General features: G+C 53.4%; 2 protein-coding genes across 11 annotated transcripts; one reads left to right on the top strand and one right to left on the bottom strand.

Moving 5' to 3' along the window:
• Positions 1–65,369: 65,369 nt before the first annotated feature.
• LOC100081088 (scaffold attachment factor B2) lies at positions 65,370–116,489 on the bottom strand. Of its 9 annotated transcripts, none has more exons than XM_029049940.2 (21): positions 116,037–116,319; positions 114,549–114,636; positions 108,536–108,600; positions 108,240–108,446; positions 107,343–107,405; positions 106,392–106,419; positions 104,951–105,464; positions 104,484–104,533; positions 103,587–103,687; positions 102,540–102,689; positions 97,958–98,070; positions 92,095–92,228; positions 89,034–89,125; positions 85,428–85,564; positions 84,003–84,296; positions 82,349–82,486; positions 80,881–80,923; positions 79,982–80,100; positions 76,524–76,636; positions 76,081–76,147; positions 65,370–66,349 (listed from the first exon to the last, which is right to left on the bottom strand). In XM_029049940.2, exons 1-21 carry the CDS (start codon positions 116,223–116,225, stop codon positions 66,292–66,294), a joined length of 2,763 nt encoding a protein of 920 aa, XP_028905773.1. In that variant the 5' UTR covers positions 116,226–116,319; the 3' UTR covers positions 65,370–66,291. The 9 variants fall into 9 exon arrangements, 8 of the variants coding, with proteins under 8 accessions (XP_028905773.1, XP_028905775.1, XP_028905768.1 ...); XM_029049942.2 differs by lacking the exons at positions 65,370–66,349; positions 116,037–116,319 and adding exons at positions 67,670–67,850; positions 116,395–116,489; XM_029049935.2 differs by lacking the exon at positions 65,370–66,349 and adding an exon at positions 67,670–67,850 and having other exon boundaries at positions 116,037–116,321.
• Positions 116,490–116,704: 215 nt separating this feature from the next.
• On the top strand, positions 116,705–136,473 carry LOC100084783 (scaffold attachment factor B1-like). Of its 2 annotated transcripts, none has more exons than XM_029050424.2 (21): positions 116,705–116,973; positions 117,688–117,775; positions 119,637–119,701; positions 119,789–119,995; positions 120,920–120,982; positions 122,170–122,197; positions 123,094–123,607; positions 124,034–124,083; positions 124,719–124,819; positions 128,200–128,349; positions 128,737–128,819; positions 129,689–129,828; positions 130,040–130,128; positions 130,623–130,729; positions 131,249–131,539; positions 133,024–133,161; positions 134,151–134,193; positions 134,540–134,658; positions 134,827–134,939; positions 135,664–135,730; positions 136,104–136,473. In XM_029050424.2, exons 1-21 carry the CDS (start codon positions 116,785–116,787, stop codon positions 136,243–136,245), a joined length of 2,787 nt encoding a protein of 928 aa, XP_028906257.1. In that variant the 5' UTR covers positions 116,705–116,784; the 3' UTR covers positions 136,246–136,473. The 2 variants fall into 2 exon arrangements, with proteins under 2 accessions (XP_028906257.1, XP_028906258.1); XM_029050425.2 differs by having other exon boundaries at positions 135,839–136,336.
• Positions 136,474–141,471: the final 4,998 nt, after the last annotated feature.

Raw genomic sequence — 141,471 nt, 5'->3', positions numbered from 1 at the left:
TCATTTCTGCTATCTCATTTTATCCTCGCAACATCAAGTGAAGGATTAGGCAGGCTCATTCATTCGGTCAATGTTATTTATTGAGCGCCTGGCTTTGCCATTCACCGCGGGCTGCGCCCCTGCCCACCTAACTCACCAGTTACACTCCAGGCCCCAGTGGGAACACGACAGCTGGGAGGAATGAAAAAGCACGGGTGACTAGCCTCAGTCTTACCATCAATTTCTTCAGGCAGATTCTCCGTCCTGAGGTCTCAGGTCCGAGGCTCATCCACCGTTCATCGTTCCCGCCGGGAGCCTCCGGCGGCGGCACTGTACTGGACACCTACTGGCTCCAAAGCACTGTACTAAAGGCCCGAAAGAGAACAGTCAAAAGTCAAAGCCGTGGGTCCCGCCCTTGAGCAGCTTACCATTTAGAGGGGAGACAAACAGACCCAAACTGTATCTGTAGAACGGCAACGGGAGTGGGTAATAATCACTTCGATTTCATTGGTGAGGAAACTGAGCCACAGAGAGGTTAATCAATCAATGGACTTGATTGAGCGCCTACTGTGTGCAGAGCACTGTACTAAGCACTTGGAAGAGTACAACACAGCAGAGTCGGTAGGCACGTTCCCTGCCCACGAGGAGTTTGCGGTCCAGCAACTTGGCCAGAGTAACAGAGCAGCTCCGTGGCAGAGCTGAAACTCCAACCAAGTCTCTCGACTCTGAGGCCCGGGGACTTTTCACTAGTCGAATCCGCTTCCACCGGGTCAACAATCCCCCTCTGAAAGCCACAGCTGGGCTAGGGTGCCCTCAAAATACCCTCCCCCGGGAAAATGACAGGCCAGGATTAGAAGCCAGGCCACCTGACCTTCAGGCCCGTGCTTTTTCCACCAGGCTGTGCTGCCTCTGTACTGAAGTCACAGTACGAGGCCCTTGCTAGCGCCTGCCATTTTGTGTCAGAAATAACGTTTCCCCACCGGGAGCAGACCTACGGGCTCACGGTTCCCGCTCATAAACTTCCCAACTCAGGCAGAAGCCTTGGATTCCACATTTATTAGGTTTTCGCTATTGTCGTCGTCGTAGTTGTTAATAGTATTTGGCAAGTACTTACTATGTATCAAGTCCTGTTCTAAGCTCCAGGGTAGGTACAAGTTAATCAGGTCAGGCACGGTCCCTGTCCCACATGGGGCTCACGGCCCAAGTAGGAGGGAGAGCAGGTATTCAATCTTCAGATGAGGAAACTAAGGCATCGAGAAGTTGAGTGACTTGCCCAAAGTCACGCAGCAGGCAATGGGCAGATCCGGGATTAGAACCCGGGTCCTAGGGCTCCCAGGCCCGGGCTCTTTACACTAGGCCATGCTGCTTCTACTCTGCGCTTAGTCCGTGCACTTCCCGACCCTTCCTCCCACCCTGCCTTGGGGGGGGGGGGGAACAAAAGGACCCTCATGCCCCATTCCACCCCTCTTCTCCCCAGGGCCCAGCACCTCTTCCCCAATCCCTGGTCCCTACCCAAAGGCTGGCTTCAGTCCAAGACCATCATGGTCAACCCCACTGTCCACCCAGCTCAGGATTCTGTTTCCAACGGCGGCACCGGGACACCGGGAGCACCTGCCGGACCCCCCCCCCCCCCCCGTCCTAGGGCTTAGATTGGACCATCTAACACCCCTGACTTACTCCTCTGCAGTCCTCCGACTCTTCCTCTAGTGAGCCAGTATGGACCGCTCGTCCACAGATCTACCCGAACCCTCTTTGAACTGGAAGGAGCCAGGGATTCTTTGCTCAGAGATGGGAAAGAAAGAGATGGGACAGGAAGAAATTCAGATTCTCCTGTCCCCAGGCTGGGTCTGCCTCGGAGGGGCCGAGTCTGAAAAGCAGCCTCCCGCAAAGGCAAGCCCCCCAGCAGCTGTCCCCAGGGTAGCAGTCCATCCCGTGTGGCCTCGTGCCAAATCCCAGACTAATCCCCCCCTTTCCTCTGCTCCCCCTCCCCTCCCCATCGCCCCAACCCGCTCCCTTTGTTCTACCCACCCCCCCGCCCCGCAGCACTTGTGTATATCAGTACATATTTATAATTCTATTTATTTTTATTCATGACGTGTATTCATCTCTAATTCTATTTATTTGTAATGCTGCTACTGATGCCTGTTTACTTGTCTGGATGTCTGTCTCCCCCCCATCTGGATTTTGAGCTCGTTGTGGGCAGACATGGTCTCTGTTGCTTCCCAGGCGCTTAGTACAGTGCTCTGCACCCGGTAAGTGCTCAATAAATACGATTGAATGAATGAATGAGTGCAATCCCATGGCCTCTATTCCATCCTAATTCTCCTCAACCTCTCGGCCACCTTCCAGACCGTCGGCCACCCCCTTCTCCCGGAAACGTTATCCAACCTTGGCTTCGCTGACACTGTCCTCTCCCGGTTCTCCTCCTCTCTCTCTCTGGCCGCTCATTCTCAGTCTCTCTCGCGGGCTCCTCCTCTGCTTCCCACACTCTAACTGTGGGAGTCCCCCAAGGTTCAGTTCTGGGTCCCCTTCTCTTCTCCATCTACACCCACCCCTTCGGAAGATTCATCGAGAAGCGGCGTGGCTTGGTGGAGAGAGCACGGGCTTGGGAGTCAGAGGCTGTGGGTTCGAATCCCAGCTCCGCCACTTACCAGCTGTGTGACTTTAGGCAAGTCGTTTACCTTCTCTGTGCCTCAGTTACCTCATCTGGAAAATGGGGATTAAGACTGTGAGTCCCACGTGGGACAACCCGAAGACCTTGTATCTACCTCAGCGCTTAGAACAGTGCTTTGTAAGCACGTAACAAATGCCATCATTATTATTATTGGCTCCCATGGCTTCAACTACCATCTCTGTGTGGATGATTCCCTAATCTACATCCCCAGTCCTGATCTCTCTCCTTCTCTGCAGTCTCTGATTTCCTCCTGCCTTCAGGACATCTCTACTTGGATGTCCCTCCGTCACCTCAAACTTAACATGGCCAAAACACAACTCTTCATCTTCCCACCCAAACCCTGTCCTCCCCCTGACTTTCTCATCCCTGTAGACAGCACCACCATCTTCCCAGTCTCACGAGCCCTTAGCCTTGGCATTATCCATGACTCATCTCTCTCATTCAACCCACATATTCAATCTGTCACCAAATCCTGCCGGTTCTATCTTCACAACATTGCTAAAATCCACCCTTTCCTCTCCATCCCAACTGTTACCACACCGATCCAAGCACTTAACCTATCCTGTCTTGACTACTGCATCAGCCTCCTTGTTGACCTCCCTGCCTCCTCCCTCTCCCCACTCCAGGCCATCCTTCACTCTACCGACTGGATCATTTTTGTATCGAGCACCGTTCTAAGTGCTGGGGTAGATACAATGTCAATCAGGTTGGACACGGTTCCTGTCCCACATGGGGCTCACAGTCTACGTAGGAGGGAGAAGAGGCATTTCATGTCCATTTTACAATTAAGAAAACTGAGTCACTTGCCCAGGGTCATAGAGCAAGCCAACTGGTAGAGCTGGGATTAGAACCCAGATCCTCTGACTCCCAGGCCCATGCTCTTTTCACTAGGCCACGCTGCTTCTCACTTCTCCTCCAAAAGGCCTTCCCCAGCTAAGCCCTCATTTCCCCTTCTCCCTCTGCGTCATCCTTGCAGTAGGGATCTGCGCAGCCTAAGAACTTGATATTCACTCCACACTCGGCCCCACAGCACTAATGTGCATATTGGTAATTTATATTAATGTCTGTCTCCCCCTCTTCACTGTAAACTCCTTGTGGATAGGGAACATGTCTCCCAACTCTGTTACATTGTACTCTTCCAAGTGCTTAGTAGAGTGCTCTGCATAAACACTCAATAAATATAACTGATTGATTGATTCGAGCTCTTTGGCAGAGCCAGGAGGGCCACGCCAAGGAGGCCAGAACCCCCAAAGAGCAACAGACAGGTCTTCCCTCCCTCGAAGAATCTGTTCTGTGCCGCTTTTGGGGCCCGGACTTTGAGCACGTATGTAGGGAGTTTGGGGAGCACCCAACGTGCACGATCTATCCCTAAGACAGTGAGTCTGAGGGGTGTTTGGTCATGGCTTTAATATGCAGCTCCCCTCCCGGGGCCCCCTCTTCTATAAAATTGAGCTGAGAAGGATCCTGGAACTCATCCTTAAGGACGACAGGGAAATTCCCTTTGAAGCTGCCTGGAGGTGAGGAGTGGTGCTGAGGCCCAGAGAGGGCGAGGGACTTGCCTTGGGTAACGCAGCAGCACTGGGACAAGAACCCAGGGCTCCGGCTCCCAGTAAGCTAGACTACTCCAGTTAGATTACTGTATCAGCCTTCTCACCGGTCTCCCTCCCTCCTGCCTCCCCAATCAATCAATCAGTCATATCGATTAAGCCCTTATCGTGTGCAGAGTGCTGTATGAGAGTTGGTGGACGCTGAGTCCGTAAGCCACACGCTGCTGCATGGAAGGTGCTCCTGGAGGGTCGCTCGGCACGCATCTCTCCGTTCTTCGAATCAGTCGATCAGTGGTGTTTACTGAGTGCTTCCTGGGTGCAGAGCTCTGTCCTAAGCGCTTGGGAAAGTGCAACAGAGTTGGTAGCCATGTTACATGGTAGACGTGGTGGTAAGGGAAGCAGCGTGGCTCAGTGGAAGGAGCCCGGGCTTCGGAGTCAGAGGTCATGGGTTCGACTCCCGGCTCTGCCACTTGTCAGCTGCGTGACTGTGGGCAAGTCACTTAACTTCTCTGGGCCTCAGTTACCTCATCTGTAAAATGGGGATTAACTGGGAGCCTCACGTTGGACAACCCTGTATCTACCCCAGCACTTAGAACAGTGCTCTGCACATAGTAAGCGCTTAACAAATACCAACATTATTATTATTATTATATAATAATCCAAATCCCTTCTTCACCCACACCAACCAGAAGCTCCTGACTCAAGGCTCTTCACTAACTCTCTCCATCTTCCCCATCTCCAGTCTTCACCCACTCTTCCCCAACTCACTCTCTTTCCTCTTCTCAAATTCACCTTCCAACTGTGTATTGCACTGGGATTTGCTCCCTCTTTTCACCCTTCCCTCAGCCCCAGAGCACTCACCTATATATCCGTAATTTATTTATATTGATATTAATGGCCGTCTCCCCCTCTAGACGGCAAGCTCCTTGTGGACAGGGAACGCGTCTACCAACTCTGTTATATTGTACTCTCCCAAGCGCTAAGTACAGTGCTCTGCACACAGTAAGCGTTCAGTGAATCTGAATGATTGACCGATTGCTCTCAACTCTCCCTCCTGCATCCCCTCGCTCACATGGCTTCCCCGGTCTGCATTTCCTTCCCCTCTAGAATCAACCGGACCACAGCCCTTGGCATCTTCGAAGCCTTCCTTAAATCCCACCTCCTCCAAGAAGTCTTCCCTACTTAATGCCCAACACTCCAGATGCATCAACCCAACACGTACGCGTTTCATTTCTATCCTCAGCACCGGTCTCTACACTGAACTTCTTTATACAGCGTTTAGTACAGTGCTCTGCCCCAAGTAGGTGCTCAACAAACACCACCGATCGATTGATCGATTGATTAATTTCTAGCCCTGCTCAGCCGATCTCGCGTCAATCATTCGACCAATAATAACGATGGTATTTGTTAAGCACTCACTATGTGCAAAGCACAGTTCTAAGCGCTGGGGGGGATACAAGGTGATCAGGTTGTCCCACGTGGGGCTCACAGTCTTAATCCCCATTTTAGATGAGGTAACTGAGGCACAGAGAAGTTAAGTGACTTGCCCAAAGTCACACAGCTGACAGGTGGCGGAGCCGGGATTAGAACCCATGACCTAACCCTAGAACCCGTGGGAGAGTACAAAGTAGCGAGACATGTGTTCCCTACCCTCAAGGAGTTTATAATATAATGGCGGATGCAGACAAAAATAATTTTACAGAGAGCTGAAATTAGAGAAAGGACTCTGGACATACCCTTCAGGAAGAAACAGCCAAGTGAATGTACAGATAAATATAGAAATAGAAATAAAAATACGCAGATGAGTGTCGAGGAGACAAGTCAAGTACATAAGGGCCAAGAGAAGCAACAGTGGCCTTGTGGGAAAAGCCTAGGCCTGGGAGTCAGAGGACCTGGGTTCTAATCCCGGCTCCGCCACTTGTCTGCTGTGTGACCTTGGGCAAGTCACTTCACTTCTCTGTGCCTCAATTCCCTCCTCTGCAAAATGGGGATTCAATACCTTTTCTCTCTCCTACTTAGACTGTGGGCTCCATGCAGGACCTGATTATCCTGGATCTACCCCAGTGCTTAAGAAATATCACCGTTACTATGATCATTATTGTTATTATTACTATTATTAGTGGGCGTCGGCTGGACACAGCTATGGGAATTAATGGCCAGATAGCAAAATGCGGGGCCTCAGCAGAAGAGACGCTGATGGGACAGACGCTCTTGGCCAGAGTGAGGCTCGAGCCCAGAATTTCTCAACAGAAAGGTTTTTTTCCGCCCCACACTTGAAAAGCGAGTCGATAACCACGGCGGCCCAGCCCAGGAGACTCTGGCTGTCCTTCACCCTGTAGTCTGTAAGCTCACTGTGGGCAAGGAGCGTGCCTACCAACTCCGCTTAATTATCCCAAGTGCTGATTTCGGTGCTCTGCACACAGTAAACTCTCAATAAATACCACTGATTGACTGATTCAGGATGGTTCGGTGCTGCCTGACAGAGACACCCGGGAAGGAGGAAGCATTCTGGTCATTCATTCATTCCATCGTATTTATCGAGCGCTTGCTGTGTGCAGAGCGCTGTACTAAGCGCTTGGAATGTACAATTTGCCAACAGATAGAGACAACCCCTGCCCAACAACGGGCCCAGGTCATGTCGGGTGGTTGCTGCTGGGGTGAATATTTATTGCTATTTTGCACTCTCCCAAGCGTTTAGTGCAACAGTAAGCCCTCGATAAATACGATTGAATGAATGAATCTGCTCCCCATCGTGGCTGCGCCACTCCGCTCCCTCCTCTTCTGACTCACTGTGAGGCTGGGGGATGGGGAAATACCCAGCGGACTCCTTTTCCCCAGGCGGAGAGGCCGGCTCCTCAAACACCCTCGCTTTTGGGGTACAGAAACTGTCTTTCTGGCTCCTCTCCGGAAGGCACCCGGAAAACAGCTTCTTGGGTGCGGGGAGTAATCGGTCAGTGGTATTTTTGGAGCACTTACTATGCGCAGAGCACTGAACTAAATGCTTGGGAGAATTCAACAAAATTAACACAGTAATAACTGAGGTGTTTATTCGGCGCTTCCTATGAGCCAAGCCCGTGCTAAGCTCTGGGGTAGATAGAAGCTCATCAGATCTGATGCAGTCCGTCTCCCACGGGGGCTCACAGGTTAAGTAGGAGTGAAAAGAGGCATTGAATCCACATTTTACAGATGAGGTAAGTGAGGCCCAGGTAAGTGAAGTGACTTGGCCAAGGTGGCACAACAGGCAAATGGCAGAGGCAGAATTAAAACCCAGGGCCTTCTGACTCCCAGACCCAGGCTTCTACTGCTCAGCCACGCAGAGAAGTCAGAGTGGTAATTATCGTAATCATCTTTTCCCACTCCCTTCTGCGTCATCCTGACTTGCTCCCTTTATTCATTCCCCCCTCCCAGCCCCACAGCACTTACGTACAGATCCGTCATTTATCTGTTTATATTAATGTCTGTCTCCCCCTCTAGACTGTAAGCTCGCTGTGGGCAGGGAATGCGTCTGCCTACCGCTATATCGTACTCTCCCAAGCGCTTAGGACAGTGCTCTGCACACAGTAAGCACTCGATAAATACGATTTAGTGAGTGAATGGATGACAGCGGTAAAATGGCCGGCTTGAGGTCACACCGCAGATGCAGGGCAGAGTCGGGATGCAAATCCCGGCCTCCTGAGTCCCAGACCCACCGCTCTTCCCGCCAGCCCTCGCTCCTCCAGGAAAAGCATTCTGACCCCTGGCCCAAAGCAGGTGAGGTTCGCTTCTGCCTAAATTCCTGGCTCTTCCTCCCGGGGTCGGGGGGCAACCCCACAGCCGTGAGAGGGCCACTTGGCAGCAGGGAGACTGCCCTTTCGGCCCTGGCTCGGAAGGGGGGACGAGGCAGGGGGAGGAAGGTGCCGCCGATATCCCCTGACGGCTCCCCACGTCGACCCAGCTTTCCTGGAATTTGCCCAGCTATCGCAGGGTATCGGCCAACCCTGAGGGAGGTATCAGACCTGATATCCTTCTAGAAGGAGCGAGGCGCCGCAGTAATAGCGACAAGAACAATAATGCGACCTCTCCAAAGTGCTTTCTCATCAAGGATCATCCCGTTTTGTCCTCGCTCCGTCCCCGGGAGGGAGAGGCGGCTATTACCATCCTCATTTGAAAAAGGAGGAGGAGGAGGAGAAGGCAGCTGGGGTCCAGAGAGAGGTGGAGTGACTAGCCCGAGGTCACCCGGAGAGCCCCAGGACTGACAGCATCTGACTCTCCTGGCCCCACCAGCGGCAGGTTGGCGGCAGCCAGCGGTGCCCTCGAGGGCTCGGGTACTGCTGCTGCTGGGTCAGTTTGACTTCCAGGTCTGGGATCTCGGGCAGGACGGGCCGGCTCCCTCTTGGGAGGCCAGAGGCAAGTTATTCCCGTTGCCCAGGCAACGCGGTGGCCGCTCCGTCAGGAGACGGGGAGAGAGGGGAGGAGAGGCGCTCGGTGAGATTTGGCGAACACGGGGGGTTTTCCATCTTCGATGCATTTTCATGCCAGGAGGTGACATCTTGGAATACACACCTACACAAGCACACACCCATGTGAAAACACAACCACCCCCCCCCCCCCAAAACACGCACACGCACAAACTGCTAGCTGGGCAGTGTCAAAGCAGCCCCTTCCCACCCACAGCTCCTCCTCTCAACACCCCTCCCCGCCACGGTCCATTTCCACATTTCTCTGATTAATCCCCCACCTTCCCAGTCATTCCATCCCTTCAAGCCCCCTCAGCATTCGAGTGTTTATTTCGTATTGATTTATTTATCCACTTGTGGGGCTCTTTGTAACTACTCTTACCTAACTATGCTATATTTGTCAGTTTTTATCTCCTGTCCTCCCCGTGAGACCCTCAGCTCCTCAACTGGAGGGATCGTGGCTTTCACTTCTGCCTGCCCCCAACCCCCCCAGGACCCAGTACGGTGCTTGGCGCAGGGTAGGAGTCCAGGACAGTGCTCTTCACATAGCAGGAGGCCAGTGCAGTGCTCTGCACACAATAGGAGTCCAGTCCAGGTCTCAGAGCACACTAGGGTTCCAGGACAGTACTCTACTTCCTTTAAGCCCTCGGTACACTGATCTGCAAACAGTAGTTGCCCAGTACAGCTGCCAGCTCCTCGGTGGTGAAGTAGGCTGGTGACCCACTCCCCCAGCAGGTTAGAGCTGGGTGGGAGGGGTGAAACGGTTGTTCCTGCCCTTCCACCCTGTGGCCATCTGGGCTGGACTCCGGGCCTCGCTCACCCCGGGGCTCCAACCAGACCCCAGAGCTCCCTAGTGGGGCAGGAGAGACCCCAGATGGGGGACCCCGTTAGCTCCACTCAGCCTGCCTGCTTCACCCTCCCCTCCAACCTCACTTACCTTGCCCACCCCCAACGCCCCCATCCACTTCCTAAATTCCTCCCAGTTGGCCCCTGGGGCTGAGGCTGGCTTGTGGTGGCCATAGGAGAGGAGAATTAACAAATGGTGCCAGAGGTAAAAAAAAAAAAAAAACCTTGAGATTTGAGTATTTTTCTGCAGATGAAGGCAGGGGTGGTGAGGGGGCTGAAGTTGGGGGGGGGGGGGGGGTTGTTGTTTCTCTCTGGCTTGCAATGCATATTCGTGTTCATGAATCTCCATCTCATTAAGGGATTAAAGCATCATTAAATACAAAATGGCTTTTCAGATGGATCACCGGGCCACCTGGTTCTCACCCTGCTGGCTGTCCCCCCCGCCCCTGCTCCTCTCCCCTCCTCTCTCCCCATTTCTCCCCTCTTTCTCCCTTCTCTCTTTCCCCTCCCTTCCCCATTTCTCTCCCCCCGCCCCTCCCCTCCCCATCCTCCTCCTGCCCCCTCTCTCTCCCCTTCCTCCTCTTTCCTCTGCCTCCCTTCACCCTGGCCCTGCCGCCACCACTTCTCCTTCCTTTTCTACCTTGTCCTACCCTCTCCTCCCCCTCCTCAGTCTCCTTTCCCTCCAACTCCTGACCCAAGTGATCCATCTCCTTTCACAGAGCAATTTCCAAACTGAGCCCGTTTGAATCAGGAAATGGCAACTCGGGGATGGGAGAAGGAGTGGGGAAGGAGGGAGACAGAGACAGGAGGAGAGGCAAAGGGAGATGTGGGGGGGGGAGGGCAGGAGAGGGTAGAAGAAGCAAGAAGGAGGGCGAGAAGGCCTGGGAGAAAGTAGGAGGGTTGAAGAGGAGAGGAAGGAGGGAGTGGACACTGCCGCTCATAGAGGGGTTCAAGACTGTAGACTGTAAGCCCCCTCTAGGCCGTAAGCTTGTTGTGGGCAGGGAATATGTCTACCAATTCATGTTATATTGTACTCTCCCAAGCACATAGTACAGTGCTCTGCCCCCAGTAAGCACTCAATAAGTAGCACTGATTGATTGACTGACACCCCAGCACCTTCTCATCTTTCCATTTTCTTCTCCTAGTAAACCTCCCTACCATCCCTCGCACTGAACTCTCCCACCTCTCTCCAACCTGGAACTTCCTCCCCATCAACCCGCTGTAAGCCCCTTTAGACTGCAAACTCCCTGGGGGCAGGAAATATGTCTACCAACTCCATTGTAGTGTACTCTCCTCAGGGCTTAGTACAGTGCTCTGCACACGGTAAGTGCTCACTAAGTAACATCGACTGATCTCTCCCCACCTTCAAAGCCCTCTTCCAAGAGGCCTTCCCTCATTCATTTCCGGTCACGGCCCCTCCTCGACAGCCTCCGGACTCACTGATGGATTTTTTTTTACAGGTAATTCCTTCCTTCTGTTTGTACCGTTAGTATCAGAGTGTTTTTTGCCTGGTAAATATTTGGCAACTTGCATCTACCCCCTTTAGAACCTAAACTCTTTAAGGAATGGGGCAGTAACTTTTACTTATGTTGTTCGTTCCCCAAGAAAAGGTAGAAGCAGCTAAGTGAGAAGCAGCATGGCCTAGTGGGTAGAGTCCGGGCCTGGGGGCCAGAAGGGCTGGGTTCTAATCCCCATTCTGCCTCTTACCCGCTGTGTGACCTGGGGAAAATCGCTTCACTTCTCTGGGCCTCAAGTCCCTCATCTGGAAAACGGGGATCGAGAGTGTGTGGCCTATGTGGGACAGGGACTGTGTCCAACCTTGGGGAAGCAGCATGGCTCAGTGGAAAGAGCGTGGGCTTGGGAGTCAGAGGTCATGGGTTCGACTCCCAGCTCTTCCACTCGTCAGCTGTGTGACTGTGGGCAAGTCACTTCACTTCTCTGTGCCTCAGTTACCTCATCTGTAAAATGGGGATTAACCGTGAGCCTCACGTGGGACGACCTGATTACCCTGTATCTGCCCCAGCGCTTAGAACAGTGCTCTGCACATAGTAAGCGCTTAACAAATACCAACATTATTATTATTAGACCAGTGCCGGCCACATAGTAACAGCTTAACAAATATCATTTAAAAAAGCACCCAGGACAGCGCTGTGCATTCAACAGATGCTCAGAAATTACTACTGAAGATGTGCAGAGATGATCAGAGACACCCAATTTGGTCTCTTTCCAACCCCATTAAGAGGAAGCTTTCGGGTCTTGTGGGAGTCCCATTTGGCACGGAGGAGGGGTGAGACCGAGCGTTTGGCCCAGATGGCTGTGGGGTTGGAAACAGCAGCTTCATCCCCTCCACAGCTGGGAATCAGCAGGGCTGGGGGGGCGGGGGGAGGAAAAGGGGGGTGGGGGGGGGGAGAACAGGCACCAGCTCCCATCAACCTCACACGGCCGAGCGAAGTCACGACCAACAAGCTTCCGGCCTCTGAAGAGTCGTTCTGCTGGAGGAGTTAGGGAGGGGCTGTTTTTTAGCTCCGTGGAGGGTGAGGTGCTTCTGGCCCATCGAGCGAGTATTTGAAGGTCGGAGGCTCAGGGGCCAATTACATAGTGAAGTCCTAGAGGGATGTTATAAAATCCGCTCTTTGCTGGGAGGCAGCTCTGCCTGAGGGTAACACCCTCCTGCCTAGATCAGATCCAAGCAAGAGCCCAACACTGGGGTGGGGAGCTGGAGGTGGTGGTTCGAGGGGAACGGCTGTTCTCCCACATGGGCCGAGTGGGAGGGAATTGAATCCTGGCCAGGTAAGACACAGGTCGGGGCAGGGGGGTGATTTTCAAGAAACAAAAACCGACCTAGCACCTTGAATTTGCCTAACCCCTTTGAATCTGTTAATATTTTTCCAAAGAGGGTTCCCATCAGCAATCTCATTTTAGTCTCACACCAACCTGGCAAGGAAAGGAAGGGCTGGCATGAGTATTCCCCTTTCCGCAGGCGATGAAACTGAAGCCCAGAGCGGTGAAGTCACTTGCCTGAGGTCACACACGTAGTTGTGACGGCCCCAGGATCCAGAGCCTCCGGTCTGGGAATCCACGGGCCTCAGATGGTAAGGAAGGTAAGCCATCACCTTAATAAATGCCATTATTATTAGTATTAGTGCCTTAAGGCACCAGGTCGGGGTGGGGGGTGGCGGTGGGCCCAGAGGGGGTGGCCACACAGGACTTTTCAGCGATGGCAGCCTCCTGGCCTTTCTCAAAGAAGGGAACTTGCATTCATTCATTCGGTCGTATTTCTTGAACACTTAGCGTGTGCACGGCACTGTAATAAGTGCTCGGGAGAGTACGGTAGAATAATATACAGACACTTTCCCTGCCCACAGCGAGCTTACAGTCTAGAGGAACTGTTAGCGGAGAGTGAGCCGGGAGTCTCAAAACCGAGTTGCCTGACTCTTGTCGGCCACTGAACCTTCCGGTCCTCTTCCCTCCCGGATCAGTCCGTGGGCCCGAAACCGAGGGTCATCGTGGCCACAGGAAGAGAGGGAATAACGTTGGCCACCAGTTTGGGTTCCCGAGGAATATCCCTACCCAGAGGCCTTTCCAAACCTGAAAGATACCCCCCTCGCCCCCACAAATACACACCCTGGGTGCCCTCCACCCCTTCTCATCACCAACATCTTCCCGGTTGGCTTAGGGATTGTATGACTACCTCGGCGAAGACCTTCCTAGATCTCAGATCGAGGGAAGGAGGAGGGGGAAATAAAGGGAAGAATAGAACGCGTGGAAGGGATTTGTACGGCCCCCGCGCCGAGTGGGTGAGAAAGAGGCAAGCTATTTATTCCTGTCGTTATGATAATTATTATCGTTATTACCATCATCCATCTCTCCGGCAAAGCCACGGGGGGAGAGGCGGTGCCCGGGGGAGGCGTGGTGACGTTTGGAGACATCTGAATTTGCAAGAAGAAGAAAAAGGAAGCCTAGCACCTTGAAGTTGCCTAACCCTTTTGAATTTGTTAATATTTTTCCAAAGAGGGTTCCCATCAGCAATCTCATTTTAGTCTCACACCAACCTGGCAAGGAAAGGAGGGGCTGGCATGAGTATTCCCCTTTCCGCAGGCGAGGAAACTGAAGCCCAGAGAGGTGAAGTCACTTGCCTGAGGTCACACTGCTCCCCGCACCCACTCTTCTGGGGTCACCAAACCACAGCCCAGCCCAAATTCATAGCCCACCTAAAAAGAAAAACCCCAAAAAACCCTTTCTCCCACAGGAGATCTTCCATCTGCTCCCAGTAGGCCTCTAGCAAATGCTGTTGTTGACGATGGTGATGATGAAAAAAGCACGGGTCTGGGAATCAGAGGACCTGGGTTCTAATCCTGGCTCTGCCACTTGACTGCTGTGTGACCTTGGGCAAATCACTTCACTTTTCAGTCCTTCGCTTTCTCCATCCGTAAAATGGGGTTTCAACCAATGCCTGCTCTCCCTCCTACTTAGACTGTGAGTCCCATGTGGGACAGGGACTGTGTCTGACCTGATTAACCTGTATCTACCCCTGTGTTTAGTAATAATAATAATAATAATAATAATGTTGGTATTTGTTAAGCGCTTACTATGTGCAGAGCACTGTTCTAAGCGCTGGGGTAGACACAGGGGAATCAGGTTGTCCCACGTGGGGCTCACAGTCTTAATCCCCATTTTACAGATGAGGGAACTGAGGCACAGAGAAGTTAAGTGACTTGCCCACAGTCACACAGCTGACAAATGGCAGAGCTGGGATTCGAACTCATGAGCCCTGACTCCAAAGCCCGTGCTCTTTCCACTGCTCCACGCTAGCTTGCCACATAGTAAGAGCTTAACAAATACAATAATAATAATAATGATGAATAATAATTTTACCATGATCATCAAGAATTTCAGAAAAAATTATCATCCTTCTTTCTCAGAGGAGGAAACCAAGGCCCAGAGAGGTAAAGCGAGTCACCAGAGATCAACCAGCAGTGGCAGACCCAGGGCCAGAATCCTCCCCATTCCCAGATCCATCTGCTTTCAGGATGGAAACGTCCCTTGCCTCTCACCGTCCCACTGCTCTGCTCGATAATCTGGCCGGGAAGGGAAGAGACGCGAAGTCAGGTGGGCAGGTGCGATGACCCGGTGGGAGCATCTCACTTCTCCCCGACCCGGGTATCTCTGAACCTCGGGTAGCTGAATCAGTCAGGCAGAGCGCGGAGGGGAGATGGAGAAGTCAATTACCGGGAGAGAAAACTCCAGGAGAGGTGAAGATCTCCATCAAGGAAGCTGAGTCGAAACAAACAGAGGAGTCAGGGAAAGGCGTCAAACACAAACACAATACTACCCTGGATAGACCGGCAGCCAAATCGGCCAGCTTAAAACTCTGGAGCCCGGTCAGCCCAGAAGCTGCGGTTCTGGGTCCCAAGGCCAAACGCTCGACTCCGAGGGGTCAGGGAGAGCTCGGATAATGCAAATGCACAGATAATCCATGAACCTCCTTTCGGGCCACGTTTCGACACGTCCGGCTTCAACGTCTCCTTCAGCCTGAGACCCTGGCTGAACCATCCTGGCCCGACCCCTCGGTCCGTTCGGCTCGGGACTCCGTCTCCGACAGCGGCGCCGGGACGCCCGGAGGAACCGGGTGCCGGTTGTCCTCCTGGATCCCCGCTCTAGTGGTTAGGGACGGACCATCCGACACCCACAGAATCAAACTCGTTCAAACGCTCTCACGGCCTTCTAACGTCGCTACTCTCTTTCTCGGCCTCGCCCTCTCTCTCTCTCTGTGTCTTTCTTTCCCACTCTCTGTGTCACTCTCCGTTCCTCTCATCAGACCCTAAACAACGCCCTCCATTACTGGGTCGGAGCCCAGGATTCTGTCCCCGATCGTGGTACCAGGATGCTCGGATGACGGCGGCCTTCCTGGACGCCAAACCTCACGGTTACCGACGGACCAGCCGACGCCCCTGGATTTCTCCGGCACGACGGGCCACTTGTCTCGTGCCGGGCAGGGAACGTGTCTAACAGCTCTGTCGTATCATCTCCCAAGCGCCTAGTACAGTGAGCTGCACACAGTGAGTGCTCACTGAATACCACCCATCGATCGATTGACCGACTCGTCTAAGGACCCAGTCAAATCCCTCTGAAGCCTGTTGATCTTTTCAGTTATACGGCTTCCTGCGGGAATGAATTCTATCGGCTCCACCCCCCCCATCTGGGTGAAGAGGTGTTGCCTTTCGGTGATTTCGAGCCCGCCGTCCTCCAGCCCCCGGTGCCGTGGGATTCGGGGAACGGCAATTTCACGTTCTCCCTGTCCGCCCCCTTCGCGACTCCATCAGCTGCGTGCGATCTTGGCGTCTCTCCCGGCTGAAGCGTCCCAACCCTTCCCGTCCGTCCTTTTCCGGAAGCTGCTCCGTCCCCCTGACGGACCGCCCCCCGTGGCCCTCGTCTGGCCCTCCTCTGGCCCCGTTAGGTCCTCCCCATGGTGCGGCAACTAGAGCCGCACGTAGGACTCCAGGTGTGGGTGGGTTGAACCGGCCCTTTGGTTGTGATTTCTATAACCCCGTGCTGACGACGCCCAGCGCTCTGCGGGCACTCGCGCCTGTCGCCACGCACTGGGTAACTGGAAGTGATGCGCCAAGCACAGCTCGGTTGACTAAGTTCCCCTGGATGGTCCTGGCTGGAATTTCCCTTGCTGCCATTGAGGATTTTTCGGTACATGCCCGGGGGCACGGCTACTCCTACGCTACGAGTTCACAGAACATGGCAGCTGGCGAGAACCCGGGCATGGATCTGTTGCGTTACACCACACCCGCCTAGGAAAAAATAAAATCTAAGAGCACTGGCATCGAGAAGCAGCGTGGCTCAGTGGGAAGAGCCCGGGCTTGGGAGTCCGGGGTCATGCGTTCGGATGCCGGCTCGGCCACTTGGCAGCTGTGTGACGGGGGGCAAGTCACTTCACTTCTCTGGGCCTCAGGTACCTCATCTGTAAAATGGGGCTGAAGACCGTGAGCCCCACGTGGGACAACCTGATTCCCCTGTGTCTACCCCAGCGCTTAGAACAGTGCTCTGCACGTAGTAAGCGCTTAACAGATACCAACATAAGCCTGGACTGAACCCCTGCTGGGATAAAGTGCTCTTTGGGGTGCTTGCTGCGGGCAGAGCACTGTCCCCCCCTCCCCAAATCTGACAGATCACAGCCCCTTCCCTGATATTCTAATCCCCCCCCCCCAAAAGCAGACTTCCTCCAGCAGGCCTTCCTAAATTAATTCCCAGGTTACAGGAGCGGCGTGGCCTAGCAGAAAGAGCCTGGGCCCGAGAGTCAGAGGATCGGGGTTCTAATCCCAGCTCCACCACAATCCTGCTGTGTGACCTTGAGTAAGTCACTTCACTGCTCTGTGTCTCAGTTTCCTCATCTGTAAAATGGGGATTCAATACCCGTGCTCCCTCTTGGACTGTGAGCCCCGCGTGGGACTGGGACCGTGTCTGACCCGATTATCCTGTACCTTCCCCAGTGCTTAGGACAGTGCTTGATGCATAGTAAGTGCTTAACAAATACCACGGTCATTATTAATTTCCTGCTTCCTAAGTCTTAAAAACCCACGGGCCATCTCCAGCGCTTCCGTACCTACTTATCTATCTGTTACCGATCTGTACATTCCAAGCGCTTAGTACAGCGCTCTGCACATAGTAAGCGCTCAATAAATACTATTGAATGAAGGAATGAGTGCTTATCCTCATCCTCAGCACTTTTATACTTACTCTAGACTCTAAGCTTGTTGCGGGCAGGGAATGTGTCTAGCAACTCTGTTATATTGTTTTATCGTACTCTCCCAAGCGCTTAGTACTCTGCACACAGTAAGCGCTCAAGAAATACCCCCCGACTGATCGATCGATTGGGTCTACACGGTGACTCGACCGAGGTTGCGTTCTTTATTTAGAGAAGCGGCGTGGCTTAGTGGAAAGGGCACGGGCTTGGGAGTCAGAGGTCGAGGGTTCCAATCCCGACTCTGCCACTTGTCTGCTGTGTGACCTTGGGCAAGTCCCTTAAATTCTCTGTGCCTCAGTTACCTCATCTGTAAAAATGGGGATTAAAAAAATGGGAGCCCCACGTGGGACAATCTGGCTACCCTGTATCTCCTCCGGCGCTTAGAACGGTGCTCTGCACATAGTAAGCGCTTAACAAATACCAACATTAGTATTATTATTATTTTAATTACTCCGTTTTAAATACTTTCATGGCCATCTCCCCTCACGTGAGTGCAAGCGCCTCAAAAGCCGGGATCATGCTTTATTCATTCACTCGTATTTATCGAGCGCTTGCCGTGTGCAGAGCCCTGGACTAAGCGCTTGGGAGCATAAGATGCAACAATAAACAGACCCATTGCCCGCCCACCACAAGCTGTGCGTTTTCTGTTGCGGTTCCCCAAGCATTTAGTGCAGTACACTGTACTGAGAACCACCACCTCTACTATTGAGCAACTGTTGCGTGCAGAGCACTGTACTAGGCTCTTGGGAGCATCAAAAGAAGTAAGAGACCCAGCTCTTGCCCTGGAGGAGCTTATAATATAAAGGGGCAGAGAGAAGTCCTGAACATAAGAACAAAAATGAATAATGATTGTATTTCTTAAGCACTTATTATGCGCTTAGCTAAGGGATCACCAAATCAGACACAGGCTCTGTCACAAACAGGGCTTCCAGCCAACGAGAGAGTGGGAACGGGTATTTTAATCCCATTTTCCAGATGAGGAAACTGAGGCCCACAGGTAATCCCCATTTTCCAGATGAGGGAACTGAGGCACAGAGAAGCAAAGTGACTTGCCCACGGTCACACAGCTGACAAGTGGCAGAGCCGGGATTTGAACTCATGACCTCTGACTCCCAAGCCCGTGCTCATTCCACTGAGCCACGCTGCTTCTCTAAAATCAAATCAAAAATCGGATAAGGAAATAGCCGGCGGATGACGCGGCACAAGCAGAGATTCCTCTTGGGAAGTTGATCGGCTCACTAGCATCAAAGCCGCGGTGTCGGATGTTGGAGTTGATAACGATGTTGGTATTCGTTAGGCTCTCACTATGTGCCGAGCACTGCTCTAAGCGCTGGGGGGATACGAGGTCATCAGGTCGTCCCTCGTGAGGCTCACAGACTTCATCCCCATTTGAGCGGAATACGGAATTGGGTATGGTGTTGAGAAGCAGTCTGGTCTAGTGGATTAGAGCCCAGGCCTGGGAGTCAGAGGACCTGGGTTCTAATCCTGACTCTGCCACTCACCTGCTGTGTGACCTCGGGAAAGTCACTTTATTGCTCTGTGCCTCCGTTTCCTCATCTGGAAAATGGGGGTTCAATACTTATTCTTCCCCCACCTTAGACTGTAAGCCCCGAAGTGGGACAGGGAGTGTGCCCGAGCTGACTGCCTTGCATCTACTCCAGTGCTTAGCACAGCGTCTGACTCACCGTGAACACTTAACAAATACCACGATTCTTACTGAGTCTAATTTCCACCCCTAGTAAACCCAGAGTAGAAACCATCCCCTGGACCGAGGTCGTTGGGTCAGGAGATGGGAGAGGGAGGGAGGGGAGCACCTTGAGGTGGGGAACCAGTGTGGCCTACTGGATAAAGCCTGGGCCTGGCAGTCAGAGGATCTGAGTTCTAATCCCCGCTCTGCCACTCGCCTGCTGTGTGACCTCGGCCAAGTCACTTCAGTTCTCTGGGCCTCAGTTTCCTCAGCCGCAAAATGGGGATTCAACACCCATCCTCCTTCCTACTTAGACTGTGTGCCCCATGTGGGACAGGGACTGCATCTGGCCTGATTATCTTGCATCTCCCCCAGCACTCAGAACAGTGCTTGACACATAGTAAGCTCTTAACAAATACCATTAAAAAAAATAAAGTGTTCATTCAGTAGTATTTATTGAGCGCTTACTATGTGCAGAGCACTGCACTAAGCGCTTGGAACGAACAAGTCGGCAACAGAGAGAGACGGTCCCTGCCGTCTGACGGGCTTACGGTCTAATCGGGGGAGCCGGGCAGACGAGAACGATGGCCATAAATAGAGTCGAGGGGAAGAACGTCGCGTAAAAACAATGGCAGCTGTAAAAAAAAGTGGCGAGTGGAAGGAGGGAGGAACTTTCTCGGAGACATTTCCATCTGGGATGGGTTAGGGACCTCAATCAACTCTCCCTCCTAATCACGAAGGCAGGAGGAGGGATCGGCTGTTGCGTCCAAGGCCTCTTCAAGGCCTAGATTCTGGCATTTTTCTATTCCCTCTCCCCCCGGCCCCCAGCTCTGCCACGGTCTGGTCCAGCTCCGCCTCTTCAGACAAATCTCTCCGCCTCCAGTCTCTCCCCTCCCCAGTCCATACTTGGCTCCGCCGCACACGGCACCCCGCACACGTTTCCCGACTGCCCCATTCCCCACGGCAGCAAGCGGAAACTCCTGACCGGTGACTTAAAGGCACTCGGTCGACCCTCTCTCTCCTCTCCCACTACATCCCAGCTCACACTCGTGATTCCTCTCAAGCCGACCTACTCCCTGTGCCTCATTCTCGTCTCTGTCATAGCCAACCTCTTGCTAACCTCCTCCTCCTTCCCTGGAACTCCCTCTCCCATCACGGTCAGCGGACCACTGCTCTCCTCATCTTCAAAACTCTTCTGAAATCAAACCTCTTCCTGGAGGCCTTCCCTGATTTGCCTCTCATCTCCTCTCCTTATACGCCCCTTCCGCATCACCTAAGCCCTTGGGTACTCACCCTCCCTGCCGGGGGATGACTTTCGTCCACGTTTTTAAACTCTATTGCCTCCCCTTACCAGTAATTAATTTTAGTGTCTGTCTCCCTCACTAAACTGGAAGCTCTTTAATAGTAGTAATGATGTTGGTGTCTGTTAAGCGCTTACTATGTGCAGAGCACTGTTCTAAGCCCTGGGGGAGACACAGGGGAATCAGGCTGTCCCACGTGAGGCCCACAGTCTTCATCCCCGTTTTACAGAGGAGGTAACAGAGGCACAGAGAAGTGAAGTGACTTGCCCACGGTCACGCAGCTGACAAGCGGCGGAGCCGGGATTCGAACCCATGACCTCCGACTTCCAAGCCCGTGCTCTTTCCACTGAGCCACGCTGCTTCTCTAAGGACAGGGATTGTGCCCAATAACCCTAACGCGCTCTCCCGAGCACTTATTCAATGCTCTGCACAAAGTGAGCACTCAATAAATACCACTGATTGATTGATTGATCCATCGATTGATTGATGAGCCTGGCAAACTAGAGACATGCTTTCTTTTTGTCCTTCTGACCCAAGAAAGATCTGTAGATTTTGCAAGTTCACCCTGTCCCTACCAGAGCCTCAGTTCTATTTCCCGAGACTCTGACGGCGATCCGGAGCGGGGGTCGGAGACTGGGGGTGAGGAGGGTTGGGGAGACGGAGCGGGTGGTCCAATTTCTTTATACCTGCTAACTAAGGGGGTGCGAGGGGATAAACCCATTCTCATCACAGAGTTGAATGGGATTCAGGAACCTGAAAGACTTTCCCCACAGGCTGGCTCAGTGGAAAGAGCCTGGGCTTGGGAGTCAGAGATCGTGGGTTCGAATCCCTGCTCTGCCACTTCTCAGCTGTGTGACCGTGGGCGAGTCACTTCACTTCTCTGGGCCTCAGTTCCCTCATGAGAACTCCGACACTACGGATCTTCGCCCCCACAGACCCCCAGCCTCCAGCTTCCAGTCCACCCGCCCCCCCCCCGCCGCTCGGGCCCGGGAACATTGCGCTCCCCTTCTCGATCCTGGGGATATTGTGCTCCCCTTCTCGGCCCCAAGGACGTTGTGTCCTCGGGGGACATTGTGTCCCCCTGCTCGGGCCCGGGGACATTGTGCTCCCCAACCGCTCCCCCACTCCGCCCGAGGCGGCCATTTTGGGAAGCCCCCACTCTGCCTGAGGCGGCCATTTTGGGAAGGCCTCACTCCCTCTTCCCTCTTGAGGTGATTCATCTCTCCCGCCCCCGCCCCGGGCGACGACGTCCTTATTCTCACCATGTTACCTTACCTTAGCCGCCGCCTACGGCCGCCACCCACCCCGGACAACCTCAGGGCCCCCCCCGCCGCCACAGGGTTATCTGGTCATGAGCTCTGGGACTCTCTCGGCCGCTGGCCGCTTGACTTTGAGTCTGATCGGGTAGGGTCGGCTCGTCCCCCGACCCTGGTCATCGCCTGCTTATTAACACTATTGTAGTGTGCCTTACTGTAGCATGTTGCTATATTTGCGATCTCGCTTTTTATTGTTTATTGTCGTCAGACTTTGAATTTGATCAGGTCGCCCCTTAATCGAGTCTACCCCCGACCCTGATCATCACCCCTTTTATTAACACGACTATATTGTATCATACTGTATCATGTTGCTATATTAGCACTACTGTATTGTATCATATTGTATCATGTTGCTATATTACCGATTTCGTTTATTACTGTTTATTGTTGTCAGTGCTGCCACCCACCTCTCTGGCCTCGCCATGTCCCTCCTCCCCCCCTCCCCCCTCCCGCCCCTTCCTATCCTCCCCTTCCCCTTCCCCTCTCTCGCTCAGCTCTTTCCCGCTCTCTCCTCTGTCTCCTCCCCCCCTCCTCTCTCCCGCCCTAGAACCCCACTTTACCAGCGCTACCCCTCTTCCCCCTCCCCCTACTCTTCCCCCACCAAACCCCCTCTTCACCCCCTCCCCCCTTCTCTCTTCCCCACCCACGCCCCATCCCAGTCCTCTTGTCCCACCGCCACCCCTCATCCCCCTCTCCTCGTCCAGGGCCCCGCCACCTCCTTCCCATCCAAACCCTCCCCTCCCCCCGCCCTTCCCCCCCTCCTCCCCTTGCACCCACAGCTACTTTCAAGTGTGGCCTCTGGAACCCCCGCTCTATTACAGGCAAGCTACCTTTCATCCATGACCTTTTCCTCTCCCGCTCTCTCCTCCTCCTCGCCCTTTCGGAAACGTGGCTCTCTCCCGAAGACACGGTCTCCGCCGCCGCTCTCTCCGGCGGAGGCCTCTCCTTCTCCCACTCCCCCAGACTCACCGGTAAGGGAGGAGGCGTCGGCTTCCTCCTCTCGCCCCGATGCCGCTTCCGCACTATCCCTCCTCCCCTCTCCCTCTCCTTCCCCTCCTTCGAAGCCCATATCATTCGCCTCTACCACCCACTCCAGTTACTTGTCGCCGTCATCTACCGCCCTCCCGGTCCCACCTCCGACTTCTTCAACCACCTTGACCCCTTTCTCACCTTCCTTCTCTCCTTCTCTCTGCCCACTCTGATCCTCGGAGACTTCAACATCCATACGGATGTACCCGACGACTCCTCTGCCGCCCGCCTGCTATCCCTCCTCGACTCTGCCGACCTCCTCCTCCACCATACCGCGCCCACTCACCGACTCGGTCACACCCTCGATCTCGTCATCTCCTACCGCTGCACTATCTCCTCCCTCACCAACTCTGAAATCCCTCTCTCTGACCATAACCTTCTCACCTGCCTCATCTCTCACACTCCCTCCCCCTGCAAATCTTCGCTACTGCCCCACAGAGACCTCCGCTCTCTCGATCCCATCCGGCTTTCCAATAGCATCTCTCCTCACCTTGCCGCCCTGTCCTCTCTTCCCACTCTCGACGATCAGGTCTCCGCTCTCAACTCCACCCTCTCTACTCATCTCGACTCTCTCGCCCCCCTTTCCCTCCGCCGCTCTCGCTCCACTAACCCACAGCCCTGGATCACCTCCTCCGTCCGCCTCCTACGCTCCTATGCTCGAGCTGCTGAGCGCTGCTGGCGAAAGTCCAAGCACCAAGCCGACCTCACACACTTCAAATTTATCCTTTCCTGCCTTAACTCCGCCCTCTCCTCCGCCAGACAAAGCTTCTTCTCCTCCCTCATCGACACCCATGCCCGTCACCCCCGCCGATTGTTCCGGACCTTTAACTCTCTCCTTAGGCCCCCTGTTCCTCCCCCTCCCCCATCTCTCACCCCCAATGATCTGGCCACCTATTTCCTCACGAAAATCAACACGATCAGGTCTGAGCTCCCCAAAGTCACCCCTCCGCCTCTCCCCTCCCCCCCACCAACCCCCTCCCCTACTTTCCCATCCTTCCCTGCAGTATCCTCAGAGGAGATCTCCTCCCTCCTCGCAAGTGCCACCCCCTCCACCTGCGCCTCGGACCCCATTCCCTCTCACCTTCTTAAAACCATCGCCCCTGCCCTCCTCCCTTCCTTAACTTCTATTTTTAACCACTCGATCTCCAAGGGCTCCTTCCCCTCTGCCTTCAAACACGCCCACGTCTCCCCCATCCTAAAAAAACCCACTCTTGACCCCACTTCCCCCTCCAGTTATCGTCCTATCTCCCTACTACCCTTCCTTTCCAAAATCCTAGAACGAGTCATCTACAATCGATGCCTAGAATTCCTTAACTCCCATTCTCTCCTAGACCCCCTCCAATCTGGCTTCCGTCCCCTCCACTCTACCGAGACTGCTCTCTCTAAGGTCACCCGTGACCTCCTTCTTGCCAAATCCAATGGCTCCTACTCCATTCTGATCCTCCTTGACCTCTCTGCTGCCTTTGACACTGTCGACCATCCCCTCCTCCTCCACACCTTATCTCACCTTGGCTTCACGGACTCTGTCCTCTCCCGGTTCTCCTCTTACCTCTCTGGCCGATCATTCTCGGTCTCCTTCGCTGGAGCCTCCTCCCCCTCCCATCCTTTAACTGTTGGAGTTCCTCAAGGGTCAGTTCTTGGCCCTCTTCTGTTCTCCATTTACACTCACTCCCTCGGTGAACTCATCCGCTCTCACGGCTTTGACTACCATCTCTACGCAGATGACACGCAGATCTACATCTCCGCCCCTGTCCTCTCCCCCTCCCTTCGGGCTCGCATCTCCTCCTGCCTCCGGGACGTCTCCACCTGGATGTCGGCCCGCCACCTAAAACTCAACATGAGCAAGACTGAGCTCCTCATCTTCCCTCCCAAACCCGGTCCGCTCCCAGACTTCTCTATCACCGTGGATGGCACGACCATCCTTCCCGTCCCGCAGGCCCGCAATCTCGGTGTCATCCTTGACTCGTCCCTCTCGTTCACCCCACACATCCTATCCGTTACCGAGACCTGCCGGTTTCACCTCTACAATATCGCCAAGATCCGCCCTTTCCTCTCCACCCAAACGGCTACCTTACTATTACGGGCTCTCGTTATATCCCGGCTAGACTACTGTGTCAGCCTTCTCTCTGACCTCCCTTCCTCCTCTCTCGCCCCGCTCCGGTCTATTCTTCACTCCGCTGCCCGGCTCATCTTCCTGCAGAAACGATCTGGGCATGTCACTCCCCTTCTTAAACAACTCCAGTGGTTGCCCATCGACCTCCGCTCCAAACAAAAACTCCTCACTCTAGGCTTCAAGGCTCTCCGTCACCTTGCCCCTTCCTACCTCTCCTCCCTTCTCTCTTTCTACCGCCCACCCCGCACGCTCCGCTCCTCCGCCGCCCACCTCCTCACCGTCCCTCGGTCTCGCCTATCCCGCCGTCGACCCCTGGGTCACGTCCTCCCACGGTCCCGGAACGCCCTCCCTCCTCACCTCCGCCAAACTGATTCTCTTTCCCTCTTCAAAACCCTACTTAAAAATCACCTCCTCCAAGAGGCGTTCCCAGACTGAGCTCCTCTTCCCCCTCTACTCCCTCTGCCATCCCCCCTTTACCTCTCCGCAGCTAAAGCCTCATTTTCCCCTTTCCCTCTGCTCCTCCACCTCTCCCTTCCCATCCCCACAGCACCGTACTCGTCCGCTCAACTGTATATATTTTCGTTACCCTATTTATTTTGTTAATGAATTGTACATCGCCTCGATTCTATTTAGTTGCCATTGTTTTTACGAGATGTTCTTCCCCTTGACGCTGTTTATTGCCATTGTTCTCGTCTGTCCGTCTCCCCCGATTAGACTGTAAGCCCGTCAAACGGCAGGGACTGTCTCTATCTGTTGCCGACTTGTTCATCCCAAGCGCTTAGTACAGTGCTCTGCACATAGTAAGCGCTCAATAAATACTATTGAATGAATGAATGAATGAATAAAACGGGGATGAAGACTGTGAGCCTCACGCAGGACAACCTGATTCCCCTGTATCTCCCCCAGCGCTTAGAACAGTGCTCTGCACGTAGTAAGCGCTTAAGAAATACCAACGTTATTATTCCACATGGGGCTCACAGTCTTAGCCCCCATTTTACAGATGAGGTAACTGAAGCACAAGATCGCAGAGCAGACACGTGTCAGAACCGAGATTAGAACCCAGGTACTTCTGACTCCCAGGCTCCAGCGACTCAGCTGAGAAGCAGAGTGGCCTAGCGTGAAGAGCACTGATCTGGGAGTCCAAGATTCCTGCGCTCAATCCCGACTCTGCCACTTGTCTGCCGTGTGATCTTGGCCAAATCACTTCACTTCTCTGTGCCTCACTTTCCTCATCTGCAAAATGGGGATTAAATGCTACTCTCTCCTACTTAGACTGAGAGTCCCACGTGGGACGGGGGCCGGGGCCGGGCCAATTATCTTCTAGCTACCCCAAGTGCTTAGTACAGTGCTCGGCCCATAGCAAGTGCTTAATAAATATTATTATTAATATTATTATTACTATTCACCCTCCCCGTCAAGGTTCCCCTGCACTTTACCAAGGCTCGTACCACCTACCCCGGCCAGGAATTTTCCCAAAGTGAACTATAAGCTCCAGTCTCCCGGCCTTCCCGCGGGAATGTTTCCCAGCTACAGCAATCAATTAAATCACTCGATCAATAGTATTTCTTGAGTATCTACCATATGCAGAGCTCTGTACTAAACGTCTGCAAGAGTCCAGTGTCGCTTCCCTCCTCAAAAACCTCCGGCGGTTGCCTATCGACTCTTCTAACGAGCGTTAGAAGACACGATCCCCGCTTACAGTCCAGAGGGGGAAGCAGACATTAAAATAAATTACAGATCGGGGAATGGATACGTAGCGTGGCTCAGCGGAAAGAGCCCGGGCTTGGGAGTCGGAGGTCATGGGTTCGAATCCCGGCTCTGCCGCTGTGGGCAAGTCACTTCACTTCTCTGTGCCTCAGTTACCTCATCCGAAAATGGGGATGAAGACTGTGAGCCTCACGGGGGACAACCTGATTACCCTGTATCTCCCCCAGCGCTTAGAACAGTGCTCGGCACATAGTAAGCGCTTAACAAATACCAACATTATCATTATTATTATATGTACCTAAGCGCTATGGGGCTGGGTAAGAGAGCGTTTAAGGGGTAAGACAGACCCTAGTGCATAGATGATTCAGAAGGGAGGGCGAAGAGGGGAAACGAGGGCTTAGTCGGGGAGAACCTCTCGGAGGAGATGCAATTTTAGGAGGGCTTTGAAGGGGGGGAGAGCTGGAGAGTGTGGGATACTAAGGAGGAGAGAGTTCCGGGCCCGAAAGAGTGCTCGGGTCCGGATTGCCGAATCTTTCCGGGTGATTTAGAGAGTCTGCGGGCACCTTGACCTTCCCCACGCGGCTGCCCTTAGCCCTCCCGAAACGGACGTCCTAACGGTTGACCCTCCTAGCCCCCAGTCTTCCCGTTTCCAGGGTTTATATACTTCTCTTGCCCCTATCCCACCTGGTCCCCTGGCTAAGCCAGGTGGCGGCCGTCCCTCTGCCATCCAGCCAGCTATTGTCTGTGAAACCGGCTGGTCCTGGGGATTTGCAAGGCCGGCCGAAAGAACGGTTAGTTCAGATTTTACGGTCCGCTCACAGAGTGGAAACCTTAGCCCACGGATGAATGGATCGGCCCATTTTACCCCTCGGGGGCTCGGCTAGGCCTTCCCAGGTGGTGCCCCCTCCCTCCCCCCTTCCCAGCTGTGGGGGTGAAGCCGCTGTTCCCACCCCCACGGCCCTCTGGACCGGACTCCCGCCCCAGAGCTTCTGAGCAGGGCCAGGGAGACCCCTGCCTCTCCCGCTCCGTATAGCTTGCAGGCAGCGTAGCTCCGTGGAAAGAGCCCGGGCTTGGGAGTCAGAGGTCATGGGTTCGAATCCTGCCTCTGCCACTTGTCAGCGAGGTGACCGTGAGCAAGTCGCTTCACTTCTCTGTGCCGCAGTTACCTCATCTGTCAAAGGGGGATGAAGACTGTGAGCCCCACGTGGGGCAACTTGATGACCCTGTATCTACCCCAGCGCTTAGAACAGTGCTCTGCACATAGTAAGCGCTTAACAAATACCAACATTATCATTATTATCTGGGAGTTGGAAGACCTGGGTTCTAATCCCGCCTCTGCCACTTACTTGCCCGCTGGGTGACCTTGGACAGGTCACCTAACTTCTCTCTGTCTCAGTTTGCTCATCTGTAAAACGGAGATTCAAAACCCTTTAGACTGTGAACCCCGTGCTGGACGAGGACTGGGCCGATCTGCGCATGTCGTATCTACTCCAGCGCTTAGCACAGCGCTTGGCACCCAATAAGACTTGGAAAATACCACTATTAATAATGTTGGTATTTGTTAAGCGCTTACTATGTGCAGAGCGCTGTTCTAAGCGCTGGGGTAGATACAGGGTAATCAGGTTGTCCCACGTGAGGCTCACAGTTAATCCCCATTTTACGGATGAGGTCGCTGAGGCACAGAGAAGTGAAGTGACCTGCCCACGGTCACACAGCTGACAAGTGGCAGAGCAGGGATTCGAACTCATGACCTCTGACTCCCAAGCCCGGGCTCTTTCCACTGAGCCACGCTACACCATTGTTTGGTTTCACACCAGTTTGATTTTCAACCGGCCTGGGCTCTGTCCAGTATGGCTATGGCAATGGGCACCTTCATAATAATATCAGTAATAATAATCAATCATATTGACTGAGTGTTTATTGTGCGCGGAGAACTGTACTAAGCTCTTGGGACAGTACGATATAACAGTGGAAAGACACATCCCCGCCCACAACGAGCTTAGGGGCAAGTGAGGGAGACAGAAATTAATATATGTACGTAAGTGCTGAGGGGCTGCGATGGGGGCGTAAATAAAGGAGGCAAGTCAGGGCAACACAGAAGGGAGGAAAAGGAAAAGAGGGTTTAGCTGAGGCCTCTTGGAGGAGATGTGCCTTCAATAAGGCTTCGAAGGTGGGGGAAGAGTAATCGTCTTTCGGATGTGAAGAGGGAGGCCGGGCCAGAGGCAGGAGGTGGGCGAGAGGTCGGTGGCAAGATGAGAGCGAGGTACAGTGAGGAGGTTGGCATTTTAGGGGCAAGGCGGGCGGGCTGAGTTGTTAGTAGGAGAGTAGTGCGGTGGGCAGCACGGCCTGAGAGAAAGCGCATAGGCCTGGGAGTCCGAAGGACCTGGGTTCTAATCCCAGCTCCGCCACTTCTCATTCATTCATTTGTTGAGCGCTTACTAGGTGCAGAGCACTGTACTAAGCGCTTGGAACGAACAAGTCGGCAACAGATAGAGACGGTCCCTGCCGTTTGACGGGCTCACGGTCCAATCGGGGGAGACGGGCAGACGAGAACGATGGCGATGAATAGAGTCGAGGGGAAGAACATCTCGTAAAAACAATGGCAACTAAGTAGAATCGAGGCGATGTACATTTCATTAAGAAAATTAACAAAATAAATAGGGTAATGAAAATATATACAGTTGAGCAGACGAGTACAGTGCTGAGGGGACGGCAAGGGAGAGGGGGAGGAGCAGAGGGAGATGGGGGGAAAAGAGGGTTAAGCTGCGGAGAGGTGAAGGGGGGGGTGGTAGAGGGAGTGGAGGGAGAAGGGGAGCTCAGTCTCTGTTGTGTGACCTTGGGCAAGCCGCTTCACTTCTCTGTACCTCAGCTACCTCATCTGTAAAATGGGGATTCACTCATTCGATCGTATTTATTGAGCTGTAGGTTTGTGCAGAGCTCTGTACTAAGCGCTTGGAAAGTACAATTCGGCAACGGAGACAATCCCTACCCAACGGGCTCACAGTCCAGAAGGGGGGAGACAGACAACAAACGAAACCGAACGAGTGGACAGGCGTCAGTAGCATCAGTGTAAATAAGTAGAATTATAGATATATACCCATCATTAATAAATAGAATAATAAATACGTACACTTATATACACAAGTGCTGTGGGGCAGGGAGGGGGCGTAGAGCAGAGGGAGGGAGTCGGGGCGATGCGGAGGGAAGGAGGAGCAGAGGGAAGGGGGGGCTCAGTCTGGGAAGGCCTCCTGGAGGAGGTGAGCTCTCAGTGGGGCTTTGAAGGGGGGAAGTGTGCTAGTTTGGCGGAGGTGAGGAGGGAGGGCGTTCCAGGCCAGAGGTAAAACGTGGGCCGGGGGTCGACGGCGGGACAGGAGAGAGCGAGGTAAAGTGAGAAGGTTTAGCGGCACAGAGGAGCGGAGCGTGCGGGCTGGGCTGCAGGAGGAGAGAAGGGAGGTGAGGTAGGAGGGGGCAAGGGGATGGAGAGCTCTGAAGCCGACAGTGAGGAGTTTTTGCTGGATTGGAAGATTTGCTGGAGATTTTTGAGGAGGGGAGGTGACGTGCCCAGAGCGTTTCTGTAGAAAGATAATCCGGGCAGCAGAGTGAAGTATAGACTGAAGTGGGGAGAGACAGGAGGTTGGGAGATCAGAAAGGAGGCTGCTGCAAGAATCCAGTCGGGGTAGGATGAGTGATCGTACTAACGTGGTAGCGGTTTGGATGGAGACGAAAGGGCGGATGTTAGCGATGTTGTGAAGGTGAGACCGGCAGGTTTTGGTGATGGATCGGATGTGTGGGGTGAGTGAGAGAGCCGAGTCAAGGATGTCACCAAGGTCGTGGGCCTGTGAGACTGGTAGCGCTGTCCGCAGTGACAGGAAAGTCAGGGAGACGACAGGGTTTCGGGACTGTGAACTCCGTGCGGGACAGGGACTGTGTCCAACCCGATTTGCTTGTATCCACCCCAGCGCTCAGTACAGTGGCTGGCACACAGTAAGGGCTTAACAGATACCATTTTAAAAAAAGGTAGGAAGGAGCGAGCCGACCGGGCGCTTCAGAGCCGACGGTAAGCAGCTTCCGTTTGATGCGCAAGTACTTGTTAAGCGCTTACTGGGAGCCAAGCACTGTACCGAGCGCTGGGGGAGATACAAGACAATCAGGTTGGGCAAAGTTCCTGTTCCACACGGGGCTCACGGCCTAAGTAGGAGGGAATAGAATTTAATCTGCATTTGACAGGTGAGGAAACTGAGGCACAGAGAGGCGATGTGACTTGCCCAAGGTCGCCCAGAAAACGAGTGGCAGAGCCAGGATCAGAACCCAGGTTCTCTGACGCCCAGGCCCGTGCTCTGTCCGCTAGGCCACACTGCCTCCCCCCGGACTAGTAGAATGTGTGGCGTTTTTATTGTCAGGGTCCAGCCTCCCTCTGCCTCAGCTCCCACCGTAGTGTCCCGTGGCTCGGAATCACTGTCCACATCCGCATGGACCCGGAGAAAGGAACCCAGAGGCTCTGGAGCTAGTAGCAGCGGGGGAGTGTGGGGAAGAAGGGGGAGCAGGAGGCGAGGAGAAAGTCGGAGGTCCATTGGGGAAATCCTCTAGGTTCGGGCGAACTCAACGTACCTCCACAAACCGGTGCATAGAATGACATCGTCACGTTATGCCGCCCACGACGTCACGTGCATCTCCTTATCTGGTATCCGTGAGAGCCGTCAGTGGCCACCCTACCCCGTGCGGGAGGTCCCTAGCCATCCTGTGCTGCCTACATCATCTTAACGATAATGATCGTGGTCTTGGTTAAGTGTCTACTACGTACCGAGCACTGTTCTAAGCCCTGGGGTAGCTACCGTCGATCACGTTGGACTCCGTTCCCCCGTGGGGCTCACAGTGTAAGTTGGAGGGAGAACAGGCATTGAATCCCCATTCTACAGATGAGGACACTGAGACAGAGCCATAAATGACTTGCCCCAGGTCACCCAGCAGACAAGTGGCAGAGCTGGGATTAGAACCCAGGTCATCTCTCAGGCCGGCACTCTTGCCACCGGGCCAGGAGATTGGGGGATCTCAAGCTCCCCTGGAATAAAGATGTCGGTGGGAATGGAGGCGGGGTGGGGTGACGCCCGCTGTTAATTCTATTATTGTTCAGAGGGAGTCACCCTAACACTCCTCGCTGGGGCGGGGGGAGAGCGTGTTCTGGTAGAAAGGAGAGTCGGGACGCCTGGTCCTATTGGTATTTGTTAAGCACTTACTATGTGCCAAGCACTGTCCTGAGAAGTGGGGTAGATACGAGGTAATCAGGTTGTCCCACGTGGGGCTCACGGTCTTAATCCCCATTTTCCAGATGAGGTAACTGAGGCACAGAGAAGTTAAGTGACTCACCCGAGGAAGCGGCCGAGCCGGGATTAGAACAGAAGCCACGTCCTCCGACTCCCAAGCCCGTGCTCTTGCCACTAGGCCATGCTGCTTCTCGTGTTCCCTACTTCCTACTCCCTACTCCTATCTTCCTGTATTAGACTGTGAGCCCTGTAGGGACTGTCTCTATCTGTTACCGATTTGTACATTCCAAGCGCTTAGTACAGTGCTCTGCACATAGTAAGCGCTCAATAAATACTACCGAATGAATGAACCTCGAGGGAGTTAGTTAGAATAATCCTTGCCTCACAAGGAGATGCTGAGAGGTTAAAATAATCCCGGTATTTGCTAAACGCTTACTATGTGTCAAGCACTGAACTAAGCGCTGGGGCAGCTACAAGATAATCAGGTCCCCTAACGATAATAATAATAATAATAATAATGATGTTGGTATCTGTTAAGCGCTTACTACGGGCAGAGCACTGTTCTAAGCGCCGGGGGAGATACGGGGTCATCAGGTTGTCCCACGTGAGGCTCACAGTCTTAATCCTCATTTTCCAGATGAGGGAAGTGAGGCCCAGAGAAGTGAAGTGACTTGCCCACAGTCACCCAGCTGACAATATTCGAACCCACGCCCTCTGACTCCCAAGCCCGGGCTCTTTCCGCTGAGCCACACCGCCTCGATAAACATCGAAGGAGGAGAGAGAGCAGATAGTGAATCTGCACTTTGCAGATGAGGGAACTGAGGCCCAGAGAAGTGAAGTGAGCGGCCCCAGGTCACACAGCAGACGAGCGGCGGAGCCGGGATTTAGAGCCCAGGTCCTTTGACTCCCACACCCGTGCTCTTATCCGGGAGGGCACGCCGCTTCCCTTCAAAGATGAGCTCACCGATGTCAAATCATCTGGGGAAAATACAGTAGGTCCGGACGATTCAAGGTGATCGGGTGAGGTGAGCGGGTGGGGCAATCCCTCCTCTTTCTCTCGTGACCCGAACTGGTGGATCCCAAGGACTCCCCACTGTCTCCAGCTGCCTTCCCCGCCCCCGGGGCCTCCCAGTCCCTCAACCCTCCTCCTCGGTCCCGTCCAGCACCCAGGTACCATCCAGATGGTTCTGTGGAAGCAAATAAAACCTCGCTTGCACAGCCGATTAAATTCCGCTTGTTGTAATTAAGCCCGACACAATTAGCTGTCAAGGCAGGCCCTCGTCTGTTTTATGTTGCAATCTCTTCCCCGGGCCGGCCGGCGCGACAGCGTTGTCACTTTTAGAAAAGATTTTCATTACTTACCCCCTGAGCTCCGTGGCAGGCCGATGAAATATCAGAAAGCGCTCCGGAAGCCGAGTCGGGGAAATTCTCATCTAATGTTCCACGTAGGATTAGGAAAGTAATGTACTCTGAAAATGAGGGCGCTGCCGGAACGTCTCGGAAGAAATGCGACTTGGCGGCCGAGGAAGAGCCGGCCGTGGGTTCGGGGAATCGACCGGCTCCGGCGGCGGGCCGTGGGAAAGTCGGAAAGATGGCTTTTCCGCTTGCTTGGTGCGGGCTGGGGGAATGGTGGAGAGGAGCTGGTTGGACGGGAGATTTGGGAGGGAGGAAGGACATTCTGGTGGTGGCCGGAGGGGAGGAGCGGGGGGCGGGGGGGGAGATTTAGGGATCTGGGGAATCGCGACCTTGTCGATTCAAGGGTTGGCCGGAGCCATCTGCGGGCTAAGCGGCTGGAGCCCGGGCCTGGGATTCAGAAGGCCCTAGGTTCTAATCCCGGCTCCTCCACTTGTCTGACCTTGGACAAGTCACTTCACTCCTCTGGGCCTCAGGTACCTCGTCTGTAAAATGGGAATTGAGACCGTCCGACCTGATGATCCTGATTCTACCCCAGCGCTTGGTACGGTGCCTGGCACGGAGTAAATGCTTAGCAAATACCATAAAAAGTACTGTCCTGGCCGCCTACTTTGTGCAGAACACATAAAAGGCCTTGGGGGACAGACAAAGGAAGCCCAACATAAAACACCAAACCAAAGACCAAGGCTTGGCATTGTTAGAAAACTCTGGTCCATCCACAGCTGACTCTAGACTGTGAGCTCGCTGTGGGCGGGGAACGTGTCTGTTATATTGTCATATTGTACTCTCCCAAGCGCTTAGCACGATGCTCTGCCCACAGTTAGCGCTCAATAAATATGACTGACAACTCTATGTTGTACTCTCCCGAGCGATTAGTACAGTGCTGTCCACTCAGTAGGCCATCGATAAATGCCGTCGTCGTTGCTGTCTTATGCTGTCGAGTCACGCCCGACCCACAGCGAAGCCATGGACACATCTCTCCCAGAACACCCCGCTTCCGGCCGCCATCATTTCGGTGGCGTATCCATAGAGTTTACCACCGCCTCCTTCCGCGCGGGAAACGAGTCTCCGCCCTCGACTGTCTCCCGTGCCGCTGCTGCCCAGCACGGGTGAGTTTTGACTTGTAGCGACGATTGCCTTCCACTCACTAGCCACTGGCCAAGCTGGGAATGGAATGGGCAGGCCTCTGCTTGACTCTCCCTCCCATAGTCGAGACCGGTAGGGGACTGGAAACTCTCCAGGCGCGACCTCGAGAGGGTGATCGATAAATACCATTGATTTAAGTGATTGAATTCTGTGTGCAGTGCTGGTCGCCGCATCTCGGTTGCCATGGGCACTGTGGACCACTCCCTTCTCAATCAATCAGTCAATGGAATTTACTGAGTGCTCACTGTGCGCAGAGCACTACACTGAGCACTTGGGAGAGTACAATACAACAGAGTTGGGGGACACGCTCTCTGCGCACAGTGAGTTTCCAGCCTAGAAAACATTAGAAAACAGTCCCAGAAACATTATCTATCCTTGGCATCGCCAATAACGTCCTCTCCTAGTTCTCCTCTAGCTGTTCCCCCTCAGTCTTTTTCGTGGACTCCTCCTCTGCCTCCCACCCCCTAACTTTCTGAAGGCTTCAGTTCTGGGTTCCTTTCTGTTCTCCATCCACACCCACTCCCTTAGGGAGCTCACCCACTCCCACAGCCTCAAGTTTCACCTCAGTGTGGATGACAACCAAATCTCCCTCTCAAGCCCGGACCTCTCTCCTTCTCTGCAGTCTCGCATTTCCTCCTGCCTTCAGGACATTTCCACGTGGATGTCCTGCCAACACCTCAACCTCGACGCGTCCCGAACGGACAGGTTCATCTTCTCCCTCTAATCCACTCTTCGGCCTCACTTTTCCGTCGTCCTCGAAAATGCCACCACCCTCTCCACTCTCTCATTTCCCGCATTCAAACTGACACTAAATCCCGTTGATCTTTCCTCCACATTTCCAGTTTCCTCCCCTTCCTCTCCATCCCAACGGCCACCCGCTGGCCCCGGGCACTTGTCATATCCCAGCTTGACTACTACGTCGGTCTTCTTGGATGCCCCGACTCCAGATCATACTTCACTCTGCAGCCCGGATCATTTCTCTAAAATCTTTTTCTTCCTCCCACTCCTCAGGAACCTCTGGTAGCTGGGCATTCCTCTCCACATCAAGTAGAAACTCCTGACCCCTGGGTTATCCACTCTCTTCTCTCATTACACCCCAGCTCGCACTTTTCGTTCCTCTCAGATTGTGATTGTGAGTAGATTGTGAGCCCCGTGAGGGACAGGGACCGTATTTAGTTCCCACCTGTGTATTTTCTCCCGACGCTTAGTACAGTGCTTTGCGCGCTCTAAGGGCTTAATGAATACTGTTACGATTACTACCACTCTCTAGCTAACCTCTGTGTCTTATTCACATCCTTCCCTCTGCCTGGAACTCCTTCCCCCCTCACATCTGATAGGCCACCACTCTCCCCACCTTCAAGCCCCTTCTTTTTTTAATGCTATTTGTTAAGTGCTCACGGTGCGCCAGACACCGTACCGAGTGCTGGGGTAGATACACGATAATCAGGTTGGACACCGTCCCTGTCCCACATAAGGCTCACAGTCTTAATCCCCATTTTACAGATGAGGTGACTGAGGCACGGAGCGGTTAAGCCATTTGCCCAAGGTCACACAGTAGACAAGGGGCAGAGCCGGGATTAGAACTCAGATCCTCTTCCCCTTAGGCCACGCTGTTTCTCAATCTGTGAATTCACGAATACGAATTCATTCATTTCATTCACTCAGTCGTATTTATTGAGCACTTACCGTGTGCAGAGCGCTGTACTAAGCGCTTATCAAAACAAGTAGACAGACATCAATATAACTAGATCGAATTATAGATATACACACATCGAAACAAGTAAACAGGCATCGGTATAAATAAATAGAATGATAAATATATACGTAAGTGCTGTGGGGTTAGGGTAGAGGGGGAGAAGGGCAGAGGGAGCGAGCGGGGCGATGCGGAGGGGAGGGGGAGCTGCAGGAAAGGGAGCTTAGTCTGGGAAGGCCTCCTAGAGGAGGTGCGCCTTCAGTAGGGCATTGAAGGGGGAAAGAGTGATTGTTTGGCAGATTTGAGGAGGGAGGACGCTCCAGGCCAGAGGTAGGACGTGGGCCAGGGGTCGACGGCGGGACGGGCGAGAACGAGGCCCAGTGAGGAGGTTAACACCAGAGGAGCGGAGTGTGCGGGCTGGGCTGTAGAAGGAGAGAAGGGAAGTGAGGTAAGAGGGGGCAAGGGGATGGAGAGCTCTGAAGCCAAGAGTGAGGAGTTTTTGCTTGATATGGAGGTTGATAGGCAACCGCTGGAGATTTTTGAGGGGGGTGACAGGCCCAGGATGTTTCCGTAGAAACGTTCACAAATTTAAATCAATCAATAGCATTTATTGAGCAACTACTGTGAGCTGAACATTGCATTAAGGCCACAGGAGAGGGCAATAAATTTAAATAAAATTAGTAAACATGATCCCTACCCTTGAATTTACAATCCAGCAGGGAAGAGAGACAATTAAATGTTGCCGATAAGCAGCTATAACAGAGTATCATGCTATCCGCTGTGGGTGGGAGGTGGGGTAGAAAGTTGGCGGGGGGCTTTAAGCGGGGAGCAGATAGGAGAAGCAGCATGGCCTAGCGGCAAGTGCACAGGCTTGGGAGTCAGAGGACGTGGGTTCTAATCCCGGCTCTGCCACTTGTCTGCTGTGTGACCTTGGGCCAGTTGCTTCTCTGTGCCTCGGTTACCTCATCTGTAAAATGGGGCTTAAGACTGTGAGTCTCACGTGGGACGACCTGATAACCTCGTATCTATCCCGGCGCTCAGAAGAGTGCTTGGCACATCGTAAGCGCTTAACAAATGCCATCATTATCATCATTATTATTACAGAATGCAGTCAGGATAGGGCGGGCAGGCTGGGTGGAGCTAACGTGGGTCAGAGAGCCCCAGACTGGGGGTCTTTCCAGCCCCACTCGGAAGTTCTGGGGTCTGGTCACTCAGTCGATCGATCAATCGGTGGTATTTATTGAGCGCCTACTGCGTGCAGAGCACTGTTAAGCTCTTGGGAAAGTACAATATAACAGAGTTTATAGGCAGGTTCCCCGCCCACAGCAAACTTCCGGTCTAGGAGGGGACACAGACATTAATATAAATAAACTAAATACAGATATGTATGTGAGCGCTGGAGGGGTGCATAGGTGGGAGGAGAGGAAATGAGGGCCGAGGTCGAGGAAGGCCTCTTGGATGTCATTTTAATAAGGCTTTGAAGGTGGGGAGAGTCGTCGTCTGTCAGATGCGAAGGGGGAGGGCGTTCCAGGCCAGAGGCAGGACGTGGGCGAGAGGTCGGCGGTGAGAGAGACGAGATGGAGGCACGGTGAGTAGGTTGGCATTAGAGGAGCAAAGCGTACGGGCTGGGCTGTACTAGGAAATCAGGCTGGCTAGGTAGAAGGGGGCCGGGTGATCGAATGCTTTAAAGCCGGCGGTAAGGAGTTTCCGTTTGGGGGCGGAGGTGGACGGGCAACCGCTGGAGCTTCTTGAGGAGTGGGGAAACATGGAGTGAATGGTTTTGTAGAAAAATGATGATTTTTCTACAACCTTCGCAACGTCACTAAAACCCACCCTTTCTTCTCCAACCAAGCTGCTGGCGTAAGCGGCTGGAGCCCGGGCCTGAGGGTCAGGAGCTCATGGTTCTAATCCTGGCTCTTCCACTTGTCTGCTGTGTGACCTTGGGCAAGTCACTTCACTCCTCTGGGCCTCAGTTACCTCATCTGTAAACCGGAGATCGAGACCGTAAGCCCCACGTGGGACAGGGACCGTGTCCAACCTGATTTGCTTGTATCCAGCCCAGCGCTTAGTACAGTGCCTGGCACATAGTAAGCACTTAACAGATACCATAATTACCATTATTATTATTATTATTACTATTCTATCCCTCCTCGATTACTGTACCAGCCTCCCTGCTGACCTCAGTGCCTTCTGTCTCTCTCCACTCCTGTCCATACCTCACGCTGCCGCCCGGATCGCTTTTCTACCGAAATGTTCAGTCCACGTTTCCCCTCTCCTCAAGAACCTCCTGTGGTTGCCCGTCCACCTCTGCATCACACAGAAATTCCTTACCACAGGCTTCAAAGCTCTCGATCGTCTTGTCCCCTCCTACCTCACCTCACTGCTCTCCTCCTACAACCCAGATGCACAATTAGCTCCTCTAACGTCAACCTACTCGCTGTGCCTCGATCTCATCTATCTCACCATCGACCTCTCGCCATGTCCTGCAACACCCTCCCTCTTTATATTTGACAGTCGTTCAAAGCCTTAATGAAGGCACATCTCCTCCAAGAGGTCTTCCCTGACTAAGCCCTCATTTCCTTTTCTCTCACTCCCTTCTGCGTCGCCCTGATTTGCTTCCTTTATTCGCCGCCTCCCCGCAGACCTCCAGCTCTTATGGATAGATCTGTAATTGATTTACTCATATTAATGTCTGTTAATATTAATGTCTACCCCTCTAGAACGTAAGCTCATTGTGGGCAGGGAATGTGCCTATCAACTCTGCCACTTGTCAGCTGTGTGACTGTGGGCAAGTCACTTAACTTCTCGGTGCCTCAGTTACCTCATCTGTAAAATGGGGATTAACTGTGAGCCTCACTTGGGACGACCTAATCACCCTGTATCTACCCCAGCGCTTAGAACAGTGCTCTGCCCATAGTGAGCCCTTAACAAATACCAACATTATTATTATTATTATAGTGTACTCTCCAAAGCGCTTAGTACAGTGCTCTGCACACAGTAGGCACTCGATAAATCTGATTGATTGATTGATATGTGGGTTGAATGAGAGAGATGAGTCGAGGATAACACCAAGGTTACGGGCTCGTGGGACAGGGAGGATGTTGGCGTCCTCTCCCGAACCTTCCCGTCACCGTGGACAGCACCGACCATCCTTCCCGCCTCACAAGCCCGCAGCCTTGGTGTCATCCTCGACTCCGCTCTCTCATTCACCCCACACATCCAATCCGTCACCAAAGCCTGCCGGGCTCACCTTCACAACATCGCCAAGATCCGCCCTTTCCGCTCCAATCCAAACCGCTATACCACGTCAGTACAGTCACTCATCCCGTCCCTACTGGATGACTGCATCAGCCTCCTTTCTGACCTCCCAACCTCCTGCCTCTCCCCACTTCAGTCCATACTTCACTCTGCTGCCCGGCTTCTCTTTCTACAGAAACGTTCAAGGCATGTCACCCCCCTCCTCAGAAATCTCCGGTGGTTGCCTATCAACCTCTGTATCAAACAAAAACTCCTCACTCTTGGCTTCAAAGGTCTCCTTCACCTTGCCCCTTCTCGCCTCACCTCCCTTCTCTCTTTCTTCCTCCCAGCCCGCACACTCCGCTCCCCTGGTGCTAACCTTCTCACTGTGCCTCGATCTCACCCGTCCCCCCATCGACCCCGGCCCACGTCCTACCTCTGGACTGGAACACCCTCCCTCCTCAAATCCGCCATACAATCACTCTTCCCCCCTTCAAAGCCCTACTGAAGGCTCACCTCCTCCAAGAGGCCTTCCCAGACTAAGTCCCCCTTTTCCTCAGCTCCCCCTCCCTTCCGCCTCACCTCAACCTGCTCCCTTTCCTCTTGCCTCCTTCTCCCTGCCTCGCAGCTCTTACATATATATCTATAATTATATTGATGCCTGTCTACTTGTTCTGATCTGTCTTCCCCCTTCTAGACTCTAAGCCCAGTGTAGGCAGGGATTGTCTCTCTTTATTGCTGAATTGTACTTTCAAGCTCTTAGTACAGTGCCCTGCACACAGTAAGTGCCCAATAAATACGAATGAATGAATGAATGGTGCTGTCTACAGTGACGGGAGAGTCATGGGGAGGACAGGGATTGGGTGGGAAGATAAGGAGTTCTGTTTTGGACATGCTAAATTTAAGGTGTTAGAGGGACAGGCAAGTAGAGATGTCCTGAAGGCAGGAGGAAATACGAGACCGCAGAGAAGGAGAAAGATGAGGGCTCGAGAGGTAGATTCGGAAATCATCTGGAAAGAGATGGTCGTTCAAGCCATGGGAGCCAGTGAGTTCTCCAAGGGAGTGGATGTGGCTGAAGAATAGAAGGGAACCCATAAATGAGCCCTGAGGGACTCGCGCAGTCAGGGACGGGGAGGCAGAGAAGGAGCCTGTGAAAGAGGCTGAGAATCAACGGCCAGAGGGATAGGAGGAGAACCAGGAGAGGACAGTGTCAGTGAAGCCAAGGATAGATACTGTTTCCAGAAGGAGACGGCCGATAGCGTCAAAGGCAGCCGAGAGGTCGAGGAGGATGAGGATGGAGTAGAGGCCGTTGGATTTGGCGAGTAGGAGATCATTGGTGATCTCTGAGAGAGCGGTTTCTGTGGAGTGAAGGGGGCGGAAGCTAGATTGGAGGGAGGGGGTCAAGGAGGGAATTGGAGGAGAGGAAGTGTAGACAACTCACTCGAGGAGTTTTGAGAGGAATGGCAGGAGGGTGATCCAGGGGGAGCAAGACCAGGAGTCCGGCTCAGACTGCCATGGGGCAGGGTCAAGTGACTTCACCCCAGATGGTGTTCCAGCAAGCGAAGGTCGACAGCCCCGACAGACGTCTTCAAGGGCGGCTCGGGAGGGGTGACGGCGTTCCAGCTCCGGCCCAAGCCTGTGGCCACCCCACTATGGAGCTGCAGCTTCCATAAGTCCGGGGCCTGCGGATTATTGCTACTGACAGGAGCCGCTTCCCTCCTCTCCCTCCCAGGACCTGCCTGGCCCAAAGGAGCCTCCCTGGGAACCCCCAGCCAAGCCCAACTTGGATGGAGTCCGGGCCCGAGAGTCAGAAGGTCACGGTTCTAATCCTGGCTCTGCCGCTTGTCTGCTGCGTGAGCTTGGGAACACCAATTCCCACCCCGAGAGCCTGGCTGAGATGGATGGGGATCGACAGGTCCTTCGGGGTGGAAGACGGAGCCAGGGCGGAGTCAGAGGGGCAAGCATTGTGCTCCCACACTGGCCCCCTAACCCAGGGGACTAGTTTCAGCTCCCACCTCTATGTTTCAGTGGAGGATTGCTCGTCTAGCCTTTAGCCCCACATTTCCTCCGGGAAGAGCTCCCCAATTAATTCCCAACATCCCAGGTCATCTCAACCCAACAGTCATCGCTTAGCACTTATGAATTTCTACCCCTCCTCAGCCCTCATGAATCTACGCCCCATTCAAGAGCGAAGCGGCGTGGCCTGGTGGAAAGAGCACAGGCCTAGAAGACAGAGGGCCCGGGTTCTAATCCCGCCTCTGCCCCTCACCTGCTACGTGACTGCGGACGCGTTGCTTACCCTCTCTGTGCCTCAGTTTCCTCGTCTGTAAAATGGGGATTCAGTCCCTGTTCTCTCTCCCCCTTAAAGCGTGAGCCCCTCTGTGGGACAAGGACTGTGTCGGACCTATCCCAAGTGCTTAACGCCATACTACTGATAATAATAACGTTGGTGTTTGTTAAGCGCTTACTATGTGCCGAGCACTGTTCTGAGCGCTGGGGTAGATACAGGGTAATCAGGCTGTCCCATGTGAGGCTCACAGTCTTAATCCCCATTTTACAGATGAGGTAACTGAGGCACCGAGAATTCACTCAATAGTATTTATTGAGCGCTTACTATGCGCAGAGCACTGTACTAAGCGCTTGGAATGTACAAATCGGTAACAGATAGAGACAGTCCCTGCCCTCTGACGGGCTTACGGTCTAATCGGGGGAGAGAGAAGTGACTTGCCCGAAGTCACACGGCTGACAGGTGGCGGAGTCGGGATCAGAACCCATGACCTCTGACTCTTAAACCCGCGCTCTTTCCGCTGAGCCACACTATGCTAGGCGTATAGTGAAGGTTTCACAGTTACCATTATTATTATTATTATTATTCATGTATTTATTCTCATTTATTCTGAAGTGTTATCCTGTCACATTCACTCTACCACCTGTTTAGTCCTTATTTATCCTTCCTCCAGCTCTCAGGATAATCTGGGGTGTCTGCCTCCCCCGTGAGATTGTAAGCTCCTCGTGGGCGGGGAACACGTGTTATGCTTCTGCTATTTTCCCAAGCGCTTAGTACAGTGCGTTGCCCGATCGTCCGGACCACCCCCGCTGGAACTGGTGCCTAGGGATTCTGGCTGAGATTTCCGATTCGTGCAAGCTGGGGCTCCCCAGGAACGTTCATTCATTCATTCAATAGTATTTATTGAGCGCTTACTATGTGCAGAGCACTGTACTAAGCGCTTGGGATGAACAAGTCGGCAACAGATAGAGACAGTCCCTGCCATTTGACGGGCTTACAGTCTAATCGGGGGAGACGGACAGACGAGAACAATGGCAATAAACAGCGTCAAGGGGAAGAACATCTCGTAAAAACCGATGGCAACTAAATAGAATCGAGGCGATGTACAATTCATTAACAAAATAAATAGGGTAACGAAAATATATACAGTTGAGCGGACGAGTACAGTGCTGTGGGGATGGGAAGGGAGAGGTGGAGGAGCAGAGGGAAAAGGGGAAAATGAGGCTTTAGCTGCGGAGAGGTAAAGGGGGGATGGCAGAGGGAGTAGAGGGGGAAGAGGAGCTCAGTCTGGGAACGCCTCTTGGAGGAGGTGATTTTTAAGTAGGGTTTTGAAGAGGGAAGAGAATCAGTTTGGCGGAGGTGAGGAGGGAGGGCGTTCCGGGACCGCGGGAGGACGTGACCCAGGGGTCGACGGCGGGATAGGCGAGACCGAGGGACGGCGAGGAGGTGGGCGGCAGAGGAGCGGAGCGTGCGGGGTGGGCGGTAGAAAGAGAGAAGGGAGGAGAGGTAGGAAGGGGCAAGGTGACGGAGAGCCTTGAAGCCTAGAGTGAGGAGTTTTTGTTTGGAGCGGAGGTCGATAGGCAACCACTGGAGTTGTTTAAGAAGGGGAGTGACATGCCCAGATCGTTTCTGCAGGAAGATGAACCGGGCGGCGGAGTGAAGAATAGACCGGAGCGGGGCGAGAGAGGAGGAAGGGAGGTCAGAGAGAAGGCTGACACAGTAGTCTAGCCGGGATATAACAAGAGCCCGTAATAGTAAGGTAGCCGTTTGGGTGGAGAGGAAAGGGCGGATCTTGGCGATATTGTAGAGGTGAAACCGGCAGGTCTCGATAACGGATAGGATGCGTGGGGTGAACGAGAGGGACGAGTCAAGGATGACACCGAGATTGCGGGCCTGAGAGACGGGAAGGACGGTCGTGCCATCCACGGTGATAGAGAAGTCTGGGAGAGGACCGGGTTTGGGAGGGAAGATGAGGAGCTCAGTCTTGCTCATGTTGAGTTTTAGGTGGCGGGCCGACATCCAGGTGGAGACGTCCCGGAGGCGGGAGGAGATGCGAGCCCGAAGGGAGGGGGAGAGGACAGGGGCGGAGATGTAGATCTGCGTGTCATCTGCGTAGAGATGGTAGTCAAAGCCGTGAGAGCGGATGAGTTCACCGAGGGAGTGAGTGTAAATGGAGAACAGAAGAGGGCCGAGAACTGACCCTTGAGGAACTCCAACAGTTAAAGGATGGGAGGGGGAGGAGGCTCCAGCGAAGGAGACCGAGAATGATCGGCCAGAGAGGTAAGAGGAGAACCAGGAGAGGACAGAGTCCGTGAAGCCAAGGTGAGATAAGGTATGGAGGAGGAGGGGATGGTCGACAGTGTCAAAGGCAGCAGAGAGGTCAAGGAGGATCAGAATGGAGTAGGAGCCATTGGATTTGGCGAGAAGGAGGTCACGGGTGACCTTAGAGAGAGCAGTCTCGGTAGAGTGGAGGGGACGGAAGCCAGATTGGAGGGGGTCTAGGAGAGAATGGGAGTTAAGGAATTCTAGGCATCGATTGTAGACGACTCGTTCTAGGATTTTGGAAAGGAAGGGTAGTAGGGAAATAGGACGATAACTGGAGGGGGAAGTGGGGTCAAGAGCAGGTTTTTTTAGGATGGGGGAGACGTGGGCCTGTTTGAAGGCAGAGGGGAAGGAGCCCTTGGAGATTGAGTGGTTAAAAATAGAAGTTAAGGAAGGGAGGAGGGCAGGGGCGATGGTTTTAAGAAGGTGAGAGGGAATGGGGTCCGAGGCGCAGGTGGAGGGGGTGGCACTTGCGAGGAGGGAGGAGATCTCCTCTGAGGATACTGCAGGGAAGGATGGGAAAGTAGGGGAGGGGGTTGGTGGGGGGGAGGGGAGAGGCGGAGGGGTGACTTTGGGGAGCTCAGACCTGATCGTGTTGATTTTCGTGAGGAAATAGGTGGCCAGATCATTGGGGGTGAGAGATGGGGGAGGGGGAGGAACAGGGGGCCTAAGGAGAGAGTTAAAGGTCCGGAACAATCGGCGGGGGTGACGGGCATGGGTGTCGATGAGGGAGGAGAAGAAGCTTTGCCTGGCGGAGGAGAGGGCAGAGTTAAGGCAGGAAAGGATAAATTTGAAGTGTGTGAGGTCGGCTTGGTGCTTGGTGCCAGCAGCCCTCAGCAGCTCGAGCATAGGAGCGTAGGAGGCGGACGGAGGAGGTGATCCAGGGCTGTGGGTTAGTGGAGCGAGAGCGGCGGAGGGAAAGGGGGACGAGAGAGTCAAGATGAGTAGAGAGGGTGGAGTTGAGAGCGGAGACCTGATCGTCGAGAGTGGGAAGAGAGGACAGGGCGGCAAGGTGAGGAGAGATGCTATTGGAAAGCCGGATGGGATCGAGAGAGCGGAGGTCTCTGTGGGGCAGTAGCGAAGATTTGCAGGGGGAGGGAGTGTGAGAGATGAGGCAGGTGATTCCGTTGCCCACCTCCCTCTGTCAGCCCCTCAGCCTTAAGCTCCTTGTGCACAGGGAATGTGTCTACCGCCTCTGCCGTCCTGTACTCTCACAAGCACTTACTACGGTGTTCCCCACGCAGAAAGCGCTCAATAAATACCACCGACCGTTGGATTCGTCCATCGATCGATTCCCTAGGCTGAATGTATCCTCCTCCTTCCATCATTTCTCCTTCTCCTTCCTGAAGGACAGACGCTCTCTCCACCTCCTCCCACAGCCTGGCTTCTCTGGGGTCCCGGGGCTAGAGGGCGGGGGTGAGGTTGGAAGGAGGGAGGTCAGAGGGTCCAGAGACTGGAATTCTTGGGGAGTGGAGGAGAAAAAGGAGGGGCTCCTGTGGAGGGTTCGAGTTAGGCGGCGCCCTGTGCCCGTGAAATAGAGGGTGAAGGGTCTCGCTTGCTGTTCTGGGCTGCTTAAGTGCCGGGGCTTATCTGCAAGGCTGGTGCATAGCTTAAAACCTCTTCTGGGAACTCAAGCCTGCAATTCTGCCCATTATGGGCAGGGAACCTGTCTACCCACTCTGTTGTCTTCTCCCAAGCGCTTAGTACAGTGCTCTGCACACAGTGAGTTCTCAGAGCTCCCCCCCTTTTTCCCTCTGCTCCCTCTACCCGCCCCCTTCACCTCTCCGCAGCTAAACCCTCTCCTCCCCCCTTTCCCTCTCCTCCTCCCCCTCTCCCGTCCCACCCCCTCAGCACCGTACTCGTCCGCTCAACTGTATATATCTTCATCACCCTATTTATTTGGTTTCATGAGATGCACATCCCCCCGATTCTATTTATTTGCCATTGTTTTTATGCGATGTTCTTCCCCTCGACTCTCTTTATCGCCATTGTCCTCGTCTGCCCGTCTCCCCCGATTAGACCGTAAGCCCGTCCAACGGCAGGGACCGTCTCCATCTGTGGCCGACTTGTACATTCCAAGCGCTTAGTACAGTGCTCTGCACATAGTAAGCGCTCAATAAATACTATTGAATGAATGAATGAGTAAATATCATCGACCGATGAGGAACGAGGAGTGCCGCCCCCCCCATCCCTTCCTCTTCCCAGAAGGTTGGGAGGGGCAGTGAAAGGGCACGGCCGGAGCAACCGGATTGGCCTCCCATCAGCCGCTGCCAAGCTCTAGCCCACGGGACTTCGGACGCGTTGACTCCTAAACCTTAGACTTTCGTCTTTGTGATTCCAGGACTTTTGACACGGTGACTCCGGGACTTTAAATGCCGTGACTCCTATTGACTCCCGGACTCTTGACGCTGCGACTCGGGGACTCTACCCTGCGACGCGGGATTAGATGAGGAAGACGTCCCCTTATCCCTGAGTCCTGTTACTTCCCTAATCAGCGCTGCAGTCCTTTTCAAATACTAATTTGCATACTGTTTTGGCATAAATTTGCATTTTGAGTTCAAGAGGCCCTAACTTCCAGAGTGAAATAGAAAATAAAATAAGGTAACTTAATTAGCGCGGCCCAGTGCGGGCGACCCTGCCATTCAGTATTTAGGGCAGGACACAGACACAAGAGCCACCAGACCAATCAGTTTAAATCCAAACCTGAACCCAGAGGCCTGCACGCCCACCCACCCCCACTCCCACCGCCCCCGACACACACTGAGGGACGGAACTGGCAGGCAGAACTGGGTTTGGCCGCGGCACACCCTGATTCCACCGCAAGCCCCTCCGGGCCTCCATTTGCCCCAAGAAATGCTCCAAGCCATTTCGGGGGCTCCCCAGCCCACCCAGAAAACGCTCCCAAACTGCGCCCCGTCTCACCCACGCCAACTTCACCTTCCAGTTCCGATCTTTGACCTCGGGATGTCATCTGATCCGGCCCCCTGCCACCGAGCAAGTGAACGGCCAACCCTCCGTGGTTAGCGCTAAGGGTTCTGTGCCGGCCAGTGCCGCGTACGGAGAGCTGTACCGGGCGCCTTCCGGGTGCGGAGGTCTGTGATAATAATGTCGGCATTTGTTAAGCGCTTACTATGTGCAGAGCACCGTTCTAAGCGCTGGGGGAGATACAGGGTAATCAGGTTGTCCCACGTGAGGCTCACAGTTAATCCCCATTTTCCAGATGAGGGAACGGAGGCACGGAGAAGTGAAGTGACTCGCCCACAGTCACACAGCTGACAAGCGGCAGAGCCGGGAGTCGGACCCATGAACTCTGACTCCCAAGCCCGGACTCTTTCCACCGAGCCACGCTGCTTCTCCGTACCGAGCACCACCTATGTGCCGCGCCCTGTACCGGGTCCCCACCGAGTAAAGAGCACCGTAGTAGACGCCTGTCGCGTACCGGGCACCTACTGTGCGCAGAGCTCTTATTCTCTGAGCCACCGGACGGGGGGAGATCGGGGAGATTGGGGAGGGCGGGGGAGAACAATTAATGTTTTATTTATGGGAGAACAGCAAATTACCTTAATAAATTCCTTTCCTAAGCAGCTTCAGCTACTAAAACATTGTTCTTTGTGGGTGAATAACTTTTAATTTGAGTGTTGGAGGACTCATCCAAGTGAAGGAATGGATTAGCGAATGCATGTATTGTAAATGTCATCCCAGCGGTAATTAGGGTGATTATTGTTAACCAGCGGAGTTTAGTATTTATCTGTCACCGGAAGAGGGAATATAGCAAAACCTCAATTAGTTATAAATGGGCGGGGGGCGGGGGTGCCAGGAGCAGCTGAAACACCACCTCCAAGAGACACTTCATTGAAAAAATATATTTTTTTTAATTCACAACTTACTCGGTCCGGCTGCTTCCACCTTCGATCCAGCAGCTTCCGGAACTAAAGCTGCCATCTCCAGGTGGGGCGAGGGGCAGGTGGGGCAGGAAGGTGAGCAGGTCCAGATCATCAGAGCGCTGTATGGGGAGCTTGGGAGCACGCAGCACGAGTAGCGGGTACGGGGGGGGGGGGGGAAGAAAGTGTTCCAAAAAGGAGGAAAAGGGCTGTAAAAATTTCACCGAAACCATCAAATCGACATTTGGATAGGAAATCAAGATGTCTGCTGTTGGGTTTGACACCCCGAGAAAGGTCACCGCCGTTGCCATTAAACTTCAAGTGCTGCAGAAATCTGTAATGGCCCCGGCCCCGACCCCAGGCCCCGCCACAGTTCTCCCTCGGAGAAACCGGGAGTCGACTCGAGGGGTCGGAAGGGCTCTGGCCCGGGCAGCTCCTTCCCAACCCACCACCCTCCGGCCCAACGAGACGGAAGTAGCCTGGCGGAGTGGCAGGGCGCCAGTCTGGAAGCTGGAGGACACGGGTTCCTGTCCGACCTCCGCCAGCGGCCCGCCGTGTGACCGCGGGCAAGTCGCTTAACCTCTCTGTACCTCGGTTTTCCCACCTGCAAAATGGGGGTGGTAACATCTGCCTTCCTACCCACCTCACAGGGTCACTGTGAGGGCGACAGTGAGATAAACGATACGAGAGTGCTTTGGGAATAAAAGCAGCGTACCGAAACCAAGACGGACTCCAGCACGACCGCCCAGATGAGACCGCAGTTAACGCCGCCCTGCCTCAGCTCCGCGACCCGTCCGGCCCAGGACCCTGTCTCCGGTGAGACGGAGGGACGCTCAGAGGAACCGGGCCGTGGTGGCTCCCGGGGTAGCGGCGGACCCTCCGGTACCCCGGGTTCCCCTCCAGCGACGCGGCACGGACCGCTCCCCGATCGAGCGTCTCTTGGACCTGCCGCTACCTTCGGCCCGGTGGACCAAATTCCACCTGTTCATCTCCCCTGCTTCCTTCAGTTCGTTCGGAACCCGCCCCCCTCACACTCCAACGGTGTCCTCTCACTCAATCATCCGGTGGTATTTACTGAGCGCTTACCGTGTTCCCGCACACCCAACGGTGTCCTCTCGATCAATCGTTCGGTGGTATTTATTGAGCGCTTACCGTGTTCCCGAACACCGGAAAAGCACATTATCAATCCTGGGGTAAAAGGAATTATTAACGCGCTCGGGAAAGTACATTATTAATAGAGTTGGGAGACACGTTCCCTGCCCACAAGGAGTTGCCAGTCTCTAGTCTATCGTTCATTCGTTCAATAGTATTCATTGAGCGCTTACTATAATAATGTTGTTATTTGTTAAGCGCTTACTATGTTCTAAGCGCAGGGGAAGCGGGTTGTCCCCCGTGGGGCTCACAGTCTTAATCCCCATTTTCCAGATGAGATAACTGAGGCCCAGAGAAGTGAAGTGACTTGCCCACAGTCACACAGCTGACAAGCGGCAGAGCCGGGAATCGAACCCGTGACCTCTGACTCCAAAGCCCGTGCTCCTTCCACGGAGCCGCGCTGCTTCTCTACGTGCAGAGCACCGAACTAAGCGCCCGGGATGGACAATCGGGCAACCGGCAGGGACCATCCCTGCCCGGTGACGGGCTCGCGGTCTAATCGGGGGAGAGAGACGGCAGAGCCAAGGAGAACGAAACAGAAACAAGACGACGTTAGCACGATAAATAGAATCGAGGGGACGTACACCTCATTAACAAAATAAATAGGGTAATAAATTATATATATATATATATATATTGCCACCTCCATGACCATCTGGGCTGGACTCCCTCCCCCCGGGGCTCCCCCTAGACCCCAGAGCTTCCGAGCGGGCCCGGAAGAAGGCCCAGATGAGGGAATCCCCCATCGGTTCTTATCCGCCCAACCTCCCCGCCTCTCCAGCCCCATCCCGCTGGCCTCCGGCCTTTCGCCGCCCCCCACGCTTCCCTCCCTGACCGGTGGCCAACCACTCTGGAACGCCAACTGGAAGAGAGGAAACCAGAAGCAGCAGCAGGGGCGGCGGGAAGGGGAAGGAGAAAGGTTGGGGAAGACTTTCGCAGCTCCTGTTCTCACTGGAGGTTCCTACGCCAGGCCCCGCTGAGGCACGGGGGCGCTGGAGTCCTGAAGAAAGACAGCAGGGGGCGCCACGCAGCCGCGAGAAGGGTAGGAATCGGGACTAAGGACATCGTTGGGCCGGAAGTTGGGCCTGTGCGGTCGATCGAATTTATTGAGCGCCGACTGTGCGCGCAGCACCGCACTCAGCGCTTGGGAGAGCACGATATAGCCACAGACGCACTCCCTGCCCACAAGGAGCTTGGCCGAAGCCCCCGTTGACCCTCTCTTGTGCGGCCTCCACTTTCTCCCCCACCATCTTGGAATGCCCGGATGGGCCTCTCAACCTCCGCACAAAACAGAAACTCCTCACTCTAGGCTTCGAGGCTGTCCATCACCTCGCCCCCTCCTACCTCTCCTCCCTTCTCTCCTTCCACCGCCCACCCCGCACGCTCCGCTCCTCTGCCGCCCACCTCCTCGCCGTCCCTCGGTCTCGCCCATCCCGCCAAATGCCAAAAAATAAAATTGAGTCCCTACTCTGTGCAGAGCACTGCCCTGATTCCTCGGGAGAGTACAATAGATTGAGTAGATGTAATCCTTAGGGAGAGGAGGAAGAAGTGGATAAATAGGAGTCAGTGCTTAAATAAAACCTTATTAAAGGCGCATCTCCTTCAAGAGGCCTTCCCTGATTAAGCCCCCCTTTCTTCCTCTCCCGCTCCCTTCTGCGTCACACTGACTTGCTCCCTTTATTCGTCCCCCCTCCCGTCCCCACGGAACTTAGGTACCTGTCTAAGCGGCGTGGCTCAGCGGAAAGAGCGCGAGCTGGGGCCTCAGAGGTCGTGGGTTCAAATCCCTGCTCCGCCGCTAGTCAGCTGGGTGACTTTGGGCCAGTCACTTCACTTCTCTGGGCCTCAGTTCCCTCAAGTGTAGAATGGGGATGAAGAGGGTGAGCCCCACGCGGGACAACCTGATGACCTCGTATCCTCCCCAGCGCTTAGAACAGCGCTTTGCACAGAGTAAGCGCTGAACAAATGCCATTATTAGAGAAGCAGCGTGGCTCGGTGGAAAGAGCCCGGGCTTGGGAGTCGGAGGTCACGGGTTCGTATCCCGCTCTGCCCCTTGTCAGCTGTGTGACCGTGGGCAAGTCACTTCACTTCTCTGTGCCTCAGTTCCCTCATCTGTAAAATGGGGGTGAAGACCGTGAGCCTCACGTGGGACAACCTCATTCCCCCGGATCTCCCCCGGCGCTTAGAAAAGTGCCCTGCACGTAGTAAGCGCTTAACAAATACCAACATTATTATTATTATAATTTATTTATTTACATTGTCTGTCTCCTCCCCTAGACTGTAAGCTCACTGTGGGCAGGGAATGTGCCTTGTTTATTGTTATATCGTACTCTCCCAAGCGCTTAGTGCAGTGCTCTGCACACAGTAAGTGCTCAATAAATGTGACTGAATGAAGGAATTGCTACAGGTGGTCGCGAGTACACAGATGCGAAGGTGGAGCAGAAGTGCTGAAGTGATAGTTGAGGGGATAGAACCTGGGGGAAGAGAAGTGAAGGGGCGAAAAGAGAAATTAAGCAGAGAAATTAGAGACAGAGTGCGGTCTAGTGGATAGAGCACGGGCCTGGGCGGCAGAAGGACCGGGGTTCTAATCCCCGCTCCGCCATTTGTTTCCGCTGCGTGACCTTTGGCAAATCGCTTAACTTCTCTGTTCCTCAGTTACCTAATCCGTAAAATGAGGATTGGGATTGTGAGCCCCATGGGGGACAGGAACTGTGCCCAACCTAATTAGCGTTTCTCTATCCCAGAGCTTAGTACGGTGCCTCGCACATACTAAGCGCTTAACAAATATATTTAAAAAAAAAAAAAACAAAGGCAGGGAAGGCTTCCTGGAGGAGTTGGCATTTCAGAAGAGCTTTGAAGATGGGGAAAACGGCGGTCGGGCCGATTTGAAGAGGGACGGAGTTCTGGCTGGGGAAAGGGAGTGATTTTTGCCTATGTCTACCACCTTCCCCAGTTAGAATGTGAATTTCCTGCAGCAGGGATCGTCTCTAATGTCTTCTGTCGGTCCCCTGAGTGTTCAGTACAAAACAGATTTTGAGAGTGGCACCAGGACAATCATCTACTTAGACCGTGAGGCCCCACGTGGGACAGGGACCGTGTCCGACCTGATCACCTTGAATCTAACTCAGCACTCAGAGCAGTGCTTGGCACGAGTGCTTAATAAGTACCGCGGCTCAGTGGAGAGAGCACGGACTTGGGGGTCCGAGGTCATGGGCTCGAATCCCGGCTCGGCCACTCGTCAGCTGTGTGACTGTGGGCAAGTCGCTTCACTTCTCTGTGCCTCAGTGACCTCATCTGTAAAATGGGGATTAAGACTGTGAGCCTCATGTGGGACAATATGATTATCCTGTTTCTACCCCAGCGCCTAGAACAGTGCTCTGCACGTAGTAAGCGCTTAACAAATACCAACATTATTATTATTACCGTAATTAATTCAGGGTTAGGATTGGACCCTCTAAACCCCTCACTATCTCCTCAAAATCCCTGGCTTTCCCTCCAGTGACCCATCATGAACCTGATCTGAACCTGATGATATTTCTAGCCGCATAACATCCCAGGGGAACAAATCCCCTCCATTTCCCCATCTGCTGGGTGAAGATGTGTTTTCATAATAATCACTGCGGTATTTGTTAAGCCTTTACTATGTGCCAGGCACTGTACTGAGCGCTGGGCTGGACACAGGCAAATCGGGTTGGACTCAGTCCCTGTCCCACATGGGCTCACGGTCTTAATCCCCATTTCCTGGATGAGGTGACAGGCCCAGAGAGGTGAAGTGACTTGCCCAAGGTCACACAGCAGACAAGTCGCGGAGCCGGGATTAGAACCCATGACCTCCCGACTCCCAGGCCCGTGCTCTATCCACTACACCATTCGTTCATTCATTCAATCGTATCTGTTGAGCGCTTACTGTGTGCAGAGCACTGTACTGAGCCCTTGGAAAGTACTATTCATAATAATGTTGGTATTTGTTAAGCGCTTACTATGTGCCGAGCACTGTTCTAAACGCTGGGATAATAATAATAATAATGATAATGTTGGTATTTGTTAAGCGCTTTCTATGTGCCGAGCACTGTTCTAAGCGCTGGGGTCGCTGGGAAGCAGCGTGGCTCAGTGGAAAGAGCCCGGGCTTCGGAGTCAGAGGTCATGAGCTGGACTCCCGGCTCTGCCACTTGTCAGCTGTGTGACTGTGGGCAAGTCGCTTCACTTCTCTGGGCCTCAGTTACCTCATCTCTAAAATGGGGATTACCTGTGAGCCTCACGTGGGACAACCCGCTTACCCTGCATCTCCCCCAGCGCTTAGAGCAGTGCTCGGCGCGTAGTAAGCGCTTCACAAATACCAACATTATTACAAGGGAATGAGGTTGGCCCACGCGGGGCTTCACAGTCTCCATCCCCATTTGACAGATGAGGGAACCGAGGCCCAGAGAAGTTAAGCGACTTGCCCAAGGGCACACAGCTGACAAGTGGCGGAGCCGGGATTAGAACCCACGACCTCTGACCCCCAAGCCCAGGCTCTTTCCATTGAGCCGCGCGGCCTGGGCAACGGATAGAGACAATCCCTACCCAACCACGGGCTCATAGTTTCTTTGGTTCATCTGTAAGTCTCCCAACCTCCAGCTCCAACAGGTGTCCCTTCATCCCGGGGCTTTGGCGAACAATCATTCATTCATTCATTCCATTGTATTTCGTGAGCACTTACTGTGTGCTAAGCACTGTACTGAGCTCTTGGGAGAGCGCAACGGAACAACAGCCAGACACATTCCCTGCCCACCACGAGCTCACATGTTCACCGCCTGCTGCTTCCTTCATGATTCTGTACAGGTCCAACCCTGTCCCCTCTCCATCGTGTCCGCAGACGGAAGCTGCTCCCTCGCCTCAATCACTACGATACGCGCCCCCAGTTCCCCCCGGCGTCACCCCGCCGCCAATACCCGTCTGGACTGCTCCCTGGATCCGGGTCCATCCCACGTCTAGCCGTGAAGACGAGTGTCCAGGAGGGCGACCGAGCATCCCGGGGGTCGCTGTTGGAGCCAGAATCCCGGGCCGGACGGGCCGCAGGGCTGTGCCGGGGTGGCCTGGCTCAGAGTCCGATGATGGATGGAGCTGGTTGAGGTCAGGGAATGTATCTGTTTATCGTTATGCTGTAATCACGATAATGTTGGTATTTGTTAAGCGCTCGCTAGGTGCCGAGCGCCGTTCTAAGCGCTGGGGCAGATACAGGGTCATCAGGTTGTCCCACGTGAGGCTCACGGACCTGATCCCCGTTTTCCAGATGAGGGAACTGAGGCACCGAGAAGCGAAGTGACTCGCCCAAAGTCACACGGCTGCCGAGTGGCCGAGCGGGGAGTCGAACCCGTGACCTCTGACTTCTAAGCCCACGCTCTTTCCACTGAGCCACGCTGCTTCTCGTACCCTGTACTCTCCCGGGCGCTCGGGACAGTGCTCTGCCCACAGCCAGCGCTCAGTAAACGGGATTGAATACATGGATTAGAGCGAGACAGAACCAGGGTGCGTGGGGGGGCGAGGGGGGCGGCGGAGAGTGGGGGGGTAGAGTTGCCAGAGGGAAAAGATTGAGTTGTTAAGTGGCCCGAGAGGAGTTAGGAGGGATCGACGGGCCTGAAGTCCAGGGGAAGACGCCAAGCTCCATCTGACAAACAGAAAGCCGGCGTAGGGGGAGGAGAAGAAAATGGAGAAGAAAACGGCACCTTTCAGGCTCTCGCCTCCCCCTCCATCTCCCCGCTTAATTACCACTTGGTGAATTTCACTGCGACCTTCAGGTGGCCAAACCAGCTCTGGTGGGGCCCGGAGCAGGCGAGGGCGGGGACTGGCAAAGCCGAGGGCTGGAGAGGTCTCTCGGGGGGCGGGGGGTCCAATTCCACCAGGACTGGGGGAGCGGGAGAGAGGCTTTAGCTCTGCGCTCGCCTGGGGTCCCAGTCCAGATGTCTCTTCACGAGACGGGCCCCACGATCCTGAGCAGAACAGCCCAGGCTGCCAAGTTTCACCCGAAACTCGGACCGGGCCGGATGCCAATCCGGGCTGCTCCCGGCCCAGCCCCCGCAGGCCACGCCCCGGCCCCTTGGGGGCCGGCGGGAAAGGGCTGGGGCCACAATCCTAGGAGGGGTTCCCCCACCGCCCCATATCTCCCTGCGTGTCTCTCTGTCTCCGCTTGGCCCTGAGCCTCTCTGGGTCTCCCTTTCCCTCGCCATCTCTGTCACGTTTCTCTCCATTTTCCATTTCCCTCTGCCTCTTTCTCTCTCTCTCCCCAGAACTCAAGCTCTCTGTGTGTTACTTGCTCCGCCTGGCTCTGCCCCCCCCCCCCCCAGGTGGGCCCCGAGAGGGTGCCAAGAACAGGCAGACTGAAGATGTTCCCTCTCCTCCCCCCCGTCCAGAGGACCAGAGAATCCCGGAGCCGGAAGAAGACGCCCCACCCTCCCAGGCTCCACTGAATCCGGGTCTCCCCACGGCGCTGACCACCTTTTCCCAGATCAGCCCCTGGCTAATGGAAACCCAGACTCCCGGGTGCCGGCCGGCCCGGTTCCCGGATGCCGGGAGCTCGCTCTCCTCCCCGGCTTCGGCCTCAGCCGAGACCTCCCTATCCGGGGCCACGTCGGAGGGCGAGGGGGCTGTTTTCAGTTGGGGTCACAGCTTCTCGGAGGCGCGGGTCAACTCCATCGCCAAAACCGAGCCTCCGCTAGGTGCGGGGTGTCTACCAAAATACCGCACCGGATACTGGCGGGGCAGACGGAAGGAGTGTGGGACCCGATCCCGGCTTTCAAGGAGCTCACGGTCTAATGGACGGGCGTCCCGTAGTTGAGAGTGAGGGAGGATAGATGGTTAATAGGCACCCTTGGATAAAAACATCGGTAACAGTAACAGAGATAGACTAGAAGAGGTGGCCGAGGGGAGGTAGGGGAGGGGGCTGATAGGGGAAGGCCTCCTGGAGGAGGTGGCCTTTCAAGAGGCTTCGACGGATGGGAGGGACAAGGGTTTTTTTCCCGGGCTGAGGAGGAAGGAGTGCCAGGTCGGGGAAGGCGTGGGCGCTTGGGTCGGAGATGAGGCACTCAAGAGCAGAGGGGGGTAATAATAATAACTGTGGTACCGATTCAACGCTTACTCTGTATCCAGAACCGCGCCGAACGATAACAATAACAACAACGTTGGCATCCGTTAAGCGCGCACTACGTGCCGAGCGCTGTTCTAAGCGCTGGGGTAGGCACGGGGGGATCGGGGTGTCCCGCGCGAGGCTCACGGTCTGAATCGCCATTTTACCGGTGAGGGAACCGAGACCCCGGGAAGCGAAGTGACTGGCCCAAAGTCACACAGCTGGCAGGTGGCGGAGCGGGGATTCGAACCCGTGACCTCCGACCCCCAAGCCCGGGCTCTTTCCACTGAGCCGCAAGGATAGTCAGACAGGGTGCAGTTCCCGTCCCACACGGGCCTCCAACGGGATTCGACAGACGGAGGACCCGCAGCCCAGAGAACGGACACGGCTGGCCCGAGGAAATCCAGCGGGCCCGTTGCGGATCCGGGATTAGAACCCGAGACTCCTGATTCCCGGGCCCGAGCTCTTCCCGCTAGGCCATGCCGCTTCCCTGACGTAACTCTCTGACATTCGTTTACACGGTCTGTCTGCCCCTCTAGACTGTAAGCTCACGGTGGACAGGGAACGTGTTAACTCTGTCATAGATGTTTCTCTCCCCGGCACTTAGTACGGTGCTCTGCACGGAAGTAAGCGCTCAGACGATCGTTTGGGGAGGAGGTCTGCTGGGAAAGAAGAAAGAGCAGGAGATGGAAGCGGGTAGGTCGGAGGGAGATGGAGGCCGTTCAAGCTCCCCGTTCACCCCGGCGTGACCGTGCCCCACTTGGCGACGGACACGCGCCCCGGCCCGCCGGCCGGAAGCTCACCCATGAGCGCTCCCGAGCCGTTGGTTCCAGTTTTTCATTTGCATCTCATTCACATGCCACATCTCGGCTCGCTCCTGGTCGGGAGTGGGCCAGCCGGCCTGGCCAGAACTCTCCCCGGGGGTGGGAAAAGAAGTTAGTGGAGCAGCTGTACAGTCAGCTTGCTGATTGAGCAGCATCAGGGACCGGGAGACCCCCCGGCCGGGGGGGGAGCCAAGTAGGGGGCGGATGGGGGAGCCGGATTTCCCGTTCCCCGGGTGCGGAAACACACCACGGCGGCAGCACCCGCGGGTGGCCGAGATCAATCCGTTTTAGATCTCCGGCGGGTGGGCGGTCCCCGTCGGGCTTCGGAGTTGTCCGGGATCCGCTCCCCTACCGGCTGAGCCCGGGGCCCCTGGAAGGAGGATCGGTCGAATCGGGGACGACCGACATAAAATGCCGGGAGCCGAGAGACGATCGCCCGGGCGGGAGGGACGTTGGAAAATGGCCGATCGCCGTCCGAAGCCGCGCGAGATCAGACGGGTGCTTTGGGGTTGGATTTCCCGACGGGAGTCCACGGATCCATTTCCCCCTTGCCCAGGAGCTCCTCTGGGCCTGGATTCGAGGGCTGACCGAAGGGCACGCTGGAAACGCTCTTTATCTTCGCTCTTCCTTCTGCACCCGGCGGACACCCGGCACGGTGTCCCGCACAGGGTAGGCACCCGGTTCAGGGCTCTGCAAGCCGTAATGATGAATAATAACAGTACTAATAATAATAATAAAATGATATCCGTTAGCTGCGTGCCATGAGCCGAGCACTGTTGTGCATTCCAAGCGCTTAGTAATAATGATGTTGGTATTTGTTAAGCGCTCAGTGCTCAGCGCTGAGGTAGACACAGGGGAATCGGGTTGTCCCACGTGGGGCTCACAGTCTTAATCCCCATTTTACGGATGAGGGAACTGAGGCACAGAGAAATTAAGCGACTCGCCCACCGTCGCAGAGCTGACGAGTGGCAGAGCTGCGATTCGAACCCATGACCTCCGACTCCCAATCCTGTGCCCTTTCCACCGAGCCGCGCCGCTTCCCACGTAGTGGGCGCTCAGTAAATACTATCGAATGGATGCAGTAGATACAGGACCGAGTCGAACACGGTCCCTGTCCCGCGTGGGGCTCTCAGTCTAAGTAGGAGGGAGAGCAGGAACCGAACCCCCATTTAGGCACCCGGTACGGTCAGTACCCTGTACACGGGGGGCATCCGGTACAGCGCTCTGCCCAGAGGAGGTGCCCGGTACGGGTTCTGCCCACAGAAGGCAATAATAATTCCTGAGCGTGATACTGGCGACGGGGTGTGCACGCGTGCGATTACGCGGGCCCGGCACAGACTGGGCTTCACATGATCTGCCCAGGTGATCCAGCCGGAGCCCCCCACCCCCGGGCGTGCCCCCGCGCTCCCTCTCCGCCAAGGGGTAAGGGTTCGATTCGCCTTCCCCGCCCGCCCCCCAGCCCCACGGGACCCCGTGAGGACGTCGGCCTGGCCCGTCACTTCTGGCGCTACCCACCCCGCCAACCTCGGCCGGATTCCCCCGTCCCCTGGGGGCTCTCCGCCTGGGGAACGGCGACTCCCTCCTCCAGGCCATCCCAAAACACCAGCAATCAGTCTTTTCGCATTTTCAACGTTTTACTCGGCGCCTGACGCGGAGGGCTCGCCGTCGCGGCGAGCCGCGGGGTTGGAGGGGGGCGGGTGGGGGGCGGCAGGCGGGAACGATGGCTTCGTCCACAGCTGGAAACTGGGGAGGGAGGGGAGCCCTCCCCGCCCTCACTGAGCTGATCATCTCTTTTACAACACACTCGCACACACGCACGCGCTTCTTCGTTCAGACGTGGTGTCATTCCAGGAGGCCCGTGGAATCGGCCCCCGAGCAGGGTCGATATCCAGGAATAACATGATTTCCCTGGGAGCACGGACCAGGGACCCTCTCCCCGTGACATTCCCACCTCCACTGGCTTATCCGTATTTCCTCTCCACTGGAACGCCCACATCTTAGAGAGCTTCTGAAAAACGCCCTGCCCTGAAAGCCCCGACCGGTCGTCTCTGTCCATCCCGGCTCGTCCCTAACCCCCGGGACCAACGGACACCCCCCCCACCTCGCCCCCCTCTAACGCCCCAACCTTCTCTCCAGGAGATCGCTGTTCCCACAGCAGCTTTGCAGATAAGCTGCCGTTTGAGCTTATCCGACCCACTTGTCCTCCCCCGGCCTACCTCCGCAAACCCGTCCTCCGTCCCCCGGGGTCTCTAATAAATACATAAATAAATAAGTCAATAAATAACGCCGGGCTAAGCGGCGGGCCAGTCGTGATCTAGAAGAGCCGGGGAACCCACCCGCCGCGCCATCTCTTACGCCCCTCTTCTCCTCTCTCTACTTTCTCCAGTTCTCTCAAGGGACAGAGGGCAGCGACGGGGAGGGACGGACCGGAGTGGGACGGGGGGCCCGGGGGCCAGTGGGACGGGGGAGGCCGAGCCCGCATCCCCGGAGACCGAAGGGAAACGGAAGGAGCGAGGGCCCAGCCGGTCGGGCGGGTTCATCGAGGTCGTCCCCACATTGCTGGGCTTGGCCAGGAATGATGTCTGGCGGCGGCGCCCGTGACCTGGAATCGACAGTCAACGGCGGGTGGAGTGGGAGGGGGGCGTTCCTGGATTGACGGAACGCCGTGGGGTCCGGGCCCAACCCCATCCAGAAAAGCCAGGGGGCCGGGCTGGGGCGGGGGGGGGGACACGGAGCTGGTGGAACGATAATGACGTTAGTGTCTGTTAAGCGCTTACTACGCGCAGAGCACTGTTCTAAGCGCTGGGGTCGACACGGGGTGACCGGGTCGTCCCACGTGAGGCTCACGGTTAATCCCCATCTTCCAGATGAGGTAACTGAGGCCCAGAGAAGTGAAGCGACTCGCCCACGGTCACACAGCTGACGAGCGGCGGAGCCGGGAATCGAACCCATGACCTCTGACTCCGAAGCCCGGGCTCTTTCCACTGAGCCACGCTGCTTCTCTAACGACGGTTAACTGGGGACGATGAATAATGGACGATGGCTGGGGAGGAGAATGTCTGGCAGGTGATGTGGCGGGCAAGGAGAAACCACCCGGTCCCTTGACGGAAGGGAACGGTCCGGTGTTCCAAGCCTCACCCCCGGCTCACCCCCGGGGCCTTGGCTTCCTGCCCCTCCCAGTGGGGAGGGGGGGGGTGACGGGACAGTGGAGGGAGATTGGACCAGGTGGTGGGGAGAGGGTAGGAGGGGACGGGACAGCGGGTGAAGGGAATGGGCTGGGTGGGGGAAGGGGGACGGGACTAGGAGCTCGAACCCCAGCTCGGCCCAGCGGGGTCACCCGTCGGCCGGCCCGTCCTGCTCCCCTCGTCCCGCCCTCCCCTCCCCACCCCCCAAGCCCCCCGGTCTCCGTACCTGCAGTCGGGCCTGGGCGCTGACGATCCCTCCTCTGTCGCTTCTCCACCATCCACCCCGGCGCCCGCGGGAGGCGGTCCCCTGCGGCAGAACTCCCAAGGGTCAGAGCCTCCGCGGGGCCTGGCTCCGGCTGGCCTGCCCTCTCCCACGCTGGCCACTGAGCTCCCACAGCCCCCCCCCCGTCCCCTTTCCCCCCACAAGCCCCCGGCACCCGGGGTGCCTGACTAGGAGGCGACTCACGGGAGGGGGAGGGATGGGGCGCAGGGGGGCTGCCTCCAGCCAGGGTCCCCTCAGCCCCCGTCACGCCCGATGTCGCCCACGGTCCCGACTCCTCTCCGTGGAGCTACCTGCGTGAGATAGGGAACGGTTATAGATCTCCGCTCTCCGGGCCGGGCCGGGGCCTGGGCGGGCATCCTGCCATTTTGAAAATTTGAAATCTCCCATTTCGGAGATCCGGAAGACCAACCAATCCATCGTATCTACCGAGCGCACCAGGCCCGGGGGATGGGGGGGGGGGGGGGACGACACTCCCGTGGGCGGTCCTAAGCTCCCAAGATCCTATCGCTAACCGGTGGGAGGCACGGCCTGTCCTCACCATCTAGCCCCGCCTCGGCCCCGCCTCATCCAGGAAGGCTTTCCGTAGGAGGCGGACTGCCCCCGCCTGACCTCTGCCTTAGCCGACGGGAAGGGAAAGGAAGGGCAGGGTGAGCACGTGCAAGGCGGGCAGGGTTTTATGGGGGAGCAGAGAAGTAGGGTAAGGGGCTCCGGCGGTTCCCTCCCCCCCCCCCCCCCCCCCGAGACCGGTGCCGGGCCGGGGGCGAAGGAGGGGAGGAACCCTCAGAAACAGTGTCGGGGGTGGGTGGGGGCGGGTAATGAAGATAATGTCGATTAGCACCCACAGATGCATCCTCACTAGGGACGGTGGGCAAGGGGGGGAGCAGCAGAACACAGAAATCAGGGGCAGGAAGTGGAAAGGAGCAGAATCGAGGCCTGGAGAGGGACAGGAGGCAAAGTCTTGAAAGGTATAATTGGGTTTAGAGGAACAATAGAAAGAGAGGCCCTTCTGCAGGGTCCGGTCCCGTGACCAATTCCCCGTTTGACCTGGGGCCACTGGCTTGGAGGGGGTGGGGGGAGGAGCAGGGAGGAGCAAAGCCCCCCTCCCCCAGTTACCCCCGCCCTTCTCCCACCACGCTCAATATGAAAAGCTGGTGCCGACGAACAGCGTGTAAACCCTCTGGGCCTCCGTCTCTTCCCTCCTCCTCCTAAGCCCCCAGACCATCCCCTCTCCATCTTGGAATCTAGCCCGTAGCTGGGGTCTCTCTGGGAGACGGTGGAGGGAAAAGGGGGTGGGGGGCACGGCCCGCCAGTGACTCTCCTCTGATTCCGCCTCGTCGGTCCTCATGAAGGGTCCCATGGGAGGGTGAGACTCTCTCTCTCTCTCTCTCTCTCTCTCAGTCTCTCTCTCTCACACATACGCACACACTCACCACTCCCTCTCTCTCTCCCTCTCTGTCTCTCTCCGGGGAGTGTGGCGGGCTTGGGGGTCGAGGTAGGGAACGACGGGGCCCCGGCCGTCACGCCCAAGCCGAGGGTCAGAGTCCTACCCACATCCTCCCTCCTCCCCCCGCTGGAATTGAGTGCGGCTGTGGCTTTAAACCCGTGAAAGAAAGGCGAACTCCACGCGGGCCGCCGGGCGCAAAGTCAGCGTCGGAAGAAGTCGCATCCGGGGGCGCCCCGTGGGTCGACGTCGGAGGGGAAGCCCCCGGCCCCCGCACCGGCCGACTCTCGGCCCCGGGAACAGCCGCCCCGCGGTCCTCTCCCCCATCCCCGCCGCCCCCCCCCCCCGCCCCGTTCCGCTCCACTGGTCCCCCCTGCGGGGTCTCGGGAGGGAAGAGTCGAAGAGCGCCGGCCCCCGGGTCCTTCCCGCCGGGTCGGCCAACCCACCTGGGGTCACCGACAAGCAGCAGCACGGAGCCATTCTGGATGTTGACGTCCCGGACGGTCTCGTGGTCGGCCAGCTGCTTGGCGTTGTAGTAGAAGGTCTTCTTCCAGGAGGTGACCCCCTGGCGCACCAGCTGGGCCCGCAGGTCACTCACCGTGTCCGTGGGCCGCACCGTCAGCGGCAGGAGCCGGTCCTCCTCCTGCAGGTGCACCTCGATGTGGTATCGCTTCCAGCGCGAGAGGCTCCGCCGCAGGGTCTCCATGCTCCCCGCCCCCCTCTCGCCGCCGGCCGGGGCCCGGCTCCCCCGACCCGGCCCGCCCCGTCCAGGCTCCAGACCCACTGGCTGGGCCAAGGCGGCGAGAATGGGTTTCCCCACTCGGGGGGAAAAGAGCCCGAAACCCGGCGGTTGGTGAGGGGAGGAGGGAAGGGGCGGCCCCGCCTGCCCCGGCCGGTCCCGGCACGTCTGGCATTCCAGAGCCGGCTCAGCAGGGCGGAAGGAGCGGGGGCGGGGTGGGGCAGGCCCCCCGAGGCCTCCCACGGAGCCTGACCTAGAGAGGACGGCCCCCACCTTTCAGGCTGAACCGGGAGAAGGGTGCGGGGCCCGTCGGGCCAGCCCTGACCCGGCCGACCTCTCCACCCCGCGGCGGGTGAGGGGTCGCCCCCGCCCGTGCAGGCTTCCGGCACACCACCGCCCCGCCTCCCGGGGGGTAGGTGCCCGGGGTCCCCCTCCGCCGGACCCTGGCCCTTTAGGGGCCCGGTTGAAGGGTGAGATCCCGGGGGTCTCGACCCAGCATCGCGGTACCCCCCCGCCCCCCACCTTCCCCGCCTCACCCCCCCCCATCACTCCTCAGGGGGTGATTACGAAAGCAGGTCCTCCAGACCCCAGACCCCATTTCTGCCTCTCCCCACCCTTCCTCCCAGCCCCTCGGATCCGTGGTCGGATGCGACCGCTTCTGGGGCCACGGACCCCGCCTCCCCCATCTCCCTTACGTTGTCACCCGCCTCGGTAGCGGGTGGGTTGGGACGAGCACGGCTCAGTAGGGGAGACAGGAGGAAACGGGACAAACCACGGCAGGGGACGGCGGGGTTAGGCCCGAGAGGGGACTTCTCGATATTCCGGTGTTGGAACCGAGAAGCCCGAGGCCCGGAAGTGGAGGAGGGGAGGGCAGCCTTAACCTCAGGGCGGACCCCCTGACCCACACACGTTGGTCCTGGAGGGGGGCTAAGGGTCCCGGGCCCAGAGGCGGGGTGTCCGGGACAAAACCCACGGGCTCCGGGTAGGGCGACGGGGGGCTCGAGGTCGCCGGTGGCCCAGAAGGCGCCGGGCCCGCCACGCGGAGGACGTCGCGGCACCGTGCTGCCGCGTCCCGGCTCTCGCTCACTGGGGATTTCTCACTCGGCTGGACGATGAAAAGCCACGGACAGCAGGGTCCCGACAACCCCCCCGGGCGGGTAGACCGAACCGTGGTATCTGTTAAGGACCCACTCGGCGCCGGGCACCGTACCGAGCACCGGGGTGGATGCGAGCAAATCGGGTCGGGCGTAGCCCCACGGGGGGGGGGGGGTGGCGCGCGTCGTCTCCATCCCCATTTTACAGATAGAGTAACTGAGGCACAGAGAAGTGAAGCGGCCTGCCCCAGGTCAGACAGCAGACAAGAGGCAGAGCTGGGACGTAGAACCCGTGACCTTCCGACTCCCGGGGCCCTGCTCCGTCCACTACGCCACGCCGCAATTCCCGAATGCCTCGGCGGTGCCCGAGGAGACTTCTCCGGGCGATGCGGCTCCCGTCACCGGAGGCCCAGCGGAGGCGGGGGTGGAGAAGGGTGGGAGGGGGGAGGCAGGGAGAGGGTGCCTCACCCTCACCTCATCCGCTAACGGGGCCCCCCTCCCTCAGCGGCTCCCAGCAGTGCCATCGCTCGACTCGGGGGCCGCGGGACGGGGGTACCTCCCTTCCCGCGCTTCCCGGAGACTCCGTCCCGTCAGCTGCGGGAGCCGAGCCTTCACCACCGCCACCGTCATCATCAACGCCGTGACCCGAGCTACCACCCGGCGCAGAGCACCGTCCTGGGTGGGCGATAGAATTCAGGGAGCACCTCACCGTGGGTTACTAAACGGTGTTTATTCAAGTCCTCCCGTGCGCTGAGCACTCTGTGCTAAGGGCTTGGGAGAGTACGACGAAGGTCAGGGTCCAGATCCCTGCCCTGGAGGAAGTTACGAGAGGAGGGCCAGGCGGGTCCGAACGGCTTACGGGGAAGAGGAAAATCGGAGGTCCCGGCCTTTAGAGCTAGAGAAGGGCAAGATGGGTGAGTGAATAGCTAGTGGCAGTGGGCTGTGCCATTTCCACTGTGTACCTAGCGGGTGCAGAGCTGGGAACAGGCACTGGAAGTAAATACCATTATTCCCGAGGGTTCCCGGTGAGGAAGCCTGCCTTCCCAGGCTCAACAGCACATCCTGGTGTCCTAGGAGGCTGGTTGGGGCCAGCCCCAAACCTGCCGTCTCCTCCTGTTCGGCTTCCCTGCCTTCACGCCCATCGGTGCCAGCCCCGACCTCACCTCACCCTTCCCCCTCGCCGCTCTTCTGTCTCCGGGAGTCCGCTCTCTCGCTCCCCTCGGACCGGGAGCTCCCCAAGAGGAGGGGTGGGCTCGGGGCCGGGCGAAGCTCGCGGGAACCCCAAGACCCTCTCCGCCCTCTGGACTCTTTCTCCCTCCCCTCCAACTCTACAAGCCCACCGCTCCCGGGACCGACTTTAGAAGAAGCCGAGCCCCTCAGAACCGCCCCGATGGGTCAGCTCCGTGATCCACCGGATCCGGAATCCCGGCTCCGACATCCCTACCGTTAGAGGTGGACCATCTGCCATCACTAACTTTCGTCTAGTAACTCAAACGCCTTTTGAACCCGCTGATATCTTTAGCCGCTCGACTTCCCCCGCTAACCGATTCCGTGTCCCGCCTCTCCCCCACCCCGCGACACGCTCGCACGCGCGCTCTTCCCCCAGCAAAGAGGCGTTTTCCTTCGGTTTCTGCTCTAAACCCGCCTCCCTCCGGCTCCCGCGGGCGTCCCCCTCATCCTAGGACCGTGGGATTTGGGGAACGGCGATTCCGTTGAGATTCCGTAAACCTCCGTCTCGCCCCGTCACCCGCCCTCGTCCAGAAGCTTGCTCCGGCCCCCTCGTCATCCCCGATTGGTCTTCTCCGTCCCGGCCTGTTGCCGTATCGGAGCTAAGGAGATGGGGGAGAAGGGAGCGTTGCTGAGGAGGGTCCTCGGTGTTCCCACGGAGGTTCCCCGAGGTAGGAGGCCCAAGGCAAACGCTCAGTCATCGGTCAACGGCATTTATTGAGCACCTCCTGTGTGCAGAGCCCTGCGGTGAGCGCTTGGGAGAGTACGACCCGACGGAGGCGGTAGGCCTGTTCCCCGCCCGGACGACCTGACGGTCACCTTCCCGGTGTCTTAAAGCAGCCCGGTCTTCCCCCGGCCCTGGCTCCGTCCAGCGCTCCGCCTCTCCGTCCTGCTCCGCTGCTCCGGGCGGGCACCCGATCGGAAGACGAGGGCCTGGCCCGGGCCTGCCCCGGGGAGGCGAAGGGAAGCCGGGCCCGCTGCAGCCCGCCAAAGCAGGATGTTTGAGCTGGGGCTGACATCTAGTGGCCCCGAGCGATGGAGCGGCATCGCACGCGCGGTTCCCGGGCTCCTCACCACCCGCCGCGGCGCCACCGGGAGGGAGGGCGGACGACAAGGACCTCCTTCCCAGCTGGGCGGCTCCCGGAGTAACAGAGGGCATCCCGGGCAAGAGCCAAGGGGTCGGCGGCAGGCCGGGTCTGGCCTCGAGCGTCCCGGCGGGGTCAAAGAGGGAAGAGATGGACCGCTCATCCGGTTTTGCAGGGGACGGTCCGTTTTCCGGCCGGTCGGTTTCCCCCATCCGGCGCCGACGGGCTTTTGAACGCTTTCACGTCCGACATTCCTATTTTTGAGGCCCCGGCCTCCCGTCGCCGCGGCTCCTGCCGTCGAGTTGGGCGGATCAGAGGCGGTGTCCGTGTTCAGCGGGAGCCAGGAAGGGAATGCAACGGCTCTGGCGGCAGGTCTTGGGGGGAGAGGATGGGGGACGGAGGGAACAGGGCCCCCCGGCCCACAGAAATGCTCTAGGTACGGGTGAACTCGGTGCACTTCCTCAGAGCGGCCCGGGTGACGGCACTGCGTTACGCTGCGTGTCCGGCGTAATGCGCGTGATGTCGTGCGCGTCTCTAGGTCCCGTATTTTTGAGGGCTGCCAGTGGCTTTCCCGGGCAGGAGAGAGAACGAGCTGGAGAGAGAAGGGAGAAGAAAAATGGAGCGCGGGGCGGAAGGAGGGAAGGGAGGAGGCGTTCGCGGCGGGGGGGTGGTGGGTGGGGGGTGTCCCCAGGTTGAGAACGGGACTCGTCGATATATTTGGGAAGCCCACGGGAGCAGGGCTAGAAGAGCAACTGGGGGGTAAATACAAGAAGGCCTCATGGAGGAAGTGGTCCCGTTGTGTGAAGAACAAGAGGAATTGGGGATGACAGGTGGGAGCAAGGAGGCGGTCCCACGCCTACGGGTCGGAACGGGCAAAGGCTTGGCGAAGGAGGTAGCCGATCGTATCGTCTCTACTCCAAAGCTTAGCACGCGACTCGACGTACGGGGAGCTCATGACAAATACGGGCTTACAAATGACCGGGAAGACGGCGTGGCCCGGTGGACGGGGCACGGGCCCGGGAGTCGGAAGGACCCGGGTTCTGATCCCGGCTCTGTCGCTTATCTGCTCGGGCACATGGCTTCACCGGGCTTCAGTTACCTCGTCTGTGAAATGGGGATTAAGACTGTGAGCCGCAGGTGGGGCAGACTCTGTCCAACCTGATTAGCGTGAATTCTACCCCAGGTCTTTGTACAGTGCCTGACACGTAGCAAGCGCTTAACAGATACCATTGAAAAAATACCACAGGGATTATCATTAGGTAGAGCGTGGCGAGGAAAGGGGTTTGGAAGAGGCGGGGAGAGTGGAGGGCCGGAGCCTTCCGGGGCCCCGATGTGATTTTTTTTTTTTGAGAGGCATGGAAACCCTCCTCGCCAACTCCCCTCTGTCCCCTCCTCCCAAGAAATGGATCGAGTCCTACAGTCCATCAGGCAGTTTCCCAAAGCTCTCCAGCTAGGCTGACAAGAACGGGAATAGTACCCTGAATTTCCAAGTGTGATCCCTTCAGAGCAGGTCTGGGAATCGGAGCCGTCCCCAAGGACCCAGCAAGTACGCTCGTTGGAGAACACCTAAAAGTTGCCAGCGAGGGTTTGGTTCACGAACCTCTGGGGATGCTTCAAAGGACTCTACTGGGGTCAATTATTATGACTGACAAGAGGAAGAGCTAACAGGAACTCCCAAGCCCCAGCCAGAAGTAGCAGAGTAGGAGCATAGTTGGCGAGAAGAGAGTGACCTAGGCCTCGAGGCACACGAGAGCTCTTGTCTTTCTGCACCTGCTCTGTTCTGCCGCTACCAACTCCGGGTGCATACGAGGAGGGTTTTCCGTTTCGTTTTGCTTTTTTAACGGTATCCGTTAAGCGCTTACTACGTGCCGGGCACCGTACGGGGCGTGGACGCGAGCTAAATCATGTTGGTCACGGGCCGTGTCCCCTATTTTACTAATGAGGTAACTGAGATCCAGAGAAGTGAAGTGACTTGCCCAAGGTTACCTAGCAGGCGAGTGATGGAGTTGAGATCAGAACCCAGGTCTTTCTGACTCCCAGGCACGTGTCCCATCCACGAGGCCACGCGGGTGAGCATAGCACGTGAGGGAAACCTGGATAAAGGGGGAGAGGAGATACGTGACGGGGAGAGAGAGGAGGAGTTGAGAAACGGTTATCGGGGGAAATTTTGAGCCCCCGGGATTGGTTTCTAAAAAACAAACAAATCTAAACTCTTTGATAGGCAGGTGGGAGGAGAAATAACTACCCCATAATGGCTTTTTGAAAAAAATGGTTTGGATAAAATCCACTGTCAGGAGACTGGAGTAAGAGGGGGGCGGGGGGGGGGGGAGGTTTATCAAATCCCACTTAAAAATGTCACGGTGATTCAACTGCAAGTGAGTCAGCGCCAGCTGATCTGGACCAGGCCAGAAATCCATCACAAAGCAGAGCAGCAGCGGGAAAGATCCAGGAAGATCCAGCTCTCTGGCCCCCGGGGGTGGATCCCTCAGGGACCTGGGAAGGAACTTTAAACCCCCTCACCGAGCTTGGGGGACGGAGGGCGGGAGAGGAAAAGAGGAAAGGGAGAAGAAAGGGAGGGAGTTGGCCTGATTCCCCTCGGGCGGTCAGAGGCCCACGGCGAGCTGGCTGCTCCGGGGCCGGGGCCCTCTCTAGCTCAGCTCCCGGCACCGGCCCGGGTGGCCAAATGAAGGTCTTTCTTCTCCCAGGTCCCAAGGCCTTCCCTTCTAAAGCCGTGCTCAGTGGTGGAGGGCTCACCCCGTAGATGAGCCCGGGATTGAGCGGGCGTGCCCCATCTACTCCCAGGCTTTCGGTGGCTGTGCTTCTGGAAGCTAATTGGGAGCGGGCTCGGCCGCCTGCTAATTGGGCCCGGACTCGGCCATCTACTAATTGGGCCGGGGCTTGGGCTCCAGCTTGGCCGGCCTGCTTTTAATGAATAGGCTTGACTGAAGGATTATGAAAGTGGCGTTTCGGTATTTCCTGTCATCTCTGCAACGAGTGACTCAGCCCCAGGGAAGGAGGCCAGAGCAAAACAATGAACCAAATGGGCAGTTCAGAGACCCCGGATTCCGGTTTTCCCCTTTCCTACCCCTCTTCCACCCCCACCCCCCGCCAGAGGACGAAGGCAGCAGCCCCCCACATCACCGCCACCTGCTCCGGTGGGACTGGGGTGCTCCCGGAGGGCAGAGGAGGGAAAATCTGTCCTCCCCCGGCCATTCAGACGATATTTTCCAAAGCGGAATCCTCGCCGAGGGCCCGGGCCTCCTGCGTCTTTCTCCGTCCGTAGCCCCTAAAGGCAGGCTTCGACCCGTAGGATCACCTATGGCCGATCACTTGACACGCACCTCACCCTCAGCCCCCCCGGGGCTTAGGGCCCAGATCCGTAATTCATCGGTTTTCACGTGTCTCCCCCTCTAGACTGGGAGCTCCTTGTGGGCAGGGACCATGCCTACCAACTCTGTTGTATTCTTCTCTCCCAAGCATTCAGTCCAGTGCTCTGCACGCAGGGAGAGCTCAGGAAATAGCGTCGACCGATGAGAATCTAATGGGGGAAGACGATAGACATAAGGTGACTGCCATCCGGTCATCAAGTGGCTACGACACAAGTGAATCAACAAATAAATCCATAAAGTGGCGATGGGGATGATCGTGGAGTCTCCCGCCCGGGACAACGGACGACCTGAGAACCTCACGAAGGACTCGATTACGAGAGAGCAGCCTGAGCAGCGCCACTCGCGTTTTCTCTTCCCTGCCCGTCGTGTCCCCCCGGGGCCCGGAGGGCAACGAGCCGGCGGGCGGGGGTGCAACACATTGCCAAGTGCAGGCAGAGGTCGTTTGACGGGCCACTTGCGGCCAAAGTGACCGCCACCCCACGTCGATGCCGGGTTTCGGCACCGTGACCCGGCAGGCGGTTTCTCTAATAGTCCCTGCGGCCTCTTCCGCCCACGTTGGCCGGCCACTTTTCCCGATTCCCGCTGGGCCCATTCCTCTCCCAGAATGCCCGGAGTGGTTCGTCGGTCAGAAACCATCACCGCTGGTGGTTTAAGACCCAGCAGGCATTTCCCCAGCTTGCAGAACCGGGGTTAGGACCCAGGTCTCCTGATTCCCAGGGCTGCGCTCTTTCCCCCGGACCAACTGCAGGGCTGAACGCCCACAAGCGGGCTCAAGGGGCTGAGACGAGGTGGCCCCCTGGAAGGGCTGACTTTTCAGAAGGGGAGGAACGTGGCTTAGCAAAGCCGCGGGGAAGGGGGCCCGGGGACGGGGAGAGGGGTCACCCACAAGTTGGTGGGAGAATGAAGAGTGAGGGATGGCGAGGCGGTCTGGGAGAGGAGCACGAGCTGCGGTATAGGAAGAGAGCAGCAGAAAAGATGGAGTGTGGTTTGAAGAGCTTTTGTTTCATATGGGAGAGGAGCACGAGCTGCAGTATAGGGAGAGAGAGCAGACAGAAGAGATGGAGTGTGGTTTGAAGAGCTTTTGTTTCACAAGGGGCTGGCGTGAGGAGAAAATGAGATAACGGACGTGAAAGCATCACGGGGAAAGAAAAAAAATCAAAGCACTGTACAAATTAAGGGTGATATCAATCCTACCACTATGCGAGAGGCAACGCGGAGCCACTGGAGATCTTCGAACCAACTCCGCTTTCCCAAGACCGTATAGTAGGCAGTCGATTCAATTAGGACCAAGGCAAGTCTCCCAGAAACATTAGCCCGATCTCAACTCTCCACTGTCCAAGCCAGATACGGACCGAATCACCGGTCAATTTAGGTCACTGCTTTTCCATCGTCTCAGCCAGGAAAACAGCGCGCTCTGGGGAAACTTAAGAGTTGGATCTCGGGAGGAAACAGCGACGCGGCACCCGGGGACGCCCGCCGGAGGAAAAGGCACGTGTCCCCCCACGCCGGAGCAGGTGGTCGTGGATAGAGCCAGCGGTGAGGGCTAGCTAGGGACGAAGGGTGCCGCGTGGCGAATGGAGAGGTCTCTCACTTTGCGTCCTTTCTTTGTTACTTTGGGCCGGGCGGGCCTTCCCTCAGGGGAGTGGGGCGGGGGGGATTTCAATCTTCCCCCATCAGGGGGGTGGAAGGTCCTCACGCCTTCTATTTGAAAATCACCTCACAGAAAACACCCCCATCCCTTGAGCCCTTTGGAGGCTGGGCGTTCTAAAACACACCCGCCTGGTTTCCGCTGAGTCCAATATCCAGTTGGGTTCAGGCGCCACACGCGGGGCTGAGCGTGCGGGCAAGCCTTCCCACCAGGGACGTGACATCCGTCTCCACCGCCACATAAGCTAGGGGGTGTAGGGGCCCTTTTATCATCAGCCACGGCGAGGGATTCCAGGCTATTAATAGGACTTGACCACACTCTCTCGATCCGTCGAACTCAAAGACCAGGTTCTGTCTGTTTTAAAATATGCTTATATGCAACCCCATAAATTGCAAATGAACGCCCCTGAAACCAAAAGAATCTGAGGTTACGGTTCCCACAGTGGCTGTAACGTTGCAATACTGTGATGCTAAACTCCCTTTTATAAAATACATAAATAACGTGCAACAAGCTACTTTCCCTAGCAACTGCATCTGAACAGCCTCATTTGTGTGTGTGAGTGTGTGAGAGAAAGAGAAAGACAACAGTCCTCCATACCACCGCAGTAAGAAGTCTAGCTGGCAGAGATTTTGTAGGGTTTTTGTTTGAAATGATCAAAAGCCTAGGGCTAATGTTCCATGTCTTAAGACGGTCCTCAATGATATGAATGAATACTTTTTGGAATTCTATTCGGCTCTAATGGAGATGCAGCTCTTTATCCACACAATCCAATTTCATATCTTAGAAGGCTGGAGAAGGTCTCGAAAATCGGGGGAGAGAAGAATAACTAGGATGATGAGCGGGTGCAGACATTTCATCAGTACGGGGTTAGAGAGGAAAAGGTAGGGCCCTTCGGACCGGAAAGATGAAGGCTGCGAGAGAGGAGGGGAATTGAAGCTTTCCGGATCCCCAGGTGGGTGGGGCAGGGCAAACACAAAATTGTCGCTCCCCAAATCCCAGAGCACCAGAACGAGGGGAGTCGGACGGTAGAAGGTTCGAAACGGATGAAAGGAAACACGTTCTTCCCAAGCAGGATGGTAACCTTCTGAAATCCGTCTCCACGGAAAGTCGGGTAGCCACAAATATCCGGAGATCCGAGAAGGATTTGGAGGGATCTGCGGATGAGCGCCTCCACGACGGCTTACTCCAAGTTAGGGATGTGAAAGGGAAGTTTAGGGGCGTCGGATAACCCGCCCCTAACCACGAGGGTGGGGGTCCAGGACAACCATCACCGGGCGCCTCCGAGGGTCCCGGTGCTGCTCCGAGAGGCACCTGGGCCGGGTGGGATGGATGAGGGTGTCGCTCTTGACCCCTGTGAGCGTGTGGGGCCATCAGACTCAAGAGCCCGCTCGAGCTCTACGGAACCCTAGCGCCGCCCAACCTTCTCCACCGCCGTGAGCCCGATTCCCCGTAGATAGGTGCTACGTGGGACTCCGAGCGGGGCCATTCCCGCCACTGAAGCGACACTCACCTCAACGCAGCGAGGCCGGGGTGGAGGCGGGAGCCGGAGCTGGGTTGCCTAGATCCATCAGGCCACGTTGCAGTCAAGAAAGGAACGGCGGCCCTTTTCGAGCAGATCCGTGGTCCGCTCTGAGGGGGACGGCGGGCCAAGGCGTAAAGCCGCGTACGCGCGGTACGACAGTCTCTGCGTGTGAACCGTGCGGTCGGGACTTAGGGGTCCCACACTGGCCTTTTCACATACACACACGTACGCATGCAAGCAGCCCTCCAGAGTTGAACGTCAGAGGCAGGGCCTTTAAACTACACGTGTAAAACTGGGAATTTCACCCGGTCCAAAATCTGTTTTCTTACTTCCGCCCGTTTCTCCAGTGAGGTCGTCACTGCCCCCGCGGCTCCTCCCCCGCGTGTATTTTCGTCTTTCCGCTACATTACTCGCGCATCTGTTTGTTGATGGAGCCTCCCGTCAGGGCCCGGGACTTGGGGACCAAGGGGACCCGCCCGGAGGAATGCTAATACGGCGTCCCGAGTCCACCGCTCTCTTCCTCTGATCCTCATCCTTCTGGTCTGACTCTTCTTTCTTCACCCATTTTAGCAGTGGGTCCGTACCTTTCAACTGATTTTCTTCCGTGTCTTCTGAGCTTCTTGTCTGACGGTGCCCAGGGAGGGGAGGCCAGAGTGAGGCAACCCAGTTAGGGCGGGGGGGGGGCGTAGAAAGGTACCCGTATGTATACAACCTGTGCCTGCCTTGTCTCGCCCGTTAGACTGTAAATTCGCGGGCAGAGACCGAGTCCCTTACTTCTACTGTACTCTCCCAAGCACACGGCGCAGCGCTTCGCACCCGGTGCTGGGTAAATTCACCCAGTTCTTCCGCATGCTTTTAACGCCCCGTCCGGGCTGAACGCAGTTCGGGAATGGGGGAAGAGTTCTTCGGACGGCGCGAGTCCGGGTAGAACGCAAATGCGACGTTGGAAGACACAGCTGCACCCAACGTGCATGGCGCCGGTCGTGCCGTACATACTCTAGCGCGAGATTTCCGTGGTTGTCGTCATGGTGGTGGCTAAGCGCGTAGTATGTGCCAAGCACCGTACTAAGCACCGGGCTGGATGCAAGATATTCAAGTTGGACACAGTCCCCGCCACAGTCTACGTAGGAAGGGGTAGGATTGAATTCCCCTTTTACAGATGAGGAAACCGAGGCACAGGCAAGTCAAGTGGCTCGCCCACGGCTGCTCAGCAGACAAGCGGCAGAGCCAGGATTAGAACCCAGATCCTCCGATTCTCAGGCCCGTGCCCTTTTCCCCCGGGCCGCTGCCCTAAGTTTTCTGGGAACATAACCTTTGCATTAGAGCACCGGGGCCCAGGAGAAACGACCCGGGACAGTCAGGAAACCAAGGGTTCTAATCCCAGCTCTGTCACCGGCCTGCCGCGTGACCTTGGCCGAGTCACTTCACCACTCTGAGTTCATCTGTAATAGAGCGATCCAATACCTGCTCTCCCTCCCTCTTCGACTACGGGTCCCCTGGGAAACAGGGACTCGTGTCCACTCTGGCCGTTTTATAGTTTACTCCAGGGCACCGCACGGTGCCCGGCGCCAAGTGAGCGCTTAATAAATACCATCATTATGAACTGAGCGTACGTCAGGGTAAGAGCAGGTGCGAAAAAATCGTATCCCTACTTGAAAGATGACAGATGGACAAATGGGGAAAAGCGACCTCACCTTTTACTAAGCAGCAAATAACCTGAAACTAAATACGCGTTCACTGTTGAAGTTGGGAATATTTCCAATTACGAATGGCACCTAGAAACCCAACTGTTTCCGAAGCGCCTTATCTGTCAGTACAGTGTAAGCGTGGCCCTTCCTCTCTTCCCCGACAGAGACTTCAACCACACGACACCCTCGGCTTTCGGCCGCGAGCTCCGTGAGGGCAAGGACCACGCACGTTCGTCTTCGACGGATCTTCCCAAGTGCCTAGTTCAGTGCTTGGCGGGTTTGAAAGTGCGATTAATAAGTCACGGGGAGGCTGGTGATTTATAAGATATATTCAAGCAACACCTCTCCATTCATATTAACTAGAGAGAGGTTATTTACCGCTCCCTTTGCCAGTGGGAAAAAATTAGCTCAATCCATCAAGTAACGCCGCCTTCCCTCGGTGGCCGCGGGGGCCTTCCCGGCAGAGGGCCGGTTCTCTGGACCGAACAAACGCTTTCGGCCAAACCGTAGCCGTTTCTCACCTGCGTTTTGATCTTCTCTTTGCGACTGTCGAATTGACTGCTCTGCACCGGTCACGTGCGGAATGTCTCCGATACCCGTCAAAGAGCGTCGGAGGCTTAAAAATGAGGAAGCTGAGCAGTGCCCAGCTTGGTGTCCTCGATGCGGGGTGGGGAAAGGGGAGGGAGAGAGAAACCGCGACCGACACCATGAACTTCCCTGGCTCAGCAGAGGGAGCTCTGAAAATTTTTTAAAAAAAGGAATCAGTTCCTGTTCCCCTTCCGTCTTACTGTGGCTAAAGAGCACGTTACTCTTGGCGCTGCCCACCGCCGAGTCCGTTAAAGGGGAAGATGAAAGGATATCTTATACGACCTAACGTATTCTTTCTTAAACCAGGAAAGCTGGCTTTCCTTCTCAGGCACTGATGTCTCGGGCCCAGAAAGCGTCAGGCGGGACAAGGCTCCCATCTCGGATACACGAGGTGAGCCCCCGACGCTGATTTCCTTCTGGCAGGCAAGGGAAGAGAAGACAAACTGATGCACGCAGCAGGACTTCGAGAAACGTTGGTCCCAGCAGGAGAACAAAAGGCCAGGCCAGGAAGACGCGGGAGGGGGGGGGAGTTTGTTTTTTGCCTTTTTTTTTTTTTTTAAAAAAAAAAAAAAGAGACCACTCCTTCTAAACAGTTGTCTGGTCTTCCTCCTCCGGTCTCTCCCATCTGGGACCTGGAAATCCACAGGCCCCAGATCTTTCGAGCAGGAAAAGCCTAGACACCCCCGTTGTATGACCGCTCTTCAGTCTTCCCAAAGCTTGTCAAAGGCCACAGAAACAAAGAGGAACAGTAACTGTAAACTTTTATTAATGGAAAATGGAATGCCTCATTAAACAGAAATTTTTTTTAAATGGTATGAACAACACGTTACAAAAACAAAGTGAGCTCACATTGTATCCAACTATAATATGGTGGCAGATTTTTTTGGGGGGGGGGGAAAGGGGGCAGAGGAAAGGGGAGGAAAGATAGAAATGCTCCACAAGTTCAAGGGAACTGGCTTACAGGCGTCACCACTACCGCCGCCTAACATTAAAGCAAGAAACGACTAATTCAGTAGCGGCGGGTGAAGCGGGCGTCACTGTCTCCGTCCGCTCTGGTCTCTCCTCCAAATCCTCCGCCTCGCATTCCACCACCCTGCATCCCGTGGCCCAGGAAATTTCCACCTTGCGCAAAGCCGCCTCGCCTAGGAACAAATTCAAACTTTTGTCCTTGAGACTTTTTTTTCCTAAAAGAGTTTCACTGCCACACTACTGGATAAGGATTCTGCAGCCTCTATTTCTCTTGATTTTTTTTTTTTCTCTCCCCCTCTTGATCGGATGCACCAGATGATCAAATCATTATAATCACACACCGCATTCCAGGTAACGAAGGAGGTTACTTTGCATAACTCGGAAAAGATTTGACTTTTGTTTTCGAAAAGTTCAACTGCGCAAATTGAACAAACATGCAAAAGAGTGAGACCGTGTTATAAAAGGAAGAGGAAGCGAAGGAGCAGGAACAAACTGATTATCCTCGACAAAACTTCTTACCCCGACATTCCTCCCCGGTTCATCGCATGGCCCGGTCCTGAGCGACCAGACACGCCCCTCTCACCACCTAGAAAACAGAAAGGCAAATTTCAAACTCCCCTCCTGGGGCAAATTGGGGGGAATCTCTCTTTATGACCAAAATCTCCCCCTTCCAAAACTCCCAGGACCTTCACCGGGGAAAAATCGGACCCACTCCGCTTCTCTCCTTAGGTCACACAGACGAAGCCGCAGTCGGTCAGATCTCCAGCGGAGTGGCCCAAGCGCGCGTTGGGCGGCCCATCCCTACCCGTGAGGACGGCCGTCCAGGAGGGCGGCCGTCCCACGCTTCCTCCGAGCGTCCTTCGGTGCCGCTCTCGGGGGCCGACCCCCTGGGTCTGGATGGACCGTCGGTCTGACCCGGGATGGCGCTGCATATGGGCTAACGCTCTATCAGCCAGGTATACCTTGCCACCTCTCGTGATCTCGGCTCATCATGCCGCCATCCACTTTGCCCTGCCATGAACGACCTTGACGATCATCTATCCTTTGACCGTGGTCTCCCCAGTCACGGCCTCCCCTTTAAAAAAAGAAAAAGATCAGCGAGATGCTTCCCTTAAGCTCGTGTCCGTCTGAAAGGCTAGCTGTGCTGCGGGGCAAGAAACTTGCTAACGGAGGGCGGGGGGAGGGGGGGGGGGGGGGTGGAGGGAGAAAAAAAAAAAAGACATGAAGAAACCAACCACCCTTCCTTCATGTACAATGATTTGACTCCAGCCAGTCGGGTTTGAAGACCAAGCCTCAAGGACTGGGGACGGAAGAGGAAGAAAAACACCCGCTGCAGGGCCCCCCTCCCTCCCCCCCCGAGGTCCATCAGTCATCTCTACCCTGGATTCCTCATGACGCTCGGCTGGAGAGTTGGCTCGGAGCGGTAGTGTACTCGGCCAATCAATCAACGGTATATATCGCGCGCCTTACTGCGTGCAGAGCACCGTACCGAGCACTCGGGAGGGTCCGCTATAACAGAGTTGGGGGACACGTCCGCCGCCCACGCCGAGCGGCCATCCTCCGGAGTTACGGGTCGCTCGTCGGCAAAGAGTTAATTTGGCTAAGGGGCTGGGTCAGACCAAGGCACGCCACCCCCGCAGCACCTCCGGATCCCCGCGAGTATAAGCGGGGCTCGGTCGGGCGCCACCGGACCTGGGCAAATTTAAGGACGGCTGTTTCGACGATCGGGCAGAGACCCGGAGCATCCTGGTCGGTCTTCCCACGTGGGAGTGAAACCAAAAAGCAGAGGCGATCCGCCGGTGCCCCTCGCTGCACTGTTTAAGGGACCCGAGAGCACCGCGGTCTGTTTCACGGACCCCGGAGAGGACTGCCGGGGTCCGTCACGTAGATGCGTACCCGACGGAGCGGGGTTGTTGGAAACCAACATCCGAGAAAGCCCCGGGGCCGCACACCCAGCCTCATTCGTCCCGGGGAAGCGGCCGACGGTCTCTGAGGAAGCGGGATCCCTGTTTGCCCCGTGACCTAGGCCAGTGACGGCGTGGCCTTGGACAGGGATAAGGCGACGCCCCATCGGTCTAGTCGGAAGCCTAGCCACTGGCTAGAGGAGGATTTCAGCCGTCACTCCCTCCGGTCTCTCCGCTCTTTAATGCAAATCCTTACGTTTTCCTCGGGTCTTAATACAGACCTGATTACATCAACCACATGGGTAATTTATAAGCAGGCACAGAAGATTGTGGTGATTTATTTAGGCAATCAAGAGAGCCCAGAGCGCAGTCGGTAACTGCCGCCTCCCGTCCGCGCGCCACTGAGGGCCCCTGGCGCTGACGTTCTCCGGGCGCGCTTGGCCACGGGGAGCTGAGCCCCCTCCGCGTGAGACGCGCACACCCACCCCCCTTGGAAACCTGCACCGGCTCTCCTCCGTGTCACCGACAAGACTCCATCCTGTCCTGCCTTCTCCACCCTCGGGGAAGAGAGAAGCGGCAGCGGCAAGCCCCCGGCTTGCCCCTCGCCCCCCAACCCAACACCGGACCACCCCGCCGCCTCCCCGGGAATCCAGACCAGCTCCCCTCCACACCACCGAGGACGCCCCATCCCCGCCGGCCTCGCGCCACTCCGGCGCGGAGAGAGACAAGCCCTCTCAAACCTCGGGAAGGCCAACGGCTGCTGGGCCGGTTGCTGTAGCTCCCGACGTGCCACGGACTCAGCCGTGAGGAACGTGGAAGTCCTCTCATCTAGCCGCAGCATCCTACTGCTTTTTCTCTTTATTTTCTGTCCCTAGCCTCGTCCTCTGTGTCGCTTCAAGGGCTTTACGGCTTCAGCTCTCCTTACGGGCCTGTCTCCGGTCCCCTCATTCCCACCTGGGTGTTCTCTCCCAGTGCTTCACAAGGCGCTCGGCATACACCGGCTCAGTGGGAAGAGCCCGGGCTTGGGAGTCAGAGGTCACGGGTTCGAATCCCGGCTCTGCCACTTGTCAACTGTGGGACTGGGGGCAAGTCACCTCACTTCTCTGTCCCTCAGTTCCCTCATCTGTAAAATGGGGATTAAGACTGTGAGCCTCACGTGGGACGACCTGATTCCCCTTTATCTCCCCCAGCGCTTAGAACAGTGCTCTGCACATAGTAAGCGCTTAACAGATACCAACATTATCATTATTATTATTATTATTATTATACACTCAACACTTGACGCTGCTACTACTCCAATCCCTTTCCGGATTCAAGGGTGATGGTCGGCCAGAGGCGGGGCTCTATAATAATTAATAATAGTGGTACTTGAGCGCTTACTGCGTGCCAAACACTGTACTAAGTACTGGGGTAGATGCAAGATAATCAGGTTGGACACAATCCCTGTCCACACGGGGCAGGCAGTCTAAGTAGGAGGGAGTACAATTCAATCCCCATTTTCCCATTCGGGAAGCAGCATGGCTCAGTGGAAAGAGCCCGGGCTTCGGAGTCAGAGATCATGGGTTCGACTCCCGGCTCTGCCACTTGTCAGCTGTGTGACTGTGGGCGAGTCACTTCACTTCTCCGTGCCTGTTACCTCATCTGTAAAATGGGGATTAACTGTGAGCCTCACGTGGGACAACCTGATTACCTGATCACCCTGTACCTACCCCAGCGCTTAGAACAGTGCTCTGCACATAGTAAGCGCTTAGCAAATACCAACATTATTATTTACAGACGAGGAGAGAGGCACAGTTAAGATACATGACTCGCCCACAGTAGGCAAGTGGCGGAGCCAGGACTGGAACCCGGGTCGGCCGACGCCCACGCCCTTTCCACTAGGCCACAGGGGTCCGGGGCCAAACCATCCAGTGGGTCTAGCCTCTTTTTTAACGCTGTGCGTTAAGCGCCCTGTGCCAGGCCCGTACTAAGCGCGGCGGCGGGATGACACGACATAATCAGGTTGGATACGGTCCACGTCCCACACGGGGCTCAGAGATACTGAATCCCCATTTTACAGATGAGGTCACTGAGGCACAGAGAAGTGAAGTAACTTGTCCCACGGCAAACGGTGAAGCCAGAATTAGAACTCAGGTCCTCCTACTCCCACGGCCTGTGCTTTCTTCATCCATTCATTCAGTCGTATTTACCGAGCGCTCCCTGTGTGCAGAGCACTGTGCTAAGCGCTTGGGAGAGTTCGACAGAAAACAGACGCATTCCCTGCCCATAACGAGCTTGCGGTCTAGAGGGGGGAGACAAGACACCGATATAAATTGCGGAGCTGTACGTAAGCCACGCTGCTTTTCCAAGCCCTCTCAAGGAACCCCTCACCTTTGGATTTCTGGGAGGGAAACGGATGCGGTGCTCTAGCCCCCACCACCCGAGAGCTTTACACAGTCGCTCCTGCCGGTCGTTCAAAAGCCAGACGAATACATTTTAGGCCCGTGGGGGGAATCATACTCCTTGCTATTTCTAACCTGGGGGGAGGCATCCCTCTCCCATCGCTCATCCGCTTGTCCGAGCTGTAGCCTCCCCACCCGTCGCGGGAATCTCGGCCGTGGCGATCCGGACCTCCGTGGCGGTCATCCGGGTAGTGCTGGAAGTTAAAGGGCGAACAGGGGATTACTCGGCTCCACCCTCCTAAGGCGCAGGTCGCCCCACCGCGCCCCCGGAAGAGCGCCAAGGGCCCGTGGCCAACGTTCGGCTCCTTTAAAATCTGGGTTTCACCAGCTGGGACTGGAAACGTCTAGCTGCCCTTCGGTTTTAGACCGCAAATTAAGCAGCTTTGGGGCCTACTCTTCCCTCGGTCTTATAGTATAGGACCCAAATGTTCTCCTCACCAAAACACCCCTTCCTTTCAAAGCAAGTAAGGGTCTCCAAAGTCTTTATCCTCCGCATCCACCCCCTTCTTCTGGATCACAATGGCCACAACCACCAGTCGTGGACGCAGTGGAGAGCAATCCCTTCAGACTTGAGGTGAGCCTGTTTGCTAGCTAGTCGAGGGAATCAGCACCCAAAGAAGATTCACTCAGCCCAGGATGAGCCCGTTCACACCTCCGCATAATAATGTTGGTATTTGTTGGTATTTGTTAAGCGCTTACTATGTGCAGAGCACTGTTCTAAGCGCTGGGATAAACACAGGGGAATCAGGTTGTCCCACGTGGGGCTCACAGTCTTAATCCCCATTTTACAGATGAGGGAACTGAGGCACAGAGAAGTTAAGTGACTTGCCCACAGTCACACAGCTGACAAGTGGCAGAGCTGGGATTCGAACTCGGAGAGTGCGGTTTACTCTCGGACCGTTTTGGGGTAGACAATGCGGATCGACACCCCGGGAGTGCCAGTTTTACGAACGGAGCTTTCGGATTTAACTCACCTGTCCATCTCGGTCTCCCATCATCGATCTCGAACCTTCCCTCCTAGAAAAAGGGAAGCTCTCGTTTAGATGACTCCCTCTATAAAATGACTCTCTCGTGGCCTCTGTGAAGTGACTAACCTCGCAAGTGAAAGCGGACGCAGCCTCGGTTTTGCTTTTGACATTCAGCAAGGGTAATGTTCACTGGCCTGGGACTCTCCCACGTTTACACACGAAGTACATCCCCACCGACAGATTGCAATTCTAGCTAAGGGATCCTTCCCAGAAAAACAGTGAAGCAAACGTGATTGCCTAAGAGACTCTTACCTAAATCTACTACAGAATCCTAAGGCTTGCAAACGTGAGACTGGGTACAATCACACTCAATTACCTCTGGTAACAAGGGCACAGACCAAACAAGGATGAATGAGGCACAGGAATTGTCCAATTCTCATTGTTCCCCACCACCGTGACCTCTCACCCCAAATCTTTTACTGAAGATGCTAATATGGAGCCCAACTGGTTGCCTTTGGCTTCCTTCCTTTTCCTCTGCCCTCTCTCTGCTGAAGACTATAATAATAACGGCATTTCTTAAGCGCTCACCGTGTGCCAGGCACCGTATTAAGAGCTGGGGTGGATACAAGCGGATCGGGTTGGACACAGTCCCTGTCCCACGTGGGGCTCACGCTCTCAATCCCCATTTTACAGATGGGTGAACTGAGGCCCAGAGAAGATAAGCGACTCGCCCCCTGTCACGCGGCAGACAAGTGGCGGAGCCCGGATTAGAACCCATGACCCTCTGACTCCCAGGCCCGGGCTCTGTCCCGAACGTCAGGTGACGGGAAAGGGGAGACAAAGGCACGGATGGGGGTGGGCAACCCAACTCTGGCCAACAGCCCACTGACTGCATTTCAAAGTAGGGGAGACGGCCGCCACCATTCACTCATTCGTTCATTCAGTCGTATCTATTAAGCGCTTACTGTGTGCAGAGCACTACACACCACAAAAATGAGCAGTGGCTCACACACTCCTGGCCGCCATAAGGCAAAGGGGCCTTACAGAGATTTCATCTAATGTACCCCTTTCTATTCCTCCGAAACTTAATTTGACCCGATTTGTGGGAGGACCCAGAGTGGTTGCTTCAGGGCTTTGCTCGTGTTTTTTTAGCCTAGGAGGAAGGAGGAGGAGGAGAAGGGGGGAATGGCTAGGCAGAGGAGGCACGGCACTGCCAGCACTCGGGCCTGGAATCGAAAGCCTCGGCATTTGAAAAGCAAATTCACAGGATTCTGTGAAACACAAAAGGATGGAGCTGGGAGGCTCTTGCAGAAGTCCTCTCAGTGAGTCACCTTCGAGAGTACTTAAAACTGGCAGGCACAAAGGAGGTATTATTTACAGTAAGTCAGTACATCTGGGCCACACTCCCCCACAAAGACTACTCCAAATTGTGCTCCTGTCCGTTTTAGGTGTTCCGAAAAATCAAACAACTAACCTGTCTACAGAATGGTCCTGATAGCGGCCTCGGTCCCTGTGGTCAAAGTCGTGGAAGCGATCCTGGCGGCTGAAATCCGAGCGATACCTGTCGTCCATGGCGGCCCTCTTCCCTTCTGACCAGTACGAATCGTCTCGCCTGGGGGGGGGGGGGGGAGGCGGAGAGGAAGCAGAAATTTCATTTACTTCGAGAATGAGTCGAGAAGGCGAGAGACACGGTGCTTTCTCCAGACTAAATCTCATTTAACACCGTCTTGCAAGCAAATCACTGAATAGTCAATCATCATCATTTGGATTTGATAAATTAAAAGTCTCCAACCGCCAAAAGTCAGATTGATAGTCTCAATTTGCAGCTCCAGGAAAAGGATTACAGTGAGTTAACTGGATCAAGGCAGTGAACGTGCTGAACGCTGCAGGGAGCGAAGCAAGAGGGAAAGGAAATATTTGATTCTTTGGGAATTATGCTCAAGTTACCACATTTTTACCTTCGCTCACCTACCGACGCCGTCCCATCCTCCCAGCTTTCGTCAAGAGGCAGCGGAGAATTGGATCTGGTTATTCAGTACTACTTCCACATTTCAGCACAGCGTCCAATTACATTTTTCCTGACTCTTAACAGAGAAACTAGACCCCCGGGTGAGTGGGTGGTGCTTGACTATCGATTAAGTGGCTCAGAAAAGCTACAGGTGGATAAACTTACACACTACTTGGCACGCCATCAGGCAATTTTCTCTTTAGCTGACTATTACCTGGCTGCCCTAAAAGCACATGTTGGTGAAGCTGTCATGGTTCATTTAGGCCAAACACACACAGATACACATTTAAAGGATCACTCAAGACAAATGATAGGGCAGGCGAAAAGGTTAACAGCTAGCTTGCAGGGGAAAACTTTCTGATGCAAAAGGAAAGGGTGGAGACTAAAAGCAGCAACAGAGAGCCCTTCAGTAAGCCTGAACTGCTCCTGGCTAAATTGAGGGTAATTTCATTTCAAAGAAATTCAAAGCAGGTAACTGTGGTTTCATAGCGGGAAAAAAAATAAAAATAAATAAAAAATCACGTGTAGGGACGACAGCCTGCTGACCTGCTGGGATGCAAGTGGAGGAAATGAAAAACAGAAACGCATTTCCATTCCCAAACTCGCTAGTTACTCGTTCGCTCGATCGTATTTATTGAGCGCTTACTGTGTGCAGAGCACTGTACTAAGCCCTTGGGAGAGTACAGTCCCAAGCGCTTAGTAGAGTGCTCTGCACACAGTAAGCGCTCAATAAATACGAGCGAACGAACGCGTAACTATAAACAGACACGTTCCCTGCCCACGACGAGCTTACTGCCGAGAAGGGGAGACGGACATTAATAGAAATAAATACTTTACAGATATACACAGAAGTGCTGAGGGGCTGGGGAGGAATAAAGGGAGTGAGTCGGGGTGCCGCAGAGGGGAGTGGGAGAAGAGGAAAGGAGGGTTTAAGTCCTCATTTCCACTTCCCCTCCCACCAAATCCTCGCCGTGCTGCCGAGTCGGTCAAAGGGCCAGGGTCACCGTCCATCTCAGGGGAAGGCGCAGGAGCCCGGAGATGGCCAGAGAGCTCAGAGCCACAGGGGAGCAAGCCACAGGTAGCAGCGGGGGAATGGCCCTACTTAGTTGGCCGATGGTACCTCGAGTCCATGTCATACGGTCTCCTCAGGGCAGGACGCCGTTCCTGCTCGTAGCGTAGCTGTTCTTGTTGGCGCCGGAGCTCTTCCCGTTCTCTATGGATGCGTTCCTGCTCTTTTCTCCTCTCCTGTTCTACTCGCATCCTCTCCCTTTCCAGCCTCTCCCTCTCCATCCGTTCGCGCTCTAAACGCTGCCTCTGACATTCCAGTCTCACACGTTCCCGCTGCAATCTGGCTTTCTCTTTCCGTTCACGGAAGGCGTCGATGCGCTGTTCCCTCTCCCGCTGCTCTCGCTCCCTGATAAGGAAAAAAGGCATTTCTCAACTGCAGTCCGGACTGTGCTCTCTCAAGAGGAGGCTCTCTAACTGGAGCGATGCTTTCCACCAAGTTTCGGTAGCCCGAAACCAGAGGCACAGATTAGTCGCTCAGGAAAAATCAAGCGGTCCCAGGTACGGACCGGGTTGGAAGACGGGATAATCTAACCGACTTGCGGCCATGAGCGATCGGTCCCGGGAGAGTGCCACCTCGACGTTTCACGAGGCAAAGATCTGGTCCCGCAACTGAGAATTCCGCTTGCTGTTTGAAGTCAGCAAGCGGTCTCTACGGTGCAAAACAAACAGGCTTGTCCTGTCTTAGTTAATGTCAAACATGACCGCTTGCTGGCCAAAATCCAACCAGATGCCCGAAGCTAGTTTGGCCCTTGCCTGGAACCAAGAACGCTTCCATCTGAAGTCCTCATCCACCGACTAGTCCCATGAACCACAGGAAGGGTGAAGTTGAAGAGGGGGTGGGAGGCTGTTTTTTGTTTTTGAAAGACACCTTAACTTCTGTGAAGAGGTTGAAAATAAAGTTACTTCACAAGTAACCTAAATACCCAGGATTTGGGGTTGACGCGTCTGCTTTGTTGCCATGAGCAACGAATGACTACAAACACAATGCTGAGGCTCAAGGAGCCTAACTATTTAATTGAGATCAGATAAAACTGGGGGAAAAAAACTATTAAGAACTCTAAGTGTTAAACACTGGAGTAGATACAAGGTCCCGAGATCTCCTAATCCACATGGGGCTTGCAAAAATGATTCTTATCCCTCGTCTACACATGAGTAAACGGGGCCAAAGAGGTCCCGTGACCTGCCCAACATCTCGCTCGGTAGGCCGGTGGTGGAGCTGGGACTCAAAACCAGGTCTCCTGGTTAGCAGTCCTGTTCCCTTTCCACTAGGCCATGCTGTCTGCCTTCTGTTTTCCTTGCCATCCTGTCGTAAGACACCCTCCCCCCCACAAAAAAAAAAGAAGAAAAAAAGAAAAACAACCTACCAATGCTAGCATGCGGAGGCGACCCAGGCCTGAGTAATTCATCATGTTATTCTTAATACGGCATTTCTGTAAGAACGCCACAACAACGTTCGAGAAGAACTGACTGTTCTTACCGTCGTCTTTCGGTTTCTCTGATCTCCCGCTCCCGCTGCCTCTGCCGTTCTCGCTCCCTCTGTTCCTTGATTTTATCAAAGGACAAAATGTCTCTCTTCTCTTTACTTTCTGATTTGCGATCTTGACTCTTAGAACTCTGGATTTACCAAAGTCAGTGATTAATATTCAGCATAAGCGTGTGACGAGTGTTCAAAGACAACAAACAAAACCTTCAAATTCCTTCTCCTCCTCCCCGCATCCGCGACAGACTCACTGCCTGTAACCTAAGACCTCGCGGCTCGATTCCCCACCCCGGCCAGGGAGGAGCCTGGATGCTTCGAAGCCAATCCCAGGACGGGACGGGGAGCCGACTTGGCCCAGACTCCAGAGGAAACCCTGGAATGCACGGCGGCCCGGGGGTCCCCCTGCCCCGCACGTCCGTGTGGCCGTGTTAGACTGTATTCCCCCAAGCGCTTAGTACAATGCTCTGCACACGGTAAGTGCTCAGTAAATACGCGGGACCCACTCGGGGCAGGCTGCTAAACTCCCACCGATGCAAAGCTCCGCCAGAAGCGCACAAGCCCGAGGCGTTCCCTCTCCTGATACTTCTGTCTGGGCAGAGCTTTGCTCACAGCCCCGAACGTGGGCCATGGAAGAGCTCTGCTGTTAGCGGCTAGCACGTCTCCCCCAGCCCCTTCATGGAGAGCATCCACTCTGTCCACTCATGTGAACAGAATGGCTTCATTAATTCCCAGGGTTAAAACATTACAGAGGCAGCTGTCTTGGGAGAAAACAAAAGGTTTCAAGAAATATCTTTCACAGTATCTGGAGGATCAAAAAAAACCAAAAAAAACCGGCTGTAAGACAGCAGATGCCGAGTTAAAGTCGTGAACAATTCTGGCCTGGAGTAGAACGGCAAAATGTTTCTTTATTCCGAACGAGAGCGTCGCTTACAAGTTTGGTCACTTTTGGAAACCAGGCAGCACTGGAAAAGCAACTTATAATCAAAGGCACGGAAGGCTGCTTTGAGCTTCATGCTAGGCTCTGGCTTTCTCTGTGACTAATAAATTGATCGAAGAGCGGAAAATACCTTATAATTTGTAAGATAGGTGTCCCCGTGCCTCCAACTGTGAGCTGCGTATTAACTATGTCACTCTTATCTTTTAATAAGAGTTTACTAAGTGCCAGGGACCATACTAAGCGCTGGGGTAGATACAAGAGAATCAAGTTGAACACAGTCCCTGCCTCACATGGGGCTCACAGTCTAAGTCAAAGGAAGGAAGATTTTAATCCCTATTTTACACATGAGGAGTGAAGTTACTTGCCCAAGGTCACACAGCAGAAGATTGATAGATTATAATAATAATAATAATGTTGGTATTTGTTAAGCGCTTACTATGTGCCGAGCACTGTTCTAAGCGCTGGGGTAAACACAGGGGAATCAGGTTGTCCCACGTGGGGCTCACACTTAATCCCCATTTTACAGATGAGGGAACTGAGGCACAGAGAAGTTAAGTGACTTGCCCACAGTCACACAGCTGACAAGTGGCAGAGCTGGGATTCGAACTCATGAGTCCTGACTCCAAAGCCCGTGCTCTTTCCACTGCGCCACGCTGCTTTTAGAACCAGGTCGAAGCAGCAGCATGGCCATCTTGATAATGTTGTCTTGTTTTTGTTTTGTTCTATCTTGCCTTGCCATCTGTCTCGCCCGATTGGACTGCGAGCCCATCTCTGGGCAGGGATTGTCTCTATCTGTTGCCAAATTGTACATTCCAAGCGCTAAGTACAGTGCTCTGCACATAGTAAGCGCTCAATAAATACTATTGAATGAATGAATGAATGAATGATAGAGTGTGCGGGCCTGGGAGTGAGAAGGACTTTGATTCTAATCCCAGCTCCGCCACTTGCCTGCTATGTGACCTTGGGCAAGTCATTTCACGTCTCTGTGCCTCAGTTACTTCCTCTCTAAAATGGGGATAAGGCTGTGAGCCCCATGTGGGACAGGGATTGTGTCCAATCTGGCTAGCTTCTCTCTACCCCAGTGCTTAGTGCACTCTGGGGCACACTGTAAGTGCTTAACAAATACTATTAAATAAAAAAACCAAACGAAAAAAAAGCCACGCACAGATCCTCTGACTCCCAGAACCGTGCGCTTTCCACTAGGCCACGTGGCTTTATTTCCCAGAAAGGTGTACTTTGGTACAGTACCAGCAAATGCCAGCTCCCAGAATCACCCTGCTAGCATTTACATTTACAGACAGCTGCAGGGATTTCTACAAACTATTGGAGAAATTTGTTTTCTTCCATAGGTGTTGATTCCAAGAAGAAAAAATGAAAGTCTTCGGAGACTGACAGCAACAGAAAAGCATTAGGAATATAAGAGGTTCTCAGAAGCGGGGAGGATCCCCAGGAGGCTAGCTTCAGAGCTTACTATCTTACCAAAGGTTACCCAGCTTGAGTGATGATGTTTATTAGTAATAATAATAATAATGTTGGTATCTGTTAAGCGCTTACTACGTGCAGAGCACTGTTCTAAGCGCTGGGGGAGATACAGGGTCATCAGGTTGTCCCACGTGAGGCTCACAAGTAAAAAGCAGCCAAGACTTGGGCAGGAATTCATTCGGTCAGTTTTTAGGTTATTCCTAGAAAGGCCCGCTCATTTCTCACCGACTGAGAACAAAGACCCTAGGTCAGTCGATCGGCAGTATTTATTGAGCGCTTAACTCCGTGCCAAGAGCCTAGGCGAGGTCGACAAAGTAGACACGACTCCCTGCCGTCAAGGGGTTTACAAGCTATCAGGGGAGACAAGATTAAAAGAATTTACAGGTAGGAGAAGGAACTTAGTGTAAGGATACGTACGAAAGTGCCGGTGCCGGGGGAGATACGCACTCAAGTAGAGCAGTGATGCAGTCGAGAGGGAAAATCAGTGCGGGGAGAAGAGAGCTGATTTTTGCAGGGCTTTCAAGATGGGGAGGGTGGTGGTCTTTCAGATATCAAGGGAGGTGGGCATGAGCAAGGGGTCCACAATGAGAGGTGAGAGCAAGGCACCGTGAGTAGGTGGCAATAGGAGCGAAGGGTGAGGACGGGGTTGCAGAGAGGGAAGACTGAGGCTATATAGCGGGGGAAGAGAGTTGATTATCTTGAATCCAATGGTGAGGAGTTTAATAATAATAATAATGATAATGGCATTTGTTAAGCGCTTCCTATGTGCAGAGCACTGTTCTAAGCGCCGGCGGAGATACAGGATAATCAGATTGTCCCACGTGGGGCTCACATTTTTTAATCCCCATTTTTGCAGATGAGGTAACTGAGGCACAGAAGTTAAGTGACTTGTCCAAGGTCACACAGCAGACAAGTGGCGGAGCCGGGATTCGAACCCACGACCTCTGACTCCCAAGCCCAGGCTCCTTCCACTGAGCCATGCTGCTTCTCTACTGGATGCGGAGATGGATGAGTAACCACGGGTAACTGTACCCTGCTGCACCGACAGACCCACACACCCCACTTTGGTTTAAAATTTAAAAGCAAACCTGGAAGCTCTTAAAATTTGAGGAGAAACACAAGGCATCAAGCGCGTCTTTACAACCCCATTAAAGAAGCTTGACAAATTCAGAAGCTATACTTACCCTTTCTTTAGATCTAGTCGTAGTTTTTACACTAATGACAGGCTCTCCTTTCGATTTATCCATTACAACTGTCCGCTCTGTCCCTCTGCTTCCTATAGGGGGGAAAAAATGCGCATCAAACATTCCGCAGCACCAAAAGTGTCCGAATCTTGACATTTAAAAACATGAATCCTGTCGGTTCACACTTGACAACATCGCCACCTTAACTACCACGGTAATTCAAGCACGTATCCTATGACTCCTTGATTACTGCATCAGCCACCCTGCCTCCTGTCTCTCCCCACTTCAGACCATATACTTCACTCTGCTGCCTGGATCGTTTCTCTACAAAAACAGTGGGTCCAGGATTCCCCACTCAACCCAAGTGGTCGCCCATCCACTTCCACCTTAAACAGAAACTCCCTACTATTGGCTTTAGAGCACGCAAATCACTTTGCCTCCTCCCACCTCACCCTCTCTCATTTCCTACTACGACCCAGCCCACACACTTCGCTCCTCTGCCGACCTACTCGCTGCACCATTCAATCGTATTTACTGAGTGCTTACTGCGTGCAGAGGACTGTACTAAGCGCTCGGGAAAGCACAATACAGCAACAAAGAGTGACAATCAATGCGCACAATGAGCTCACAGCCTGGGGGGGGGGGGGGCGGCAGGGGGAGACAGACAGCAATACAAATAGACATCAAATATAAATAAATAAAATTACAGACATATACATGAGTGCTGCGGGGCGGGGAGACGGGGGGAAGAGTGAAGGGAGCAAGTCAGGGCGATGCAGAAGGGAGTGGGAAATTATTATTTTATTATATTTATTGAGCGCTTACTATGTGAACAGCACTGTACTGAGCGCTTGGAATGTACAGATCGGTAACAGATAGAGTCCCTGCCCTCTGACGGGCTTACAGTCTAATCGGGGGAGACGGACAGACAAGAACCATAGCAATAAATAGAATCAAGGGGATGAACATCTCATTAAAACAATAGCAAATAAATAGAATCATGGGGACGTACATTTCATTAACAAAATAAATAGGGTAATGAAAATATATACAGTTGAGCAGACGAGTACAGTGCTGAGGGGAGGGGAAGGGAGAGGGGGAGGAGCAGAGGGAAATGGGGGGAAAAGAGGGTTTAGCTGGGAGAGGTGAAGGGGGGAGGTAGAGGGAGAAGGGGAGCTCAGTCTGGGAAGGCCTCTTGGAGGAGGTGAGCTCTAAGAAGGGTTTTGAAGAGGGGAAGAGAACGAGTTTGGCGGAGGTGAGGAGGGAGGGCGTTCCGGGACCGCGGGAGGGCGTGGCCCGAGGGTCGACGGCCGGATAGGCGAGGACGGGGGACGGCGAGGAGGCGGGCGGCAGAGGAGCGGAGCGTGCGGGGTGGGCGGTGGAAAGAGAGAAGGGAGGAGAGGTAGGAGGGGGTAAGGTGATGGAGAGCCTTGAAGCCTAGAGTGAGATGATCTTGTCTATCTCGCTAACGGCCCCTCGCCCACATCCTGCAACTCCCACCCTGTCCTTCATATCCGATAATCGCTCCCTCCACCTTCCAAGCGCTATTAAAAGCACATCTCCTCCAAGAGGCCTTCTGCGACTAAGGCCTCGTTTCTTCTTCTCCCGCTCCCTTCTGCGTCACCCTTGCATTTGGATTTGTGCCCTTCATTCACCCCACCCTCGGCGCCTCAGCACTTATCCAAAGTAATGGCTATCAATCTCCTCCTCTAGACGCTAAGCTCGTTGTGGGCAGGGAATGTGTTCACCAGCTCTGCTTCACTGTACTCTCCCAGGCGCTTAATGCAGTGCTCTGCACACGGGAAGAATTCAAGAAATACCACTGGAATGATTGATTAGTCCAGGATAGCGTTTCCTATCTCTGAACTGTGGGCTGCTGTAATGTCAGAGAGGGGTAATTTATTTCCAATTTTCAGATTAAGTTTTTCAGTTACCTAAAGCTAAGAACCAGCAGCCGGCAAAGCAATAATTGAAGGTTACACTTATATTTTGGAGGAAAAAAAAAAAGAAATCCAAACAATTGCTCTAGTTTCTAAAACGAATTCAGATAGTGAGACGAACCGCTTATACACACCCACACAAATCCCCCTGTGGATTTCCTCTATCTCTCGAACTAAGTGAAAGCAGCATCTAGGATAATAAATTTATAGGCTTCTATTCCTCCCACACATTTTCTAGAGCTCTGCAGAATCTAAACTTGCATGCTCTAAATCAATGCCCTGCTGTCTTATTTGCTCGGTAGCCTGATAAAGTGAAACAGTGCCCCACCAGATGTGTTATTTTCCCTCATTCATCTCTGAGTATTAAATGTTTCAAATGCTATTTTTTTTTTTTTTGCCCAAAACAGAAAACCCCAACTCTAATCATTGGAGCAGTCACTCATTTAATATGATTTACAAGACATGCCAACCAGTTTAAAAACAATTTGCTTGCCACTGGATTGCTTCTCTAACTGGCAAATTACCACAGACATTGAGACTTCAGCTGTAACACACTGCACACAATTTCACTACTCCCAAAGAGTTCCTTTCTGCCCGCCCCCTCCCATGTGGATGATCAAATTTCACGCATGATTGGCAGCCCATAGCTCATATTTGTCGGTGCTGTTGATGGGGAGGTTGGAGTGATCATCCTCTTTTATCTTGCCTCGACTGACGTTCATTCCTTAAGAGCTTCTATCTCATCAGGGTGTCCTTGCTTTGAGGTGGGGAAAGGTCCCTCCCAATGGGAAAGCCAAAGGTTTTTTTATTTTAATGTGGGGGGAAAAAGAACAAACCAAGAGACATTTCTAAATGATCAAATGAGTCCCCTAGTAGGCCCATGCAGGATGAGTCCAGGGTCTGGTAGGCCTCCTGAATCATAAATCTGCTACGAGGGGGGTGGGGGGAGCCCAAGACTTGTAGGTCTGAGCATCTAGTCCAATACCTGAGCCCAGGGCCAGTAATTCCTTCCATCCACTGGACTGGGTTCACATGACCAAACCACACCCTTGCCCATTTGTCGTAGGCAACCTGCTTAGCCGCCTCAGCTGGCTGAACTTGATGAAAGTTAATCATCCAACCTGATTTGGTGGTCCTAGATCGATCTGTTGACCCGGGCTTCAGTTCTTCTTGGTCTTTATCTTTTTCATCCTTCTCGTCACTTTTCTTATCATCTTTTTTGTCAGTTCTCTCATCCTTCTTAAATCCAGCTCTACTTAAAAAAACAAACCCGGGCATTAATGCGGGGCAGACCGACTTTCCTCAAATCAGCCTTTCTCCATGCAGACTCCCTCCCGAAATAGCCACTCAAAAGGACGTCCTTAAGGAATTCGTCTTTGAACCAGAATTTGAATGCAAGACACGTCCTCTGGATACCTCTTTACTATTTAGTTCACTTCATTAGATCAAGAAATGGAAAAAGGAGGAAGATTGGTAAAGGATCCTTATTTGGTAATCATTCAGAAAACTTCCAATGATGGTAAGCAATTCAGGTCTGGACAACTTGAGCTACTTTTTTGGAGCCATCTGATAAATGGTATGAAAAGAAAAAAAGAAAATAGAGGCCTGAGATATATTAAGTTAGTACAAATAGCCCTGGTCCTTGACAAATGGCCAAAAGCCCAAGACTATTTGGAAATAGACCATTTAGAAACTCCGCTTCTACACAGAGGCCTCCAATAAAGCATCTCAAATGCCTTATCCCAACACCAACCACTGCGAAGCCAAAAGTCACCTATCATGTGGTCTCTCAATTTCGCTCCCTCCAGCACCCAAGGCTTTTTAGTGACACTGACAAAACGAAACTCTTCTGTCTATATCCTAGAAGTTAAAGCAGCTATAGGGACAGAGGCACAAGGTCAGAGACAGAGGCAGAAACGGAGACACACGGATAACCGCAACGGCTGGGAGACTGAGGAACTGGGAGATCAAAATGGCAGGTGGGGATAGTGTGGCTTTCTGCTGGTTGTTCTTGATTAGTTTAGTTTCTAAAACTTGCAGTCCATATTGGTTAACACCCACAGTGTCATCCTTAATCACCGGTGCCTATACGACAGTAACTGTATTAGTGAAGTCTTCTGCTCAGAGACGCATCATGTGAGAGGCATGGCAGGGGGACAGAATAACGCCGGGCTCAGCAGCCTGACATTCTTGGAAAATAGTCCGCAAGGCTTTCAGTAGGCCTGAAGATTGGAAATCTAAATCACGCAACCGACAGGAATTGGAGGGCAAGAGGACTCTAGACTGAATCAGGTTTGGGCCCGGGGAGAGTGGGTTTTTTCCCCCCCAAGATGCCCCCGAACCTGAAGCCAGGATGCCCACTGGCACCCAGGTCACGCATGCGGCCAGTCATCGGTCTGAAAGGCCAACTCTCAATCCTAGTGGTACCTGCCCCTTGGATTAGCCAACTGAGTGGGGTGTGAACAAGCCCTGAGAGGAGCTCTCCTCCTTAATGGCACTCTACGAGACCACGAACTCTCTAAGTCCAGAGAATGCGCTTCACGCTTCTTTTAAACGCCTCCCAGTGCCTAGTACAGGGCTGTGCGCACAGTAGACACTCAGTGCTGTGAGTCCAGCTGTAACTCATGCTCTTGCCAGTGATCCGGCCCTTCCAGTCCCGCTAATTAAAAGATGGGTGCCAATCCAGCATCGGTACCACGGTACTTGTGTTTGGCCGGGACTGGACCTGGCCTTGGCATTCCGATCCACGTAGGATCCCACGCTCAGCGCAAACACGTTCTACTTTAAAAAGTGAACCTCTTTAAAGGTCTTACGAGTCCGGCTTTATAAACAGGAAAAAAAAAATAGATCTAAGTAAACAAAGGGACAATAACATAACACAGGACCCTTAGCAATGCCAATACCGGGCCAGCTCACAGGCCCGTATCTAGACCGAGACTGTCAAGGAATGTGTCTGCTGATGGTTTTGACTCTCCCAAGCGCTTGGTACAGTGCTCTACATACAGTAAGCGCTCAATTCATTCCTTCAACTCCTTCGGTGCTCACTGTGTGCAACCAACTGTACAAAGCGCTTAGTAAATAAAACCTGACTGACTCTGGCAGTAACACGATTCTTGGAAGGAACCACGTGACTGCTACCCTTTTCTGGACATACATCCTCACCGTTAAGGATGAACCACTGAAACATCCCATTTCCTTCTTGTACTACCTTATGGATCCTTCATCCACGAATCTATCGAAATCCCTCTTAAACCTACTGTGATTTTCTGCTTGCACAACTTCCTGTGGCCGCAAATTTCCTGACCTTACCACCCACTGGGTTGAAGGGATGTTTGGTTTTGAACCCGCCACCCTCAAACTGGTGTTAGGATTACGGGATTTGCCCGGCAACGATTTTCCCTGTTCACCCTATCTTGTGCCCTTCACGATTTTATCGTCTCGAATCAGGTCCCCCCTCAGCCTCCTCCTTTTAAACTTTAGAGTCTTAACTATTATATGCCCTACGTAAGACCGAGCGACCGGGACTTTAACAAAGCTGGACTTGTAAGACCTTTAAAGAGGTTCACCTTTAAACAACACTCGTGCACATATCTTTAATTTATATAATGATAATTGAATTTATTGAGCACTTACTGTGCGCAAAGCACTGTACTAAGCGCTTGGGAGAGTACAATATAACACCCGACACATTCCCTTCCCACAACGAGCTTACAGTCTAGAGGGGGGGACAGACATTGATATAAACAGATAAAGAAATAGGTTGCAGATATGGACATATGTGATGTGGGGAAGGTAGGGAGGATGAATGAAGGAGCAAGTATGATGGGCGCGGAAGGGAGTGGGAGAAGAGACGAGGGCTCAGTCAGGGAAGGCTTCCCGGAGGAGATGTGCCTTCAGTAAGGCTTTGAAGTGGGGGAGAGCAATTATCTGTCTGATAAGAGGAGGGAGGGCGCTCCGGGCCAGAGGTAAGATGCGGGCGAGAGGTCAATGGCGAGATAGACCAGATCCAAGTACAATGAGAGGTTAGCACCGGAGGAATGAAGCGTGCAGGCTGGGTTGTAGCAGGAGAGCAGCGAGGTGAGGTAGGAGGGGGCAAGGTGGTTAAGTGCTTTAAAGCCATTAATGTCCGTCTCCCCTTCTGGACTCTCAGCGCGTTTGGAGCAGGGAACGGGTCCACTAATTCTGTTGTATCGTACTCTCCCAAGCACTTAGTACAGTGCTCTGCACACAGTAAGTGCTCAATAAATCCCACCGATTGGATTCCAGGTAAAGGGCATGGCATGATTTCAGAGAGTAGCAGAGACTAGTAGTTGAGTAGTTGTTTATCCCCCTTCCTGATGATGCCCAGCCTCTGGCAGCCGCTGCGCATCAAACCAATGATAAACGACCAGTCAGCAATGACCCCTTATCACAAACGAGTCACGAACGATAGCTCAGAGTCTCCTGTCGAGCAGTTGCAATTCCGATTATTCTTCCCTAGGCATATTACCTTGCAAACGTTCAGAAATTCATCGGCCCTTCACCAGCCCACGTCCTCTGCTTTGAGGTCTACCTGCAGTTAATCCACATCCACGCGGCCTTGCACCCGCCAGAGGCCCCTGCACGCTCCCTCTTCCAGACCGCTTACGAGGACGTTAAAACACACCCGCTCGTGGTAGAGGCTCCCAGGGGAACACCACTATCTATACTTCTCCAAGATGAAAAGGAGCCATTTATCCCTTCCTTTAATCCTGTTTCAAATCCCATGATGACTCATTTTTAAGAGTTCTTCCTGGGAAAGTGTGTCCAAGTCTTTTTCAAAAACCGAAATATCTCCAGGCGCTCCCCGCCTTTGTTCACCAACAACTATAGCAGGTTAGGGAGGTGAAACTTCCTCATAGGTACCTTCTCCCTCTAGATGGTAATCTCTCTCTAGACCGTAAACTGGTTACAGGCAGGGAATGTCTGCTAATCCTGTCGTATTACACTCTCCCAAGTACTTTGTACAACACTCTGCGTACAAGCAGCCCTCAATAAATACCACTGATGATATGGAAATCGTGTTCTCTCCCTGGCCTGGCTGCTGCCAAGAGCTGTTCTTTCTTAGCGTTCATTGATCTGAAAATTAACGACCTCTGTGACTAATTTGCAAAGCCCAGGAGTGCGACTTTCCAGGCCTCGGGGCCACTTCTAGGACACGTGAAAACCGGTAGGATTTACAATGGTAATCCACAAAGTCTTCCGCTTCAAGTTATCGACTGGCTACGCGTTCTCACCAGGAGTCCCGCAAACACCCCTCCACAGATCTTCACCAAACCTTCAGAACTCTCAGGTTAGTGCTATCCAGATCTAGTCATTTGCTTACCTCTTAGCTAAATCGATTTGGTCAAAAAGATTCTTTGCGCTCACCACAATTCGTTCTAGTTCCGTCTGCTACAAGTGCCGTTTGGGTTTGGGGCATTTCCCTAATATCTTCCTCAGTCAAGACCGAACTGATGGATTCACTGAACCTGACAGCTCTCCCGTCTTCATCCTTAAGTGCGCCTTTTAAGCTCACGATTGTAAGGTGGCCCCACTGATTCCCCAGCCAGCTTCCTGCTTTCAGTCTGTCTGAAGAATCTTTCGTCTATTAGATTTGGCTTTACTTGCAAAAGGGCTCTTTCGAACTCCCTTTTGGCCCACCTGATTTCTTCTTTGCACTTAACGTGGTTCCTTGAGTGCCTTTCCTGGTCTCCGTACATGGGTGAGCTTTTCCTTTTGGAAAAGCTATCTCCTTCCGATGCCCTGCTTTACCCTAGCAGTCTGTTAGGCAGAATTTTTTCGTGTCATATTGTCACAAGCTTTAGAGCCTCTAAGGTGGGAGTCTGAAAATTTTTAAAAGACCAGATTTCTAGTAAGTCCCCCCTTCGCCTGCTCCCAATGTTCTGCATTTTTCCCAGTTTCCTTTTTCAAAATTAAATTTTCTTGTGTGGTTTTTTTTGCCTCCCCCGCCCCCCCAAGCAAGAACATTAAATTTTATCCCGTGTCGTCAAGCCCGCATACAAAGTAAATGCAGTCCTTATGTCCTTTCAGCTTTCTAACCCATCAGGTTCACCTTCAAGACCCCAGCCTCCTCTACAGCAAGAGATCCACAGGCTGTGGGGGGATGCAAATATAAGGCAGGTGGGGAGGTTTACCAGGTCACCGGGCAGTCGCCAGGGTAGGGTCAACGTGTCTACTTGACTTTTAATTAAATCGGCTACTCTACCAGAGAACCTAACTCACACTGTGTACTCATCTACGCTTCATCTAGTACACAATTCTGGGAGATTTTGGAAAAAAGAAATAGGGAGGCGGTATGGAAAGAGCACGGGTCTGGGAGGCAGAAGACTTGGGTTCTAATCCCAGCTCTGCTACTGTCCTTGGGTAAGGCACTTCACTTCTCTAGGGCTCCGTTTCCTTACCTGTAAAAATCGAGCAAAGATTTCTGCTCTCCTTCCCCCTTCCCTCTAATCTTCATTTTCTTTCTCAAGGTGGAAATCTCCTTAGAAAAAATCGCTCTACATCCCAAAGGACCACCTGGAACTACTAAAGATGAGATGCAAACGCCCAAACAGGCTAAAGACATCCAGATCAAGAATTAGCATCCGTTTAGTTCTCCAAACACAATTGGCATTAGCGGAAGCTGCCTCTTATCACAATTACTCTCTGCCTCCCGGTGCTGTGTTTGTTAATTACGCAAATGTACTATTCTCATGGCAACCCTGATTTTTTCGATTCTCCCTGAAAGCATGAGTCGAAACCATTGAGTCTTGAAACTGAACGCTATTTTTACTTTATTTCAATGGCTTCCATAGGGTACGGGGTCTGCAAAGGAAGTTTAAAACAGACTTTATAACTTTGCTTGACTGGGCTTTCAGTTGCCACCCCACTTTCAGCCCCCTCCCCTCAATTGTTCCATGTCATTCCTTCCTTTCCCCACAACCAGTCATTTGAAAAATAGGTGTGGGGAGGAGATCATTTTACTTTTCAAGTCTGGAATCCGCAGAATGATGTCTGTCGCTGCCGGCTGATTTGTCCTTCTTCATTTCACTGTCTTTTCTGTCGGAGGGCTTCTTCCCAGCGGGTTCGTTTTTAGCCTGAAATGAATTTTGTCAAAAAAAGATCAAAGAGTAAATGCATTAATTCACTTCAACAGGGAGTAAGCCACAGTCCGAGAGAGGCTTCAATTCGGCCCCAAGCTTGGAGCCGTGTGGGGTCTTTGAGGCCCTCCCTTCCACTCCCCAACCACACCTCAGCACTGCTAGTCAAGCCTTGCCCTCCCGAACTATGGCCGGAACCGAACACCTACAGTCATTTGGGAGCCAAGTGCTTGGAGGTAGCTACCACTGAAGTAAAATACAAGGTTTACAATCTAATGAGGAAAGACAGGCAGGCACAAACCATTTATCAGTAGTGGGAGGAGGAAAAACAAAGACACAGCTGGCAAGAGCCGGGAAAGATGAATAAATAAGTGAATAAGCAGAGTATGTAGGTCAGTGAAGACATAAGTGCTAAGGCGCTGACCCAACCCGGGGTGATGGAAGCTAATCAGGAAAAACTTGTTGCCAGTGGGATTTTAAGAGGTCTTCCAATCTGGCATACCAGAGACCAGGGGTTCCAGGCTGGAGAGTGAGAATAAGGGGTCAGATGTTGGAGCATTGAGAGGGAGAGACGGAGGGAAAAAGGGAGCTGGAGAGGAGCGGGTGAAGAGAGTCGATATGTCACGGCTCAAAGCCCGACGTGAGCAGAGAAGATGTCTACCAACACTTCTGTGTTGTACTCTCCCAAGAGTTTAGTATAGTGCTCTGCTGTACTATACTATAAGTGCTCAATAAATACCGCTGACTGACTGGCGGACAGCCTTGAAGCCACTGATAAGGAGTTTCGGGAGTAGAGAGGTATGTGCTGAATAGCATTTTTAAAGGGTGCTCCAGGTAGCGAGACACGGTAAGGACTAAAGTGGGGAGAGGTTAGAGGCAGGGAAGACGATGAGGAGTCTAGTTTGGTTATGACAAGAGCTTAAACTAAGGGTGTATCCACCCCAGCGCCTGGCACAAAGTAAATGCCAAACAAATACCATCATAATCAGTAAGGGGGGCCGTTTGGGTGGATCTGGGAAATATCCTGGAGGCAAGAAAAAAAAAACCAAAAGGATTTAGCCAAGGACTGAAAGTTAAAAAAAAAAAAATAGGAGGCAAGAATGATCCCAAGATCGTGAGCTTCTGGGACAGCGAGGCCAGCGGTGGTACTGTCAACTGTGATGGGAAAGACAGGCGTGCGTTTGAGACGAGGAGCTGAGTTTTAGCTACGGCTCAGTTTAAGGTGCTGGCGAGACACCGAGGAGACATGCAGAAGGGAAGGGGAAATTCCAGGCTGTAATCAGGTGAGAGATTGGGACCATTAAGGCAAATCTGGGAGTTATCTCTGTGGTGAGCCAACAAGCTGCCTAACTAGTGACTGTGATCCCACAAACAACAAGGAAGAGACTGGCGAAGGCACCGATAGGCTCTACTTGAGATAGGTGATTGCGGGCCGCGGGGTGGAGCATGGAGGGAGGCGTGGCCTCCTTTCCCTGCTCTACGGGGTAACGGTCCCGCCGCGTAAAGCTGCAACGCCTAAGGCAGACAAAAGGTGGTCGATCTGAATCGCGAGGACGCACGCAGAGGAAGCAAGCGCTGAGGAAAGAGCACGCAGAGCAGGAGCAGAAGCAGCAGCACCCGGAAAGAACCGGCCGGAGAGCAGTACTCGAAAGCAGCAGAAGGCAGCAGCACTTGGAAGCACAGAGGAAGCGGCATTTGGGGGAAGCGGCGTGCGGAGGCGGCTTGCAGCATCAGCGGTCCGTGTCGCCCGGAACTTCGCCCGACCTTCCGCCGCGGGATCGACAGAACGGACAGAACGGGTTCCTTTGACCAGGAGACTGGTACTGGACCCCTGGTGGAGTGGAGTGAGTGTCACTCCCTTGCACGTTGGTAAAACTAAGTAAAGAACTTTCCACGGTAACCCTGATGGTCGGTGGTGTGGTTTGACTCTATAATAATAATTATGGCATTTGTTAAGCGCTTACTATGTGCCAAGCACTGTTTTAAGCGCTGGGGTAGATACGAGGCGATCAGCTTGTCCCACGTGGGGCTCACAGTCTCAATCCCCGTATTACAGGTGAGGTAACTGAGGCATAGAGAAGTCTACGTGACTTGCCCAAGGTCACACAGCAGACGAGTGGCGGGGGCGGGATTAGAACCCACCACCTCTGCCTCCCCAAGCCCGTGCTCTTGCCACTAGGCCACGCTGCTTACTCTACTATGTGTCGCTGAAGCGCCCCCTGTCCAGGAAGATCCTGGTTGGTACAAGCCGGGGGCTCGTGACAATCTTCAGAGAGGTCAATGTATGTGAGCGGAGAAGATCCCACAGAGATTCTACAGCAAGAAGAAAAATGGGCCCGTAGAGAACCTTGTGGGATACCCAAAGTTAGTTCCCTCATCTGTAAAATGGGGATTAAGACTGTGAGCCCCACGTGGGACAACCTGATTACCCTTGATCTACCCCAGTGCTTAGAACAGTGCTTGGCCTATAGTAGGCACTTAAATAACCATTATTATTATGACTACTATGACAGTAATATTCATAGTGGTATTTGTTAAGCGCTATGTACTTAGCGCCGGGGTAGATGCAGGATCATCAGATCGAACACGATCCCCATACCACATGAGGTGCACAATCTAAGTAGGATGGAGAACGGGTACTGAATGCCCGCTTACGGATAAGGAAACTAAGGCAGCGAGAATTTCAGTGACTTAGTCATGGTCACACAGCAGGTAAGTGGCAAAGCCCAAATAACCCAAGTCTCCTGACTCCCAGTCCTGTGCTAGATCCCCCGGGCTCTGCTGCTTTTCACGATGAGAGGGGCAGAAGAGACAGCAAAGGAGGCTACGGAGCTGAAAGGAGGAGAATAGCGATAATAAAAAATCTTAATTGTGGTGCGTGTCAACCTCTTACTATACACCCAGCACTGTACTAAGCGCCGGGATGGACACAAGATCATCAGGTCCCACGTGGCGCTCACATTTTAAGGAAGAGGGTATTGAATCCCCATTTTACCCATGAGGGGACCGAAGCCCAGAGAAGTGACCTGCCCAAGGTCACACGGCAGGCAGGCAGCAGAGGCAAGGATTAGAACCCAGGTCCTCCGGCTCCTAGGCCCGTGCCCTTTCCACCAGGCCACGCTGCTTGGGTCGGCAAAGCCAAAATCGGACGCCACTCCTAGGATGACAGAGGGTCGGCAGCGTCCGAGGCAGCCAAAGGGTCACAGACGATTAGGACCAGAATAGACCCCCAGTAAATTCGCCGAAGGGGAGGGTCTTGGAGGGTGTGGTTTCAATGGAGTGAAGGGGGCGCGAACCAGACTGAAGTCAGGACGACAATGTGAGAAAGGAAATGAAGGTGGCGGTTCCATACGTCCAGCTGAAGGACTTTGGAAAGGAACGGGAGCAGAGGGACTGGGTTGGGAACAAGATAATTATATCAGTCACGGTCCCTGTTCCACACGGGGGGATCCAAAGGGCGGCTTCTTTCGTACGGGAGAAACCTGAATGTGTTCGAAGGCGGAGGGAAAGGAGCCAGAAGAGAGTGGAAGTGACATACTGGAGAGAGCAGTAAGGAAGCAAAACGGGGTGGGCTCTGGGGTTTAGAGGTGAGATAGGGAAAATCCCGAGAGCGTGTGAGAGGCAGCTGGGAAGGAGGGGAATGTGGACACTTGAAGAGCGCTGAAGATGCCAAGTGAGAGACTTGGAGAAGTTCATGCTTGATGGCGTCTCTCTTACCAATCAAATGGTTGGAACGGTCAGCAGAAGTTTTTTTTTTTAAAAAAAAAAGGCCGGGGGGGGGGGGGGGGGTTTAAAGGACTGGAACAGTTGGAGAAGCAGTAGTGGATAGAGCCTGGGCCCGGGAGTCAGAAGGTCATGGGTTCTAATCCCGGCTCCGCCACTTGTCTGCTGTGTGACCCTGGGCAAGTCACCTCACTTCTCTGGGCCTCAGCTCCCTCATCTCCGAAATGGGGATCGCGACCGTGAGCCCCATGTGGGACAGGGACTGTGTCCAACCCGACTTGCTTGTTATCTACCTCGGCGCTTACTACGGCGCCTGGCGCCTAGGGAGCGCTTAACAATCACCATCATTATTATTTTCATCACTGATGGGCGCTGCGCGAACGGCAGTCGACAAGGGAGATAGAGTACTGTTGCCGAGCGGAACAAGCCGAGTTACGGCAGGCTAGGGTGGCGTTGAAGTCGCAGCTGTGGGCCCAGGGTCCGGACTTCTGCCGCCTGCATTCAGCAGAGGAAGCACGGTACGGGTAAGCGGTACATGAGCAATGGGGGGGGGGGGGGTGGCGGGCACGCGAGGGGGCAAGAGAGTTGAGGGGGCACAGAGGACAGGTGAAGCCAGAGTGCTGCCCAAGCCCTCTGCCACGGACCTCGACGTGGCCTTCCGGTCAAAGGCTTTGCCCGCCCGTGATTTTTTTCCCCCCCAAATGCACGAGGCTTACGATACCAGCCGAAGTATCGTCACTCACTTTTTCGACGGAGATCATCCTCCCGTGTAATTCGGTTCGGTGGAGGTGACCGATGCATTTTGTCGCTTCCTCAGACGTAGACATTGTTACGAAGCCGTAACATCGAGCCCCGGGACTGCGAGCATTAGTCACCACTTTAGCTCCGACCACCTTCGAGGGCAAAAACCACGTTATTCTCTCACACACACTAGCACCAAGCACGTAGAAGGCCCTGCGGATTTCATTTCGGAAGATTCCAACTCCATAAACTTGCCATAGCTAAGATACCAAAATGACCCAATTATCGCTCTCCGAAATCACTTTGCCCCCTCACACAAATTTCCTTCAATTAATCAATCCCATGCGAGCCAATTGGGATTTTCCACCTGGCAAAATATAAATACAAAATTAAAATGACTCATGTAAAGCTGCAGGCAATATTTCAGAAAGCATAACAATCAAGCAGCACAGCGTAGTGGGAAAGCAGCGTAGTGTAGTAAATAGCGCACGGGCCTGGGAGTCAGAAGGTCATGGGTTCTGATCTCAGCTCTGCCACTTGTCTGCTGTGTGACCTCGGGCAGGTCACTTCACTTCTCTGGGCCTCAGTTACCTCATCTGTAAAATGGGGATTGAGACTGTGAGCCCCGCGTAGGACAGGGATTGGGTCCAACCCAATTTGCCTGTATCCACCCCAGCGCTTAGTGGAGTGCCTGGCACACAGTAAGCGCTTAACACACACCGGAATTATTACTTCCATTCCCCAAGGTGGCTTAGCGACGTAGCAAAACTTCGCTTTGAATTGAGCCCGACTCATCCGTCCACAGCTCCCAACCTACATTTAGGAGCTGCAGGGAAGAGTTACCACTTTTCCCCCCTCCCCACCCACCGCTGATTTGCCAATTGAAGTTCTAGGGTTCGCAGACGATTTCTGCCGGGAAACGAGAGCAATGACAGGATATCCTAGAATGCTAGGAAACGTCGCCCCAAATGAATCCGTCCTACATTTTAGTCCCATTGCTTACCTAACAGAAGTGATAATGGATTGCCGGGTAACATTGAAAAGATTACCTTTCCATATTTGCTGAAAAGATTCTTCAAGTCTGTAGCTCTAGTAGTTGAAGAAAGTCCACTAACCCACAAATTTCTACCAGAACTGCTAGTAGTGCGACCTAATTCAAAAGGAATATCATTATTGCTTTAACAGAAAAGCGTACACTGAAGAGCAATCATTCTAGAAACCCCAATCCTTTGAAAGAACCCACTGTTGCAGTCTAAATATCACTACTCCGCTGAGTGAAATTCCGAGCTAGCTGCCGAGCATTTAAGACAGCGGAGCAAATCTAAATAGCGGTACCATATTTCTTGGGTTTTAGACGGGCGTGTATCACTAAAAGCGATGCCTATTACGTAAAACCACATTTGCCTTTCATCAAACTCAGCCACAGGACTCACTTGGAATATTCTTCCCAAATTTGCTCTGTTGCCGAAAAAAATTTAAAGTGAACAGAGCACATTTAAAATGGAAAAGATTCTAAAAAAATCACATTGTTAGCTCAGCAAACACCACGTTTGATAAATGAAGCATATTAAGTAAACAGGTATGAGATGAAAAGGCTTTGCAGCTTACAAAATTACCTCTCATCATCCCAGAGAGGAAGTGTAATAACTTCCAACAAGATGAAAAAACACTTTCTGGGCAATCAAATTTCCCCACATGCCAGAACTTGATGGTTCATCACACTCCTGAGAAACTCATTCCGAGAGAGTCACCGTCATAGCTTCAGATATAAAACTTCCTACAGTGATAAATGAATTTTGCGACGAAGCTCGTTTGCCTTTTCACTGAGACTAACCTCTGTAAGTAATCGGCTCCGGGAATCACATTTGAGACCACCACAAATTAAAACCCGTCATCTCGACCAAGAAACCAAAATTAGACAGCTGTTCTATAGGCTGAAATCATACCTTTCTCCTCCTTTGAGGCTACTTTTGCATCTGGGCCGTCATCGACAGAGCTAAAGACAAAAGTTAACGTTACTTAACGGGGAAAAACCAAAAACGGAAACTAACTCAAAAGTATGGTATGTGCTAAACTGAATACCTACCAGAAGATTAGTTCTGGAAAGAAAAACACCTGCAAACTTGGATTGGAAATCTGACAAAAATATGATGTCAGGTTCTTAAATTTTCAATTCTGGTTGGCTGAACGCAACAATTAAGAACGATTTTAAGAAAACAACCGTGGTAGGTTGGGAAAAGGAAAGAAATCGAATCATCCGTTAAAAATACACAAAGAGAAATGAAACACTCTTTAGGAGTAAGCTACAATTTCAGCGGTCGGGCCGGCCAATTGAAGAAAACAGCTTATGTGTGTCATTAAATGACCAATGAAAAAAGGATAGCATCTGGTCTAGAACGGAGAAAAAACAAACCTCATATTCTGATCACCGCCCTCATTGGTAGAGGACTCTTTAGTAGCGGGGGAGTCTTCTTGGCTAGCTTCGTCTTCTGTTTTCTTAGAGTCTTCTTGGCAATCTTTGGTTTCAGGGCTTGAATCTCTCTCCACCGCTTCCTGGGCTTCGCCACCAGAGGAGGCTTCTGCGTTTTCTGACGCTTTGCTACCCTGATCCATTGGGCTTTCTACCACTAGCGTGTCAGAGTCCATTTTCTCTTCGTCTAAGGCCTGCTCGCTCGCCTCCCCTCTCTCTACCCCTAAGGGCTTCTCGGCCTTCCTCGCCATGGCTCGTGTTGACTCGCCGTCCAAGTCAAAAGCCTCCTCCTCGGAATGGCTGGCGGCTAATTCGTCCTCTTCCTCCTCCGCGACCTTTGGGACCGGCCCCTCGTAACTTGCGTCTTGGGCACTTGGCCGCTCCAGTTCGGAAGCTTCTTCTTTAAGTGGGTCACATTTACAAGTTTCCCCCAAAATGCCGAGTATTTTCTCATTTTCTACGGATTTAACAGGAATAGAATGGCACAAGGTTTAATGACCAGGGAAATACAGCAATCACATATGCGGAACTGGCAACGGCTGCCACGCTAAACCGAAGAGAACCACTAGTTACACAGAGATTGGAAAACCCTGCACGCAAACTTACACTCCGACGCCTTCCGCTACCTGCTGCGCTCTAACACACTGGCATCCTCAGCCTCGACGCTACAGGGAACAGAAAAGGCCCCACAGAGATCTAACCCCAAAACACCTTCCGGCTGAGTCTTGACGCTCTTCGGTCTTTCGTCGCTTAACCGCTGGCTCTTCAAACTTAGCTTCCAAAGTCCCAGACGCTTAAATGAACGCATCGCCGTTCACTGACAGTTCAATTTCCGACTTCTTTCAATTCCGTCTAACAGAACAGTCCGATAGGGAAACTGGAAAATCTTCTAACGATGAAGAAGGACGTTTGCAGTCCAGAAAGTGAACAATGTCTGTTTGGAATTGTCATGACGGAATGCTTTTTTTCCTCTTCTGGAATCCAGTTACTTCTTGGATTTCAAATTGAGTTCCCTACCACAGCTTTAGACTGCCTGTACTGCTTTACTCAATATTACAGAATAATGATACTGCGCAGTATCACAAGATCTGTTCCATGGGTTTAAAGCATCACCTTTAGAAACTCAGGTAAACTCTTTCAAGGTCAGTTGAGAGAATTTATTTGGGTAAACAGGTGCAAACTGTTCTTTAATGCTGTAAAAAAGACTTTAAACGATTAAAACACCACTTCCACAGATCTAGTGATAATGACTGGGTTTCCAATCTCTGATCCTTGAATGATCTGGATTGTCCACCATTTAAAATAACCACACAATAAATAAAGGTGCCAAAATGATTAGTGGAAATTTTTCAGTCACAACTACTGAGTTTCGCTTTAACAGTACCTGGCTCCAAAGGTTGATCTTCGAAATCCTGCAAGCAAAAACCAAAAAACAGGACACTGAGGATAACTTGTTATGGACATTTTTCACATGTAAGACATGACCTCGGATTTGGATTCATAGTCTTGTTTCTCTCAAGTTCTCAATGCTTCCAGGAATTGGGAATTTAAAGGTCATTTTAGGGCTTCAACGCTCCCTGTCCAAGTCATTTACCCACTCTTTTGTGCTCATCTTTATATGTCCATTCAATTTATCTATTTTGACAATATGATGAGTATTTTTATGTTTTCTCCTCCCCACAGGAGGAGAAGCAGCGTGATCCAGTGGATAGAGCACAGGGCTGAGCCTCAGAAGGGCCTGGGTTCTAATCCCAGCTCCCCCACCTGTCTGCCGTGTGCCTTTGGGCAAATCACTTCTTTTGTAACTCTGAGGCACTTCTCTGTGCCTCAGTTATCTCATCTGTAAAACAGAGACGAAGACTGTGAGCTCCGTGTGGGACATGGACTGCGTCCAACCAGATTAGCTTTGATCTATCCCAGCAGTTACCACAGTGCCTGGCACATAGCAAGCACTTAAAAACCATTTAAAAAAAAAAATTAGAGTGCAAGCTCCTTGTGGGCAGGGAGCATGTCACCTCACTGTCCTGCCCTTCCTAAGAGTCTAGTTCACTGCGCTGTACCAAGCAGGCACTCAATAAGTACTTCAGAAAATATTAAATTATACATTAGCAATCACCACAAAACTTGGACAACTAAAAAGTAGGGGAGCTGGTTGAGATTTTCTTTTACAAAAATCCTCTAAATTCCACTGGGGGAGGGGGCAAATATAATTTTTTGTCCTCTATTAACACATTTATGAGCGCCTGAAATATTTAACATAGTCATACTGAAGTTAAATATATTAACCCAAACTAAACTTTTCAACCAAAAACTCACTAGTCATAAAAGAATTTACCTGTATTACAATGACATCAGGTGATGAAGCATCTAAACTGCTTTCAATTCCTTCCTCGTCCAGCTAAAAGATGAAATGAAAAATTACTTCATCTCACACAAAGACTCTTCGGTCAACAGGCAGAGAGAGAGATACATTCTGTAAGGGGAAGTGACCAATACATCTGATTGCTTGCCAAGAAGCAAAAATGTAACCAATATTTCACATGCTCCTGTACGATTCTTGAAGCAAAGTTTCAAAAATACATCATTCCTTTTCTATCTTCTCCCCTTAAAGATATTTTTCAAAAAATACTGTCACAATGCACCAAATTTACAAGTCATTTTTTTTTCCTTAACTTTCTTTTTATTTAAAACATGGTCATCGTGCATTACTTGGACTTGTGGACATCTGCTAAGAAAAATGACCCAGAAAAATGTCAGAAGTTAAATTTATCTTCCAATATACAATGTCTAAAACATTTCCCACCCTTTTCTGTTTCTAGCAAGGGCTGGAAACCACCACCTCAGGACCTGAGAGAATAGAAGCCAAGCATCACAGGTTGCAAAACATATTGGGGAGGAGGAAGCTAAACCCAAGTGAAACCGTTCCAATTCCAAACTGCACGAACTTGGAGTGTCACTTGGACCTCTCCACCTAAAGAAACTCTGACTGTAGGGTGGGAAACTGATCGGGAAAACTGATTTCCTGACAGAGTACTCAACGGTTGCTAGGCTCTACAAATACTTGGATGAACACAACCACCATACCAGTGTTCTGACTCTCAAATTGCCTGCCCGTTATCTAATCAGGTGCTAAAAAACAGTGGTTTCACACATATAAAATTTAATAACCCAGGGAGGTGCCAGTAATTACATGAATTCTGGTGCATTTTGGAGATATTTCCAAGTTACCTACAGCATGTTCCAAAAGGTGATCTGGAAGCTCTTTCATTTTTGCATCGACATTTTCTCTACAGTCAGACAGCGAGTCAAAAATATTATCAGCACTGTAATCCTCTCCGCAAGATAAAGCGCTGCCGTTATCTATTTCAGCTTCATCTAGTACGCTAATATCCATCATGTCAATATCCTGCAAGTTATCCAAACATGCTTCGACATCCTCCTGTCAAAAGGGAAAAGACCAGAGGTTACCGTTATAGGGGCTAGGATCACAGAGCTATAAAATCGCCCCCGCAGCGTGTCCTGACATACCTGTCCGTCTCCAGAATCCTCCTCTAGTCCGTTATCCTCAGCCCCATCCTCTTCCAGCCTCCGACCTAATAAGAGTAAATGACCGCATTGTCAGGTAGGTTCATCGGAATAATTATTCCTTGTAAAGTTTCCGTAAGCTCTTTGGGAGAGAGGAACGTGCCCCTTTGTTATTCTGCACTGCACTTCCCAAACACCTAGTCCGGTATGCCGCTCAATAAACGCTACTACGTACATTTCACCTTATTTTATCAATTTATTCACAACCCATCGGTCAACATCAAGCTACAAGGTCCCGAACAGGACCGGCTCGCTTTTGCCAGAAGACTCGTATTTGCTTAGGCCGGTCTGTTTCAATATTCATTCTAAACCAGCTCGTTAGAACAGCTCCACCATAACAGACATCATAAACCGCCTTCATCCCCAATACGACCGATTCCAATATTCCAGGAACATTTGGGGAAGAAGGAGCACTGAAAGCAGCATCAGGAACTAAATGAAACAAACCCAACACCATGGTGTACTGAATGCTTTTCCTATTTTCTGGGTCCTTTCTGTTCTGTTTGGTTTCGACTGTGTATCTTCAGGAAAACACACCACTGAAGGTAATGGTAAATTGACGATATTTCCTCCCATTAATCTTACTGAAAAATCTGGTAAGAATGTAGAAAATTTAAGATATTTGCTTTTGGCATGAAGTCCCATCCCGTTTCATCCCATTCCGTCCCCTCGTCCGTCCGTCCCCCCTTCTCCACCCCCGCCGCCAGCCCAATGAATAGTTTTTTTTTAAAAAAAAAACACAAGTATTTAAGTGTTTACTATGTGCCAGGCACCGTACTAAGCATTGGGGTAGATACAAGATAATCAGGTTGGACACAGTCCATATCCCACACGGGGCTCACAGTCTTCATCCCCATTTTACAGGTAAGCTAACAGGCACAGAAGAGAAGTGACTTGCCCAAGGTCTCACTGCAGACAAGTGGCAGAGCCACCAGATCCTCTGACTCCCAGGCCCGAGCTCTTTCCAATCTTCCTCATAGTTGTTGGAATCTGTCCCAACTTTTTGATAAACACCAGGTGACAATTTTGGAAATTCCTCTAACTTAAATTTTTAATCGCTAGCAACTGGGCCTAGACTCAGTCGAATATAAATTTAGATCTCACGTGTGATCCAAGTTCAAAACTCCATCTGGTTCAAAACATTACATGGTTAATGAGATCAGGAAGGAGTCTCCCAAAAAGAGCTAAAGATGGAAATTTTGGTTAGGGTAGAGCCAAACTCAGACTCTCCCTTCCTTCCAGGAAATATTTCTCCATTCCTTGTGATACCACTGCCGATAACTGAAAATCGTGTTTCTTTGCCAAATAATCTTGGCTACAAACTAGAATGAGAATTGCCTGTACCACAAACGTGCTAATGACTGCCTCTGGTCATTTTCTTTGTGTGCTACCTTTTCAGTGTCGTGGGGAATGCAAAAGCAGTGCTTTCAATCTACTTACATAGTCCCTGGGTGCTTAAACCAGTAGCCTGGATTATATACTTTAGTCCTGCTACACCTCAACTTGCTAATTTTCTTGGCTTCAAGTTCCAAGTTCCTCGAGCCTAGGGATTGTGATTGGTCGTAGGTTCTAATCCCGGCTCCACCGCTTGTCTGTTGTGTGACCTTGGACAAGTCACTTCACTTGTCTGTGACTCAGTTACCTTATCTGTAAAATGGGCATTAAGACCGTGAGCTCCACGTGGGACAACCTGATTACCTTGCATCTACCCCAGTGCTCAGAACAGTGCTTAGCACAAAGTAAGCACTTGACAAATGCCGTTATTTTTCTTTAACTGACTCTACCTTACTCTCCCAAGCGCTTAGTATAAACACTCTGCACCGGGTAAGCACTCAATACCACTGACTGATTATTTAGAATATCCTGAGATGCCACAGTCGCTTTTACTACAATAATAATAATAATAATGTTGGCATTTGTTAAGCGCTTACTATGTGCCAAGTGCTTGGGTAGATACAGGGTAATAATCAGGTTGTCCCACGTGAGGCTCACAGTCCTCCATCCCCATTTTCCAGATGAGGTAACTGAGGCACCGAGAAGTCAAGTGACTCGGCCAAAGTCACACAGCTGACAGGTGGCGGAGCCGGGATTAGAACCCATGACCTCGGACTCCTAAACCCGGGCTCTTTCTACTGAGCCACGATGCTTCTCTATACTAAACCAGGCTTCCCTTCTCCCAGAGGTTTAAACCAATCAAAAACGAATTTGCTCATTTAATCACCTCTCACACTTCTAACATGTCTTCAATCAATCAATGGCGCTTACGCTTGGAGAGGGCTAACCTTCGGCCATCTGTCAGGACAGGAGAAGCAGCCTCTTCTCCAACCTCACCCCGCCAAGGTCCAACTGTCTCAAAAGTTACAACGGCTACATTTTCATCCTCTAGATCGTAAACTCGTTGTGGGTAGGGACCAGGTCAATCAATGGTGTTTTGCTGAGGGCTTACGATGTGCAGAGCACTGTACTAAGTGCTTGGGAGAAGGGAATATGTGTTGGCTGCTAATTCTTACAGTCTCTGGCATTTACCAACAGTTATAGTGTAATAATAATAATGTTGGCATTTGTTAAGCGCTTACTATGTGCAGAGCACTGTTCTAAGTGCTGCGGGGGCTACAGGGTAATCAGGTTGTCCCCCGTGAGGCTCAGAGCCTTCATCCCCATTTTACAGATGCGCTAACCGAGGCACAGAGACTTGCCCACAGTCACACAGCTGACGAGTGGCAGAGCTGGGATTCAAACCCATGACCCCTGACTCCCAAGCCCGGGTTCTTTCCGCTGAGCCATGCTGCTTCCCTGCAAAGTACAGCATTATAGTGTCAAGCGCTTAGTACAGTGCTCTGCACCCAGTAAGTGCTTGGTAAATATGACTGATTGGCCTGTTAACAGTATCTGAACACTTTCTCTGAGTGGGGCACGGCAGAGTACCACAGGACTGGCAGACATAATATTTTACCCTCAGGTTTACCATCTAGCCATCTTTCTCAGAGTAGATCAAAATGGTTTTTAGACACGAGCAATCTCATCCCGGGTGGCGAGGGAATCAAAACTATCGGTCTACATTTTAACATGAGAAAAACGAGGACTAAAAAGGCTAAGTCCCAAGGTCAGAGATAAGTAACTGGTAACTGAGAAACTGAAGGCCAGAGGGAGTTCCCATGAAATACATTCCATTCAGGAAGAGAAAGAACTAGCAACAAAATTCAGAATTTGGGAAGGAACAGGACTTCTGGAAGGAATTTGTCTAAAGCGTCTAAATCATTCGATGAGAGCATGAAAGGGCCCATTCACTGCAAAGCGCTTTAAAGCACTCAATCACCTTGTCCCCTCCTACCTCACACCTCTCTACTCTCCTACTCTACTACCTACAGAAGCGGTGTGGCTCAGCGGAAAGAGCCCGGGCTTGGGAGTCAGACGTCATGGGCTCTAATCCCGACTCCGCCACTTGTCAGCTGTGTGACTTTGGGCAAGTCGCTTCACTTCTCTGTGCCTCGGTTCCCGCATCTGTAAAATGGGGATTAAGACTGTGAGCCCCACGTGGGACAACCCGATCACCTCGTATCCCCCCTCCAGCGCTTAGAACAGTGCTTTGCACATAGTAAGCGCTTAACACCATCATCATCATCATCACTACGACCCAGCCGGCACACTTCGCTTCTCTAATGCTAACCTTCTCACTGCACCCCGCCACCAACCTCTTGACGTCCACCTTCCTCATATCCGACGGATACTCTCCCCCTTTCGAAGCCTTACCGCAGGCAGACCCTCACCCGACTACGCCCCCTTTCCCTTTTCTTCCACTCCCTTCGCCCTGACTACGCTGCCCCGACCCCCTCCGACCTGGCTCCCGTCCCCTTCGCTCCACGGAAACCTCCCTCTCAAAGATCACCAGCGACCTCCTCCTTGCCAGTCCGACGGCCTCTACTCCATGCTGACCCTCCTCAACCTCTCGGCTGCCTTCGACAACACTGTCGACCACCCCCTTCTCCTGGAACCACTATCCAACCTTGGCTTCACTGACCCTGTTCTCTCTCGGTTCTCCTCTTACCTCCCCGGCCGTTCACTCTCAATCTCCTTCGCGGGCTCCTCTTCTGCTTCCCACCCCCTAACTGTGGGGGTCCCTCAAGGTTCAGTTCTGGGTCCCCTTCTATTCTCCATCTACACCCACTCCTTTGGAGAACTCACTCGCTCCCACGGCTTCAACTACCACCTCTGCGTGGACGATATCCAAATCAACATCTCCAGCCCTGAGCTCTCTCCCTCCCTGTAGTCTCACATTTCCTCCTGCCTCCAAGACACCTCTAATTGGAAGTCCTCCTGAGACCCCAGGCTTAACATGTCCAAAACAGAGCTCCTTATCTTCCCTCCCAAACCCCGTGCTCCCCCTGACTTTCCCATCACTGTAGACGGCACCACCATCCTCCCTGCCTCACCAGCCCATAACCTTGGCGTCATCCTTGACTCCTCTCTCTCATCCGACCCACTCAGTCAATCCGTCACTAAATCCTGTCGGTCCCACCTTCACGACATCGCTAAAATCCGCCCTTTCCTCCCCATCCAAACTCTTATCGCTTCAATACCATCACTCATCCTATCCCACCAGGATTACTGGATCAGCCTCCCTGATGACCTCCAGCCTCTTGCCTCTCCTCACTCCAGTCCACTTCGCTCTGCTGCCCAGATCATTTTTCCCCAAAAATGTTCAGGACATATAATAATAATAATAATAATAATAATAATAATAATAATGTTGGTATTTGTTAAGCGCTTACTATGTGCCGAGCACTGTTCTAAGCGCTGGGGTAGACACAGGGGAATCAGGTCGTCCCACGTGGGGCTCACAGTCTTAATCCCCATTTTACAGATGAGGGAACTGAGGCACAGAAAAGTGAAGTGACTTGCCCACAGTCACACAGCTGACAAGGGGCAGAGCTGGGATTCGAACTCATGACCTCTGACTCCAAAGCCCGTGCTCTTTCCACTGAGCCACGCTGCTTCCCACTTCTCAAAAAACTCCAGTGGTTGCCCATCCACCTCCGCCTCAAACAGACAATCCTCACCACTGGCTTTAAGGCACTCAATCACCTTGCCACTCTCCTACTACAATCCAGCCCGCACACTTTTCTCCTCTAAGGCTAACCTCACTGTGCCCACGTCCTGCCGCTGGCCTGGAACGCCCTCCCTCTTCAAATTCAGGAGACAAAATTATGCTCCCAGCCTTCAAAACCTTATTGAAGGCACATCTCCTCCAAGATGCCTTCCCTGACTAAACCCCTTTCCTCTTCTTCCACTCCCTTCAGCATCACCCTGATTTACTCCCTTTATTCATCCTCCCACCCGGCCCCAGAGCACTTACGTACACATCTGTAACGCATCTATATTAACATCCGCCTCCCCGCCCCCCTACACTGTAAGCTAGTTGTGGGCCAAGGAATGCGTCTACTGTCGTACCGGACTTCCCCGAGCGCTTAGTCCGGCGCACGGTAAGCGCACAGTAAATAAGACTGACCGCAAAGAGTGTGTTCGCGACCTTCCACGTGGCTAAAACCCTCCCCTACCGCTTCAAGAGATTAAGAGGTGTGGAAGAAGTCGCACTGACAATAATAATAATTGCGGTAATTGTTAAGCACTTACTACGCGTCAAGCACTGTACTAGGCACTAAGGTACACACAAGCTGATCAGTTCCCACACGGGGCTCAATCTAAATAGGAGGGAGAACATGTGTTGAATCTCTATTTTGCAGATTCTGAGAAGTTAAGTGACTTGGCCACGGTCACGCGGCAGACTAGCGGCAGAGGAGGTCAGGTCCTCCGACTCGCAGGCCCAGACTCTTTCCACCAGGCCACGCTGCTCGTGGGGGAAAGCCGACATCCCCCGTCCTTGGAGGGTCTAGAAACCACGTTCTACCTCCAGACTTCTAACAACAGCAGACTGCATGTGCCCTCCTCTCCCCCTTACCTTTACTGAATTTCTTTGAGGCTCTCTTGCTTGAAATGTCAGAACCAATCTCCAGCTCATCAGGATTTCCCCCTTCTTCCTCAATCGCCTACGGAGAGAAACGAGCATCACGACCCAACTCGGCAGGGCGTTTTTATTTCGGTACCCCCTTACCTGGTCCCTTCCTCCCAGGAGAGAGAACACGTCCCAGACACCTGGACACAGAGAGAGAGCACTTCTCCATTGAGGTCTCTAGTCTATCCATCACGGTTAATATTTCCCGGGGGGGGGGGGGGGGGGGCCCTTAGGAAACCTGGTAAAGGAATCCCAGTTCACGATGGGAGTAACAACTGGTTGAAGAGGACTTGAACCCCAAGGAAGGAGTCCCATGAAGATTTAGAAATAGAAAGGAAACCGTCCTCCCAATTAGGGGGATGGCTGAAGGTGTTTCCCCACCAAATTATCCTTGGGCTTGGGGGGGGGGGGGGGGGAAGAACGGCCAAATTATAGCATGGTACAAGTGCTGTGCCAGACTTCTGGGACTTGAGACGGGGTGGGGGGAGAATGCCAGAAAGGAGGAAAGAAAAGAAGAAAAGAGGGAAAAGAACGGGACCGACCTTTTCCAGGCTCTCTTTTGGTGAAGGGATTGGCCTCCCCCTCTGGGACAGAGGCGGCCCCCGTACCCTGTCCAGGGCCTGGGTGGGGAGCCGGGGGGGGGTCCAGCGGGGCAGAAGTGGGGGGGACGGGATGGGGGGGAGAGGGGGGCAGGGGGGAGAGGGAGGCGGGGGGGATGTAGACCGGGGGAAGAGGGGGAAAGGGGGGCGGGGGGGAAAGGAGGGCGGGGGGGATGTAGACGGAGGGAAGAGGGGGAAAAGGGGGCGGGGGGGAAAGGAGGGCGGGGGGGATGTAGACGGGGGGAAGAGGGGAAAAGGGGGGCGGGGGGGAAACGGGGTCCGGGGGGGCGTAGAGGCGGGGAAGAGGGGAAATGGGGGGAGGAGGGGGAAAGGGGGGAGGAGGGGGAAAGGGGGGAGGAGGGGGAAAGGGGGGAGGAGGGGAAACGGTGACGGGGGGGGTGTAGAGGCGGGGAAGAGGGGGAAAGGAGGGCGGGGGGGAAAGGAGGGCGGGGGGGAAGTAAATGGGGGGAAGAGGGGAAAACGGGGGCGGGGGGGGATTGGCAGCGGGACGGGGAGGGGGGGAGGAGAGGGGGGGGACGGGGGGAAAGTGGGGGCGGGGGGGTGGAGTGTCCAGGGGGCCGGTGGGGAGGTATGTCGAGGGACGAAGAAGAGATGTACTGGAGGCGGGAGACGGACGCGGGGTGTCGGGGGCAGCCTGAGGCGCGGCCCGAAACCCCTATGACGTCCCGTCCCCCCCTCCCCGCGCCTCTCGTGCGAGGGACTGGAACCCAACGGGCCTCAACTGTCCGGTGGCCGGGCCCCCGGATGGGCGCGCGCTTCTTCCCGCCCCATTCCAAGCGGCCTCCCCTCTGCTCTCCCCTCCCCGCCGCTCCACCTTCTTCAGCCGTTCCATCAGAACGCTCTTGTTGCCGCCACAGTCCAGGTTCCGCTTCCTCAACTCCGCGCGGAGGTCGATGACCCGCAAGTCGCCCAGCCGCCGGGCGCCGGGCTCGGAGGGGGCGAAGAGGAGGCAGGCCGTGCCGGGACCCGGGTCGCCCAACGCCCCCGACAGAGCCTCCGCCATCCCTGGGGGGAAGGGAGCCGAGGTGGCGCGCGCGGGCGCGCGCGCTCGCCCGCCCTCACACGCTCCCGCCGCGGCTGGCGGGCGGAGGTGGGTCCCGGCACAAAATGGCGCCCGCTGGCGAGGAAAACGCACTCCCCTTAGCCTCCCTGCCCCCTTTCCGACTACGTACATGCACTTCCCCGCCCTTTTCTGAATGCGCACGCATGTTCCGCCGTCCCCTAGTTGACTACACGGGCCCGGGCGATCCTGTCTCTGGGGCTCCGGCGGGCCCGTCGCCCGGGCGTGCGTGCGTGCGTGCGTCCGTCCGTCCGACGACGCGCAGGCGCCCTGCTGGCCGCGGCGGCAATGGAAGCCGCCGCTGGGAGGCGGAGGAGGAGGGGGGAATGGCGGGAGCCCACGTGTCCCCGGCTGAGGAGCGCGGAGCGGAAAGGGGCGGGGAGAACGAGAGCGACTCCCCTCGCCGCCGGGCGCCATTTTGTGCCGAGGATCGCCGCCGGCGGCCGCCACGGTCGGAGCCCGCTCCAGCGACCGAGCCGCTCGAGGCCCTCTGCCCCTAGGAATGGCGGAGGCTCTGGCAGGGGCCATCGGCGACCTGACTTCCAGCCCGGCCGGCTTCTCCTCCGTCTCCTCGGAGACCGGCACGCGGCGGCTCAGCGACCTGCGGGTCATCGATCTCCGGGCGGAACTGAAGAAGCGCAACTTGGACACGGGCGGCAATAAAAGCGTGCTGATGGAGCGACTGAAGAAGGTAGGCCCGGGGGAGGAAGGGCAGGGCCGGGCCCCTCGCCCAGCCAACACATGGCGGGTCCTGACTGCGGATTTACTGGGGGGGTTTGGGGGGAGGGGGTGCGAAACTCGAGCACCCCGGAGTTTCCCGGGAGGGGGGGGAATGTGGGCCGTGGTCGGTCCGCTCCTTGCAAAACCCGTCGCGGTCCTTCTCCCTCCATTGTGTGTTTTTCGGTCTCCCCGTTGACCCCGGGGGATTAATGGCCCCCCTCCCCCGCACCCTCAATCTCCTCCCTCGAGGGCGATCCCGTTGTGATTGGCCTCGGGCGGTGAGATCCGCCCAACCTTGGGGGTATCGATGTCCCTGCGAACGCCTCCTTTGGGATGGGGGGAAGGGCCGTGCTGGACTTCGGCCCGGGCTTCGCCTGCCCCCGTCCGAAGCCGCGTTGGGTTAGGGGCCCACCCTCCGTCCCCCTCCACTCCTCTCCACCCCCCTCCACCGACCTTTCCATCCGCAAATCGCTCCCTTAAACAAAAGAAGGCACCCTCTCCGGGAGCGCCCGTTGCCATCCGGGCTTCATCGCGGCACCCCCAGCGGAGCGAAGTGAACCTTGGCTGCCATTTTGGATGGCTCTTCCCCACTGCTGGAAACGAACGGGCCTTCCAAGGGAGCTCAGGTGGAGGGACGGAGAAGGACGCGGTGTGTTTGAGCCGTGTGGTCTCTTCTCTCCGATAGGTCATTGAGGATGAAGGGGGCGATCCCGATGCAATAGAAATCACATCGGAAGCAACGAGCAAGAAAACATTAAAGCGGTCCAACAAAGGTACCGACGGGGGAGGGGAGGGTGCCCGACTTGCTGCCCTCTTCATCCGCCCGCCCCTGCGATGGGTCGGTTTTTTTGGTGGTCTTACTGTTTTGTCTTTAATGGTGTTAAACTGCGCACTTAGGGAGCGCCGGGGTAGATACAAGCTGATCGCGTTGGACGGTATCGATCCTCATTTTTTACAGACGAGGTGATTGAGGCACAGAGAAGCGAGGTGACTTGCCCAAGGTCATACAGCAGACGCGTGGCGGAGCCGGGATTAGAACCCAGATCCTCCCGACTCCCAGGCCCGTGCGCCATCCACCAGGCGGGTGAGGCTTTGGTGCTGATAGAAATGGGTCAGTCGTCTTCTGAGATCTGAACCTTGGTACAGACTCCAGCACCATTCTGAGACCTCAAATTTATGTAGCACTTTTTTTTTTCCCCCTAAAGCCACAGTAGTGATACTGATAGTGTTTTATTAAACGGCCCAGGGGCAGGGGATGTGCAGGTGAGATTTAGGCACGGCCTCCCAGGGGATTCCCGAGGGACTCACAATCTAAGAATCAAGTTGAAGGGAGGGTTGGAGACGAAACAGTAGGAGGCAAGCAGTCGGGAGGGTCACTCGACTGCTCTGTGCTTCAGTTCCCACCTCCGTGAAATGGGAATAAAAGACCTGGTGTCTGTGTCTCGGGGGGGGGGGGGGGGGGGGGAGGGAGTTATATCCGATCTGATTATCTTGCACTTGGCTCACACCCTGCCTGCCCACTGGAACCAAGTCCTCCGCCTCCCAGATCTGTGCCGATTGGTACAGCACAAATTGGCACAGGGTCCCCCCTTCAGAGCCCTACTGAGAGCTCATCTCCTCCAGGAGGCCTTCCCAGACTGAGCCCCCCTTTTCCTCTGCTCCTCCTCCCTTCCCTATCGCCCCAATCCCTCCCTCTGCTCTACCCCCTTCTCCGCCCCACAGCGCTTGTGTGTATTTGTACGTATTTGCTACGCTGTTAATAATGTGTATATATCTGTAATTCTATTTATTTCGATGCTAGTGATGCCTGTCTACTTGTTTTGTTGTCTGTCTCCCCCTTCTAGACTGTGAGCCCTTTGTTGGGTGGGGATTGTCTCTTTTCTGTTACCGAATGGTACTTTCCAAGCGCTTGGTAAAGTGCTGTGCACACAGTAAGCGCTCAGTGAATACGATCGAATGAATGAACGAATACAAGGGAAATGATTGGCTAGTCATCTTTTTCTGTTGCTGGGATTTCCAAATCGATCACCTAAGCGGGAGCCAGTGTGTATGTGCTTTGTCTGGGCAGAAACACACTGAATGACTCTTACTCCAAGATTCCATTGTCTCTCTCTTCTGTTCTGTCATACTTGAGGCCTTAGTGGGGGTGGTGAGTTCCAAATAAACACCAAGGCTTTTTGTTGCCCATTGCCTGGCAACTGAACTGACGCTCAGCCTGTCGGACAGCCTGCCCCCACCCCCACAGTGTCATCCTAATGAATGTAAAGAAAGAATAAAATGAGAAACCCAAACTCCCGAACCTTAGATTATTCTGTCTTTGGTGGAAAGCACTGTAGGGATCGAGAACACAACAAAGTTAATTATGCCTGTTTTGCAGATTTCAGTGAGAAGTAAGCCAAGCCCAATATGTTGTATGTGGAACACCAGAAGACCCTGTTTGCACAAATAGCACGCATCTTGGGTTCTCCTTAAGTTATATTAACTTTTATGCTGAAATCCCCAACACAAGAAAAACCATCGTGGAAATAAGCACCGCCTATAACTGCCTTTTTCTTCCCATTTGGGACGGCTAGCTATTTATTTTATTGAAAAATGCTTATTCTGAAGACTCTGTCTTTAAATTTCTCTTATCAGGACGGAGGCCAGAGGAAGAGGGGGCGGAATATAATGGACTAGAGGAGAATTCTGGAGACGGACAGGTATGTCGGGGCAAACTGCAGGTGCACTTTTATAGTTCTGCGATCCAGTCCCTGTGGCTGTGATATATGGTCTTTTTCTTTTGACAGGAGGATGTCGAAGCAAGTTTGGATAACTTGCAGGATATCGACATGATGGACATTAGTGTGTTAGACGAAGCGGAAATAGATAATGGCAGCGCCATAGATTGCGGAGAGGAGTACGGTGCTGATAATATTCTTGACTCACTGTCCGACAGTAAAGAAAATGCTGATGCAGAAATGAAAGAGCTTCCAGATCATTTTACAGAATATGCTGTAGGTAACTCGGAGACGTCTCGAAAACGTAACAAAATTAAATGATTTAGAGAGGCACCTGTAATGGTGATATCCACCTCTTACATGTGGGAAGTCAGTACCGTTTTTCATTTGTAATAGCCAATTAAAAAAACACCCAGGAACTTTGTTCCTGCACACAAACTCTAATCTGGGATTTAAAAATGTGATCTCGATGTATGTCGGAGTAGAATCCTCATACTTGAATGTGTGTGGTATTGTATGTCATCTCTGCGTGCAGTATGCAGCTTCAAAATGTCACCATACAAGTAAGTCCTGGGTTTGCCTTAAATCGACTTAGCGCCCTGACGATTTTAAGGCAAACACAGGCCTTAGCGAGCATCCTGGCGCTCTTGATGAAAAGCTCAGGAGATGGAAGATCGGGGAGTAAATCTGATGGTCTAGCTGCCGGTTTGTATTGGAATAGGCTTTTTCTCTGAGTAGCCCCACTGCAAGGCGGCCTCAGATTGTTGTTTCTCAGTTGGTCGAATGTACAAAACAATAAATGGGGTGGAAGGATGATGGTTAAGAGGGAACATAGTCTGTCATTTAAGGAACCTGTTTCTAGAGCAGTGTTTCAGGTTTTTCCAGGTACCAAACGTCAAGCCCAGAATTGTTTCATACATTTTGAAAAAGGCCATTAGAGTTCAAATTATGTTGAGTTTCTTATGGAAGCTGGATATCTCTGTGGACTTGGGTGTAGTCTCTTAACCTTAAACTCAAGCAGTGATTATAGCATTTTTGTTGAAAAGTTTGCTCTGTAGCTAATGTGAGGACACAAACATGCTATACTCTCTAATTTTTTAAAAAATATCAGGCATGTCCTGTCATGTGCTTAGGATACTTCTCTAGTGACGGGGACAAGATTTTTGTTTTCCAGACCATACAACTTTTTATGTTTTGTAGATGGAGAGCCACGAAATGGGAAACAGTTTAGATGCTTCATCACCCGACTTCTTTGAGATGCAGGTAAAATTTCAACGTCGTTCCTTTAAAAATCACAGAATGTGTAGGTGCCTTAATTCTTGATGCCTGATCTACTTTCAAGTATTGTATCTTGGCGCTCTTAAAAATATCATGAGTTGATAACAGTAAATTTTACAACTTTCTTGACATTGTTGCAAAGATTAAGTATAATTACAACACGTTATATCTAAAAGGACAGACGCAGCGTACATTGGCCTCGCGGTTTTCAGTAGGCAGGTTTTGCAAGTTAACACTGGGATGAAAACATTAAAAGAATAATAATAATTAGGAGAAATGTGTTCCCTACCAGCTGGTGAGAGGCCTTCAAGTCATGAAAACTGATGACAGAAAGGCAGGTGTCCCCCGGCTCCCGATCTTAACGTCTGAAAGAATTACTGTGCTGGTTGCCCTGTCCTCGGCCTCCCTTCCATATGAATTACCAAATGGGGACTCTAGATCAGGAGCGGGCTGAAGGGCACCAGTCTAGTTCTAAGCCTGCTGAGAATGCAGTTGGTAGTGCTCTGGGGTTCATAGTATCGAAGGGGTTTTTGACTCTGGCAGACTGGAAGCCAGGTAAGAGTTGCTGTGGACCCAGGTGTAGCCTGCTTCTGCCTTCCATACCACCCCCATCGCTCTTGTTGTCCCTTTGCAGTGACCTGCAAAATCAGATCAGTGGCCCGCAGGATAAAAGAATCCCTTCTCTCCCTTCTTGCTACTTCTTAGAGAAGGAGCATGGCCCAGTGAAAAGGGCACGGGCTTGGCAGTCAGAGGACCTGGGTTCCAGTCCCAGCTCCGTCACTTGCCTGCTGTGTGGCCTCGGGCAAGTCATTTGACTTCTCTGTGCCTCAGTCGCCTCGTCTGTAAAAATGGGGATTAGCACCGTGAGCCCTATGTGGGACAGGAACTGTGTCTGATCCAATTATCTTGTATCTATCCCTGTATCCGTGCCTGGCACATAGTAAGCACTTTACAGATATCATTACTGTCGTGGCGGTGGTTATTGTGTAGCTTGAAGAGAATCGTTTCTAATGAAGCAATCGGAAGGCAACGCTACAGCTCATGGTCCATCCCCAACCGTGCGAGTGGTTTTTCCAAGCTTACCTTGGTGGCCACTGTCAGAATCTGGAGTTGTGAGCCTAGGTGCGTCCCCAAAATGATGGCGTTTATAGTGTTCTTTTCTTCCATTGCAGGAGATGGAGGGACCCCTTTCGGATCCAGGTACTGTTAAAACGTAAAGGCTGTCATTTAACACCATTCCAACTGCCTTACCGTAGTGTGCATTGGTCTAATAGTGGAGAGTCCAGAGCATACCAGGATCATAGAGATTGGAAACCCTGCCATATCACCAGATCTGTGGAAGTGTGGTGTTTTACAGAAGTCAGTGAGATGGATGTCATCTCCACTGTTTTTGAACCATTGACAGTGTCAAATGAGAGTGGTAGCAGACACAACTCTTTCCCCCCCAAAAAAAAATATTCTGCACACCGACCAGATCTTGTGATATTGGGCAGTATCTTTAGTCAGTGAAATGTGAAGCAGTGCAGGCAGTCCAAAGCTGTGGTAGGGAACTCAATTTGAAATCCAAGAAGTAACTGGATTCCAGAAGAGGAAAAGAATTCCTTCATGACAATTCCAAACAAATGTCCACTTTCTGGACTGCAAACGTCCCTCTTCGTCGTTAGAAGATTTTCCGGTTTCCCTATCGGACTGTTCTGTTAGACGGAATTGAAAGAAGTCGGAAATTGAACTGTCAGTGAACGGCGATGCGTTCATTTAAGCGTCTGGGACTTTGGAAGCTAAGTTTGAAGAGCCAGCGGTTAAGCGACGAAAGACCGAAGAGCGTCAAGACTCAGCCGGAAGGTGTTTTGGGGTTAGATCTCTGTGGGGCCTTTTCTGTTCCCTGTAGCGTCGAGGCTGAGGATGCCAGTGTGTTAGAGCGCAGCAGGTAGCGGAAGGCGTCGGAGTGTAAGTTTGCGTGCAGGGTTTTCCAATCTCTGTGTAACTAGTGGTTCTCTTCGGTTTAGCGTGGCAGCCGTTGCCAGTTCCGCATATGTGATTGCTGTATTTCCCTGGTCATTAAACCTTGTGCCATTCTATTCCTGTTAAATCCGTAGAAAATGAGAAAATACTCGGCATTTTGGGGGAAACTTGTAAATGTGACCCACTTAAAGAAGAAGCTTCCGAACTGGAGCGGCCAAGTGCCCAAGACGCAAGTTACGAGGGGCCGGTCCCAAAGGTCGCGGAGGAGGAAGAGGACGAATTAGCCGCCAGCCATTCCGAGGAGGAGGCTTTTGACTTGGACGGCGAGTCAACACGAGCCATGGCGAGGAAGGCCGAGAAGCCCTTAGGGGTAGAGAGAGGGGAGGCGAGCGAGCAGGCCTTAGACGAAGAGAAAATGGACTCTGACACGCTAGTGGTAGAAAGCCCAATGGATCAGGGTAGCAAAGCGTCAGAAAACGCAGAAGCCTCCTCTGGTGGCGAAGCCCAGGAAGCGGTGGAGAGAGATTCAAGCCCTGAAACCAAAGATTGCCAAGAAGACTCTAAGAAAACAGAAGACGAAGCTAGCCAAGAAGACTCCCCCGCTACTAAAGAGTCCTCTACCAATGAGGGCGGTGATCAGAATATGAGGTTTGTTTTTTCTCCGTTCTAGACCAGATGCTATCCTTTTTTCTTTGGTCATTTAATGACACGCATAAGCTGTTTTCTTCAATTGGCCGGCCCGACCGATGAAACTAGCTTATTTATAGAAAATCTTGTTTGGTTTCTTTGTGAATTTTATAAAAAGCTGACGATTTTTTTTTCCTTTTCCCAACCTCCTATGGTTGTAATCTTTAAGCCTTCCTGATTATCTTTAGCCCATCCGAATTATGTAACTGTGAAGGATCTGGCATGTTATTCTTGTGTCAGATTTCCAATCCAAGTTTGCTGGGTCTCTTTTTATTTCAGAACTCAGTTTCTGGTAGGTATGCAGTCTTTAGCCCATATTTTATCATTTTGAGTTTCTTTCCCGTTTATGTATTTTTCCAGTTGAATAACATTAATTTTTGTCTCTAGCTCTAATGAGGATGACTCGAATACAAAAAAGATCTCCAAAGACGAGAAAGGTATGTTGTCATTTTGGAAGACCGAACGGGGAACCTCTCCTGCCTTTGGTCTCTGGTGGTTACGAAAGTCGGTTCCGGCCATTAGGAAATACACCCCATTTCCTCTGAATTTAAAGTCAAGTTGAAATCCTCCCCTTTTGCCACTGGTGAATATTAGGTGAATAGCCATTCGAGACGATCAAAATATCTGGTCTTGCCTTAACTTGTGGCGGGCCGTCCTGCTAGCAGTTCTGCAGGTAAATAGGATTTATAAAGAGGCTTTTAAAAAAAAAGCATGCCCTACGGCCCTAAAATTTACAGGGACTCTAACTTCAAACTGCACCCTCCTTTTGTGGCTACCTCCCGAGTGGATCCTTCCTCCTTTGTACTCCAAGACTATCGTTTATCTTGCCTGGGTGGTTTAAGGCAGCTCAAGCGAGAAGCCTCTCTAAACTTCCTCGCTGGACTCACTTCTCAGCCTCTGTGTCAAAACTTGCCCCGATAGTTGAACCGCTTGCCCTGAATTTTTAGTTGTGGTCTCTTTAACTATGCTGATGTCCTCAGCCTGCAAGATTCGGGACCTGCTTATTTATTTGCGAGAGCCCGTCTCCATTCTAGAACGTTGTCTTTTTCACCACCACTTTCTTTTGAATTAGGTCGCACGAGTAGCAGCAGTGGTAGAAACTTTTGGGTTAGTGGACTTTCCTCCACTACCAGAGCTACAGACCTAAAGAATCTTTTCAGCAAATACGGAAAGGTATGTGTCCCAGGGCTACGGGGGCCTAGCGTTTACCAGTCTTAAATACCACAAAGATAGGGAAAGTTTCAATGGCCTGCAAGCTAGCCAGCGAGTCATAGCGCTTGAAAGCTGGGGTACTTGTCATTCCCCATGAGTTTCAGCCAGTTGAGCTCATTTTTAATTGCAGCACTGGCCAATTAAAAGCATCTTGGGGATTGGTTTCAAATAGAGAGGGAGCTCCTTTTGGAAAAAGTGTCAGATTAGCCGAAGTTAAGATTGAACAGGCCAAGGTGCCAGGTTTCAAATCTCACAGTGACTTGAGTTCTGTGACGGAGGGGTTTCCCTTGCTGTGTTCACCTGAATTTAAGCAATTCATATATATATGTATTTATATATATATATATATATATATATATATATATATATATACACACACTGGTATTCCTGTTTTCAAGATTGTTCTTGGTCCGACTGAGAAGGTTTGGTACAAAATCTGTCCAGATCTGATCCTCCTTTGGAATGGGTGGGCTCTCTCGTCCTGCTTTTTCCCGTTATATATTCATTAAGAAGTACATTTAGAATGGCCATTTGATCTGGCATAATTTGAAACTAGAGTGCTTTCAGAGATGAAAATTCACCCCCGATCTAAAAACTAGAGGTCGTTGGGTAACAAGTTATCACATTGGAGACATCGCCAAAAGAAATTACAGATGCGGGTGATTGATTCAAAGTGAAGTATGGTGGAGTCAAACCAAACCGCCATCCTTCTTTTGGCAAGTATCATTACGACTGGCTAGTTTTAAAGGAGATGTTCTTAACCGGTGATTATCCACTGGGGGTGAATAAAGGATTATACTCGCACAATCCCGCCCTGCTCTGCACCCAGTAAGCACCCAATAAATCCCATTGGTTGACAAAGAAATGAATTGTGTCCCTGGGGTTCTGAGCTTCTTGGTACTGGTCCGGCTTGGATTTATCCAGAACCTGAGCTGGTACTTCCATAATGCGACCTTCCTGTACTGAAACAGGAATATGCATTTGGTCTCTGAACATTCAACTGTTAGTGGAAACGATGGCCCCGTGGCCTCTTGGCCGTCGTTTATTCGCCTCTTGGAAAATTCAGAAGAGTCGTAGCGAGCAAATCGTGAGGCTGCAAAGACTCACGATCCCCCTAAAGTGGAGTCGTATATTTAGAGTTTTACCTTTCTGGTTCATTTTCCCTGTTGTCGGGTGCTTAGTGATTACCGGCTGAGTAACAGGCTGTAGCATAACATTTGGCCATGACGGGAGTTTTGGTGCAGAGAGTTTGCTCTCTCGGATCTGTGTCCAGTTTTTTGCCCTTTTCAATCAAATGGCACTGCCAGCACTTGTTGAAATGCTAACTAGAGCACTCGTGTCGCTCAGCTCCACAATCCTGTGACTTTTAATCGTGCTGCGTGGGTCTGTCATATTTTAGCCCTGCTCTGACCTGCTAAACGTCGACCCACACGTCACGCCACGACAAACTGGTCGTGGTTTTCCATTTTCATGGCCACTGTTGTTTTATGGCCATTCCCATGACGTGTATTAGGTTTTGTTTTTTTGGTCACATCGAGCTTGACATGAAATGAATTCAAACTCCCGACATAACTCTCCCGAGGCCCAGGTTACCTACGCATCGCCGGTGCCGAGGGAATTGGGCGTCGGCTAATTTCTAAGTGTCGAGGTGGTAATTTTTCCCATGTGGATGCGTGCATCACGCCTACTCAGTGCCGTGGACATATCTCTACTATCTTAGCGTCCACATGGCTATCCATTTTCATTTGTAATGCAAATGCCGTTGTCTTTTGAGTCCATTTACTATAATGTTAGAACCGTATAGTGGCGGGGAGGGGGGGTCTGTACAAATTCTAGAAGATTGGGGGAGCTCTGAACCTATTCACTGGATAAGACTTTGCATAGACCATGCAGATTAGAAATTGTACCATTTACTTTTACCACTTACTACAGAATCCAGGAGAGTACAGTAGCGTTAGTAGAAATGATCCCTGCCCTCAAGAAGCTTACAGTCTAGCAGGGAAACCAACGCTAAAGTAAATTAAAGGTAGGATAAAGCAATAGAGTATAGAGATATAGGCATAAGTGTTACAGGGAGAAGGCGGGTGGGGGGAGGGGGGTTTACGTGGCGTGGAAGTGTTGAAAGGTAAATGGGGAGATGAGTAGTGAATCGGGGAAAGTCTGGAGATGTGACTTCAAAAGGGTTTTGAAGATGGAGAGAGCAGGGATGATCTGCCGCTTGTGGAGGCGGAGAGAGGGAGAGGTCAGTTGCTTGAGAGGTGAGAACAATGCTTACCGAGTGGTTTAGCCTGAGAGCAATGAAGAGTGCGGGTTTTGGGGGAGGGGAGGGAGCGGGGAGTGGACCATTAAGGGGTGGCTACCTCTTGTCACGCAAGCCGCTGGCCCCCACCATCGCCATCAGGCTCGCTGAACTTGGGCTTGTGAGGTATCTGCTGCGGCATTTCTCCAGAATCGAGATGAGGGGACGTAGCCAAGGCAGAGCTGAAAATAGCAGTCTGAGCAATAGCAGCTGGAGCCCCTGAAGTGGGAGCATAATCCAGCGCTCAGAGTGCTGAAGGTGGTGAAAACGGGCTGGATTTTCTGTGTTTCCAGTGGCGGACCCACACCCCTGGGCCTCCCTGCATTCCCCACCGACTAACTTGTGAAGCCATCGCCTCTCCTCTTTCCCTGCGTCTCCCAGCCGCCCCTCCGGTGCCGTTCAACCCTTGCCCTCTGTAGCGATGAAATCGGTGGTTCGGACCGCCCGTCATCTGCGGGGAACTTGGGAGTTGGACTCCCCCCTTCTTGAGGGTGATTTAAACCTCTGGACCTATTTAAGTTGGCCCAAGAATTAAACTCCCAAGTTTTCGGGTTTTGGAGAGGAGGTGCATATAAGGGTCAAGGGACCAAGATCCCGCCATACTGATCTGGCATAGTTCTACCCCTGTTCCCCTCCCATCTGACAACCGCTAATCCCAAGCTCCCCGAGTTTCCCCTGGGGGAGACCAAAGAAAGCGATGAGGCGTGCGTTTAGGAAAACAGAAAAGGTACGAGAAAAAAGTGACAGTCACGTGGAGGTCTGAGGAAGGTTGAACTAGTTTCCATAGCATCAAATATGGGGAGGGTGGAGTGAGCATCTTAATTAATCGAGGGGAACTTGATTTCAGAACGGCGCAGTAGGTCGGGGCAGAGGGGAGCTTTTACCCCGCTTCCGGAAGAGCTGTAGGGCCCTGTTTTCCGGAATGCCGTGCCAGTCGATGGCCAGTCTTGGCTGTCGGCGTTGGAAGTTGTGGTTCTGTTACGCCTACAATTTTATGCCAGATGAGTACCGTTTCTGTCTCTCCCGTCCTTCCGACCCAAAGGTGGTTGGAGCTAAAGTGGTGACTAACGCACGCAGCCCCGGCGCTCGATGTTACGGTTTCGTAACAATGTCTACATCCGAGGAAGCGACAAAATGCATCAGTCACCTCCACCGAACCGAATTACACGGGAGGATGATCTCCGTCGAAAAGGTGAGCGACGGTAATAGTTGCGGTGTGTTTTGGGCGCTCGCTGGGTGCCAGGCACCGTACCGGGCGCTGGGGTAGATAACGATATAAACGGATCGGTCCCGGCCCCTGCCTCACGGGGGCGCCCACAGACTGAGGGTAGGAGAACAGGGTTTTTGTCCCCCTTTTGCAGATGAAGAAACTGAGGCGCAGAAAAGTTAAGTGGCTTGCCCCAGGTCATACGGCGGTCGGGATCAGACCCCAAGTCCTCTGATTCCCAGGACCGGGCTCTTGCCACTAGACCTCACTGCTTCCCGATTCTCTCCCAGTTGGTGGTGGAACCGGATGCTCGTTTTCAACCAGTTAAAATGACTTGGCTGTCGCTGGGTTTTTCGATCCATGTGATTTCAGGCAAAAAATGAACCTGCTGGGAAGAAGACCTCAGACAAAAGAGAGGGTGATGGGAAGAAGGAAAAATTAGCCAACAGTGACAGGTATTCTTCTTTGTTGGTTCCCCTCCCTGTAATTTAATTTATTGTTGACTTTTCCCCACTAGATTGTAAATTCCTCAAGGGCAGTGCTCTGCTGTAGTAATAATAATAATTGTGGTACTTGTTAAGCACTTCCTACATGCCCAGGTCTGTACTAAGCGCTGAGGTAGATGCACGATAATCAGGTTGGACACAGTCCGTGTCCCAGTAGGATTTAATACTCATTTTACAGATCAGGCAACTGAGGCCCAGAGAAGTCAATCGACTTGCCCAAAGTCACACAGCAGGCAGGTCCTCTGACCCCAGGCTCTTTCCACTAGGCCATGCCACTTCTCTAAGATAAGATAGTGTACTCTCCCAAGGCGGTTAGCACGGCGTTCTGAACAGAGTGAGTGCTCGGTGAATGCCATCCATTGGCTAGTTCCCACCCAGAAAATTCTCTCAGTAAGAAGCAGGGTCCCGGCGGGCAGACGTGGTTTCGTTCCAGTCTGTCTGCCTCTATGTCTGTTCCTCGTGGTTTTACCTTCATCTTCAGATTATCCATGGTAGGTATTAAGTCGGCCCTCTCTCCCCGGGACATTTCTCCCCACCCCCCCCGCCCTCGACAGGTCCTCAGCAGTTTGCCTTTTTTTTTTTTTTTTTAACCCATACCGCTTCACCTGTGATCCTCAAATTGCTCTTTTTCCTTGGGCAGGTGCAAATTCACTCACTCTTTTGAGAAGCCCAAATCGATTTACCTTGTAAATTCTCCTGTACTCTCAAGCGCTTGGTCCAGTGCTCGGCACGTAGTAAGCGCTCAGTAGATACCATCGATTCGTGATTGGTTAAACTGACTGACTCTTTTTGCGGCGGGGGGGCGGGGTCCTTCGAAGATCTTCAAGTGTCAAAGGAGATGATAAGGCCGACAAGAAAGATGACCCTAAGAAAAATGAAGATGGGAAAGATGAAAAGGATAAAGACCAGAGTGATCAGAAACCCGGATCCTCTGATCGATCTAGAGCTACTAAATCAGGCAAGTGAATCGCAGCAGTTTTAAGATCGTTCTTTGCTTAATAGCAAATGTGATTCGAATTGAATGGCATACATTTCCTTGGTGAGCCATAGCGGAATTTGCTTTCCCGCCAGATCCCGTCTTTCGTCTAACTGGGGGTGGTTTGGAGTTGAGGGTGGGTCCCTTCGAGATTGTTTGTCATCTTCGATTTTGTCCCATCTCTTGGCGACAGGAAGCCGAGGAATCGAACGAACCGTAGTAATGGACAAGTCCAAAGGAGAGCCTGTTATTAGTGTGAAAACTGCCGGCGGGAAAGAAGGTGTAAGTACAGCCGCTCTGGCGCTAACAGAGGGACTCGGAGTGAACTGAAGTCTATCCTGGGAAAGTTCCTTATAAGGATTTATAGGGGAACCAGAAGAAAATGGGGAGAGCCTCGACTTGAACACAAGAGAAACCGCTGCTTCGTGTAGCTCCATCTTTCTCTCTTTTGTCTACCCCATTGTCTGAGCTTTTTACTGAGAGAATAAAAGGCAAAAGCGGGAGGTGGGCAGGAGTCTGGCACCAGCTGGCCCGTCGCCCCCAGACCCCTAGGGCCTGTTGGGTAGCCCCCAGCCTCCCGCCCTGCGCTGTTCGAACTACGTAATTAGAGTCGAATTGTGAAATTTGACTAAGCCGTTGTCTGTGTTCAAGTGGGGCGGGGGGAGGAGGGCCTGGCATTGTAGTAACTCTGGGTGAGTGGTTTGAGAGCCCTTCCTCCTCCTTCCCCCCTCCCCCTCCCACCGTTTTGATTTTAATCCTCCCTTTTGGGAAAACAGGCCTCAAAAAGCCAAGAGCGCAAATCGATGAGCAAAGAGAAACGGTCTATTGTGTCGTTCGACAAAATCAAAGAACAGCGGAAGATCAGAGAATCAGAATCCCGTCGGTGAGTTTGGCGTCGGAATCGCTCGCTGTTTCCCAGCTGGTGGTTTGGGTGCTGCCGGTGCCGACTAAGGCAAGACGTGCGGTTTTCCACTCTTGCAAATAGGGAGAGGCAGATCAATCAACCACCCTGGGTTTGCCTAGGGAAATTGTTCTGCAGATTCTGTCCGGTTCTCCCTTAACCTTCCCTAAAAGTTCTGCGGGCCTTAATGATCATAAAGGGTCACGTGCCAGGGCCGGATTAACTTTGGGGTGACGGGGCCCCCTTCACCAGGCCGGCGGCTCACGGAAATCCTTTCCGTCCACCGCACCGTCAGAGTCGAGAAGCGGCTTTGGCTTAGAGCTGGGGGGAGTGGCAGCGAGGGGAGTTTTTTTAAAAAAGAAAAAGAAAAAAACCCTCTTCAAACCTGCCTTTGTCTTCTCCCCCATGTTCCCCCTTTTCTAGTCCAATTCCCCTGGACCCTTAGTCCAACCTGGTCCCACAGGCAACTGAGGCCTTGGCTGCTCTTTTGTCTCAACCCAGGGTGCGTGAACGAAATGAGCGAGAACAGCGCATTCAGGCCCTTCGGGAGCGAGAAGAAAGAGAGCGGCTGGAAATAGCGCGTGAGAGACTTGAGTTTCAGAGGCAGCGCCTGGAGCGGGAGCGGATGGAGCGGGAGCGGCTGGAGCGGGAGCGGATGCACATTGAACACGAGCGGCGGAGGGAACAAGAGCGGATCCACAGGGAGAGGGAGGAGCTGCGTCGCCAACAGGAGCTCCGTTACGAGCAAGAGCGGAGGCCGGCCATGAGGCGGCCCTATGACGTAGACGGGAGGTGAGTCCGCTGCGGATCTGAGGTGGGGTGGAACGAGTGAGCGAAACCTTTGCCCAGTCAGGTGACAGGCATCATTCAGCAGGTGATTTGCGGGAAGCAGTGTAGCCCGGACCAAGAAGTGCGAGTCGGGTGGAGGACAACTGTAGTCAGTTGCTGCCTTTCTCTGTTTTGCTCTGTTGGTTGGTTTCTTGTTGGGTTTTTTGTTTGTTTCCACGAAGTGAAAACCTTCCATCCCAACCTTTATTAAGCCACTGTGAGTATCGTACTCAAAGATGGCTTAGGAAGCGGGTGAGCGCACGGGGTTTGTCTGCTGCCGCTGAGGTCTCGAAGGTGTTCTGGGATCCTGAGCCGCATCCGTCCTTCCTACCAGCGTCGGCACAGGGGGGACCAGCTCATTGCGGGCGGGGAACATGTCTACCGACTCCGTTCTAGTGCTCTCTCCCAAGCGCCTAGTCCGGTGCTCTGCACACAGCAAGCGCTCAAGAAATCCTAATAATATGTTGGTATTTGTTAAGCGCTTACTTTGTGCAGAGCACTGTTCTAAGCGCTGGGGTAGACACGGGAATCAGGTTGTCCCACGTGGGGCTCACCGTCTTAATCCCCATTTTACAGATGAGGTCACTGAGGCACCGAGAAGTGAAGTGACTTGCCCACAGTCACACAGCTGACGAGTGGCGGGGCTGGGATTCGAACTCATGACCTCTGACCCCCAAAGCCCCTGCTCTTTCCACTGAGCCGCGCTGCTTCTCTAGAAATACGATCGATTGAGTGACCGGGCCGAGCGCAAGCCCCCACTGCTACTGGAAAACAGTCCCGTCGGCGGTGCTTATTGAGCGCCTACCGTGTGCAGAGCACCGGGGCTAAGCACTTGGAAAAGTCCCATATACTTGGAGTTGGCAGGTGTGACTGAAGTGCGTGTCCTGCTGGAACTAAGCCCTGCTCTTCCTGAGCGGGGCTCACCCGGCGTGACTTGGGATCAGACAATACGCACTGTCCGTCTTCATGGCCCGAGGTGCAAGAGAACTGTCTGGCTCCGAGCCGGTGATATGATCTCCCCTTCAGCTGGGGACCCCCGGGGCAACTCCCTATGCTTGGCCTGAAGCGTTGGCTTCCCCCCCCCCCAAGTGGGTCATGTTAATTACACTGAGAAACCACATCCAGAACTGAGTCGGCAACCACCAGTTGCCTGCTCTATGACCTGGGGCAACTCACTTAACTGCTCCGTGCCTCAGTTTCCTCAACAATGGGGATTAAATGTCCATTCCCCCTCCCGCTAAGACCGAGCCCCATGCGGGACAGGGGCTGAGCCCACCCTGATTAACTTGTTTCTGCCTCAGCGCTTAGGACGCTGCTTGACGTGTCATATGTGCTTAGATAGAGACAATCCAGTTTGAAGGAAGGTTGTGTGTTTGTCTTTTTCTTTTCTCCCCCCCCCCTTTCTGGTTTATCTCCACATTTAAATAAAATCTACCCTTTCTTTACAGGCGAGATGATTCCTATTGGCCAGAAGGAAAAAGGGCAGCCCTGGATGATCGATACCATTCTGATTTCAGCCGTCAGGACCGCTTCCACGACTTCGACCACAGGGATCGGGGCCGCTACCAGGATCATTCTATGGACAGGTGGGTTCCCCAGGCAGAGCTAATGACGTTAAGTGGATCGGAGACGTAACGGTGGCTTTACCGGGGCCGTCCTGTTGCCCACGGGGAGTGTTGTATTGTACTTTTCCAAGTGCTCAGTACAGTGCTCTGCACACAGCGCTCAGTAAATACTGTCGAATGAATGAAAGTGTGATGGCTGCCCTCCCGGACATTCCAGTAGCTGATAGGATTCGAACCTCTGTGCTCTCGCATCTTGCTTTTACCTTGCCTTTTGTAGTAAGTTCAAACTTTAATAATGATAATTATGGTACTTATTAAGCGCTTACTATGTGCCAAGCACCGTTCTAAGCGCTGGGTTGGTACAAGTTAAGCAGGTTGGACACAGTCTCTGTTCCACACGGGGCTCACGCTCTCCGTCCCCATTTTCCAGATGAGGTAACAGGCCCGGAGAAGTGAGGTGACTCGCCCAGGGTCACACAGCAGACTCGTGGCGGAGCCGGGATCCGAACCCAAATCCTTCCGGCTCCCAGGCCCGCGCTCTATCCGTTAAGCCACGCTGCTTCTCACTAAGACCCAAAGGTCCGGCCCAGCAGAGAACGTGGCGAGGTCGCTCTGAGGGTGGGAAGTGGCGCCCGAGCGTGGCGTGCCCTGCCTCGGTAGCTACGCGTTCAAGTTCAGAGTATGGCGTGTGCAGCAGCATATTCCCGGGAACAGATCGATCGGTGGTCGTGGCCATCTTCGCACGAACAGCGTGTTCACCTTTGCCTGGCTGGGAGAAATTCCGGAGACTAACGGCGGGGTTGGGGGCGGCGACTAGCGACCCAGGGCCGGTAGCTGAGACCGGACCCCGTTTCGTCAGCCAGAGTTGACGTGACCCGCTGAAGCCCGGGCTCTTCCCTTAGTTAATATATTAGGTTAGCAGCTGCTCCCCTCGTAGACGCGTAAGCAGATAAAATTATTGTCCAGAGGCGGCCACTAAAAAAGAGATCTGACTGAAGTTGTTTTTCTAGGAGAGAGAGTTCCAGGTCGATGATGGGCGACAGAGATGGGCAGGTAAGTTGTACTTACCTCATGTTACGGAACCGGATCTCGCCCTCACTAAATGCTGGGTGGAAAATTACTCTCTTGGACCGATGAGTTGGCACAGAGCTATGGATAACGCTCCTAGTAACACATCGATCCCTGGGCCGCGCCCTCGGGCCAGCGGGGAAGGAGACAGACCGTAGACCGGTTCAGAATCTAGGCGGGCGTCGATGGGAGAGGGGACGCGTGGTAGCCGTTGGCTAGCGGAGGTGCCGACGGGATGGTGATCATCCTAGCGTTCCCGTCGTCGCGTCCCCGCTTTGGAGCGGGGGGAGATGCCGGACGCTGACCGTGTCGTTCGCCCTTTAACTTCCAGCACTACCCCGATGACCGCCACGGAGGTCCGGATCGCCACGGGCGAGATTCCCGCGACGGGTGGGGTGGCTACAACTCTGACAAGCGGATGAGCGACGGGAGAGGGATGCCTCCCCCCAGGTTAGGATGGGTGAAGGGGCCGTGGCTAACCGGTGGAGGGAGTAGGGTGAGATCAACCATTTCCCCGCCACCGAGCCGGCCGACTCGGAACCCACCTTAAGAGGTCGCGTTTCTCTTGTGTGTTTTTTTTGTTTTGTTCTTGTTTTGTTCTGTTTCGTTCTTCTAAAGGGGGGGACGGGACTGGGGAGACCACAGTCGGAGAATAGGTGATCATCAAGATCGCTCGTGGCAGGGCAACGTGGACGGGGGCATGATGGGCCGAGATCACGAGAGGTGGCAAGGTATACCTAGCTGTTGGGTTCGGGGGGTGGAAGGGGAGCGGTCTTGTTCATCGGCCTGCTGTGGGTGAAGCACTGAGCTGAGGAGCGGGGTCCTGGTCCGTGCCCTCGAGAAACGCGCAGACCCTTAGGGGAGGCGGACGAGACGCGGAATGCCGCTCTTGTACCCTGAGTACGAGCGTGAGTGGAGATGGGACCGACTCCAAACGGAGGGCGGCCGTTGGCTAGACACCCAAGCGTGACCGTACCAGATGGGGGGTGTGGGGGTGACCCGACGAGGGTCGCTCGGAAGCTTGCTCGGAGGTGGTGGTTTTTAAGAGGGGCTTTGAAGGTGTCCACGTACCTTCACGGTCTGCCCGGGATCTGTGCCCACCACAGACGCTCCCTGCCCTCGAGAATCCCCTGTCGCCGCCGCTCCTCGAGGGCGGGGGTCGTGTCTACTGACCCTCCCGAGCTCTGCGCAGAGTCAGCGCTTACTGGGTGCGGAGCACTGTACTGAGCACTGGGGAGAGTTGGGTACACCAGAGTGGTAGGTTAGACCCGTGTCCTGCCCCCAAGCAGCTTACCAACTGGGTTGTTTCCGTTGATGGGTCGGGTGGATGGGGCACGCAGATGGGACGCGGCGGGTGGGGGGAATCTCTTCTCACCCCACTGCTCCCGCCCGCCCCCGTCTTCCCTCCGGGAATTAAAAAAAAAATGACGATTGGTTCTTATCTTTCTCTTCCAGGTGGTGAGAGGGGCATGTCTGGTCACTCGGGCCCGGGCCACATGATGAACAGGGGAGGAATGTCAGGGTAAGAAGTTTGTCGGGGGTGATCGGTTTGTTCCTGCTCCTTTGCTTCCTCTCCCCTTTTTTATAACACGGTCTCTTTCTCTCTTGCATGTTTGTTTCACTTGTTCAGTTCAAGGTTTGAAAGCAAAATCCGAGTTAGGCAAAAATAATAACCTCCTTCGCTACCCGGAATGCGGTGCGGGATCGGTCGGTCAAACATTAGCGACTTAAAAAAGTTTTATGATTCTGCTGTCGGCTGCGTCTGATCAAGAGGGGAAAAAATCAACAGATGCCGTTGAGGCAGGATTCCAAGCCATCTCACGCTATAAACTGGCAGCCAGGCGGGGGCGGGAGGAGCGCTCCAAAGCGGGGAAAGACTTTGAATTGATTCCTAGGAGAGACGGCATTGCTCAAGGTGGAAACTCCCGGGGCCGCAGGATGCAAGGTGGCGGAATGCGAGGCGGAGGATTTGGAGGAGAGACCAGAGCGGAAGGAACCAACAGACCCAATGATTCCCGCTTCACCCGCCGCTACTGAATATTTTAACACCCACATTCTCATGTCGAGTGGCAACAGCGAGGCATCCTGTTCGCCAGGATTATCTTGAATTAGTGTAATTTTTTTTTTTTAATCTGCCACCATATTGTAATTCAATACAATAAATTTGTTTTTTGTAATAAATGTGTGCCTGTTCACACCGTATAAAACGTGGTTTCTGTTCACGGAGCATTCCGCCCTCCACCAATAAAACCCAATTTGCAAAGAATAATTCCACGGCCTTTCCATACCTCTTCGGAGAATATCGCCTGGAGCGCTTCCGGGTTTTTTTCCAGAGTTTTCGGGGTGGGGATACGTAATGATGGGAAGGGTGAAGGAGCCAGGGGGGCGCACACGGAAGGGTTTCTGTGGGTGGAGCGTTGGGAGAAGCAGCGTGGCCTGACGGAAAGAGCCCGGGCCCGGGGGTCGGAAGGTTGTGGGTTCTAATCCCGAATCCGCCGCTTGGCTGCGGTGTGACGGCGGGCGAGTCGCTTCACTTCTCTGTGCCTGAGTTACCTCGTCAGTAGAAGGGGGGCTGAGACTGCAAGCCGCCCACACGGGACGGGAACTGCGTCCAACCCGATTTGCTTGTATCCACCCCAGGGCTTAGTGGAGTGCCCGGCCCGTAGTAAGCGCTTAACGAAAACCATCGTCGTCACTGGGCCCTTAGTTCACGCGCAGTTGGATGGGAGCCCAGATTCATTCATGCAGGTGGGAGGGTTTGACCAGGGTCCAGGAGCCGGTCCTAGTGAAGGGAAAAGCTGGTGAGCAGAGTGGTAACAAAAAAACTCTGTGGGGGAAGCATATTTGTGATCGCTGACGAGATGGGGGATTTCCTTTCACCCCGTTGGGGAAAAAGTAGTGTTGGACAACAGAAACCCACCTTAAATCTGCGTCCCGCGTAGGTCCCCAAAAGTCCTAGTGGACTGCAAGGTGTTTACTATGTGTCCAGCACTATTCTGGACCCAGTCCCCGACCCACATGGGGTGCACCATCAAAGCGGGAGGGAGAACGGGTATCGCAGCCCCGTCTTACAGTCGAAACTGGCGGAGGAAAGTGAAACGGCTTGCCCAAGGTGACACAAGAGGCCATTGGAAGAGCTGGGATTAGAACCCAGATGGTTTGGATTGTTCGAAGAACCGTGGTGTTCGTTAAAGCGCTTTACTACGTGCCAGGCGCTGTACGAAGGGCCGGGGTGGATACAAGCGAATCGGGTTGGACACGGTCCCTGTCGCACGGGGGGCTCACGGTCTCAATCCCCGTTCTACGGGTGAGGAAACGGAGGCACAGAGGAAGTGAAGTGACTTACCCGAGGCCACACAGCAACCAAGTGGCAGAGCGGGGATTAGAACCCGTGACCTCGCGACTCCCAGGCCCGTGCTCGATCCGCTTTGCCAAACCGGTGTCCAGTCAGATCTGTTTTCTGCATAAATTGAGATTACGGATGTTCTTGGGCCGAGGACGAGTCACGCCAAGACAGACAAGCAGCGGGCACGTTATTCAAGTTTCAGTCATTCATTCATTCGATCGTATTTATGTGCAGAGCACTGTACTAAGCGCTTGGAATGTACAGTTGGGCAACAGAGACCATCCGTGCCCAACGACCGGCTCACAGTCTAAACAGGGGGGACAGACAACGAAACAAAACAAGTAGTCTGGCGTCGATATCATCAAGATAAATAGAATCATGTATACACAGCCCACCGAGTGGCCAGTTCCGCGTCCCGAACTCAAAGGCCTAAACTCAATCATCATCGTGGTATCCGTTAAGCGGTTACTATGTGCCGAGCGTTGCTCGAAACCCTGGGGTAGATACAAGTTAATCACGTCAGGCCCAGTTCCAGGCCCACACGGGGCTCACGGTATAAAGAGGGAGAAGAGCATGGCGTAACGGAAAGACTTTGGACCTGGGTTCTATTCCAGGCTCTGTCGGGCGCCTGCGGTGTGACCTCGGCCAAGTCACCTTCCTTCTCCGCCTCATTTGCCTCATCTGTAAAATGGGGATTAAATACCTGTCCTCCCGCCTACTTAGTCCAACCTGAGTTCTGTCCACTCCAGCGCTTAGAACGGTGCTCGACACATTCGTTCATTCATTCGATCGTATTTGTTGAGCGCTTACTATGTGCAGAGCACCGTACTAAGCGCTTGGAATGGACAATTGGGCAACAGATAGAGACGGTCCCTGCCCCACGACGGGCTCGCGGTCTAAACGGCGGAGACAGACGGCAAAGCGAAACAACAAGACAAAAACAAGACAACATCATCAAGACCCACAGTAAGTGCTTAACAAATCCTATTTTTAAAAAGGGAGTTAACCCTCCTTTGACCGATGAGGAAACAGACAAGGAAAGTGACTTGCCCAAGGTCACACAGCAGGCAAATGCATCTGAATCTTCCCTTCCTCCCCCTCTCCAGCTCCCTCCCCTTCTCCACATCGTACCCAGCCTTTACACGCGCCATTGAACGACCCATCCAGAATTACTTTTAACCTTCTCCTGAAGAAAATCTGCAAAGCACCTTTATTTTGCTGCTCTTCCGCGAGGCCAGATCCCTTATTAGAGAAGCAGCGTGGCTCAGTGGACAGAGCCCGGGCTTGGGAGTCAGAGGTCATGGGTTCGAATCCCTGCCCTGCCACTCGTCAGCTGTGAGACCGTGAGCAAGTCACTTCACTTCTCTGTTCCTCAGTTACCTCCTCTGTAAAATGGGGATGAAGACCGTGAGCCTCACGGGGGACAACCCGATTACCCTGTATGTACCCCAGCGCTCAGAACAGTGCTCTGCACATAGAAAGCGCTTAACAAATACCAACATTATTGTTATTAATTTATCTCAGCGGCCTTAGTTAGCCCTTCTTTTCGGAGTCTGGCCAGGTCACCTTCCTTTTCGAAAAGTTCCGTCTTTCGCGCCCGGAGATGGCACAGCCTAATGAATGTGCTCTGGATCCGGCTCTCAAAATACTAATTCGAGTTTAAGGGATTTTTCTGCTAATAGGGATTAGTGACTGTTCCAAACTGGGGAATTTAAATCCTTACTCTGAGTGAGCCCCAGGTGGAGAAGCAGCGTGGCCAGGTGGAAAGAGCACGGACCCGGGAGTCCGAGGACCTGGGTTCTAATCCCAGCTCTGCCGCTTACCTGCTGCGTGACCTTGGGCAAGTCACTTCACTTCTCTGTGCCTCAGTTCCCTCATCTACAGAATGGAGATTCAAAACCTGTTTGTCCTATTTAGACTGGGAGCCTCACGGAGCCCCTGATTATCCTGCAGCTACCCCAGTGCTTAGCGCATAGTTAGTACTGAAGTAGCACAGTTGGTGTTGTTTAACTCTATCGGACCTGGGGTCCTGATACTGTGCCAGGACCCACACGGGGCTTCGTAGTCTAAGAGAATTATTCCTTTCCCCAAGCAGCGAAGCAGCTCAGTGGGAAGAGCCCGGGCTTGGGAGTCAGAGGTCATGGGTTCGACTCCCGGCCCTGCCACTCGGCAGCTGTGTGACCGTGGGCAAGTCGCTTAACTTCTCTGTGCCTCAGTTACCTCATCCGTAAAATGGGGATGAAGACTGTGAGCCTCACGTGGGACAACCTGATTACCCTGTATCTCCCCCAGCGCTTAGAACAGTGCTCTTCACATATAGTAAGCGCTTAACAAATACCAACATTAAAAGGTAAAAGGGATCAGCCATCCCCCAAAAAACAAAATCCTCCAAATGCCAAGAAGTCAAGAATATTAAAAGAGGTGCCACCCAACGATGACTGAACGCTCAATGCAAGCTCGTTATGGGCAGGGAACTGTGTCAGTTTATTGTCAGATTCTCCTCTCCCGAGCACTTAGCACAGTGCTCTGCACACCGTAAGCGCTCAGTAAGTACGATTAAATGAATATATCAGCTGCTTAGAGGGGCCTTTCCAGAAGAGGCGAGGTGGACCTGGCTCTCCAGGGGAAGACCCCGTCAAAGATCTCTGTCCCCAGGGGACTGAGGTGAAGTAAAACTCCAGATGGGTGGCTACAAAGGACGATTTAGGACGGGCTGTGGCAGAGGAGAGAAGCAGCGTGGCTCAGTGGGAAGAGCCCGGGCTTGGGAGTCGGAGGTCATGGGTTCGAATGCCGGCCCCGCCACTCGGCAGCTGTGTGACCGTGGGCAAGTCACTTCACTTCTCTGTGCCTCAGTTACCTCATCTGTAAAATGGGGATGAAGACTGTGAGCCTCACGTGGGACGACCTGATTCCCCCGTACCTACCCCGGCGCTTAGAAGAGTGCTCTGCACATAGTAAGCGCTTAACAGATACCAACACTATCATCACTCTGAGAGTGGCCACTCAAAAGTCCCTCAGACTTGTCCTTTCACCATATCAGCATGGCCCGGTGGAAAGAGCCCGGGCCTGAGAGTCAGAGGCCCAGTGTTCCGATCCCGGCTCTGCCACTTCTTATTATTATTACTGTGGTATTTGTTAACCACTTGATATGCGCCAAGCACTGTACTGAGTGTTGGCATAGGTACCATAATTATAATTATTATTGTATTTGTTAAGCACTTTCTATGTGCCAGGCACTGTACTGAGCACTGGGGTGGATACAAGCAAAGCGGGTGGGACACGGTCCCTGTCCCACATGGGGCTCGCAGTCTCGATCCCCATTTTACAGGTGAGATAACTGAGGCATAGAGAAGTGAAGAGACTTGCCCAAGGTCTTTAGCTAAAACGAAGGGGGCCGATTTCTCCCTTGTCTCGTGATCCTAAGGAGTAGAGGGCCCTCTCCGTTTTCCTCCTGGCACCTCAGAGACACATCTCAGGTAAACTGAGGACCTGGGCTGGGTGTGAGTGCTAAACCTCCCCCTTAACCACCCACTGGCGATCAATCAACGGAAAATACTAAGCGCTTGGGAGAGTTCAGTACGATAGAGTTGGTAGCCCCGGTTCCCCGACCACTTGCAGTCCAGAGGGGGAGACGGACGCCGAAATAAACTACGGATGTGGGGTTGAGAGAGGGGCGAATGTCGAGTGCTTATAAAGGGTACAGATCCAAGTGCGTAGGCGATGCCGGAGGGGAGAAGAAGTAGGAGAAAAGATGCCTTAATCAGGCAGGGCTAAGTGGTTATCGCGCGCGTGCGCGCGCTAAGCACTTAAATTCCCCTCTCAGGGTCGCACCGGGAGAGTTTCCAGTCCTCTACCGGTCACGACTACGGGAGGGAGAGTCAAGCAGAGGCCTGTCCGTTCCATCCCTGCCTTGGGCA

The sequence above is a fragment of the Ornithorhynchus anatinus genome, chromosome X1 (assembly GCF_004115215.2).
Source record: "Ornithorhynchus anatinus isolate Pmale09 chromosome X1, mOrnAna1.pri.v4, whole genome shotgun sequence".
In the NCBI taxonomy this organism is placed as follows: domain Eukaryota; kingdom Metazoa; phylum Chordata; class Mammalia; order Monotremata; family Ornithorhynchidae; genus Ornithorhynchus; species Ornithorhynchus anatinus.
Note: the sequence above shows the minus strand (reverse complement) of the source record. Positions and strands in the feature narration are given on the sequence as shown.

Coding starts and splice junctions, on each gene's coding strand:
- LOC100081088 (XM_029049935.2), bottom strand. CDS start 116,225: ATGGCGGAGGCTCTGTCGGGGGCGTTGGGCGACCCGGGTCCCGGCACG. Junction 92,229..97,957: donor GCGGATTCCAGACTTGAAAA/GTAAAATGATCT, acceptor TGTTTTTTTAAG/TAGAGCTGGATTTAAGAAGG. Junction 82,487..84,002: donor CCGTATGACATGGACTCGAG/GTACCATCGGCC, acceptor CCCCCCCCCCAG/GCGAGACGATTCGTACTGGT.
- LOC100084783 (XM_029050424.2), top strand. CDS start 116,785: ATGGCGGAGGCTCTGGCAGGGGCCATCGGCGACCTGACTTCCAGCCCG. Junction 119,996..120,919: donor ATCATTTTACAGAATATGCT/GTAGGTAACTCG, acceptor TATGTTTTGTAG/ATGGAGAGCCACGAAATGGG. Junction 122,198..123,093: donor GGGACCCCTTTCGGATCCAG/GTACTGTTAAAA, acceptor TTAAATCCGTAG/AAAATGAGAAAATACTCGGC.